Source organism: Engystomops pustulosus, chromosome 3 (assembly GCF_040894005.1).
Source record: "Engystomops pustulosus chromosome 3, aEngPut4.maternal, whole genome shotgun sequence".
Lineage (NCBI taxonomy): Eukaryota > Metazoa > Chordata > Amphibia > Anura > Leptodactylidae > Engystomops > Engystomops pustulosus.
In genome coordinates this window covers 35,993,506-36,126,738 of record NC_092413.1, presented here as the reverse complement: position 1 = coordinate 36,126,738, position 133,233 = coordinate 35,993,506, and the positions used below count along the sequence as shown (strand labels likewise).

The 133,233-nt window shown below is 41.9% G+C and overlaps 4 protein-coding genes across 8 annotated transcripts; 1 reads left to right on the top strand and 3 right to left on the bottom strand.

The window, feature by feature from the left end:
* Positions 1–21,098: 21,098 nt before the first annotated feature.
* Positions 21,099–25,717, bottom strand: MKKS (MKKS centrosomal shuttling protein). The gene is made up of 4 exons (XM_072140459.1): positions 24,727–25,717; positions 23,229–23,404; positions 22,583–22,693; positions 21,099–21,583 (listed from the first exon to the last, which is right to left on the bottom strand). Exons 1-4 carry the CDS (start codon positions 25,715–25,717, stop codon positions 21,146–21,148), a joined length of 1,716 nt encoding a protein of 571 aa, XP_071996560.1. The 3' UTR covers positions 21,099–21,145.
* A 52-nt stretch (positions 25,718–25,769) lies between these two features.
* On the bottom strand, positions 25,770–26,051 carry LOC140121177 (uncharacterized). The gene has a single exon (XM_072140467.1). The coding sequence runs from the start codon at positions 26,049–26,051 to the stop codon at positions 25,899–25,901; it is 153 nt and encodes a 50-aa protein (XP_071996568.1). The 3' UTR covers positions 25,770–25,898.
* A 628-nt stretch (positions 26,052–26,679) lies between these two features.
* Positions 26,680–29,184, bottom strand: LOC140121176 (uncharacterized). 2 transcript variants are annotated; one of them, XM_072140464.1, is made up of 2 exons: positions 29,048–29,184; positions 26,680–26,878 (listed from the first exon to the last, which is right to left on the bottom strand). In XM_072140464.1, exon 2 carries the CDS (start codon positions 26,863–26,865, stop codon positions 26,680–26,682), a length of 186 nt encoding a protein of 61 aa, XP_071996565.1. In that variant the 5' UTR covers positions 26,866–26,878; positions 29,048–29,184. The 2 variants fall into 2 exon arrangements, with proteins under 2 accessions (XP_071996565.1, XP_071996566.1); XM_072140465.1 differs by lacking the exon at positions 29,048–29,184 and adding an exon at positions 28,892–29,038.
* Positions 29,185–29,752: 568 nt separating this feature from the next.
* SLX4IP (SLX4 interacting protein) lies at positions 29,753–132,857 on the top strand. 4 transcript variants are annotated; one of them, XM_072140460.1, is made up of 8 exons: positions 29,753–29,895; positions 42,605–42,654; positions 74,505–74,594; positions 78,568–78,691; positions 108,742–108,819; positions 113,738–113,835; positions 130,866–130,972; positions 131,663–132,857. In XM_072140460.1, the coding sequence occupies exons 2-8, from the start codon at positions 42,628–42,630 to the stop codon at positions 132,306–132,308; spliced, it is 1,170 nt and encodes a 389-aa protein (XP_071996561.1). In that variant the 5' UTR covers positions 29,753–29,895; positions 42,605–42,627; the 3' UTR covers positions 132,309–132,857. The 4 variants fall into 4 exon arrangements, with proteins under 4 accessions (XP_071996561.1, XP_071996564.1, XP_071996563.1 ...); XM_072140461.1 differs by lacking the exon at positions 29,753–29,895 and adding an exon at positions 30,103–30,201; XM_072140463.1 differs by lacking the exon at positions 74,505–74,594.
* The last annotated feature ends 376 nt before the right edge of the window (positions 132,858–133,233 follow it).

The window sequence follows — 133,233 nt, the reverse complement described above, 5'->3', positions numbered from 1 at the left end:
AAGGGTTAATTCTGCAACATTGATTAAAGTAAATTACTCATCTTCCCAGATCTTACCATGTCTGTTTCCTTTTAATTTAGATGAGTGCAGAGAGGGAATAGAGAGAATAGTGCAGCTGGTACTGTATGGCTGCAAAGTTCTCTTTATGAATGAGAATAATAATTTAGGAGACATAAGAAGAAGAATACAGTGTTAAAAAGTAAATCCTTCCTCTAGAATCAGGAATCCAAACCATTTGATGTAAACAATATTAGAATTATGTAATTAAAAGTATGTCCCATCTGCAGAGTCAAGGCAGCAATAGACAGAAGCAACTCCCTCCTACACATCCACAATCTCTGAAAAAGGATATGGTAGTTTAATTCCAAATTTCCGATTTCTTATCTCTTTCAAGACCTGCCATTGTGACAGAAGTGAATCGTGAAGCCCCATACACTTTAGGTGGTATGCCAATTCCATTGAGATTACCAAGATGTGTATGAGAGAGCTTGCATGGTTGGAGTAAAAATTGCATAAATGCCCCTCCCCTCTGCTGTAGTATCTAACCAGAAGCCTGCTATAGCAGTGCCTCAGAGCAGAGAGTAGGAGCCGTGCTGTTAGATCTCACACACCTGTGAATCCGAGGGCTCTAAGTTCTTGAATCCAGCTTAAATTCTTGGATCCACATTTCACAGTCCCGCTGCTACTAACAATACACACAAAAGAATCATTACACAGATCACCAGGGCCTACACCTTACACTGTCTACAGCTTAATATTGTGGAAACTGTTTGCAGACTCCTTTTAAGTCCCCAAGATGTATGGAATATGGGGCAACAAGAGGGCATAATAAAAATGGAGGCAACAAGATGGTGTATGCCTTTAAGGAATAACATAGTAGCATGCTTCCAGTACAAAATTATCTAACAGCCTGGTTCCTTACAAGAACCTGGAGATTGCTGCCACTTGTGCCGCTTATTCATCTTCATTTGCTTTATTCTTTTCTTGTTCTACAAACCCTTGGTGACAGATGAAGACGACAATTCTCTGTTGCTTTGGTTTTCTGTCCTTTCACTCCACAGTCCATGAATAAAGTGCAGATGGCAGGACTTATTGTCATGTAACTGCCAGGTCCTTCGGCTTCTTAATCCTGTAGGTACAGTTCCCATCTGTCTATATGTACACAATATGACCACATGAGCCCCCGGAGCATGCAGAGAATAACTAGGAGGGGGTGGAGGATTTGTGACAGATTTTGTTTTCTTCTTGATCGATTGTTACCGTAATTGAACTACACAAAATTCTTGCATTTTAATACAAAGCAGATTTTACATAAAAACGCTTGGCTAGTGTAGTCCATAATAATTGGATTAATTGGATACAAAAAATAAATGCATACATTGTTATAAAGTCCTTACAAACTGATCAGAAATATGTGGGAATTACTTAGCCTCAAATGTGAGGAGTCCTCCAGGATTCAATGCCACAGTCCCAGATTTCAAGTGTTACAGGTTGAAGAGTTTCTATACTCTTGAGATTAAAGGGTTTGTCCAAGAATATTTTTGTTTATATGGGGGAGGTGTTTGATTGTTGTAAAATAATTAACCGCTTATACTCACCTCTCTCCATGCTCCCGTTCAGCCCTGTGCCGTCTGTCACTGCCGGGCTGTGCAGCAGCTGAACAGCCAAAGAGAGGTGAGTATAGAAGGTTTTTCAGTTTTACAGCAACCCCCCCCCCCCCACCAGCCATGTATCTTTTTTTCATTCCCAGACAACTCCTTTTATTTAGGATTCCATAGATAAAGTTTAATACAATGGCAAAGCCATAATGACGGTCCCTCGCTTCTCCGTGACATGGCAGCAGAGACTAGTGGAGAAAGAACAGGGAGAGCTGAGTATTAATAATTTGGTTTGTAGAGGCTTCAAGATTGGGCCTAAAGGTTAATAGGGAGGAATTACAAAATGCAGGGGCTATAAGAGGTAACTTTATAAAATGTGGTGGCCACAAGGGGCATTTTAAATTGTGGTGGGACTGCAAGGGTGACATAATAGAGTGTGTTGGGGGCAACAAGGGGCAGCAGCCTCTTACCTACAAAGGGTGGAAGCAAGTAGAAGCATTGTAAAATGAGGAAGCCACAAATAGGGGATCATTTTTATAAAATGGAGGTAACTAAATGGGTGCTAAATAGCATGGGAACTACAAGGAAACATTATAAAGATTGAGGGCCAGAAGAGACAGTATAGGGACCCAAAGGGGACATTGGACATTATGGGGACAGTATAAGGACAATACTGGGGCAGATTTACAAACCCGGTCCATTCGCGATCCAGCGGCGCATTCTCTGCGGAGGATTCGGGTCCGGCCGAGATTCGCTAAGGTAGTGCGCCCGATGTCCATTAGGTGTCGCTGCTGCGCTGAAGTCCATCGGAGTGCACTGAAGTTCACCAAGCCAGGCCGGGTGCAGGTAAGCGTGTGTCATGCCCCCCACTGTGTTAAGTCAATATGGAGATTGGATTAAGAGGCCTCATACAAAATTCAACCTTCTTTAAGTTATCTAGAAGTTGGGAGGTGTGAATAAGGTAGTCAGTCCTGCATCACTATATACATGGAGCTTGTACTGTAAGTATCTGTCACAGTGTCCAGTGGTTATGTGCTCATGTGCCAGGATTATAGCTGTAGGTATCTGTAGAATTTGAGAGAGAAAAAGAACATAAGATGTTGTTTCACTGTGAAGATTAATCCAAAATTAATGTTGGGTGTCATATACACTGTGTGGCGGCAGCTTACCTGGTGCAGGTCTTTTTTGAAGACATTAAAATAATTAAAGAGGTAAAAAAAACATGCACAAGATGTATCTATCAGGAAGATCGAGTACAGCCAGGAGTCTTCTTTTTGTTTTTCACACCTGGATTTGGGAATCCTCTACCTTATCCTTGCAGATCCTCTCCAGTTCTCTCAGGTTGGATGGTGAACATTGGTGGAAGCCATTTTGAAGTCTCTCCAGAGATTTAGGTCTGGGCTCTGGCTGGGCCAGTCCAGAATGGTCACAGAGTTGTTCTGAAGCATCTGCTTTGTTATTTTAGCTGTGTGCTTAGGATCTTTGTCTTATTGGAGGTTAAACCTTTGGCCAAGTCTGAGGTCCAGAGCACTGTGGAAGAGGATTTCATCCAGGATATCTCTGTACTTGGCCGCATTCATCTTTCCTTTAATTGCAACCAGTCATCCTGTCCCTGTGCAAAGCATGATGCTGCCACCACCACGTGTCACTGTTGGGATTGTATTTGGCAGGTGATGAGCAGCGCATATTTTTTTTTACACACATAAGGCTTATAATTAACACCAAAAGGTTCAATCTTCATGTTATCAGACCAGAGAATCTTATTTCTCATAGTCTGGGAGTTCATTATCTGTTTCTATTGCACACTGTATGTGGCTTTCAGATATCTTGTACTGAGTAGAGGCTTCCATTGGCCACTGTGCTCTTAGGAACCTTGAGTGCTGCAGAAATTCTTGACTATATATGTGCCTTGCCACAATTTTCTGTCACTGAGCAATTTGTGCAGTTCCTTAGACCTCATGATTCGCATGTTCTCTGACATGCACTGTGAGCTGTGATATCTTACAGTATTTTTGGGCCTATAAGGCGCACCAAAAATCCTTTAATTTTCTCAGAAATCAAAGGTGCGCCTTATAGGCCGGTGTGCCTTATATATGAGCTCCTGAAGTGCCCTGGCACCACAACTAACATTGTGCCCATCCTGCCCTCCCCTAGCACAGAGAGACCGGAGCTGCCATAGTGCCGACCACCAGGCAATCCTCAGCAGCAGTAACCAATCCCCCATACCTGACAGCCCTGTAACAGGGGAAAGAGAAGGAGCCACAGGGAACCCCACAGGAATAACACCCTGGCTGAGGAGGGAAGGAGAAGAGGCAGAGGGAGACCGCTTAACCCCTGCTGCATCACCCTGCATTAACCCCCAGCAGCCCATACCTCTGAGATAGGAGCTCTCTGATACGCTGAAGACAAGTTTCCCGGGAAGTGTAGCTGGCTTGAACTGTGCACAGGTCTGCCACCTGCTGGTCATTTTTAGGTACTGCATTTGATCCTGCGCCTTATACTCTAGTGCGCCTTATATATGACCCTAGATGTCTTAGCAGGCATTTATTAGAGGTGCGCCTTATAGTCCGGTGCACCTTATAGGCTGAAAAATACGGTATATAGAGAGGTGTGTGCCTTCCTAATCAAGTCCAATCAGTTTAATTGAATACAGCTGGATTCCAATGAAGTAGAAACATCTCAATGAGGATTAGAAGGAAATGGACAGCATGTAAGTTAAACATGATGGCACAACAAAGGGTCTGAATACTTATGACCATGTGATATTTCAGTTTTTCTTGTTTAATAAATTAGCAAAAATATCTGCATTTCAGTTTTTTCTGTCAAGATGGGGTGCAGAGTGTTTGATCTTACCAATTGGCTGCAATGAAACAAAGAGTGAAAAATTTAAAAGGGTCTGAAATACTTTCTGTACCCAACTGTATATGCAGCAATGACATATTTAGACATATTTCCATTGTGTGGGGGCTTTTAAGCTCCTAAACAACTTTCCATCACGACAACAGTAAAAGTATAGTAGGTGAGATCCGAGTAATAGCATCGTCCCAATATATATTTCAGTATCATCTGTCAAAGAGAGAAATCAGAGAAATGCCTGTCATAGCAGAATATCACCCCACTGCTTGCATATAGGTAGATGTATTCAGGACTTGCTGACTATTCATAAGAGTTGAACGCTATGACCGTAGCTGTGGCCACAAATCCAAATCCAATACAGCCCAGCTAAGCACTTCTCCTAAGAATCTGAGCGTAATAATGTAATAGATAAGGCTTTTACTTGCACACCTATCGATTTGTTGCTTTTAGAGAGATGCATAAGATGCCGCTTCATTTGTGAGAGCATCTAAAAAAAATGATGCATCGTGTTTTATGATTAGCGTCCAACTGTAAATGTCTAAAATGAACAGACGCCAAGTCTCCTGGATGCATTGTAATTACTAACCCGGCTGCCATAATAATTAACAGATTATTACTACATCAGTAATATAAGGAAGCTTGTACTGCAGTCACTTTTTGTTAATCTGTCTTTACCTGTATAAACTATATACCTTATTTAATTTTCCATTGATATGGATGAGGGCTAGGGTTTTGTGGGATAAGTCATATTTTTAATGGCATGATTCAATATTCCATTCAAAGGGGTTGTACAAGTAAAGTAAATCACCTCTTTTCCTATCTCATTCACTTCTATAGCCCCGTAGCATGATAAAAGTGACGGTCATGCATGTGCACTGCTGCCTTATTTACAAGAAAGATTTTAAATGGGTTGAAAAACATTTTTGTAGATGTGGGCACGCTCAAAAGATGGTTTCAGAAATGAATAATAATTTTAATAACAATTTCTGACAAAAAATAGATAAAATTTCTTCTAAAATTACAACAAACACTTGATCTTAAATTGTAACCGACAATATAGCGTTTTTCACAGATGGATATTGTGTACACTTTGATGTTTCAACCACGGGGCACAAGGACTCAGTTGGTCCGTTACTTACATATATATATATAGTACGTATATAAAATATCCCTTCTCATGAAGACAATCTGTGTGTAGGCTTATATACTATGATGTTACAAATTAGTTCTTTAAGTAAACAGATAGAGAGACTTAGTTGTTTCTTAATGTCTCTGGTGAGCATATAGCAAAAATATCAAAAATGCATGCATGAAAAAATTAAAAATAAAAATTGTAAAAGTCAAAAATTTAAAATTTGCATCAAGGTTTTTAGCTCTTTATGGTAGATTAGTGTCCAGGAGGTTTTGCTATTAAACAGGATGTAGGGCCCTACACCTGTATAGATTCTTTTATATATCGCTTTTAATTACCTTTTGGTAAGTAATATTAAATAGAGGTTTTATGCACTCACGATTAGTTGGCAGCAATTGGTATAGATGTCCCTAGGGTTGTATTGCTGCTTTTGCTATGTAGAAGAGGTCAAACTCCAAGTGCTCTGTGGATTGCTTGGTAGCCGTTGTCCACATGTGCTGGAATCTGTGATTGTCCACGTGTGATGGAGTTTGTGGACGCCGTTCAGGAACGCGGTCGGAGGTGTTAAAGGATGTCTACTCACACGGTTCTACTTTATCGCATAACCTCTCCTCTCCCAGTTCAGATTAGGCGACTGCAATGTGCCGCAGATGATGTTGTGCTCATCAATGAGTGCAATCGTATCAGCCAGTGATCTAGATGGTAGGCTCAGGTTCACAAGCGCTTCACAGGTAAGTATCCTAATATTGGTGGATCTGATGTTCAAGGGAATGTTCAAATCCTATAAGAGTCTTGCAGCTAGACGCATTTCGAAGCGCAATGCTTCTTCCTCAGTAGCTTTTTTTGAAATGAAAACCATTTTCATTTAAAAAAAAGCTACTGAGGAAGAAGCATTGCGCTTCGAAACGCGTCTAGCTGCAAGACTCTTATAAGTAAGTAAGTAAAGGACCAACTGAGTCCTTGTGCCCGTGGTTGAAACATCAAAGTGTACACAATATCCATCTGTGAAAAACGCTATATTGTCGGTTAAAATTTAAGATCAAGTGTTTGTTGTAATTTTAGAAGAAATTTTATCTATTTTTTGTCAGAAATTGTTATTAAAATTATTATTCATTTCTGAAACCGTCTTTTGAGCGTGCCCACATCTACAAATATTGTCAAACTCTCCTTTTGGGTCTTTGTGGTTGCACCCAAAATCGGTTCAACAGAGATCAATAAGTGCCACTAGACCTAGTATACAAAGGGTTGAAAAACATGGCTGCTTTCTTGCAAACACAGCACCACACCTAACCATGATTTATGCCAATATTGAAACTCAGCTGCATAGAGTTGAATGAAGTTGAGTTGCAATACCATCAGAAAACATGGCCAGGTGTTGTACTGACATGTGACGTAGTATTACGTCTCAGTATTACATCACATGCCGGGTGCGGGTGCCTGGAGAGGGCTCACGGGCTGAGCCCTATCCATGGCCGGTAAGTCTTCCCTGCAGCACCAATCGGTGTCTTCCCGCCGATCACCGCCGTCTTCGATGGCGCCGCCATCTAGCCAAGGATCATCGCTTCCTGTGATGTCATCGGTGAGCAGCGATCCGTCGTCATGACAGCCTCGGGTCTTCCGAAGACCCAAGGCTGTCTCGTTTTAGCCCCTTCATTACAATGTGCTATCAGCACATTGTAATGAAGGAGGAGGAAAATACCCATATACTGCAATTCTGTAGTATGGCAGTATATGGTAGGTTCGATCAGACAACCTAGAGTTACCCTAGGGAGTCTGAAAAATAGTCAAAATTAAAAAAAAGTTTAAGAAAAAAAATTAGAATAAAAAAACATAAAAATTCAAATCACCCCCCTTTCCCTAGAACTGATATAAATATAAATAAGCAGTAAAAATCATAAACATATAAGGTATTGCCATGTCCAAAAATGCCCGATCTATCAAAATATAATAAAGTTTTTTCACTGCGTTTAACCCCTTAAGGAAAAATAGCGCCCAAAGTCGAAAATGCCACTTTTTTGCCATTTAAAAAAATATTAAAAATTCTATAAAAAGTGATCAAAGGTGGTACAGTCCTAAAAATGATAACATTGAAAACATCATCAAAATTCACAAAAAATTACACCACCCACAGCTCTGTACACCAAAGTATAAAAAAGTTCTTAGCGCCAGAAGATGGCAAAATCCCCCAAAAAATTTTGTACAGGTTTTAATTTTTGTAAATATATGAAAACATTATAAAACCTATACAAATTTGTTATCCTCGTAATCGTACCGACCCAAATAATAGGGGTTACAGTGATATCTGTAAAATCCAAGCCTACAAGAATACGGCGTGAATGCGTTTTTTCACCAATTTCACTGTATTTGGAATTTATTTTCCCGCTTCCCAGTACATGGCATGGAATATAAAATACCACCATTTTGAAGTGTAATTTGTTTATGGAAAAATAAAAAAAATAATAATAAAATTATTGATTTTTGAAGGTGGGGAGTGAAAAATGAAAACGCAAAACTGAAAAAGGGCATCGGCGGGAAGTGGTTAAGGAAGAAACCAGTAATGTTTTTTCAATCTCCAAATAACCCCTTTAAGTCTCCTCAATCTACCGATTACTGGAGGTTCCTGTACTCTGAGGCAGCCTGGTGTCAGTTGTATAACATATTCACTACCTACCATGTAGTTCAGACTCAGAATCTGTTTTATGTTCTCTCCACACATTTACACAAATTATTTGTTGTTTTTGTTTTTTTGTACATAGTAAATATACAAAAAAATACAGTACTTGTACTGCCCATCAAAATACATTTTTCTCATCTTATTTTAATATACGTATAATTCCAGTATAGAAAACTCTATTACCCTTACTTTATCTTAGAATTGCTGTGCTAAAAGAGGAGAAAACTATGAAAACTCAAGATGGTATCTCCTACCTAGAAGGTAAACTACTACACTACTTATCCTAGTTGCACAGTTCACGAAAATTGAAGAGGAGAATAGCACTATGGTCATGGTGTGGTCAAGAAAAATCTGCACATCCCCCTTTAAAGAGAATCTAAGGATAATGATTTTGAGGACTTACTCACGGAATAGCTCATTAAAATCTGATCGGTGGGGTTCTTGCCTGAGAGCTGCCGTTCAACTTCTATATACTTAAATATAAGAGAACATATCTGGCTCCATTCTTTGTTATTCTACCAGATTTTCAGTGGTGGTCCTTGTTTCGGACCTCCATTAATCTGATATTGATAACCCCTACTGTGGATAGGTCAGTATTACCATTTTCCATTATTTGGTAATTAATGCACTCAAAGTACTTGGATGATGAAGGATAAAAATATTAAAGGGAACAGTCATCTTTAAACACATTTGACCCATAAAGAAAGGACCTTTTAGAAGTTTTTCTAAAGTTCCTTCCATTCCCGAGCAATCTGTATCATTAGACCCCACCCCTTTATGGTAATAAGGCTCTCCTGTGTGGTGGGCAGTTCTAGACAATCTTTTACAGCACAGGATTACCCACCTCTATTAACAGACACAAAAAGTTGGAGTCAGTGGACATAGTAAAAGTTTCTTAAACTTACCACAAGGAATGTCATTTTTAGCTGATGACAGTTTCAAGTAGCCTCTGCTATGCTGATTTTAAAAATGCTTTTGGTCGCATTCTGAATTATTTCAGTTCTTTTAGAAATTTTTATTTCACATTACCAGGATCCCTGCGTGCAGTGTGCGGTGATTCTACTGCACACCATCCTCCTTCCTCCCCTGCCTGCTCAATACAGGAGCTGGATGAGGGTTTAGGAGATGAGACTGAGACACTGGCAGGAAGCCAGGTGATATGAAATAAAGTTTTATAAAGTACTGAAATGATTCAGAATGCTGATGGAGGCCTTTTTAAAATCAGCATAGCATAGGCTATTGTTACCTGTCACCAGCTACAAACTATATTCCTGGTGACAGGTTCGCTTTAAATAGGTCCTTGAGTTCAATTATATCAGATCAATATTACTGAAATATTTAAGCAACTTTACCTTTAATATGCAAATCATTGATCAGAAAGGTTTATAGGTCGTTTCCGAGACGCGTTACCTCCTGTTATTGTTTACTGTAATATCATGGGAGGTCTGGCTGCCCTGAAACTCAAGGTCAAGCAAGAACATGAATCATCATTTGTCAAGTGATAGAACAATCCTCAGGACCGCCGAGCTATTCCCCAGCTACTGCAGAAAACATCAGCAGCGTGTAAGATTGCTTTTTCTAGAATGTTTTCCTCCCTCAGCCATTAGACTGCAATGAGGCACATTTCTACACTTTTATTATTCCATCCTGTCATTTTATCTCATCCGCATTCTCACTAAGAAAAGCTACTAGAAAAAAAAACCTATTTATAGCTCCTGGCTACATTCCCCTGTTTTACAGCATTATGGGATCCAAATTGGTAAATTACTAGATGGGTGACATCTGAGGCAGGTCACATCCCATGCAATATGTAGATATAGGGACATTTATCAGGGCATCAGAAAATTGGTGTAGAAGCCCTGAAATAATCGCAATTGCTAGTGAATCACCAGGGGCGTGGAGGGGGCACAACCGGTGGTGGAGTGGGTCGGCAAGGGGCACAGCTGGTGGTGGAGTGGGTCGGCGAGGAGCACAGCCGGTGGTGGAGTGGGTCGGCGAGGAGCACAACCGGTGGTGGAGTGGGTCGGCGAGGGGCACAGCCGGTGGTGGAGTGGGTCGGCGAGGAGCACAGCCGGTGGTGGAGTGGGTCGGCAAGGGGCGTGCTACAATATTTGACCATTCAAGTTGAAGGTCGCTAATTAAGGTTCTGGTGTAGAAATATACTTTTCGCAGCTGGCCGCATGATACATCAAGAGGCTAGAGCTTGTAGTCCAGGGAGATACAGAACTTAAAGGAAATCTACCATTTGTTTTTATGCATTGAAAACAAAACATAGAAACATATCTCATTTAATACCTGAACTAAGTTTTGCTCAAAAAATAGTTATAAAATTCAGGACCTTGGGAAAGCTGGGTGCAGGCTGGCTGCCATACGAAAACTCATTACTTCCACATACACAGGAGTTGCCTGAACTGTCCAGACAGGACTAATCAACCTCAGCTGCATGACTCAGCAGTTGGTGGATGGTGCAGCAATTGATTACTTCTGCCTGTCAGGGACAACACAGTGATGATGTATTCTCCACTTATACTGAGCAGGACAAGGCTGGAGCAGTGCATAATTAGGATGAGTAGAGGCGCCGGGGAAGCTACAGGAGCGGCAGTGCCTTATTATCATATTTTTTTTCCCACAAAACCACTCAGTTCAGTCTATTAAACAAGATATGTTTCTGCATCGTGTAGCTACAGCATTCTCAAGGTATGTTTGGTTCATAATGCGTAAAAACAAATGATAGGTTTCCTTTGATATACAAGGAGTTATAAATGAACCAAGGAAAGGGTAGTCTGACGTGACACCAAACCATACAGCCTCTAAAAGTGACTCATCTCAGCCAAAAGTTGAGTCTCCTCTGTTCATTTTCACATAAGTTTAGATGTTTTTTTTTTATTTTAGCAAACAAGTGAGAATTCATATAAAAGAGGCAATGGACATATGAAGGAGCTTGGTAAAAATTCTAAATAGGATAAAATCTGGTGACAGAGTCCCTTTAAAGGCATTTCCTAGCAAATTATTGGCCCACATATAAGATAAGCCTTTAATATGAGATTGTTGGTGACGCACCTACCAATAGGCTCATGGACAGATCATGATTATGGGTCCTGGGCCGTATGAATGTTTTAACCCATACAACTCTGGAATCACTTCCTACATATGGTACTAGAATCAGCTTCTTGGAGAATAGAGGATGTGTCCCTTCTGCTGCTTTCAAACTATGGATTCAGGAACTTTGGAGGACCTTCAAAGGCTCTGAAATGTCTCCTGTGTACCTTTGTATTGAGAGCAGGAACAGATGTACAAGGATTTAGTGGGTGAAGGCCCCTATGATTGTCACGGGTGCTCCCGTGATCCATGTCACAGATCGCGAACACACCCGAGTAGTGCCCCTCTCCGTGCCGCAACTCCCCCCGGCCCGCACTCGCCATTCCACACTCCTGCTCCCATCCATCCTAGGCCGCTCACGCGTCCCTGTTCCCTAGAGTGTGCGAGCGCCAGCACCTGAAGATTTAAAGGGCCAGGACACCACTGATTGGTGCTGGCACTTCAGGGTTTCCCATGAAGACCGGCGGCTCTCATCACTCCCCGCTGGATCTTTGAGCTACCTATCCATAGAGAAAGCTTCCCTGCATCGTTCCTGTGACCTTCCTGTTCCCTTCTGCGTGTATCTCCTGTTTTGACCTCTGACCTGACCTATGACCTCTGCATTTCTGCCGCCTGCCCTGACTACGTGCCTGTACTTTACTGCCTGCTGAATCTGTACCTCAACCTTGGCTGCTACCGTGGGCTAGTCGCACCTGTAGAATGACCTGGTGGCCCCCCCTGTCGCAGCAAGTCCATCTCGCTTTGCGGTGGGCTCTTGTGAAGACAAGGTGCCACTTAGATTCCGGTCCCAGGTGTCGGCTAGTACTACCTCCCGCCGTGGTCCAGAGGGTCCATTGACTCCGAACCTTGACAATGATTATAAAATTTGGTGGGTGGTTAGGGTGGCCATGGGCCCCCTAAAAGGCTTGGACTCAGGGCTACTGCCCAAACCGACTATATTATATTCCACTACTGAGTAGGCTCGCTGATCAGTTCATAGCGGTTATAGCAGACATCTCTGTTCATAGTGATATGGCCACAATTCTGCTACCATTCACTTCAATAGAATCTTCTTCTGCATTAATCCTCTACTGTCACTACATTATAGCTGTGCACTTTGTAGCAGTGATTAAAACACAAAGGCGTACACAGCACTACAGCCTGGTTCATTGTGCTAGTGTTGTACCCATGGCGCATGCACAGGGAATGCGCCGGTGTACTAGAGCGGTTTCACTCTGCAACTGTAGAAAAGGGCAATTTGGGACAGGTGGGACTGTGGGTGGTTTAGTGTCCCAAATTGGCCAGTCCAGTCCAGTGCTACAAGATTCATCCCGGGAAATCCCTCCTGCACATGCAACAATTAACTTAGGCCAAAATAGTTCATGGGCAACTGGACAAAGGTAAAAAAAAAATTGTTATCTCGGAACATATTCAAAATAAAATAATATACAAACTACTTCAATACCATTCAGGACTGGGGCTTCATGTAATATTACTAGTCTATACTGTGAAATTTCAGTCCAACCTGCAAAACAGTTAAAAGTACATACAATTCCTTCATCTAGCTGTTTACTTCTTTCCCTTCATTGCTATTCAGCGCATTATCCCCTGGAAGGGAACTCTGTCAAAAATTTCAAGCAATGGAAAAGATCTTCATGACCCAGTTCTACCTTCTGAGCCTCAGACATATAAGAGCTTCATTTCATAAAACCCAATGCAGATTTACTCATTTGTCTCTTTTCTGTCAAATACCAATGAATAATAGAACATAGAAGAAACACTCAGCGCGCAGCACCCCAATCTGTTTCACAACATTATAAATTGTTTTTTTTTTGGTTTTGTTTTTTTTTTCCCCCATCCTTGGAGAGCGTGAGAGCCTTTTGCTTTTCTTTCCATGATTGTGTCTTACATTATGCATTATTCCTCAATTTTAACTACAATAATAACAAGCATTTTGTCAGAGCCGCATAAACCAATATGAACAGAAGTCGGCCTTTGTAAAATTTAATCTAATTGATTTTGGGGATCATGGCTACAGTTTTTTTTACTGTTCTATTTGATTATGGAGATACCAAATACAGGAACACCTGACTTACACACGACCCCTAGTTACAAACGGACCTCTGAATGTTGGTAATTTACTGTACTTTAACCTGAGGCTACAATAATCAGCTATAACAGTTATAAGGTGTCTGCAATGAAGATTTATAGTTAATCTTGGTTCTTATGACAATCCAATATTTTTAAAATACAATTTTCACAAAGACCAAAAAAATTTGGCTGGAGTTACAATGATAAAGTATACGGTTCCGACTTACATACAAATTCAACTTAAGAACAAACCTACAGAACCTATCTTGTACGTAACCCGGGGACTGCCTGTATGTCTGTTATTTACTACTATGATACTGCTGATTGTGCTTTGTATTGTATGAAGTGACTAGACAATTGCTAAGTATAGTCTTCTAGAGAAAAAAAAAGTTCCATGTTTAAAAATTATTGTTTAAAAATCATCTCTGAAATAGTTTTTTTTTCACATACAAAAAACATTTTCAACATTTTCACATGCTGTGGCTATAAAGAAAAAACATGATGTATAGAATTACTCCATTTATTACAATTAAAGGTGAGTGTACCTGAAGTTTCCATCCAGGTTTTGGTGCAACCTGCACAACCCAGACATATTGCCATGGAACTAAGCATGGCTGTCCGCAGCTGGCCAGTCATAGCCATGGCTAGTTGGCTGGGGGCACCATTTTGCTGGAATGGCTGTTCGGCCCCAAACCTGGCAAAAAGTCTAGATCTCTAGGTTGTGCAGGACATACCCGAATCTCGAATGGAAATTTCGGGTCCACTCAGCTCTGGTTACAATCCATGCTAAAAAAAAATACATTATCTATCAGAGCAAGTTGGCATGAAAAAATCGAAAACAAACTATAGCAGAAATTAGTATTAAGTACAGCATGTATGAAGCCCCCCTGTCTATCCAAAAATTGAGTACTGAGGAAAGGTCAGACAGTGTAACAGCCTGTGACGCTGCAGCATTAAGGGGCGCTGTTAACACCAGGATCCCTTCAGACTCATTAGCATAATTTTATAAGTTGACTCTCAAAGGAAGGGGACCATGGAACAAATACAAGAAAAATACCACATTCACAGCGCCTGAATCTGTGAGTGAGGATGTGGTCACAAGTACTGCTTTGACGCGGTTTAGAAACGGAATTAAACCACACCAGGGCGTGCCATGGACGATGCAATCGGTAACCAACACCCGGTGTATTGTATTGTTTACATGCAGGACACCAGGTGCTGGCTACTGTTCACATGTGTTTCCATAGAAATGCATATGCGATTGGGCCGTGGCACGCCCCCGTGGGGTTTGATTCCCATTATAAACGTAATCAAATTGGTTCATGTGACAGCACCCTAAGTGAAGAGTTAGTCTTAAACATGATGTGCATTGCATTTCTCTCTGCTTGTTTCAATTTTTTACACGAGACCTCCACATTGGTGATTTCGTCAGAGAATATTATACAAATGGGCGGCTCCAGGTTTCAGTAGGCCCCTGGGTGACAGAGCCTCAGTAGGCCGCTTTTCAGTGAACTCATGTCGTAGCATTAAAAATTCAGAAACTAAAACTCCTCCTGTCTCCTGTTCCCTAAAATATTCACTCGTTTATCATCTCAAACTACCCCCTCGTGGTTATTTTATATAATCGTCACTCACGCCCCATGGATTAATTAGATACAGCCCCCCTCTCCCCCATGGATTTCTTATGTACAGCCTTATGTGGGCCTCCCAGCAACTTTGGGCCCCGGAACTTGCCCGGGCATGACTAGTGCTGGTGCCGGTTCTGGGTACAAAACACGGGACTGTGGCTTCAATGATTTCCAGAAAACGGTGTAAAAAGACTAACAACCGAATGTATCAAGGTAAACTAGGTAAGACTTTACAAGACTCAAATATGCCACCTTGTGTATAGATGTGGTATTCAGTAGTTACATAGTACAACTAGAAATAAAGGAGGGCTGGCACTGCAGAGAAACCTTAAAAAAAACACGACTCACGTAGGAAAGTCTCTTGACAACGTGAAGTTGAGAATATATACTTCCTAACATCCATATATTCCTACAGAGCCTGACAGATGGTTTGATGACATCATGATCACCCCCGCCATCACAGATAAGGCACAATACCTGCAAATAGAAACCGCTGCAACCATATTATATTTTATTGTATCTACATCTTAGGGGTTTTATATTTTTTAAAAGAGGCCCAGGTGGGGTGAATTACAAGAGAGAAGGAAAGAAACTGTACTTAACTTTCTCCGGTCTTGCACTATGCCTTATGTTTGCTGGTATCTGTACCAGATTATAGGGGGGCTCCCGGGGCGCGAGTCCCAGGGCACCACCAAATGTGGGCGATTTGGGCGGTCGTATAACCGCCCGACTCACCCACTGTGTATTTGGGACCAGGCTGTGTTTTTACCGTACCGCGCAGTCGAAGACAAGGGGCATACCCCGAACAATATATTCCATGCTCTGCCATTAGACGATCCCAGGAAAATCAAGATGGCAGCGCACTGCTGCTGACGCTGGCGCACAGTGTGACATCACTGCGCCACCGCAGAATGTGACGTCACTGCGCTTTTTGTCGGCTGGGTGCCGCCATTTTGGTATACCTCTGAGGGACACCGCAAGGGAAGACGATGAGGTCGGCGCGCATCGGGGGAACGGAGGAAGGTGAAGTATAATTTCATTATTTTATCTTGGACTGTAAATAGGTTTTATAGGGCAATTGTATATAGTTAGTTATTATAGGATGTATATATAGTTATAATAGGGGGGTGTATATACTTATTATGGGGGTATATAGTTATAGTAGGGGGACTATATATAGTTAGTAATTATAGGGGGTGTATATAGTTATTATGGGTGTCAGTATATAGTTATTATAGGGGTGTAAATAGGTATTATGGGTGTCTGTATATAGTTATTATAGGGCAGGGGTAGGGAACCTATGGCTCGGGAACCAGGTGTGGCTCTTGTGTTGGCTGCATCTGTCTCTCAGACAGATTTTTAATAAATAGTGATGGCTGTTATGTGTGTCTTAGACTGATCACAGGACACAGGCAGCGATGTTACCGATCACCACCATCGTCTAAGCCTGGGTCAAAGAGAAGAGCGTGGGATTGATGAGGAGCTGGCTGCAGGGAGCGCAGGTAGGTGAATATTCTTTTTTTTTTTTTTTTGCTGTGACTACCTGTTTTCTGGGAAGCATGTGATGTGGCTACCTATATATTGGGGGTGCATGTGCTGGGGCTACGTATCTACTTGGGGGCATAAGCTGTGGCTACCTATCTACTGGAAGGCATGTGCTGGGACTACCTATCTACTGGGAGGCATGTGCTGTGGCTACCTATCTACTAGGAGGCATGTGCTGTGACTACCTATCATTTGGGAAGCATGTACTGGGGCTACCTATCTACTGGAGGGCATGTGCTGTGAGTACCTATTTTCTGGGAAGCAGGTGCTGGCACTACCTATCTACTGGGAGGCATGTGCTTGGCTACCTATCTTCTGGGAATCATGTGCTGGGGCTACCTATATATTGGGGGACATGTTATGGGGCTACCTATATATTGGGGGCGTGTGCTGGGGCTAGCTATCTACTGGGAGGCGTGTGCTGGAGCTATCTATCTACTGGGAGGCGTGTGTTGGGGCTAACTATCTATTGGGAGGCATGTGCTGTGGCTACCTATCTACTGGGGGTAGGTTCTCGGGCTACCTATCAACTGGGAGTATCTGCTGGGGCTACCTATCTATTTGGGGGCATGTGTTGGGGCTACATATCTACTTGGGGGCATGTGCTGGGGCTACCTATCTATCGGGAGGCATGTGCTAGGGGTACCTATCTACTGGGAGCCATGTGCTGGGGCTACCTATCTTTCGGGAGGCATGTGATAGGGGTACCTATCTACTGGGAGGCATGTGCTGGGGCTACCTATCTATTGGGAGGCATGTGCTAGGGATACCTATCTACTGGGAGCCATGTGCTGGGGCTACCTATCTACTGGGAGGCATATGCTGTGGCTACCTATCTACTGGGAGGCATGTGCTGTGGCTACCTATCTACTGGGGGGCGTGTGCTGGGGCTTATCTACTGGGATGCATGTTCTGGGGCTACCTATCTACTGGGAGGTGTGTGCTGGGGATACCTATCTACTGGGAGGCGTGTGCTTTGGCTACCTATCTACTGGGAGGCGTGTGCTTTGGCTACCTATCTACTGGGAGGCGTGTGCTTTGGCTTCCTATCTACTGGGAGGCGTGTGCCGGGGTTTCCTATCTACTGGGAGGCGTGTGCTGGGGCTACCTATCTACTGAGAAGCATGTGCATATTGTACAGCTCTTACGGAATAACATTTTAAAATATGCGGTGTTCATGGCTCTCTCAGCCTGACCCTTGTTACAGGGGGTGTATACACTCACCGGCCACTTTATTAGGTACACCTGTCCAACTGCTCGTTAACACTTAATTTCTAATCAGCCAATCACATGGCGGCAACATTTAGGCATGTAGACATGGTCAAGACAATCTCCTGCAGTTCAAACCGAGCATCAGTATGGGGAAGAAAGGTGATTTGAGTGCCTTTGAACGTGGCATGGATGTTGGTGCCAGGCTGGTCTGAGTATTTCAGAAACTGCTGATCTACTGGGATTTTCATGCACAACCATCTCTAGGGTTTACAGAGAATGGTCCAAAAAAGAAAAACCATCCAGTGAGCGGCAGTTCTGTGGGCGGAAATGCCTTGTTGATGCCAGAGGTCAGAGGATAATGGGCAGACTGGTTCGAGCTGAAAGGCAACAGTGACTCAAATCGCCACCCGTTACAACCAAGGTAGGCAGAAGAGCATCTCTGAACGCACAGTACGTCGAACTTTGAGGCAGATGGGCTACAGCAGCAGAAGACCACACCGGGTGCCACTCCTTTCAGCTAAGAACAGGAAACTGAGGCTACAATTTGCACAAGCTCATCGAAATTGGACAGTAGAAGATTGGCAAAACGTTGCCTGGTCTGATGAGTCTCGATTTCTGCTGCGACATTCGGATGGTAGGGTCAGAATTTGGCGTCAACAACATGAAAGCATGGATCCATCCTGCCTTGTATCAATGGTTCAGGCTGGTGGTGGTGGTGTCATGGTGTGGGGAATATTTTCTTGGCACTCTTTGGGCCCCTTGGTACCAATTGAGCATCATTGCAACGCCACAGCCTACCTGAGTATTGTTGCTGACCATGTCCATCCCTTTATGACCACAATGTAACACCCTGTAACATCTGATGGCTACTTTCAGCAGGATAATGCGCCATGTCATAAAGCTGGAATCATCTCATACTGGTTTCTTGAACATGACAATGAGGTCACTGTACTCAAATGGCCTCCACAGTCACCAGATCTCAATCCAATAGAGCATCTTTGGGATGTGGTGGAACGGGAGATTCGCATCATGGATGTGCAGCCGACAAATCTGCGGCAACTGTGTGATGCCATCATGTCAATATGGACCAAAATCTCTGAGGAGCTTCCAGCACCTTGTTGAATCTATGCCACGAAGAATTGAGGCAGTTCTGAAGGCAAAAGGGGGTCCAACCCGTTACTAGCGTGGTGTACCTAAAAAAGTGGCCGGTGAGTGTATAGTTTATTATGGGTGTCTGCATATAGTTATTATAGGGGGTGTATATAGTTATTATGGATGTCTGTATATAGTTATTATAGGGGTGTATATAGTTATTATGGCTGTCGTATATAGTTATTATAGGGGGTTGTATATAGTTATTATGGATGTCTGTATATAGTTATTATAGGGGGTTGTACTGTATATAGTTATTATGGATGTCTGTATATAGTTATTATGGATGTCGTATATAGTTATTATAGGGGGTTGTATATAGTTATTATGGATGTCTGTATATAGTTATTATAGGGGCTTGTACTGTATATAGTTATTATGGATGTCTGTATATAGTTATTATGGATGTCGTATATAGTTATTATAGGGGGTTGTATATAGTTATTATGGATGTCTGTATATAGTTATTATAGGGGCTTGTACTGTATATAGTTATTATGGATGTCTGTATATAGTTATTATAGGGGTGTATATAGTTATTATGGCTGTCGTATATAGTTATTATAGGGGGTTGTATATAGTTATTATGGATGTCTGTATATAGTTATTATAGGGGGTTGTACTGTATATAGTTATTATGGGTGTCTGTATATAGTTTTTATAGGGGAACTGTATATAGTTATAGGTGTCTGTATATAGTTATTATAGGGGGTGTATATAGTTATTATAGATGTCTGTATAGTTATTATAGGGGGTTGTATATAGGTATTATATAGTTATTATATGGGGTGTATAGTTATTATGGGTGTCTGTATATAGTTATTATAGGAGGTTGAATATAGTTGTTATAGGGGAAGTGTATATAGTTAATGCTGGGAGTGCATATAGGGATTACTGGGGGCTGTATATAGTGAATTCTGGGAGCTGTATATAGTTATTACTGGAGAGGCTGTATATAGCGATTGCTCTACCCTGTCTAAACTACAATCAATGGGGGCCCCCGCCAACCTTAATCCGGCCGTGTATCTGTATGTATACAGAAACTCAGCAGTGATGTCACCATGAAAGCACATACGCACTTGAGGTCCAGGCTGCGGCCTGTGTAAGGCCTACATAGGTTGAGAGCAGATGCTTCAGCAGGGGCACTATATACATTTGACATCACCGCTCATCCTCTGTATACATACAGATACTACCGATCACGGGAGGCACATCGTTAGACCGGAGTATGGGAACTATAACTTCTTTAGAGTTATTAAACCACCAGTGCCTAGACAAAAGGGAAAACATGGTCAACCCCTTTAAGGCCTCTGACACAAGTAAATTTAAGGAAGCAGAACTGTATGCATGACCCTCCTTACAGGTTGTTACATTGCTTAGCCACTCAAGTCAAGAATAATTATTCCTTATTATTTCTGCAGTTATTATTATCTGCGAGTGCTTGGGCCTTCTGGGTGTGGTCAGGGATATTCTTTAGTTTATGTCCAGTCTCACACTTCCGTATGCGCTGTTCATCCCTCCCCTCACCAAAGCAAGGAAGACGTCCAGCAGTAAACACGGTGAAAGTTAGAGCATGCTCTACCTTTTCCCTGTGCATGGTGAGTGCCACACTGCCGGAAGCAATCCAGATAGATTCTCTTCGATCCGGGATGTATGGTCGGCTGCCCAGACTGCCTTGAATGGGGACTATGGAGATCTGTGTGTCACCCATCATCATAGTGCACTGAACCACATCTTACGTCTCAGCCTCCCTGACTGTATACTTACGGAGAATATAAATTTTAAAAGCTATCAAAGATGTCTCTATTTGTTCTTGTAATCCCATCCTTATGCATCATTGGATTGATAGAATAAAAAAGAAAAAGCAGAGGGAATCTAAAAACGCAGTCCTCCTTTTAATCAGAGGACACGTAGCGGAAAGGTGATCCCACAGCCATTCCACAAGCATCAGAAATCAGATCACAATGTGGTGAGACACAGTGGGCTCACTGCACAAATTTTGTAGCCAGGTCACAGCCCAGATAGTAGTCGTGTGTATGGGGCCTAAAAAGTCTGTACAAGTGTAGGACATGCAGATGTTTTCGCTCAAAAAAAAAAAATAAAAAAATTATAAAATAAATGGCTATGAAGCAATTTCTTTTATTTCATGACATTCCAACTAAATTACTTCTCAACTAAATTAGTTCTCATCTTTAATAACATATGCCACATCCAGAATAAGACCAGTTGTGTCAACAGCCACCCTTATAGCATTACATTTAGCGGTGAAGCTATCTAAAACCAGAGTCTCTTTGGCGAGTAATAATGATGAGATTTCGGTGCGATTCCTGGGGCTGAATGGCTCATACGGGCTTCCGAGCACAGTCCACTTTGCACCATCTCCTTGGTTGAGAAGCCGACAGCCACACACATGTTTAGTATCCACATGTTCACCATCAATATCAGGAGGTACAGACCAGAAGTGGCCATCCTGTAAATCTGTAAGAACTTCACCGCCATCGTGCTCCAAACTTCGTGCCGCAGCCTCAAACGCGGAGCAGAAGCAGTCAGCCACGAGCTTGTATTCGGAGGCCGTACATCCCAGTTCTTTAAGATAGCGGCTGTGAACGCTCAAACTCTGAAAGGATAACATTGAACAACCAATTATCATAAGAAAGACTAGGCTGGTTTTATAGGATCCATTCATTTATTTTTAGCCATATATTCCTTATTGAACTGAACCCATGTTTCCATAATAGATGATTTTTCAGATGAATCAGCCATTTTTGACAGGACCTGCTATCTGTCTAACGTGTATGGACACCTCCTCACTGTCCCCAGAGATAAACAATGTGGCAAGAAGCATTAAACTGCTCTTCCATCATCTTGGGAGGATAAACTTCTGCTTCTGGCCCCCTTCTATATGGAGTATATATACACTGCATGATATGTGCGGGTGCAGGTGGAATGCTGGGACGGGGCTAATCACAGTGTGGTGCAGGGATGTTTAACTTATTTTCCCCAGGGGCCACATCAGACAAATGGTTGCCCTAAAAGGACAGACTGTCATCGCTGTTTCAAAGTATACAGGGTGATCATTAAAACCAGCCATTTGAGGGCAACCGCAAAGCTGCACCAGAGATACCAGCATGGGCAGTACGTGCCTCTACAGTAGTCACAGTGCCCCCACCATCTGTCTTTAGTGCTGGCGCGTTCAGGCACCGCACATAGGAGAAAGAAGACGATCGCTGCTGCTTGGATGGTGCACAGAAAGCCGAATATCGAGCCACCCTATTGCACTCCTTGCTAGACCAGAGCTGCGCCGGATAACACAAGGCTGGAGTTAAGTTTGACGCCTGATGTTTAGGGGATTCCACTACAAGCTGAAGACCATCTGGATGGTACTGTGATCATACACAGCCAACCATTGCTGACTGCCATCACTGATGGCGGCTGCAATCCCCTAAGTGTAGTACAAATCAAGTTGATTATGATTTTGACACAACGATGCAGCGTCTCGGTATAGACTGTTCTTATCCCAAAGAATATGGAGAGGTGACCAGCTGAAGAGCTTATTGAATAAGTCCATGCTCAACCCCATAACATATTAAAAAAAAAAATTAACAAAATGAAGTACCTTATGCCGTATATAAGCAGCTACGTGCGCTTCAGTGCAGCCTCCACCGAGCAGGAGCCAGGGGTCTTTAAGTAGAAGATTTAAGGTATGTTCGGCTGTCTGACACGTCCGCTGAAATGAAAGGAGAAAAGCCATGATAGTAAAATGTGTGAGCGACTATTACACACCAGCCACAAACAGCGGATCACTGATCTGATCTGTCCGTTTATGAGTAACCTTAGTCTTTTCGCATTGAAGAAAACACTAGACTGCGTTTGCAGAGACAGTGGAGAACCCCCCGGACCTGGTACTATAGCTCAACTCTCTTCTGCCCAATAGCAAGGCCTCCTCTACCAGAGCACAATAAGGTCCAGGACCCCCCCCACAATTGTGGGCAAAGGGAAATAACTTATGGATACAAGAGATTTACCTAAAGTACAAGAGCCTCCCTGATCAGTGGGATCTGGCTAATACAAGACTGAAAACTGTTCCAAAATAAAAAAAAAAAACAAAGTGTTTGACATATCATAAACGACACCAAGTAAAAATGAAAAAAAAAATTATATTTAGCATAACCCAGAATTTAAATCTCACCTATATTACATAAAAAGTGGTCATATTTACATGTAGTAAATGAATGTGCGATTTATGGAAGTAGTGAACTTACCTTGAGCTCTTTTACGGAGGTTTCGTTCCTGTTGCAGAGGACAATGCTGCACACAGCCGTCTCATAGGGGACAAGGTGTAGGTACTGCTTATTGCCATAGGACACTTGACTGATCTGCCTGAGGCGGCCGTAACAAGTGGTGGGAGCCGGACACAGCGACGCTATAGGCTGGGCACCTGCAATAAGGAAGTGGATGAATATTCTCGTAAACTCTGAAGGTCTCTAATCCCTCTTCCTGACTACATACATCCTATTTGCAGATGCCATGTGTATGAAGGATGTTTATAAACATCCTCCTGAACCCTGGCACCTAGAAACACTTATTTCTTAAATAGGATATCTGGATTGTGTATGGAGGCTTCACAGAACCAGATATATTCACTTAGTTGCAAAAAAAAAAAAAAAAATGTTTAGAATTTTTATATGCAGCTTTCTATTTTTTAGAGCAAGTTTAAGAGTGGATATCTCCGGTTCTGTGAAGCATCCATACACAATCCTTATATCCGGTTTATTATGACACCAGCATTGTGTTTCTAGGTGCTAGGGCTCAGGAGATATAGCCGTTTAAAATCTGCCCCCCACCAGCCTTCCAGCTGAAGGCAGAATGTAAAAGGAAACTGCACAAAAGACTTAGCTTACAGTTTGCAGAATTGTAGAAGTAAGCAGCTCCTAGTGCTTGAACAAACGCTGCAGTGTTAGAAGGATAGCGTTACTGTAAACCTCCGGTAACGTTATCTAACACTGTGGTGGGGTACAGTGCAACAGTGTTCATGAGGGGGTGGGCTTGGGGCGTGGCTAAGGGTGGCGCGCGGCAGTCAATGACAGCCTATAGAGCGAGCGGTGCGATCCGGGGAAGAGGCAGCGCCTCGGACCGCCCCCTCATGAATACATCGGACAGCTTTGCGAACGGTCTGACGATTACATTGTACTCCGCCGCAGCGTTAGATAGCGTTACCAGAGGTTTCCGGAAACGCTATCCTTCTAACACTGCGCGTTTGTTCAAGCACTAGGAGCTGCTTACTTACCTAGCGCTGAAAATTTGGGTGACAGGTCCTCTTTAAAAGTGAGTGTTTTTTCATATTTTATTAGATCAAGGGGGAACACAAATATTTACTAAAACATAATAGAAGACTACATGTACTCGATGTAAAAGAGATGTCTGGCCCCACACTCAACTTTGGAAGAGATCTTAGGTCTTAGATGCCCCCAGGCATCAGAAGCTTTACAGTGGTCCGAGCCGAAAGCAAAAGGCTGCTTCCACCATACTTCGGCAGTAATGGAGGTCTACGCCCCTCGCCTTCAATGGGAGAGGAGTTGCAATACACTGACACCATAGGTAAAATATGCACTTGCTTCCAGAACCAGTACCACAAAGTTGCTGAAACATAAGATCATTGTGAGGTCCAGGCTCCCCCCCCCCCCACTTCCTGCAAAAAACAGGTCAGAGGTTAATAACTGGAGTAGAATTATTTTCTACACAGATACACATTACTATTACCTGTCATTTGAGTTAAAGGCTCCATAAGAGCGGCTCCTATTCTGTCCACAGCAAGGACTCCGCGTTCCTTCAGATACTGTTTCAGCGAAGGGTGGATCACTTTTTGACACAAGAGAATCTGCACGTGATCATCCACCATCTGTTTTCCCAAAACAATCAACTCATCCAATATAACTTTCTCTGGATCTACACCAGCCATAACTTCCACAGCGCCATCTCCTGCATCACTAAACTCTCCACATAACGATACAGAAAAGAGGGCCAACGTCACGTCGGCTGAGGGTGGTCCGGAAGAAGGCATCAGTCTGCTCCAGCTGTAGGGTGACACTTCTATGAGCATGCCAGGGACAAAGGCGGACTGCATGACACTTGGGCCTTCAATAGTCACGGTCAGTGTTCTTCCTAGGACACGATCGGGGCCGGACTCACTGGGGACTTTGTGGAGGAAGGATTTTACAATCAATAGGCTCACGTGATCTACTTCTTTCATGGTCATCATGCACGCCGGCTTACTAGCGAGAATGGACCGGGTCATATCGAGAAGCCACCTGCTGTGGGTAAAATCTACATTCACCTTACAAGCACAGTCCTCGGACTTCAGGTACGTCAGGCACACGTCCAGAAGACTCTTCGTAATTCTAATCATCTTGTGGGAGGAGAGGGGTAACCTCAGGCACCGCTCCAGCAAGTTGCAACATAAAATTGCAGCAAAGAGTCCACAATCACTGAAAGTAGATATATGATTTCGGATGGAGGCGACTAGTACCTGTAACACGGGGTGGCTGAGGGACAGGCCCCCCAGTAAGGCGGAGGAGTGAGATGTTGTAGTAACACACCCTCCACTACCATTATGAACCTGCTTGAGTCTTCCATTAGGGCCGTAGCACGACGTCACCATCATCTGCATTACCCTCAGGGCTTCCCGGAGCGATGCGCTGGTCAGGGGCCCGGCCGTGCATAATGATGGCTTTTTCAGCTCAACTCTTTCCATAACGATAAACTCCTAATCTATAAACTCCTAATCCTCAAGAAAATAAATCAGGTTAAGGATTTAACAATCATATAATTTATTTAGCTCACAGCAACACGGGGCATAATGTATAACATTACAAGTGTATGTCACAGACACTAAAAGCGCTGACATCTGTGAATTATCAGAGTTGGGGAATTGCTCAATTGCTGTTTCGAGCGTCCTTGACGGCCATAGTTTCTCTAGCCGAACTTTTTGCCATCCTCTGAATAAAATAAGTCCCGAAGTGGACGCCTAGAAATGCAAAACCGGCCACCCAGAACCAGTTCCTCCTCAGAAAGGATTTCTGTTTCATGGCTCCCAGGTGAAGAAGAAGAGCGGAGTCAACAGAACAATCTGGAAAATATAAAAAGTAACAATTAAATTTTAATTCAACAATTTTCCAAGGTCACATGGATTTTTACCCCATTAAACTCTCAGCTCCCTCAGGTAGGGGATAAAATCTCCTCTCTCCCGTGCACCTATAAAAAAAAATATCTCCCCTAAAATGAGTCCTATTTGCCTGAGATGAGTCAAGTTTAGAGGCTGCAGGGGGCTGATTCACCTCAGACACCTCCATCTTCAGTTACTGTATATAACAACTAGTAACATGGTTTGGCATCATATGAAAGATAAGAAACTAATCTTCCAGATCACATCAGACTTGTGGTGCTGTGAGCTACAGATCCAGAGATACAGACGTATCTGGCGTAGAAGCAGTGAAATAATTGCAAATTCTTGCGCACTGCAAAATTTTGTGATTATTATGCGTAGCGTAGAGGGGGGCAGCTGCATGTTCTACCTGGAGGGTTTAGTAGTTTAATGAGGCAAAATATTGTGACAGGTTGTCTTTAAAAGATGAATTTTGGAGAGCTACAACATGGGTTGTAATAGGTACATTCCTTTAAATATAGACACCTACCTAAAGAACCACAAACACACCACTATTTGTCTTTCGTATCCGTTTCCTTGCTTAAAAGATATCGAAAAACGGGGGGCAATCGGCCTTCGCCCTCAGGATGAAAGATTGAGTTGTACTGCATGTTATACCAGCCCCAGTGCACTACTCCAAGACCTGCGCCCATAACAATCAACACCTTGTAGCTCTTCCACACTGACTGCAGACCCATCACTGGCACCAATCTACACAAAAAAAAGAACAAAAACAGGAGAAAAATAAGGCTACAATATAGGACATAACACGACAGGGACTGGAGAACAACTAAGGGAGCGCACAGCAGAGCCAGGCAATGTCTAGGAGTCTACAGGAACAGCATGCAAAATATACAAGAAAACCTTATGTTACTACAGGTAGAAACCCCCTACAAGCTGCTATGAGCCAGAGAAGCAAAGAAACGGAGAGAGGGTTAGAAGAAGGCTCTGAATATCCCAAAACTGGATGCTATTCTGTGAATTGTATTAATAGCAGCCCCCCCCCATATCCTAGAGTGAGGACCCCCACAGAGCAACACAGGAAAATTCTACAAACAAACTCTAGAGATAACAGAGGAGATAAAATTTGGGATACGCTGAGCCTCAACTTGCATCACATGACCCAAAACTGCCAAGTCACCCTGCGACACCGATGAACGATGTTGGAATCCCCCCCCACCAGCAATAACACTGAGTAATATTGTGAAGTAAGGGGTTAAAATGATCTTTATTGTGTAAATATCACTAGGGGGTTAAGAGGTGACAATTTTCTTTCATGGGATTTCATGTGAGAGCATTAAAAACATCTGATATAAATCTGTGCACCAAACATGGAATGAACTAGTCTGCAGGCAAAGCCTCCACGATTCAATAATAAACTTCACACCGCAGGGTGGTGGCACACATGGCGTTTTGTCTGCCTTCGCAAACGCAGGCTAAAGCCACATCCACCAGGGCGGGCCGCATCGGCGTTTCTATGGAAATGCGTGCGTTCGGGAACGAGCCGCCGGTGTTTTGCATTACATTAACGCAAAACACCGGCGGCTCATTCCCGCGTACGCAGCCAAGACGGCACATCTGCCATCACCCTGTGTTTCATGTCCTGAAATATAAAATGGGGTTTTTACAGTCCTGCTGCTACTCCACACACTAAGGTTCCCTTTGCAATATATGACAGACTGTATGACAGGTTCCCTTTGCGATATATGACAGACTGTATGACAGGTTCCCTTTGCGATATATGACAGACTGTATGACAGGTTCCCTTTGCGATATATGACAGACTGTATGACAGGTTCCCTTTGCGATATATGACAGACTGTATGACAGGTTCCCTTTGCGATATATGACAGACTGTATGACAGGTTCCCTTTGCGATATATGACAGACTGTATGACAGGTTCCCTTTGCGATATATGACAGACTGTATGACAGGTTCCCTTTGCGATATATGACAGACTGTATGACAGGTTCCCTTTGCGATATATGACAGACTGTATGACAGGTTCCCTTTGCGATATATGACAGACTGTATGACAGGTTCCCTTTGCGATATATGACAGACTGTATGACAGGTTCCCTTTGCAATATATGACAGACTGTATGACAGGTTCCCTTTGCGATATATGACAGACTGTATGACAGGTTCCCTTTGCGATATATGACAGACTGTATGACAGGTTCCCTTTGCGATATATGACAGACTGTATGACAGGTTCCCTTTAAAATTAGCAGGAGGTGAATTTTGTGATGAGGATTCACTGCAGATTTCTCCTCTCTCAATTGTAAGGGAAGAACCGTACAGCACAATATCCAGAGCACAATCCACAATGAACCTGCATTTATCATCTGTTTTTTCATTAGGGATTAGGGTCTGATTTACTTGCAAATCATTTCCTGACCTGTAAGAACCAGTGCATAAATCAGCTGTTACTATGTCCATTACACTATAGATGAATACAACATATGAGATGGATATAAGATAGAAAGAGCCAAGTAATTGATGGAACTACAGTGCAGGAGAGCGCCATGTCATCATCAATAAAGACCAAAGAGGGCAAACAAGGAAGGAATCACCAAGGCTGAGCACTTGACAGGCTTGAGACCGCCCACTAAGCACTTACAACCTGATTTGCATATCTGTTAAAATGTACTTCTCTCTTAAACCAAAACTTTTCATAATTTCCCTTAAACTTCTACTGGACATGATATTATAACTATAACCTGGAAATATCCTGACCAAGGCACCCACACACTGTACGACATGAGATCGCTCAGATCACCCAATCACATTGTATAAGAATTCCATACAGCCAGAACTGTACAAGTGTCCAACAAGCCCTGTCTACAGGAGCACATATGTATAGTGGAAGCTCTTACCTGTGGCTACAGTGCGGCCGGTTATGTCACAGGAAGCTCATCACCGGAAGTACAGAGGAGGCGACATCACTGCGCACAGGTCACCTTCTCTACAGACTCGGTAATCACAGCCTCAGTCATCCACCAATAGCAGCGCGTCTCTCGTGCACATCTTCCTCAGGATTGATTGAAACGAGGGCGGGGATTGGTTGTTATGTAACCGGTTACATAAGGGACGTTGAAAAACCAAGGGGAAAGGTGAAGGAGAGAACAAGCGCGACGGACTACAAGAAAATGGCGTCATTATATGTTATGTAATTTTGTAAAAAACAAATGTCGCTATATTTTCATTCCAGGCTGAATAAATATGTTTTGGTGAAAACAAAACGTATACGTGCGTGTGTTTTTTTTTTAAACATAATTCTTGACCTTACACTATGAAATAGAATAAACAGTCCGTGGCAAAAACAAGTCTTCCATTTACATTTTGATTTTCCTCTGTCATCTGGAGGGAGGAGAGGCGGGGATAATGGACAATCACGCGGTTTAAGTCAGAATAGTCCTATAAGTGACCCTAATTTCCGAATAAACATATTAAAAAGTCAATTCCTGTATCAAACCCCCAAATAACAAACTTATATCTAGCAAAAACTCTGTAAGACATGTTAAATGCCAATCTATAATAACCTATACGCATTATTACACTATGTAAGAATTGAAGTCTTTTGTCCCTCCGCAGACGCCGTATTCTGTCCGCCATCATTACTTTGGGCAGAATACTAGCCGGGACATCGCTTTCCAGTACTTAGGCTTTTCTTTCGCGCTGTTTTCTGATTTCTCTGTAGTCTGCGGCCAGTAGTGACACAAAGGTAACAAGACGGTAGATATGGAAAGAATTAGTTCATGGCGTCCTTGTATTTGTGATAGAAGTGACTTCTTCTTGTGCATCTCATTTATTTCGGTAGTTTGAAACTAAACCTTTGCATCAATCAGGCGCTTCTGTTGCCACCTAGTGGTCATTTTAGGGTAGTGTCTTCTGTGTATAAAGACTTGCACCCTGGAAATATGGCGCGACCCCCCTCCCTGGGGAGGTGTCCATGAGGCTTGCACGGTGTTACTTATTTGAGGCACAGCTCTAGCATTATAAAAACAAAAATCTTATCCCATTCACCGAGGTCTGTGGTCAGGGCAGCCATCAGGAAATTCGGGGCCCCATACAGCAAAAGTGTCTGGGCCCCAACACACCCCAAAACCGAACAAGCCTCCTGCCCCCCGCAGTGACCTTTCACAAACAGGGTTTGAGGCCTGTTGCTACGACAAGGCACACTCTTCTGGTAGATTGCCAATAGGAGTCATACTTTTGGTCAAGTATATTTATTATAGTGCAAATATGGCATCAAAAACTAAAGCATGGTGAACAGTAAACATATAAAAGTGTTTAACAGACAACATATAACAAATATAACATTATAAAGTGCAATTGCTAGGGCCGCCACTATCTTTTAATGTTTTAATAAAGAATTGTGTTAATTACCAGTGGGGGTGCTCCAGTGCACCTAAGGGCTCTTTACGTCACCCTGCCACCAGTCCTGAGGTAATCTGAAGTCCTGCTACCTGTGCCTGCTCAGCAACCTCTGTGAATCACTGCATAAGGGTCAGGACTTCATATTTCCTCAGAACCAATGGGAAGGAAAAGAAGGAGCGTTCATTGCATGCCCCAAGGAAACCTAAAGTCCCAGCACCTGCACACTGATTCACAGAGGCTGCTGAGCAGGCACAGGTATCGGGATTTCGGATCACCGCAGGACTGGCCGCTGGGTGACATAAGGAGCCCTTAGGTGCACTGGAGCACTCCCACTGCTCCTAAGCTGGTAATTAACATAATTCTTTATAAAAGCATTAAAGGATAACCATAGAGGCCATTTTGATGGAACTTACAGTGCTGAAGTCAGGGTCATCAGGTGCATAGCATGATACCTTCAGGTACTATGCTGTGCACCTGGTGCTCGATTCCCTTTAAACAAGGGATATATATAAAGACAAAATACTCATGTACCACACTATAAAAATAACTTTATTAGATGCATGCATCTATAAGTGTGTAGTCACAAGAATGCCAATAAATAAGCATCAGCATTCAATGGATAAAGTAAATGCAACTCGTACTGCCTCTATTATAGAGGAATAATGCTTCTATTTTAAGAGCACACAACTTAATACTGCCATATATGTACACTAAAAACATACTACAATACCTTCTCTGATAAACAAGAATGTAACTACCATAGTACTGCCCCCTATGTACAAGAATATAACTACTATAATACTGCTCCCTATGTACAAGAATATAACTACTATAATACTGCCCCCTATGTACAGGAATATAACTACTATAATACTGCCCCCTATGTATAAGAATATAACTACTATAATACTACTCCCTATGTACAAGAATATAACTACTATAATACTGCCCCCTATGTACAAGAATATAACTACTATAATACTGCTCCCTATGTACAAGAATATAACTATTATAATACTGCCCCCTATGTACAGGAATATAACTACTATAATACTGCCCCCTATGTACAGGAATATAACTACTATAATACTGCCCTCTATGTACAAGAATATAACTACTATAATACTGCCCCCTATGTACAGGAATATAACTACTATAATACTGCCCCCTATGTATAAGAATATAACTACTATAATACTACTCCCTATGTACAAGAATATAACTACTATAATACTGCCCCCTATGTACAAGAATATAACTACTATAATACTGCTCCCTATGTACAAGAATATAACTATTATAATACTGCCCCCTATGTACAGGAATATAACTACTATAATACTGCCCCCTATGTACAGGAATATAACTACTATAATACTGCCCCCTATGTACAAGAATATAACTACTATAATACTGACCCCTATGTACAAGAATATAACTACTATAATACTGACCCCTATGTACAGGGATATAACTACTATAATACTGACCCCTATGTACAGGGATATAACTACTATAATACTGCCCCCTATGTACAGGAATATAACTACTGTAATACTGCCCCCTATGTACAAGGATATAACTACTATAATACTGCCCTCTATGTACAGGAATATAACTACTATAATACTGACCCCTATGTACAAGGATATAACTACTATAATACTGCCCCCTATGTACAGGAATATAACTACTATAATACTGCCCCTTATGTACAAGAATATAACTACTATAATACTGACCCCTATGTACAGGAATATAACTACTATAATACTGCCCCTTATGTACAAGAATATAACTACTATAATACTGACCCCTATGTACAGGAATATAACTACTATAATACTGCCCCCTATGTACAGGAATATAACTACTATAATACTGACCCCTATGTACAGGAATATAACTACTATAATACTGTCCCCTATGTACAGGAATATAACTACTATAATACTGCCCCCTATGTACAAGAATATAACTACTATAATACTGCCCCTATGTACAGGAATATAACTACTATAATACTGCCCCCTATGTACAAGAATATAACTACTATAATACTGCCCCCTATGTACAAGAATATAACTACTATAATACTACCCCCTATGTACAAGAATATAACTACTATAATACTGCCCCCCATGTACAAGAATATAACTACTATAATACTGCCTCCTATGTACAAGAATATAACTACTATAATACTGCCCCCTATGTACAAGAATATAACTACTATAATACTGCCCCCTATGTACAAGAATATAACTACTACAATACTGCCCCCTATGTACAAGAATATAACTACTATAAAACTGCCTCCTATGTACAAGAATATAACTACTATAATACTGCCCCCTATGTAGAGGAATATAACTACTATAATACTGCCCCCTATGTACAAGAATATAACTACTATAATACTGCCCCCTATGTACAAGAATATAACTACTATAATACTGCCTCCTATGTACAAGAATATAACTACTATAATACTGCCCCCTATGTACAGGAATATAACTACTATAATACTGCCCCCCATGTACAAGAATATAACTACTATAATACTGCCTCCTATGTACAAGAATATAACTACTATAATACTGCCCCCTATGTACAAGAATATAACTACTATAATACTGCCTCCTATGTATAAGAATATAACTACTATAATACTGCCCCCTATGTACAAGAATATAACTACTACAATACTGCCCCCTATGTACAAGAATATAACTACTATAAAACTGCCTCCTATGTACAAGAATATAACTACTATAATACTGCCCCCTATGTAGAGGAATATAACTACTATAATACTGCCCCCTATGTACAAGAATATAACTACTATAATACTGCCCCCTATGTACAAGAATATAACTACTATAATACTACATATATACACAGAAGTGAACATGCAAAAAATCAGTATTTATCATATACAGCTACAGAAAACACATGAGATCCTCACCTATTGCATCCAGTGACATCAGGTGACGTGTCCTCGGATTAGACTCGTTCCTCATCTTCTCCATTAGTTCCACCATCACCTTGTCTCTTCCTCCACGTACACAGAATTCCTGCAGAGTTTACCACACAGACGTCTTATGTTCTGCACTTTCCCATTGTCCCTTCTTCTGCTACCACCAATACTGTGCCCCAAATACTGTAATAGAGCCCCCTACAATATTAGTACCACACAAATAGTGCCCCATAATGTAACACACTGTAATGGTAAGGGTAATTTATTTCTTCTTTCTCTCCTACCCCAGACATAGAATGAATGGCCCCAGCCTACCCCAGACATATAATAAATGCCCCTGCCTACCCCAGACATATAATAAATGCCCCCTGCCTACCCCAGACATATAATAAATGCCCCCTGCCTACCCCAGACATAGAATGAATGGCCCCAGCCTACCCCAGACATATAATAAATGCCCCCTGCCTACCCCAGACATATAATAAATGCCCCCTGCCTACCCCAGACATAGAATGAATGGCCCCAGCCTACCCCAGACATATAATAAATGCCCCCTGCCTACCCCAGACATAGAATGAATGGCCCCTGCCTACCCCAGACATATAATAAATGCCCCTGCCTACCCCAGACATAGAATGAATGGCCCCAGCCTACCCCAGACACAGAATGAATGGCCCCAGCCTACCCCAGACACAGAATGAATGGCCCCAGCCTACCCCAGACACAGAATGAATGGCCCCTGCCCACCCCAGACATAGAAGTAATGGCCCCAGCCCGCCCCAGACATATAATTAATGCCCCCCTGCCCGAGACATAGAATTAATGCCCCCTGCCAGCCCTAGATATACAATAATGCCCCCCCAGACACATAAATAATGCCCCCTGCCAGCCCCAGATATAGAATAATGCCTCCCACCATATAAATAATGCCCCCTGCCAGCCCCAGATATAGAATGCCCCCTGCCAGCCCCAGATACAGAATAATGCCCCCCCCCCTGCCCCAGACACATAAATAATGCCCCCTGCCAGCCCCAGATATAGAATAATGCCCCCCGTCATATAATTAATGCCCCCTGCGGGCCCCAGATACAGAATAATATCCGCAAGCCCCCCCCCCTGACATATAAATAATGCCCCCTGCAAGCCCCATATATAGAATGCCCCCCGTCATATAATTAATGCCACATGCGGGCCCCAGATACAGAATGTGTCCCCCCCTGCCCCAGACACATAAATAATGCCCCTGCCAGCCCCAGATATAGAATACCCCCCGTCATATAATTAATGCCCCCTGCGGGCCCAAGATACAGAATAATGCCCCCCCCCCTGCCCCAGACATAAAATTAATGTCCCCTTTCTATAATTAAAAAAAAAATACATAATACTCACCCCTTTGGCGCAGGTTTCTTCCTGTCCTCGGTCTTCTGTGGCTTGGTGTAGAGGCTCAGGATAGTGACGTCACTGCCCCGCGCCTCCACACCAAGCCGCGGAGCTGCAGGGAGGGCCGGAGCTGACATGGTAAGTGCCAGCCTCCTCCACGCTACACAGGTTGCGCAATGACGTCGATTGCGCAACCTGTGTAGCTGCCTGTATACACAGACGCAGAAGCAGCGGTGCTGCGCTGCGTCTGTGTACTGATTAATAGTACCTGCATCGAACGATCGTACGATGCAGGTACTATACATTAAATCAAAAATTGTAAGGAGGGAGTGCGGGCGGCCCGGATCAGCGCCGGCCCGGCCCCAGACCGGCCCAGGACCGACCGGCCGCACCTGTGTGCAGCACAGACCGCACAGTCTGCGGCCCACCGGCCGGGCCCCCGGGCCCCCCCCCCCTAGTGTCTTAGAGTCCGGGCCCCATAGGGCAGTACCAGTTGTACTGCCCTATCGGCGGCCCTGTCTGTGGTAGTGACAGGTATTACAGATCGTAATCTTGTACAATATTTGGCTGAGCTGCAATACCTGTTACCTCCTGTAGACAGATGTGGCGCTGTTCTAGGTGTCATTGCCAACCAATTAATCTATAGCTTGACAACCCCTAGATCTATACATTTTGCATCTAAGCAGCAGCTCAGGTTATGTCCACACGCTGGTTGTTTCACACATATTCTCTTCCTAAAATTTGTCTTCTGCAATAATCGGGGGCGGCTTTGATGGGATATATTTATGTAGAAACCGCTAATCCCTGTATCTAGACCCACAGTATAAGAAACTGCAAGTTTGTCAGGAATTCTTGGGTCGTTATGATGACGTCTCATACATTGTGCAGATGGGGGCTGACTGTCTTTGGCCTCACTGGTCACATCTGAATTAGCAACATGTGACCACTAGGGATCGGAGTAGCTATCTCATGGAAATTGTGTGTGACTTAAAAGGGAACCTGTCACCAGGGACCTCATTTTTACTAAAGACAGGCTGCAGGAGCCCTTTACAGCTGCATTGTATATATGTCTTTCTGCCTTCTCTAAGCCTTTGCATTGCAATTTATTGTGTGTTTTAGAGGGTTCTCAATCCCCTAGTGATGTTTACACAATAAAGATCATTTTTGACCCCTTACTTTACAATTTTCCTCAGTTTTATTGCTGTTTTAGCGTCTATCACTTAGTGTTGGTCAGTGTAAAATTCCAGATTGTGGGTGTGGACTCTCTAAGAGACACATTGGGGCTCATTTACTAAGGGTCGTGCTGCTCTGTTTTGTCAGACTGATCGCCTTTTTCTGGGATTACACGGCTTGCACAGGTATTTGAGAAGTTACTGCTCCAGGATTTTGTCACACACAATCCTTTTTTTGGTGCAGCTGCGCTGGCTTCCATGTGACACAAATCGTGCCGTCGGATGTGCTGACTGATTCAGACTGAGCGCAGGATTTTACTTTCAAATTGTGTCACAAGCCCAAGCACTTACATGCAGCACTAAAAAGATGGTGAACTCTGTCGGACCTGAGTGGGGAAGAGACACATGCAGGATATCAGGCGCACAATCTTAGTGAATCTCGGCACAGTGCATTATTGTCGGACGATGCACTTTTAGTGAACTCCAGCGGGCAAGTAAGTAAATGTGTCCCATTATGAGTTCTGTGTGCTGACAATGTGCTTAGATTGTCAGGGTACAGGATTTATATACACTTTCATTTAGCTTCTGAACATTCACTGGTATCTGACATATAGAAAGAGAGATGAGACAGATCAGAGATGAGATAAGATCCATGAGATGCATATTACAAACAATGACTTAGTCAGCTCTGCTACGTATCTGCTCTATCACTATCAGATTTGTGCCTCCCACCCCTTCTCCCCCGGATAAATAACTTATCTTCATGTAGCTTATAGCTCTCCTCTCGCTATACTGCCGGTCAGAAGTGAGTGTGTGTCAGTGAGGGAGGGTAAGGGCTAGAGGCAGACAGCAGAGGGAGAGAGAAGCTCAGCTCCACAGGCAAGATGTCTACCGACCTTAAAGTTAGAAAATCAGGGTCGGAAACCAGGGGCAACTGAAATTGTGCACAGCAGGACTGATAGAGACAGGTTGGAATTATATCTCTGAAATGTTGTATTTATGTTAATAAAAGTGAATTAGATAATGTGATATTTTGTTATCCCGAGTATATTTAACCCCTTAGAGCTCCGCGCCGTAGCTGTACTGCGCAGCTTCCCACTATTGGCGCTTAGCGCAGTACAGCTACTGCGCAGAGACGATGCCGGTTCAGCGCTGCATAGCAGCGGAACCTGCATTGTTAGCCGCAGGATTTCAACGGTAATCTACCGCTGACATCCCCGGCTAACACCCGCGGTCGGAGTGGGCTCCGATCGCGGTTGTTTAACCCGTTAAATGCCACGGTTTAACATGCCTTCCGGGGGTCTTTACCCCACGATCTGTGACGTCATCTTAAAGGAAAAGTGTCAGCCTATGCATCTGCATAGGCTGGTACTGCTAATACCCTGCAATACATTAGTATTGCAGAGTATTATCATGAACAAGCAATCAGATGATTGCTTGTTCATATCCCATGGTGGATCATGTAAAAAAATGTAAAAAAAAATGTTTTTCAATAAAAAATTTCTTTATAAATCACTAAAAATGCCCATAAGCCCCAAAACATATAAAGAGACATATAACACTCAAAAAAGTCTAAATCATAACACAAACCCCACATATATAGTATCACCGCGTCCGTAACAATCCGTAGAATAAAACTAAATAACTATTGAACCCATATGATGAACGCTGTAAAAAAAAAACCGTTAAAAACCCGCCAAAAATTATGATTTTTACCTATTATATCCCACTAAAAATGATCAACAAAACATATGTACTCCAGAATGATACTGTTGCATAGAACAACATGTCCCGCAAAAAACAAGCCATCAACCAGCTCTGTAGCCAAAAACGTAACAATGTTATGCCACTTGGAAGACGGCGATGCAAAAATGATAGATTTTTCCCCACATTAGGGTTTTATTTGGCAAATTTAGTAAAACATAAGAAAAAATATTCATGTCTGGTATCCCTGTAATCGTATCGACCCCTAGAATAAACATAACATGATTATTAGTCTATACGGTGAACACGAAAAAAAAAAAGTAAAAAATCCAGTACAGAATTGATGCTTTTCTACTCATGACCTCAAAAAAAGTTCCTAAATTTTCAACAATGGGTGATACCAACCCCAAAATGGTAACACTGGAAAAAGCATCTCATCGCGCAAAAAAAAATGCCGTCACATGGCCCAAATAACGGAAAAGGGAAAATTTTAGAGCCTTCAAAAGGGGGCAACCAGAAAACTAAAATCCTGGCAGCTGCAGGGTGCTCCTTCCCTTCTGCGCCTCGCTGTGCCCCCATAACACAGTTTGAGGGGTGCAGATTTGAAAATGGGTTGGTTATATAGGGGGTTTTTGTTGCTAAATATGTAAAATTTAATTTCAAACAGTATTTATCCCCAAAATAGTCAATTCTGAAAATACGGAAAATCGCTATTCGATTTGTAGGCCGCGTGACGTCAAAATAAATTATCCAAACATTTCAAAAATTATGAAAATGTAAAGTAGACAAATGGGAAATGTTATTCTGCAAGTTATTTTTTTTTTTTTTTTTAATTTTTCTTTTTTTTTTTTATGTTGAATCAGTTTATTGAGACAGTTCAACAAACGATAAACAATAACAAAAACCAGAAAAACAAAACAGGTAAGAACATAAGAAAGTTATCCACGCAGGGATAACAACAGTATGATTTACAATATCAATACATACTATGGAGGGGTACTAGACAATTTGTTTGTTATTTAAGGTATGGTATGGTGTTTACTTCTCAAAATTACACAGATAATAAACAATACCAGTCTTGAGAAACCGCTAGGCTCTTATGGATGGGCCCCGTGTCGGACCCAAAGTCCCTAGCGGTCCAGGTGATATTAGCTTCTGCGTCTGAAGAGGCATAATATGACGATGGCAATAACTAGTGCATATTTGAGCAATCACCCGATTATTCCCAGCTAGCTGCTAGCGCCTCCTTTCTATGAGTTATAAAAATAACGGACAAATATCAACAGGAGAGAGTAGGAGGGCAGGGAAGGGAATAGCAGGGGGGAGGGAGAGAGAGAGGGGGGCTCCCCTTAAAGGGAAAGGGAAACCATTGCAGATTTAGATGCTTGGGCAACATGTGGTGGAGGACATGAATGGGTGAGTATATAGATAAAGGCGAACAGTGGCTTAGCATCCTATCCCCCCATGAGGTCGCTAAAGGCTTTAGTTTCCTTGAAATCCAGCCACGACTGCCACACATGAAAGTACCTTTCATAAGCATCCGGTGTCACCGCGGCCAGCTCCTCCATGCGGGACAGCGCCAACATCTCTTGGGCCCATTCCGCCATGGACGGGCAGACCGCCGATCGCCAGTGTCTGGGAATTACCGCTCGTGCTGCTATCAAGCAGAACCTCAGGATGTTCTTCTTTTGGAGGCTAATGGAACCTGGGAGCATCGACAGCAACGCTATCTCTGGGGAAGTTGTCACTTGTTTACCTGTTATTTGTTGGTACGTGGCAAATACCTGATCCCAGAACCGCTTGAGGGCATCACAAGTCCACCAGATGTGCAGCATGTCCCCCTTCTCCTTTCCACAGCGCCAACATAAATCTGAGACAGAGGGAAAAGCCAAGTGGAGCACTGTCGGCACCCGGTACCACCTAGACACAATCTTGTAGCCCTTCTCTTGGGCAGCACAAGCTGATGATAACTTATGAGTGAAGAGGAATGAGCGTTGCCAATCCTCCTCAGATGGGGCATTACCTAGGTCGCGCTCCCAACCTTTGACAAAGGAGAGCTCTGACGAGTCCGGGCCTCGGGATAGGAGAGAGTATATTTCAGAAATCACATGGGATGGGGCCGTATTGGACCGGAATAGTCTCTCAAACTCAGTCAGAGATTCCCCGTACGCTGCCGCGGATCCCGCCTTATTTATGAAAGACCGGAGTTGCGAATACTCAAACCACGATGGGTTGGTCACTTCAGGACGAGGATGGAAATCCTCTAGGTTTGGTAAAGGGGAGCCCTGTAGGATATCATGTAATCTGGGGTCTTCGAGTACCCCCCACCCCAAAAAGGACAATTTTGACATCCCTGGAGGGAAACCGGGATTGCGAAATATTGGTGTGAGGGGGCTAAACTGTCGGGACAAAGTTCCTTTTGAAATCAACGATCTCCATATTCGCAGGGCGTCTTTCAGGAGGGTAGCCTGGGGGGGAATAGAATGGATAGACTCTGAAGAAATCCACGGGAGGAGCTTAAGCAGTACTGGAGAATAGGCTTGTTCTAAAGATACCCATTGCTTGGTTGTGGTGTGAAAATGCCAGTCTACAAGTCTCGTGAGTATGGAGGCTTGGTGGTACAATTTTAAATCAGGCAGGCCGGCTCCCCCCCTGGATTTGGGGCGAGTCAGAACCCTCCAGCCCACTCTAGGTCGACTAGAACCCCATATAAACCGTAGCATGGCTGAGCGCAATGATCGAAAGAATGTGGCTGGGAGGCTGATGGGCACCCCTTGGAAGATGTACAAAAACCGAGGGAGGATGTCCATTTTAAGGACGTTAATCCTACCAAACCACGATAAGCGTTTTCGGTCGTATCGCTGTAGGTCCCCCAAGGTGCGTTCCAACAGGGGTGTGTAGTTGAGGCTATACAGTTTGGACGAGTCAGTGGGAACTGAGATGCCTAGGTATCGGATCGATGTCTCCTGCCATTGGAACGGGAAGTTATCTGTTATGTGCTGTACTTCTGACTGTGGGAGGGAGATGTTTAAAGCTTCCGATTTGGAGTAGTTGATTTTAAAGTTACTGAGTACACTGTACCTCTTAAATTCCTGGATAAGGGACGGAAATGAGATCCTTGGCTGCGATACGTATAGTAATAGGTCATCAGCGTACAATGCTGCTTTGCAGTGACGGGAGCCCATGCGGATACCATGGATATTAGCGTTGTTTCTAATGGCAACAGCCAAATGTTCCATTACTATAACGTATAACAAAGGGGACAGAGGGCACCCCTGTCTAGTCCCATTTTTAATTGTAAAAGAAGAGGATAAATTGCCGTTAACCCTAACTTTTGCAGTGGGGCTGGAGTATAGAGCAAGAATTTTCCCCAAAAAGTTTGGACCCATCCCTATTTGTCTCAGCGCTGCCTCCATAAAACCCCAGCTAACCCGGTCAAAGGCCTTTTCTGCATCGATCGACAATAGACATGCTGGGACCTGTCCTGCCTTAGCCTGAGACATCAGTAGGAAGGTCTTAATCAGATTGTCTCTGGCCTCCCTACCTTGGACAAATCCCACCTGGTCAGTGTGAATGACTGAGGGTAAGTGAGGGGCCAATCTCTCTGCCAAGACTTTGGCGAACAGCTTCACGTCCACGTTGATCAGAGAAATGGGACGGTAGCTGGCTGGAAGAGACGGGTCCTTCCCTGGCTTAGGCAATACGCTAATATGAGCCTCTAAGGCCCGGTCCGAGAATCCAGAGTCCGCAGAGACAGCGCTAAAAACCTTGGCCGATAAGGGGGACAGGAGCTCCCTAAATTGCTTGTAGAAGGCTGGAGTAAAGCCGTCTGGGCCTGGGCTCTTCCCAGTAGGGGTGTTTTTGATAACTACCGAAACTTCTGTAGGCTCAATCTCCTGCTCCAGCCCAGAAATCACCTCTCCAGACAAGGGCGGTATTTCTGCAAGTTATTTAGGTGGTAAATCTATCTGCCTGGTGATTTTGAATTTCGAAATTGGCAAAACTTATCAGCCAAAATTTACAACTACAGTGAAGTACAACATGTGGGGAAAAACAGTCTCAGAATCGCTTTGATAAGTAACAGTGTTCAAAAGTTATAACCATATAAAGAGACGCAGGTCAGAATCCAAAAAATGGGACTGAGCCTTAAGCTGTAAAATGGCTGCGTCCTTAAGGGGTTAAGAAACTTGCCTTCGTGGGAGGAATAACCATGATTTGGGTTTTGGTTTGGTTTGGATGCATTTCATAAAAACAACACGTGACTTGTCTGTGCTGTAAACTCCTCAGCTCTCAGCCCCCACCTTTGTGATCTCTCACAGGAACAGAGGTCACTGTCTGGTGAGCTGACATCACTGGGAGAGGGAGGAGCTGTACAGGAGCACAAAGCTGGGGGCTGAGAGCTGCAGAGGCTGTAGCACAGACAAGTCATGTGTTGGTTTTTTTGAAAAGGAACTAAACCAAAACCCAACCCCTGGGACTACACAGAGGATTTTGTCAGAGTGAAAGTTAAGTTATAACCCAAAATTATATTGTAATGCAAATGCTTAGAGGTGGCAGAAAGTTATATGTGCAATGCAGCTGTAACCTGGCTCTGGTGAAAATGAGGTCCCTGGTGATAGGTTCCGTGGTGTGAAAATGTATTTACCTCTGTATAACCTGCACCTTCTTATTGTGCAGTTTCCAGTAACACTGACACATTTGGTATAATTGAGGATTAACCCCTCGGGGCTCCTCTGCTTGTCCTACCATGTTTTGCTGAGTAATGGAATCTGAATCTTCCTGCTGCAGCTATTATCATTCCTTGCTGATCTCTACAGGTCTCGTGTCCGGACGCCATGACATGATGTCTAACAAACTGGTTGTCAAGGTAAGAACTAGTCATTACACGAATCACTGTCCACCGCTGGCTCACGCTGATGAGATTTCATGAATTATTTCTGCTTACATTATTTGACTTGTTGCTTGTAATGAAACATGATCCCAAGTGGCAAAATCTCTGATTTTTTATGACTGCAAATTAAGGCGTGGGTTGCCATTCAGGAGCTTGGGAAAGCTGGGTGACATCACTGTGTGTATTATTCCTGTACTGTGACTTCTGCTCGTATATTATTCCTCTTCTGTGACATCACTGTGTGCATAATCCCTGTCCCGTGACATCACTGTGTGCTTATTCCCTGTCCCGTGACATCACTGTGTGCATAATCCCTGTCCCGTGGCATCACTGTGTGCATAATCCCTGTCCTGTGGCATCACTGTGTGCATAATCCCTGTCCCGTGGCATCACTGTGTGCATAATCCCTGTCCCGTGGCATCACTGTGTGCATAATCTCTGTCCCGTGGCATCACTGTGTGCATAATCCCTGTCCTGTGGCATCACTGTGCGCATAATCCCTGTCCTGTGGCATCACTGTGTGCATAATCCCTGTCCCGTGGCATCACTGTGTGCATAATCCCTGTCCCGTGGCATCACTGTGTGCATAATCCCTGTCCCGTGGCATCACTGTGTGCATAATCCCTGTCCCGTGGCATCACTGTGTGCATAATCCCTGTCCCGTGGCATCACTGTGTGCATAATCCCTGTCCTGTGGCATCACTGTGTGCATAATCCCGGTCCTGTGACATCACTGTGCACACAATCCCTGTCCTGTGGCATCACTGTGCGCATAATCCCTGTCCTGTGGCATCACTGTGCGCATAATCCCTGTCCTGTGGCATCACTGTGCGCATAATCCCTGTCCCGTGACATCACTGTGCGCATTATCCCTGTCCCGTGGCATCACTGTGCGCATTATCCCTGTCCCGTGGCATCACTGAGCGCATAATCCCTGTCCTGTGGCATCACTGTGCGCATAATTCCTGTCCTGTGACATCACTGTGTGCATAATCCCTGTCCTGTGACATCACTGTGTGCATAATCCCTGTACTGTGACATCAAGTAAGGAGACACAAAACAAAATGGATGTTTTTTTTCCTCAGCAGTGAGGTCTCAGTTGGGCCCATTGTCTCCCTGCCCTAGGGGCCCATGTGATTACTCACTGACCGTCATCTACTTTCCCATGTTTTTTGTTAGCACTAGCAGAAGACATTTGCTGTAACACGCTGTACACCAACCATTTGCATAACTTTTATAGATTTCCCAGAATTTACAAACCCTTTGTGTGTGTTGCTGGTTTCTTGAGCTTCTCGTGGACGGTCACAGCCTCCCGGCATCATACAGCTGACACCGGGTTTCGATGCCACGGCTAAGAAAACTCCAATCTCTGCAGATTAACCCCCTATTTAGCACAGCTAATATCTACCATCAAAATCCAGGGGCACTTACTCATAGATCCAGGCACCGCGACTGTGGTAATGTGTGACAATTATGCTAATAAGCCTTAAAGAGGACCTGTCACCCAAAATTTCGGCACTAAAATAAGCAGCTCCTAGTGCTTGAACAAACGCCGTAGTTAGAAGGATAGAAGGATAGCGTTACTGGAAACCTCCGGTAACGCTATCTAACACTGCGGCGGGGTACAGTCTAATCGTCGGACCGCTCACAAAGCGGTCCGATGTATTCATAAGGGGGCGGGGGTTAGGGGCGGTGACTGCCGCCTGACGCGCCGCAGTCACTGCCGGCCTATGGAGCGAGCGGGGCGGTCCGGGGAAGAGGCAGCATCTCGGACCGCCCCCTCATGAATACATCGGACAGCTTTGCGACCCAGTCTGATGATTACATCGTATCCCGCCGCAGTGTTACATAGCGTTACCAGAGGTTTCCGGTAACGCTATCACTCTAACACTGCAGCGTTTGTTCAAGCAATAGGAGCTGCTTACTTTAGTAAACAGCTCCTAGTGACGAAATTTTGGGTGCAGCCTTTGAAGCTATATCATGGAGGCGCTCTGGTGACACCCTTAGGAGGCCTTCGGGCTCATTAGCCTATTTTTAACCCTTACTGGACTCAACCTTTTTTGTTTTTGCGTTTGTTTTTTATTCCCCTCATTCCAAAAGCAATGCCTTTTTATTTCAGTTTTTTTTGTTAACAAGCCCTCGCACATCTCTTTCATCTGTGAGACAAATTGTAATTTTTAGTGACAACATTTAATATTCCATGCAATGTACTGGAGAGCTGTTGATACATTTGCAGCGTTTTCTTGCAGGCTCTGTTTTTAATTTAAAAAATATAAATCTTTTGTACAAAAAAAAAAAAGAAATTACCATTTTGCCAAATTTTGAGGCCAATAACCTTTTTACACTTTGGTGTACAGGCAGAAATAATCTTTTTTTAGAATTTTGATAGAATGGGCATTTTGGGACATGGCGATACCCAGCGTGTTTATGATTTTTATTACCTTATATACTCGAGTATAAGCCTAGTTTTTCAGCACAAAAAATGTGCTGAAAAACCCAAACTCGGCTTATACTCGAGTCAAAAAAATAAATCAAAACTCACCTTTCCGGCGCGCCCCCTTAGATCTTCTATGCGATCCATCTGCTACAATGGTATTGTTGTGCTGCACAACGGGGGCGGGGGGGGGGGGTTATATACACTGGGGCAGGGGCTGGCAGGCTATATACACTGGGGCAGGGGCTGGCAGGCTAAATACTGGGGAGGCTGTGACCAATGCATTTTCCACCCCCGGCTTATACTCGAGTCAATAGATTTTCCCATTTTTTTTGTGGTAAAATTAGGGGCCTCGGCTTATACTCGAGTATATACAGTATGTATTTATTTTTAGATGAATTCTAGAGAAAAGGGGGTGATTTAAATGTTTACTTTTTAAAACATTTTTTAAATATTTTTTTTTTTAACTATTATTTCAGACCCTCTAGGGTAGGGTCTGATTGCTCATACTATATACAGCAATACTACTGTGTTTCAGTATATAGTAATTTTTTTGCCAATCTCTACCGCCTGCCAATTGCGGGCTATTAGAGATCACTGTCCATGGCAGGCCTACAAATCTCTGAGATTATAGGCTTCCATAACAACCAATCGCCATCCTCCGATGACATCATGAGGGGTGGTGAGCGGCCATCCAAGATCCTGTCCATACACTCGCTGCTATTATATCCTGGTACGCAAAGTTAATTTTAGAAGGAAGGAGACCAAGGATAAAAAATATAAGCAGATTACCACAGTCACGGTGCCTGCATCATGATGGATTTTGATGGTAGATTTCCTTTAATATGGCTTCTAAGTATGGGCCTCAGAGCTTTCAGGTACTGTCTTTTTTTTCTGAAGTCTTTATGGAAAACGAAATGTATCTCATACTTAAGGGGAACCTGTCATCCAGAACAGGCGCAATGATTCTAACTCACCCCCCACCACCCACACTTTGCCTTTGTTGAAAAGTACATTGCAAGTGCCCCAGCTTAAATCTGCCCTTGTTGGCTTCACCTTCCACCATTCTGCCTTCCGCTGACAGGCTGAAACGGGGACAAACTTCAAATGCCCATATCTTCTGAGCCGTGGTATTTAGAGAAGAGAATCTCCCCTTTAATATTGCAGAAGGATTGTGTTTCTAGGTGCTGAGGAATCGCCAGATATCTGCAGTTAGATACAGTTACATTATATAAGTATTGCATTTCAGACTGAAAATTTAAAACAAGAGGCTCCCTCGTAGCTTCATGGACTGAGATTTAAAATACAGGCGGTCCCCTACTTAAGGACACCTGACTTACAGATGACCCCTTGTTAAAGAGGGACCCCTCTGTCCACTGTGACTTTTGGTGAAGCTTTCTGAATAATGTATGAAAGTCCCAGACTGCAATGATCAGCTGTAAGGTGTCTGTAATGAAGCTTTATTGAGAATCCTTGATCCCATTACAGCAAAAAATTTTAAAAATCCAATTGTCACAGAGACCAAAAAAAATTTTTTGTCTGGAACTACAATTAACAAAATATACAGTTGCGACTTGCATAGAAATTCAACTTAAGAACAAACCTATGGAACCTATTCTGTATGTAACCTAGGGACTGCCTGTACAATGAAACCTCCGCAGAAGACCATCCCTTGGAGAAGAAACCCTCCCGAAAAGACCAATTTTTTTTGCCATTATAGTCTATGGAAGCTGTCCCTCTTTGAGCAGGACTACCATTTTTGACCAATCTATTTTTTAGCACATTTGTCAGTGAGAACTACTTTGAGAAGACCACACATGGGATTATTGGCACCATGTGGGGAATATATCAAGCCCTACACTACAAATGATGGCTTAAAAAGTTGCAAAGAAAAGTTTAGTGACTGATAGAGCTAATTTCCACCAAAATGTTTACGCTATTCATACCTTCATTGAATAGTGGGAGGAGAAGTGGGCGTGGTTAATCAGTCTGTCTGATCGCAGGATTTATCAATTGGGAGTTTGTGTTTTTTAAAGTTGCAAAAATTGTTGAAAACCAATGACAATGAGAGGAGGGGGGTAAAAAGTAAAGCCAAATCTCAAGAATGAAGCCCTGAAATTATTACCCAATGTTTACTCAATGTGGCACAGAACACCAGACTGGAGCAACCCGGACACATGTATGGGACATGAGGGTCCAAAAACTTCCAGCAATACACTAGAAAAGAGCCCATGTCATGTTCAACATGTGACTACTAACCTAAAGGTCGGATCCACTCATCTATAGTCCAAGATAAAAAAAAATGACATTAATTTCTCAAGAATGATGTGCATAGAGAAAAAGTTACAACTATGATAGAAATTGTGAGTGGAATATGATGGAGGTTGCGAAAGGTCCTCACCGATTTTGGTCAATGAAAGAATTTTGTCAAGAGTCTCGTACCTTTCATTCTTGTACATCAACAAAAGGATCCACGTTGGCAGCTAGGAGCGGGAGGGTCGGCGCCGGCAGCTAGGAGCGGGAGGGTTGGCGCCGGCAGCTAGGAGCGGGAGGGTTGGCGCCGGCAGCTAGGAGCGGGAGGGTCGGCGCCGGCAGCTAGGAGCGGGAGGGTCGGCGCCGGCAGCTAGGAGCGGGAGGGTCGGCGCCGGCAGCTAGGAGCGGGAGGGTCGGCGCCGGCAGCTAGGAGCGGGAGGGTCGGCGCCGGCAGCTAGGAGCGGGAGGGGGACCAAGTAGGAAACCTTAAAATAAAATAAATCTTTTGTGTGATTTTTTTTTTTTTATACTGAACCTATGGATTATATTTTCTATGTATTTTATTTCATTGTTTTATTTACTGATCCTTCTTCTGTATTTTTCTTTTTTATAATTTTATTGTTGTCATTGTTCTTGTTGTTTTATTAGTTTTTATTTACTAGAGTCCACCAGATGGCAGTGTTTATCTATACTTTGGTCCGTGGAGGGAAAATAGCTGACACTATAGAAGCTGGTACATTCTTTCCTTGGAGGAAGCTGATAGGTTATTGTGAGCAAAATAAAAGTGTTGAAAGACCTTTCATTGTGTAGAGTAGAACGGGAACTCTCCGAAAAAAAAAAAAAAAAGCCACATATGAATCTTTATGCAGCTGACCACAACTGCTCAGTGATCTGGGGTGTTTGAAACAGGCAGTCCCCAGGTTACGTACCAGATCAGTTCTTTAGGTTTGTTCTTAAGTTGAATTTGTATGTAAGTCTGAACTGTATACTTTATAATTGTAACCCCAGCCAGAATATTTTTGGTCTCTGTGACAATTGGATTTTAAAAATGTTGGATTGTCATAAGAACCAGGATTAATAATAATCCTTTAACTGTTATAACTGTTTAGTGTAGCCTAAAGCTAAAGTACAATAAATTGCCAATATCCAGCGGTTCGTCTGGAAGTCGGGTGTTCTTAAGTAGGGGACCACCTGTATGAGGGACAGGACCTTTCTCCAGCTCCACTGACTCAAACTATTTGCATCTTTTTATAGGTTTACACTTGTAATCTTTTCTTTAGCCAATTTATTAGAGGCGCTGCCAGGCTTAATATTCTACTGTAGGACCGCCCACCTGACAATAAATAGCCTCATTGTCAATTTATGTGCCGAAAGTACTGCCACTAATTACTCGAATGATGAGTGTCAGAAACCCTGTTGGACTGAATGAAGAGACACACACACATTTCCATCTCTCCAACTGGATGCAGGGACTGGGGAGAACCTCATTTTAGAGATAGATGGGTGGACCAATTATTGTTTTTCTTGTTTTTATGTTATTATTATGCAGGCTTTGGCATAACTGGTCAGACATGTCCGGCTGTGTTGTACACAGCGGCCATACTGGGGCACATGGATCAGTTATGGCTTGGAAAAATGGTGCCTTTACATTGCATTTGTGGTTGTAGGGGGTCATACATGTGTACTATATGGTGATACTACAGTATACAGAGTCAGGGCCTATCTCCAGTTTATGATCGGTGAATGTCTGACCTCCTTGGGGAAAGCTGGGGGAGCTGTTCAATTGTTCAACCATTTCTTCCTGCAGGGCAGAGTATCACTACTGTATACTGTGTATATGGACTACAACTCTCAGCGTGCTGCTTGTTTATTTCACCCGGCTGCAGGGCCTACTGGATGTATGTGCTTGCCGACTGTCTGTTCCAGGACATTTCTAAGCAAACGAAGCATGTTTTTATAAGAAATGTTTTACAAGGGGTTGGGCCCTGTAAATAGTGAATAGCTCTGGCTTCATAAATAGGTCTCTTGTACACAGCTTCAATTCATTACGTCCTGTAATGTGCCAGCGTGTAACTGGATACTGATCAGCCAATCGATGGGCGATCAGCTCCGAATGTAAAGTCTCACAAACACTGAGGAGCATCTTGGCTTAGTACAGATTGTGCCCATTGTTCCAAAGGACCCACCGCCTCTTCTGACGTCTTTGTTTTTGCAAATAATTATTTTTATCGTCTTATAACCCTTGTTGTGTTGTTTGCAAATTGACATTTGGATGTTAACATTCATCTAGCTAAAGGAGGGTCATCCTACACAGTCTGGATCTATCAGGGTAGATCAGTTAACGCCCAGTTGTCATTTTCATTCCTAACTTTCAGGACTGGTACAACGTACAGTTCTAAGACGAGGTCACTGAAAAAAACGATATAAATTAGGTACGGCAACAATCGTATTGATACCCAAAAGATAGTTTCCAATTTAAGGGGTTGTTCATTATTAAGAAAGTTTACCAGCTTAGGCATGCTGCCCTAATAGGATTATACAAATTGCACTTGCTTTGGTAAACTTTCATCAGAGCGGCAGATCATGTGACCCACCTGCAGCAGGACTTGGGGCTTCCTGTGATGTCCTGGGTCCTGCTGACTTCCTGTGCAGTCTTCACAGTATGCATGCCCCCTTCATGAACACCACTCCCATGTCCCTGATTGGAGGGGTGTGCTGAGAAAACCAGCAAGCCCCTCCCACTACTGAATTGGGAGTGGTCTTTTGAGAGGAGGCATGCAGACAGTAATGACCACACAAAGAACGTGAAGTCAGAACTTCTTAGCTGATATCAGTGAAAGTATCAGAAACCGTGACTGCTGGATCCATGAGAGTCCAAACATGGGCTAAGTGGGGCTTCCTCATATTTTTTTATTCTTTGAGAATTAAACTTTTTTTAATGAGAAAAAATGAGAGTACAACTTTTTGCTCATAAAAACTATCCCTCGTAGCTGAAAAGTAAAAACATTCTGCTTCTTGGAAGGCAGGGAGAAAAAATGCAAAGAAGAGGTTAAAAATATAAATGTTTTGAGTTGTTTTTGTCCCCTTGGAGACCATGTAGCTCCTGGATGCAGGGGTCTTATGATTTTAAGAGTCACAGAAATTATGTAATGTGAATGAATATATGTGTGCACAGTGACTGTGCAATTTTACATTTACTTCTCCTTTTTGTGAAAAAAAAAAGTTATTTTTAGTTATTTGACCATTGTTGAAGCTCCTTTCTCACATCCTGCTAATGAATAATTAGAGCCACTTTTTTGGAACATTCAGAAAAGGGGATTTTTTTTTTAATAATTTCAGGAAATTTAAATGTCATAATCTCACCGCATGATGTATTTTCATAATTTGGAAGTGAAACTAGTCCGTGGTGCTGCTGTGATTTCCTATAGAGTTTAAAATGTATGAAGTGCTCTGACAGAGGCCGCAAAGACACTTACTGTATTACATGTTAGAATAATGAAGTTACCCACTAAATTGAGCCTAAAATTTCTATAGAAATATTTCGTAATCACTTTTCACAAATCAAATGGAATTTAAATTCCTTTATTTTTTTTAATATAGCGTACACAGATTACGCAGCGCTGCACAGAGCTTGCCAAATCGGTCCAATTATAAATCATTAGTCATATGTGACCAGAAGTATTGGTATATGATGACCACCCCTGAGGGCTGGATATCCACCCCTCAATGGTGCATATCATTGATGTGCATGAGCCAACCTCCTATATCTACCGTAACGATAATAGTGCAGTATACGAAAGGATATGCAAAGATGACCTAGATGAAGACTAGGGGAGTGAACACGTGTCTCTTCAAGGGCTTTGTTCGTGTTCCTAATGGTCTCTATAAGCATCAAAGACAACCCGACACACATTAAGAAATGTTTTTGGTTCCATGTCAAATAACTCAAGTTAAAGGTAACCTGTCATCAGAAATTGACCTAATGAATCACTATAAGAGTTCTGTTGGGCAGCTAAACACCTTTCAGATCATGTTCCTTTCATGTCCCAGTGTGCTCGCATCATCTGCAAAATCTACTATGAAGTGAGATGTAAATTTGTTGTATAAAGTCAAGGAGGCAGAGAGTTTAGGACTAAAGTCAAGCTCTCCCTGCCTCAGGACAGTTTCTTTGCTGTAATCGATGGTTCTGCTTCCATGGACATTGTAACCAGCTCTCCTGAAGACTGGTGCGTGATGACGCTCACAGCAAAATGGCCGTTCTTAAGAGGGGAGAGCTTGACTTGAGTGCTAAAATCTCCACCTCCTTGACTTTACACAACCATTTTACATCTTGCTTCAATGATTTCCAGGATGATGCCACCACACAATGCAATAAACATGAACTGGAACATACTCTGGTGCTCACAATATACTGGTAGTGGTTTATTAGGTCAATTTCTGCTGACAGCTTCCTTTTAAGACTTAACCTCCAAATCCCACTGATCTTACAACTAATGGAACCCATTCTCACTAATTGAATGAAGCAGCCAGTCAAAAGTGACTGAGACTGCCCCACAATTTCCAGTTCTACAATAGTATTGAATGGAAAGGCAAGGATGTAAGCTCGACCTCCTGCTCCTTTTAATTGGTCAGTACAAGACTCCCGTTCTTGTAATCGGTGGTGGACAGTTCTTAGTTCAAACTAGGAGTAATAAGTAGGTGGTTTTACTGTTATGTGTATGTATGGCGGAATTTTTTCTTTCACACACTTAGGCCCCTTTTACACAAATGTATGTTCACCTGGGCCGGAACCCGAGCCGGCTGGAGAAGGGGAGGGGGTGAGCGCTCCTCACATCTCCCCTCTCCATGGTGTTCCCCATACCGTGCCCTGCACAATGCATTTCTATTGTGGCCATATGCTACCTGCTGTTTGTACATCTAGCTCACAGCCGCCATAAACGTTTATATGAAAGGTGCCTTAAGTTATGCAAAAAGTTGCGCAAAAGATGGCAAACAGTTGTTTTTATGTCAGTATTTTCATGATGAATTCTGTAGATAATGGTGCCGCAAGAAGCACCACTACAAGATCCTGTCCTATTAACCAGCTTCTGAAGGTACAAAGATTTCTTTGAGAAAAGTTGGCACTGTACCATTTTGGGTATACCACAAGGGGCGCCATAACCTTTCTTACAACTGTGCCAGATATTTGACTAGATGGCCTTGTATTACTCGAGTGATTACGGTCCTGAAAACCGAAAGGGTAATTTTCTTTCCGTACAGTAGTGCTAGAATTTATACCCTTTCTATCTTGATCAAATATATAAAATATTTGTAATTCTTTTATGGAGCTCGGACTGATACTCATGGCTTAGTGAAAAATGTTAGACTTCTTGTGTTACCTTTCGGGGGGGGGGGGGGCGGTGTCTGTATATACAGTGCTGCATTTGTGATTTTTACGATAATGAAGGCTTGTGTATCTATTATCATAAAGTTCCCAGGGCAGTCTCTTGTTTCAGTGGGTGACTTGTAATACAAACAGAGCCTCGTTTTTATGGGGGGGTTGTGCCTAAGCTCGTGTTGTCTAAAGAAGCCCGTTTGTAGCTAATAAAATGTCAGTCAGTTGTTAAAACGTGGTGAAAAGTAGAAAACATTTGGTGAGTAAATCCGAGGCGAATTGCATTTAGTAGATGTACATACTGTTACCAGGACGGGGGAGGCTCGTCACCTCAAGCATTCACCCTCTAATTTACCATACAGTCTGATATTCAACATCAAAATTTACAATTATACGGGTCACCGGCTCCGATTTACGACTAGAAGTTGTTTAGTAGGTTTTATGATATTATTTATTATTGTCAGCCTGCCGTCAGCTAGTTAGGGTTTCCGAATTTGTTCTAAATAGGGGCTTTAAAGTCTAGAGAAGCTGCAATGGGAAGACTATTGATCTAGTGTTTTTGTGGGTTTCCCCAGGTACTCCAGTTTCCTCCCACACTCGAGAACATACTAGGAGGTTGATTAGATTGTGAGCCCCATTGGGGACTAATCTGGCAATCTCTGTGCAGCGCTGCCTAATCTGTGTGCGCCATATAAATAAAGGAATTATTATAAGTAAAGGACTACCAAAGAGAACCCCGGTACAGCACACTGCTATTTCTCATCGTTATGGAGGGGTAAATAGACTGTCAGCTTATGGGGTATCACTGCTACGCTCTTACATAGGGACTCGTGACCATTGGTGCACCCAGCCTTCAGGCCCCACAGACCAGCCAGTTATTCTCCATCCTCAAACTCTATTGTATCTTAGGATGAATCCCCTTTCCTGATAGACCACAACACCTTGTATATTCTTGTTGTTGTTCTGGAAAACATGGAAAAACAGAAGCTTCAGTTTACTAAAAGGGCTGGCATGAACAGAGGCCAAATTCCATTGATTTATGAATAATCAAAGGGGGTTTCGAGAAATTTTGGGAAACTTCTTAGTGGCTGGGGTGCCAGTGTGCACTTACCTGATCCGTCTCCTGCATCACACTGGTTCTGTTCTTCAGGAAGTGCCAGTGGTTGATGGAACCTGCTTCGACTACTCCATGGCCTCCTGGGATCATGGTGTGTCACATGTAATGTCAAAAAAAGTGATGTCCCCTGGTCTGGGGAGTCCTGATCACCCCTGTCCTTTTGACTTTTTATTTTTTTTCTTTTTAGAAAAAACTCTTTAGGGGACGGGGGCTCTTATTAAGTCCTCCACCTTTCCCTTCAAAAAAAGTATATTTCCTTTCGAGAGGGCGCACCATGACTCAAACGGTGGCTACCAGTCTCTACGGTTGTCCATCTCATCTTCTTGTATCCTGTGAGATAATGTACAATAGGGCCTCAGCACGAGCCACGCGTTCATGTACGTTATATATTTTCCGGTCAATGTAATAATCCCTGTAACAAGTGATCGGGGATGGAAGCGGCAGACAGGCAGGTTGGTTTTTTATAAAATGACAATGTTGATTTTACCTCCGTGCCCACATTAAATCCGTATGTGTGAGGGAAGCTCTGGAGCGCTATCAGTGAGTGACTAGATGAACTCATCAAGCCAACGTCTTGATAAACTAATAGTCTTAAATGGACTCCACTATCAGCGCTGTCATGATACCGTCTACAGTCGGCTCTGTCTTTTTCCTTGTTTTTTATCATCACTATCTTAATGGACGGCGAGCGCCTACCTTTCATGTGAGGCGGCTTGTTAATCATGAAGCACAGTATAAACAGGGTAATTGTTTACATCATTAACGTCTGTGTTTGGAAAGTGCGTGTAGCACAATGTCATCCCACACAGCACTTCAGAGGCCTCCAGGACATACCTGAACGCCAACATGGACGCTATCAGGATGCAAGCGAAAAGCTATGTTACAAGAAATAATAATAATTTGTTGTTTTTCTAATGAGGACAATGAAAGGTGCTTTTATTAGATCAAGTATTGTGATCTCGTTTCCCCATTTTGAATGCCCTATTTTTGGTTTTGACCACAACAGTTATAGAAAAGAAATCTACTTTCAACAAGTAATGTCTGGAAAATGTGATTTAAAGGTTGATAAAATAATTCAAATAGCAGTCCTATATTAAGTAGTGTATCCGTGTCAGTTTATCTTTCTCATCATTATGGCTTTTCCTTTTAGTTGAAGGTTGGAAGTTTGACCAAAACTTTCAGTGTGTGCCCAACCTATGTGAACACTACCGATTTATTTATTAATTTATTTATTTTTCACAAAGAGTTTATTAAGAGTTGGTGCCCCGCGTTCTAGGGCTTCAGAGCCATGATAAAATAACTCCACAAATACATAATAAATTATAAAAAATTTTGGAACATGTCTGTTCTATTCTTGATCTAAGTATTTATACCAGGGGTAAACAACATTTATTGGCCCAAGGGCCACATTGTCATACTGCACAACTTTAAGGGGCTGCACCAATAACCAGCATCCTAGATGCTCCAACAACCACAGAAAACCCCACCCCAGAAAATACCACAGTACAACAATAAACACAGAAACCAAATGCTGCATTTAGAGCAGATAGCAATAATAAAACTGGAGATCCCAAAGCAGTCAAATAATAATACCGGAGACCCTCAGAGCAGGCAAATAATACTGAAGACCCTCAGAGCAGGCAAATAATACTGAAGACCCTCAGAGCAGGCAAATAATACTGAAGACCCTCAGAGCAGGCAAATAATACTGAAGACCCTCAGAGCAGGCAAATAATACTGAAGACCCTCGGAGCAGGCAAATAATACTGAAGACCCTCGGAGCAGGCAAATAATACTGGAGACCCTCGGAGCAGGCAAATAATACTGGAGACCCTCGGAGCAGGCAAATAATACTGGAGACCCTCGGAGCAGGCAAATAATACTGGAGACCCTCGGAGCAGACAAATAATACTGGAGACCCTCGGAGCAGACAAATAATACTGGAGACCCTCGGAGCAGGCAAATAATACTGAAGACCCTCGGAGCAGACAACTACTAATACTGGAGACCCCCAAAAACAGACAAAAGTTAAATAAATACTCTCCTTTTCTGTCTACTCCTGCTACAGAAGTGAATCTCCTCTGCTACAGATGAAAGGAAAACACTAGGAGAACGACACTAGGAAGCAATGCCTACCCTCATCTTGGAACTGTTCGAGTCCCCAGGAAAACGGGGCCATGGAGTCAGAGTCATGAAGCTAGAGTCAGAGTTAGGGAAATTGTGGAGTTGAAGTCGAAAACCGTGCACCAGGAATTGCAACTTTATTTCATGCCTTGTATGCCAGGAAACTGGTGCGGAAGGCATGATAAATCTACCCCAATGTCTTGAACCCTTGAGATTTATTCTACAGTTTATTCTTATCGCAACAGCCAGACTCGTCTTTCAGACTGAATGCTGCATGGATTCCTCCAGTCTATGCCGGTCTTTGTACTGGTTGCTTGTCTCTTTGTGAATACAGTTTACAATAAATTAATCACCCTCATCAACAAAGCTCTGCATAAATGCTGCACCTCCCTATCTCTCTTCCCTCATCTCAGTCTCTCTCCCAACTCATGCTCTTTGATGCACCAGTGATCTTAGATTATTCTCTTCCTTAATTTGAACCTCTCACTCTTCATCTCCAGGACTTCTCCAGAGCTGCACCAATTGTCTGGAATGCCCTGCCCCGGTCTATCAGACTAAAACCCAACCTCTGAAGCTTCAAACATGCTCTTAAAACCCATTTATTTAGGCAGTCCTATCACACTCTCTAACTGCATGCAACTTGAATTCTCTCTGTATTAAATTGAATTCTGTCTACTCCCCCATCTGTTATCCGGAAAACGCCAGGTACCAAGATCCAGGCTTCTCTGCAGTCCAATTGACCTTGGACATTGTATATAAGTTGGCTTCTGAAGGCTGGTTCAAGCAGCAGCATTTTTATATATTGAATTATTTTTATTCTGTTCTCTTTATAAAGACTGGCTGGACCATTACACAAGCTCTTATGCTTCTTATGTCACACGTTCACCCTCATAGACTGTAAGCTCTTGTGTCACCCATCTCATCATCATAGACCAGTGATGGGCAACCTTTTGAGCTTGGTGTGTCAAAATTCGCCAAAAAACCGAGCATAACTCAGGTGGTGTGTCACCTTGAGAAAAAAAACCTTATTTTGTGATATTTAGAGTTTAAATAACAAATATGTATAGTTCTTTAACTTACCTGCTTAGTGACTTCTTTGTTAATTGGTCAGTTGGTTTCTTTTGTTGGTCTTGCTGTTATTTAACTTGTGTGGGGTGCCATGAACTAAGATAAGTGAGGGGGAGGGGGAACTATTCCAGTGATGGCGAACCTGTGGCAGTCCAGCAACAGCTAGTTTTAAGGACATTTGTGTCCTGAGAAGTGCCCCCCAAAGAGTGTACATCACAGCCCAGCCCGGCAGAGCTCAACTCAATAAATTAACTTACCTAACTGGCACAGGCTCCAACGACACCACGAGCCTCCGTTACTCCTCTTCAGGCCGCTTCACCTCCTGTGTAGTTGTTCCCGCGCAGGCACCGCATCGGTTGCGTCTTTGCGAGCTGGGGCTGCTCTGTCTCCACGCTCCACTCTGGTGTCACTGGGCGACCTCCGCAGAGCAGGTCAGGAGCAGCAGCTGCGATCTCTCTGACTGAGCTGCAGACCACATCGCCAACCGACCACCCGACCGGCCCCAGACAACAGACAACTGCACTACAGCAATTTTTCTCCAGCAGCCGTGTGTCACTGAAAATGGCTACGTGTGTCAGTGCTGACACGCGTGTCATAGGTTGGCCATCACTGTCATAGACTGTAAGCTCTTGTGTCACCCATCTCATCATTATAGACTGTAGGCTCTTGTGTCACCCCCTCATCCTCATAGACTGTAAGCTCTTGTGAGCAGGGCTCTTACTCCTATTGTTTCATATGACTGTTTGTACTCTGTAAAGTCTTATTTTATTTGTGTATGTCCCCTATGATTTGTAAAGCGCTACAGAATTGATCTTAATAATAATAATAATGATCTTTGTACAGCGTTCCTTCGTTTGCACTGTGGTCACATTCAGAAAACCTAAACTAGAACATAAGGGGGAATAGAAACTTTGAGTACTTTTTGTGTTGTGCTTTATTTGTTCTGGTGTTTATATCAAACTCTAAATAACTTTTGTTTTGGCAACTCTGGCTTTCCTTACTCTGCATGTGTTCAGTGAACTCTCGAGACCCGTTATACATAGAAATTTTTATTGCCCTCGTTTTCTCTTAAACTTTTGTAAGTGGTTGGCGAACCGTTCATAAACTTTTTATCATAGCAGAAAATGCCAGCTTTGTGGCTTTTGGTTACTTTCTTGTGGTGGATGTGAGCTGGATCTTGGTTGTCGGAGGAGGTATGGAGGCTCCCCGGTATGTGCGCTTAGCTTATCTATGAACGTGATAATTGAGAGTCACTCGGAGGACAGTGATGTTTTACGTGCGGCCTTATCAGTGTTATGTGAGGAGTTAATGTCTCCTAATAAGATGACAATTGTGACAAAAAAATAAAGTGACAGATTCCTTAAAACTCTTGCACATTATAAAACCTTTTTAAGCGCCAATAAACAGACTAATGGTGCAGTTTAATGACTTTGTGCATTCACCAAGCCTTTTAGGTGAGTTACATTTTACTGATTCCATATAATAAAAGGGAGTTTGGTTTCTAAGCTATTAAAAATGTTGTCTGACAACTACGAGCAGAGTAAGAGCACGTGAAGGCATATATTATTACAATATAACTATTGTATTGTTTTTATTGCTCTACAAATCTTGGCTTGTTTGCATGTACTGTATGTAACTGGGTGTATGTAACTATAGAGGAGGTAGGCAACAGCATATACGGGATAGTGGTGGCCTCATGGCAAAGCTCAAAGGGAGACCCTCCTGTTACAGTTGGTTTCGGGCCATAAACTTTGAGTAGTTAGCGTTTTTTACCCTCCCACATCCCATAACATCGCTTGTTGAAGTATTGATAAGCCTCAATACCTTGCAGCAGACCCTTAATAGTTCTTAAAAGCCATGAAAATTTTAATACAAGTAGTCCCCGGGTTACGTACAAGATAGGGTCTGGAGGTTTGTTCTTAAGTTTAATTTGTATGTAAGTCGAAACTGTATATTTTATAATTGTAGATCCAGACAAAAAAAATTTTGGCCCCAGTGACAATTGGAGTTTAAACATTTTTTGCTGTATTGGGACCAAGGATTATCAATAAAGCTTCATTACAGACACCTTACAGCTGATTATTGCAGTCTGGGACTATAGTAAAGCATTCAGAAAGCTTCACCAGATGCCAGAGGGTTCTGTCTGTAACTATGGGTTGTCTGTAAGTCGGGTGTCCTTAAGTAGGGGACCGTCTGTATACAAATAAGCATGATGTGCAGAACCTGGACAGATAAGGTGTCCAGAACCGAAAGCACTGGCCGACTCTTCAATCCATACGGTTGATTAATGACCTCTCATGGCTCGTAGACTCATTACTACCGCTTCCTGGGTGGTACCGCTTCCTGGGGGGTCCATGAGGGAGACCATGCCATGTCATCTGGGATTGTACTGTGAATGTACTAGCCAGAGTCCTAGTGATGTCCAGGGTAGAAAATGGTCAGAGGCTGACAATTGTCAGTATGATGGAGCACTGGATGAGCTATTTAGGTCTGTACATCGCCACAATCTTAAAGGAAACCTACCATGAGGAATCTAATATCAGAAGTCGGTGTGATGATAGATTCCTTCTGCCGGCCTCTGCCCTAATCTGTAATTTAATAATCCTGGAACCTAACTTGTTAAAAACTTTATTTTAGTAATATGTAAATTAACTGCAGAGGCAACAGGGGCGTGTACTAGCCACGGTCGGGCACTGGGAAATAATGCCACGCCCCAGTAGCCTCTGCAGCTAATTTAAATTATTAAAATAAAGTTTTTAACAAGTTAGCTTAGGTTCCAGGGTGATTAAATTACAGATTTGGGCAGAGGCAGGCAGGAGGCATCTACCATCACATCTACTTCTGATAGTAGATTCCTCCTGGTAGGTTTCCTGTAAAGGAAATATAGCCGCAATTGAGCAGATATAACAGTTCTTCTGATGGTGTGTACAGCAAGTTTCAGGGGCTAGTTTGATAGTGATTGTACTACAGATAAGACTACCACTTGTTTTTTCTTTTTTTATTGACTAAATTTAAAGTAGACTAGTCTAGGTGGAGGCTTGAATTAAGATCGTTATGGATTTCATCTATTTGCAGAAAGTTTTGCAGTGCAAAGCTGCATCTTCCTAGAACAGCAAAATTGGAATGTAACACTCACTTTAGAAATCAGATGGTTTAAGATGGTTTCTGATGCTTTGTGAATAGCTGCGGAATTACTGTGGGGTAATTTCAACAGTCATTCTGCATAATCTCCATGCAGGCTTAAAGGGAACCTGTCACTAGGGACCTCATTTTCACTAAAGACAGGTTGTAGTGCAAATATGCCTTTCTGCCTTTATAAGCATTTGCATTATAATATAATTGTGTGTTGTAACTTACTTTTCACCCTGACAAAATCACAGGGGTTGGGCTTTGGTTTGGATGCATTTCAAAATTTGCCTTGTCTGTGTTACTCACTCCTCAGATCTTGACCCCCACCTTTGTGCTCCTGTACAGCTCCACCTCCTGTTTCTTCTCAGAGGTCACAGCCTGGTCAGCCTGACATCAGTGGGGGATGTACAGGAGCACAAAGATGGAGGCAGCCTGCAGTTCAGACAAGTCACATGTTGTTTTTTGAAATGCATCCAAACCAAAGCCCAGCCCCTTTGACTACCCCAGGAATTGTAATACAAATGCTCAGAAAAGGCAGCCAGACATATTTGCACTGCAGGTGTCATGGGCTTTTACAACCTGTCTTTAGTGAAAATGAGGTTCCTGGTGACAGGTTCCCTTTAAAGGGGCAAATTACAGAAAAGTTCAATGGTACCCCTAGAGAAGTTGAGAAGAGATGCCCTCGTACTGACCCAATCAGACTTGCTATTACAACTGTAGAACCTCAGAGGCGAGTTTGGATTTTTAAAATTCTTTTTAAGGCTGCTAATAAACATAGATTTATTTATTCTTTTTGTTCTCCAGATTAACCTGCAAGTAAAAACAGTATTGTGATTTGCCATTTTACAGAGAATTCTGTTTATCTTTATGCAAATTGATTGCACAGTGCACTGGGGGCGTGGCCATCCCTGCTGGTGCAATTTTTTTATTCTCTCTATGGGGAGGTTGTGAGGCATCATGTGTAGGGGTGGAGTTGAATAGTAAAGTAAGAAAACATTGGTGCATCAGCAGGTGCTTCCATACCCCTGAGTACACCATAAATCTATTTTTCATAAAGTTTAACTGGTTCACGACCGCCCGCCGTTGTATTCACGGCGGCGGTCGTGTCCCGCTGCATGGAGAGGGCTCATGGGCTTTGTAGGGCAATTTATGAATCTTGGACTCCCTTTAAAGTTTTGGTGCTAGTAGTAGTGGTCTCCATGTGCAGGGTTTTTCTTGGAAGACTGATAGAGGAGCTAATAATATCTTTCTATGATGTAGTCATGTGTGTTTTTATAAGCTGCTACCTTGAAACATACCATGCATACTTTCTTAAAGGCATTGTTATCAGTACCAGCTTCCATTTGTCTCTCTCAGGAGGGCTCAGGCATTTTCTTCTAAACCCTCAAAGCCTTCTCCAGCTCACTAAATTTTGACCGGGGATAATTATTATCCTCAGATGTCAGATGACATTATCCTGTTACTGAGATGCTTTTCCCAGTTCCATTGGGAAAAGATAGCCCTGGCTGTTTTATGGGTTGTTTTTCTTTTTTCACTTGACATAGGGCACAGATAGTTTGACAGTCTGCATAGGTGCAGGGAACGTCTTAAATAAATGAACTCCATTAAATAAAATTCCGTAACTACCGGTAGGAACTTTTTAAGGACTTTTTGTCTCCCCTAAAAAAAAAATAAAGTAACATAAATTTTAAGATCCTACACCAGACTTCTTTCTAGTTAAACAAAAAAAACATTTTATATGCCCCATTATGGAACTCAAAGGGGTTGTCCAACATATTACGCATATCTTGTATCTACCTATCAAGATAGGTTGCCGGGTTTCTTACATGAATTTGTGTCGTTCAGGAGTAAATCAAGTAGGATAGAGTTGGGCTCAAATGTGACTGTACCTGGTGGAGGTTTCTTCAACCCGGGAAGTAGCATCCCTGGACCACTTGCTATGACCTCATGTGACCATGACACAGGGGGGAGCCATTTCCTCCTCCCAGTCAGATAATCATTGTCATCCCGGGCTGTACTTCACTTGGTCCCTGTAAAATCCCTTTAACCCTCTGTACAAGGAATAAGTATAATTTCTGAAACAATAGAGGGGGCACATTAATTCAAGATTTATTTTAATTAGGTACTATATAATGTTTAGTTTGTTTGAACTGTATTGTCAAGGCAAAAAAAATTAAAGTTGATGTCTTCGTTTAAAAAAAAAAAGAATAAAGTCAATGGGGGTCATTTACTAAGGGCCCGATTCGCGTTTTCCCGACGTGTTGCCCGAATATTTCCGATTTGCGCCGATTTTCCCTGAATTGCCCCGGGATTTTGTCGCACGCGATCGGATTGTGGCGCATCGGCGCCGGCATGCACGCAACGGAAATGGGGGGGGCGTGGCCGAACGAAAACCCGACTGATTCAGAAAAACTGCCACATTTAAAAAAAAAAATAAAAATGTGTCGCAAAAATTGCCCTTACCTTCACTCAGCCCGGCACGGTGTATTCCAGTGCGTTCCGATGCTCTTCAGCGCAGCAGCGACACCTGGTGGACGTCGGAGGAACTACCTTCATAAATCCCGGCCGGACCCGAATCCACCGCAGAGAACGCGCCGCTGGATCGCGAATGGGCCGGGTAAGTAAATCTGCCCCAATGTGTGTTGTATGTGTGAATTAGCATAGGGAAATAGGTTTTTGATAAACGGTACTGCTGAATTTGCACGCTTTCTCCCGCACTAAGGCAAAATCTGTAATATTTGGTACAGAAACCTTTGTTTGCAGAGGTGAGACGTTTCCTGTATAGTTATGAGTAATTTTGCCCACACTGGTCGACCCCTCCATACAGATCTTCTCCAGATCTTTCAGGTTTCAGGGCTGTCACTGGGCGACATTGAGTTTGGCTCCCTCCAAAGTTTTTCCGTTGGCTTCAGAACCGGAAATTTGCTATACCACTCCAGTAACTTGAAATGTTCTTTTATGAGCCACGCCTTTAGTTGCCCTTTCTGGGTGTTTCTGCTCCTTGTCATGCTTGAAGACCCAGGCTTGACCTGTCTTCAAAGTTCTTAGAGCTAGAGAGAGAAGGAGGTTGTTAGCCAAATTCTCTTGATAATGGACTCATCTAACAATCCTTCAGTATGGCCCAATGGTCCTGTCCCCTTTGCAGAACGCAAACCCAAAGTATGATGTTTCTGTCCTATGCTTCATAGTTTGGACATTGCTCTTGGGGTTGTGCTTATCCTTCTACTTCCTTTAAACAAACCGAGTGGAGTTGATACCAAATACTTCTATTTTGGGTTAATCTGGCCACATGACTTTCTCCTATGCCTCCTCTGGATCATCCTGATCCGCAAGAGCAAAGGAATAACGGTAATGTTTTTCGTTAAAGGGGTATTTCCACAAAGACTAAATTCTTAAATATACTCAGGATAACAAAATAACACATTCTGTAATTCACTGTTATTAACAAAAATACAGCATTTCACAGATATATTTCCAACCTGTAGCTATCAGTCCTGGTGTTTACAATTTTGGTTGTCCCTGTATACCACCGTAAATCTTCTGACTATGGTTGGATTCTTCTCATGAATAGCTTCTTTTGTCTGCACACTGCAGTTCTCCCTGCCTCCTGCCCCCTGCATTACAAGACTGGCTCAGACAGTGTGCAGAGATTTACTCTACTAGCTACAGGCAAGATAAGGTCTTTATCCAGGAGGTAGGTATGTAGCAGTGCTGACTCTGAGTGAGTTATAGGTGAAATAGAGCTGCAGCATGTTATCGTGTGTTATATCCATCTCATGGATCTAATCATCTCTGATCTGTCTCATCTCTTTTTCTGTGTGTCAGATGCTTGTAGAATCTGCAGAAGCTAAATAAAAGTGTATATAAACCCCTGTACTATGAGAATCTAAGCACATTCTCAGCACACGGCACAGTCTGCTTAGAAAGTCCCTGCTACACTCTGGATTCTTACACTGACCTGTCTAGGGAGTGATAGGACAAAAAACAGCAATAAAACTGACTACAATTGCAAAGTAACGGGGTAAACTAATAAGAGTTAATTCAAGGTGTGTCAGGCGTGTTTACAAAAAGTGAGAACGTGTGATGTCCGTGTACAGTTCGTATTGTATCTGCATATTGTATTTGCTCATCCATTGCCTTATATGGAGATTTGTGATCTGCATGTGAGAAAAATCCATGAAAAACAAACATGTGAACAGAACCATAGAGATCAATGGGTCAATATGCTATATACAAAAAAAAAAAAAAAGCAGTGTAGCATACCGACGTCAAAATCCACCATCTGAATGAGTCTGAGAGACGGAAATCTGGCTGGTCAGTGGGTTATCAGACTAGGGGCCACTTTACTTATCCCTTAAGCTGCGTTCACACCTTTCGATTCAGTTCCGTTTTGAAATGCAATTGAAGCGCAACAGGGAAGGACTTGGTCCAGTATCATTTGCGTTCTATTGAAAATGAGCACCATGTATACAATGCAAAGCGCCTGGTGCTCGTAACCAAGCTTGACTTGATCGCTACCACCTGATGCTTGTTACTAGGCGTGGCCTGATTTCATATGCATTTCCACTGAAAGGCATATGCGATCCGGCCAAGCCCCTCCCTCGTTTGCATTGCATTTCAAAATGCAATTTTTGAAAGCAGTCCTAGATTTTTAGTTATTTACTTCAGTATTTTGAGCCATACTCCAAAAAATGTACTTATCTGCTTGGGGTCCCGTTTTCCACTTCAAAGTAATACTTCCAGTCTTGATCACCTTTACTCTGCAGTAAATGCTGGGGAGGTGTGGGTGGCAGTATTTGGTTTCCTCGGGCACAGGATATCACTTCCTGTGACATCACAAATGACTTCCTGTTGTCGGGGGATTTCACAGATTAGCCAGAATGGGTCTTGTGACCACTTTCTGACTTTTTTTGCTGTACGGTACTGTATTTATAGGATAGGTCAGCAATATCAGATGGTCACCTTTTTTACAGCTGCCTCAAGTGCCTGAATCAAAGTAGAGCTCCATTCTCTAAATAGTGGCTGAACTGTGTTACTGCAGCTCATCTCCCCTTCACTTGAATAGGAACTGAGCTGCAGTTACCCCAATAGGTTTTTTTTAAATAAAAGTTATTTGAATAACTCTTTTTAAATTACAGAGCTCCTCTTTGTTCTCTGGCATTATTACTATGTTTAGTATAAAATTCTCCCTTTCTGAAATTCCTATTCCAGGAAATAGCTTTGTCAGAGCTGTCATTCACATTGAGAGGTTCGCGACTACGCCGCTGCTGTAGCTTACATGTGGCATATGGCTGAGTTCCTAGCTGCAATATTGAGTTGTTCGACCACACACATACAGTATAGTCTCCAGCCACTTAAGCATGTAAACAGTCTGGATTTCTAACAGAGTAAAAATATATGTATATACGTATATTTTTTTTATATGCTTGCATGATCAGCAATCGGTGTTCGGTGTAGTTTGGTACACAACTGTATCAACAAGGTTTTGGCTTCTTTATAACAAGTCTGGAAAAAATATCAGTATCTGTCAGCTATAAGGGGAAATGTTAGTAGGCAAGAGACCTTATAATAATTCCAGTAGTATTAGGCACAGCAAAATGTTAGCCATAACATAAAAATACAGATTATATACTGGGTAATAAAGCGGTTACTTTTTTGAAACTTAGTTCTTGGGTTCCAGTGTTATTTTAAATTTGATGCTAGCTTTTAAAGGGGTTTTCCAATTTTTCCATGGTGGCCAATCAGTGGTCTCAGTGGTTACAGGAGAAGGCCCTAGAAATGTGCTACAATGATGTCACCGGAGCCCGCCTTGGCCACTAATTGACCGTGGTCCTGTGACCACCAACACATTGGGGAGTGTCAGCAAACAGATTGGGAGCCTCAACACGGGAACAGGGAACCAAACCCCCTGCCTGACTCTGAGGAAGAGGGAGGCGTTTCAGAAAAAAAGCTGAGACCCCCTTAATTAATTAATATTGATTTTTTTTTGTACTTGTTATATTTACCTTCAAAATGCAGGCGGTCCCCTACTTAAGGACAACCGACTTACAGTCGACCCCTCTGCCCTCTGTGACCTCCGGTGAAGTTATATGTAATCCTGGGACTGCCTGTAGATGGTTGTGGAATTTATGTCAATGATTTCAAAGCTTCCTTTTAAAGAGGCTGGCCTCCTATTTATTGTTAAAATAAAACAATAAAATCCTCCAACAAGGAGGTCATGTATCCCCAAATACATGACCCTCCGACACAAGCCAACAGAAATCCCGCCATCTCCATTCCAACCTGTAACTTGGACAAAAAGATGTTGAGGCTTATGTCCAACAGATGGACCCCATCAGGTAACAGAAAACAATAACTGTCCCCTACCAGCTGATGTGATACTACACCCTGCCTCTGGTGCTAACAAATTGGGACACCCACGTATTGCTAAAACCCCTCTTTATAGCAATGACATCCCTAGCCCCGTACCACACTGCCCTTAAGATTATGTCCTCCTACACAAACTCTGGGTAAGAGAAGAAAAAACGTGAATCGCTCCAGATCGAACTGGATTATCGCAATGTGTTGGCTGATTTTTGCAAGCAGTGCAGGACCCGGAGACATCAGCAATAGACATCGGCACCATAGAAGGCCAAGGATCCCCAACCGGACGGATCTTTACACGATGTTCTGCCCAATAGACACATAAGTGTCCTGGTATTCACATGGTTGGGTGAAGACCTGAAAAATATAATATATTAGCAAAGAAGAAAAGTAGGGTTATATAAGCTGCAAAACACTCAGAACACCAGTACCCTATATGTAGCACCTATGACAGTAAAAGACCTAACTTGCTAGCTGTATTGAGCCCCACCTTCCTTTAAAACCCTTTATAAAACCGCGGCGAATTGAAAACAAGTTGCAGGAACTCATTTGCAGCCGGCCATCAGGGCGAAGGAACGTCAGCATCCCTACAACACATCTGTCTGCTGTAATCTGACAAAAACTGCTCCAAAAACCTCAATGGTGTTAGTAATGCGAACTCTTTAATGCAGAGTGTTTACATCCATTGAGGGCATGGAACAATTACTACCAAAAACCAACCCCATCGTTATAACCCAGCATACAGAAACCAGGCAGCCTAAGACTGACCGTGCCGCAAATGCAACTACGACACACACATACAGAACGACATGGCAACATGCATCATGACTACTTTCTTCTCTGTTGGACAAAACACCGTCCACAGAATAAATTTCCAATACTGAACTAGGAATCAGCTGAAAAGGGAACAAAAAAAACACTGTGCAAAAAAAACTAAAGGAATCAAGCAGTTAACTTCAATGAGAGCAGTCACAAGGACCAACAAACAGAAAACGGTAACCACAGAGGAGGACCTCGATACTGCAGGATCCACTCCAAGCTATTGAAAAAGCATTTAACAACAAATGAAGCCACCCATTGGTAAATACTTAATACGTAATACTTTGTTTGGGTTAAGCCTGGATATCCCATCCTGGTTTCTTTTAGTTTGGTTTTGCGTCTGGATACATTTTATCTATGAAAGAAGTTTGGTGCTCAGCTGGAGGAAGACTACAGAATCAAAGACATTCTGGACGGAATTACTCAAGCTCTACTTCTGGATTCCAGTTTTTCTCTTCTTTTCTATCTTTGTCTTATTGACAATGAGCGTACTGTACACGTGGTTATCTATGTTGGCAGCCTTCAAAGGGATCAGAACTACGGCATGGAAGCAAGTCGACCTTGAGCGTCTCCTCCAATGCCATCATGCAACATGTGTTGAAAGATGTCTGCGGATGGATTTTTTTTTGGCAAAAAACAAACTAATATTTTGTCTTTCCATTGTAGGAGTCATTTGGGGTCATGAAGCTAGACAGCCTGGTAACTTTATGTTCGACTTACGCCATATTTTACGTTGCATGGACTTTAATGGTAATTCGATGACAAAACAGAACTCTATAGGAAGATAATTCATTGTGATTTACTCTTGCTGTCAGCACCAGCTGTATCACTAATAAATCCACAAATTCTTATGTCAAGGGAAATCCTGAGGTGACCGTAGTGCCAAAGGGCAAGGAGGTGTGAAACAACATTTCTCATCTCGGCTTCTGCTGTCTTACTGGAAAAATAGAGCCTGACAGTGGGAAACTGCAGGGAAGATAAGGACCCATGCAAGTCACTGGAGAACCGAGAGTGATGGAGACCAGAGGGATTATCAGGAAATTAGCAGAAAAGAACTTTGTGTTAATAATGGGCTGAAATTATTTGTTTAATGATTAGGAATAAAAATAGGATTTTTGCCTTCCCCGCTCATGCGTAGCTCATTCATTAGAGGGTGCTGATTTAGGCTTGCTTGCGTTGGCACTTGTTTTGTACAGTTTGGACTTGGAATATCATTTGAGTTATTGCTTGATGACTTGTTATTCCGTAAAGATTTCCGCAAGGAGCCCTCATTGGTTTTGAGCATCAAAATAACGTTTAGTTAACTGTTTCGGCTGGTAAAGTGTTATTGGAACAATAAATGTCATCTAGACTTTAGTGTTTTTATGCTTTTATGTTTTGTGACTTTGTTTTATTTTGTTTACTTTGTCTACCTTATTTTATTTTGCTTGTTATGCGGCATTGGAACAAAAGAGAAAATTCCTTTGCATTCTGAATTCTACCTTTTATTACATAAAGATTTTTTCCATTGCATTTTAAATGTAAAAGGAGGAGTTAGCTCAAGATTTAATGGTATCCTTTATTCACAGAATTGGATAGCATGCTGACCGGTAGGGTTTTGACATCTACTAGATAAGAGGTCTGTTCTAAATAAATGACGTGTCGGGTAGAGCGTATTCAGCCTTCCTTTGGCTCTACCATAGAACATGATTGCAGAGGAAGGGTACAAACGCTACCTCCTTTTTTATTCATTCAAGGGGAAGGATCCCAGTCCTCGTAATCTGGTCTGGAGTCCTGTGGTCTGTTGTCCAAATCTCAGTATGTTGTTCCCTATTCCGTGGATAGAAGATGACAACATTAAAACTTGAGTACCATATAGTCCATTGCCAGCTGGGGAATGAGACTGATCCTGTTCAGGGTGTGTACCTAGCAGGATCAAATGACAAAATAAGTATTTTATGCTAGAATACTACTAGGCACAGGAAACCTGTCGCTAGCATTTTTACGTCCTCCCATGTCCTGACAGTTAATAATAAGCATATATGAAAACAGTTTTTATCAGATTTCTGCCTTTTTCTTTCAAAAAATAACTTGTATAAAACTTTATCTGGATCCCTGCCTGCTCGTGTCCCTGGTCCGGGGGTGATCATCCTTGCTCAAATTAAGTATGCCTCTTCCGCAAAAGGCTCGTCCTCCTCGATATCCGCCTCCCTGCATCCTCATGTGGACCTGTTCATGCGACGCGTCGAGCGCAGGTTTGTTAGTCAGTGAGGTGGCTACGCAATTCGCATGCTGACCGCGGAAGCATGAAAATCACTTTCCCTGTCCGCAAGAAAATGGAGGGAGGATGAGGGAGGGGAAGTCAGAAATATTATAAAAACTGTTTTCGGATATGCTTGGTATTGACTGTAGGGGCATGGGAGGACCTAAAAACATTGCTCTGGTGACAGGTTCCCTTTAAGGGAAGTGTAGCCAAGTACTTACCACAGACTTATTGTTTTGTCCATGCATGAATTATAAGGGATGTAGCAAGTTTGAAGGATAGGGGATACAAATCCGATCAGTGATGTTCCAACTGCTGGACCCCTAAAGACCCCCACCACGTTCAACCTGCCACTCCCTCAGTTGTTAAGAATGAGACCCTTTCATCTGGATTTACAGGGGTCCCGTATGCTGTGGTACAACCCCTTTAATCTTCCTCCATTAGTGACTGGTCTGTGCGACTCAAAATTCTATAAAAGTACATTATGTAATGAATCCGCACAGATATTTGGAGGATAAAGAAAGCAGTTTGTGTTTTTAAAAGTTTTTTGTGAATTCCTGCATCAAGTTCCCACCACGAGCCCAGATCTCTCCTGTGCAATGTTAAATTGGATAGTACTTTGCAGCAATTATACCTTATGTAAACAGATAATTGTCCTCTGGAAAAGCTGTACAAGCTATGCACTTGGGATAACATAAAGCCTCACAGGCACTGATGGTTTCCCGAAATAGTCCTGAATCAGCTCAGATAAGATGCAGTGCTCTGAGAGTCCTCAAAGAGGGTCTATCAGCTGTGACTGACAAACTTCACAAATTAGCTGTGAAGATCCATTGACATGTCATCATGTTTACTCAATGGATGGTAAAGGATTTTCTTTCTATGTATAGGATGTCATTAAAGGCAGTGATGACAGCTCTATGTCTGCCAAGTTAGTTGCAGGGCATCATCCTGGCACCATGATACCGCTATTTAAAGAACCAATTTTGTCAATAGAAGACGTTAATGTGTTTGGTCATTTCAGTTCTCAAGTATGTAGGGTACATCTAGGGCAGTGATGGCGAACCTTTTAGAGGCTGAGTGCCCATACTACAACCGAAATCCACTTATTTCCTGTGAAGTGCCAACATGGAATTTTAATCTGTAACTTATTGCTACCTGTTCTTCCACATCTTTAAATTGTATCGGCTGCTAGAGGCCACCAGTTGAAAGAAGGAGGACACATTCAGATTATCATTGTAGCTTCTCTCCAGGATCTCTCTGTAGAGGAAGCATGGTGGGTCCAGCAGTAGGACCTCCAAAGATAGTGCAGCTCTGTCAAAACCTTCTCACTTTTCACGCAGTTCCAAACCGCCAATGAAGTGTCGAATATCGCTGAGAGCAGCATTTCTTAATTTGTCTGGGACTGCAGGAAGATTCAGTGTTTGGTGAATTCTGTCCTGGGGTGATGGCCTGAGTGCCCATAGAAAGGGCTCTGAGTGCCACCTTTGGCACCCGTGCCATAGGTTCGCCACCACTGGTCTAGGGGCACGTGGACATTTTTAGCTTTGATATAATCTTGTTTTTAGATATGTGTTTAAAATCCCCATAGAATAAAATGATACAGTACTTCCATGCGCCTCCAGTTTTATAGGGAACTCAATAAATTAATGAGCAAAAACTTCATTTCTTAGAATTCGGCGTCTTGACTTTCCCTACATAAAAAAGCACAGCAGAAGCCTCCACATTAATCTACCTCATCAACCCCGACCTATATCATTCCATGGTGTGGTGGGTCCTGATGCCGTTTTTCAAAAAGTAAAAGAATTTATATTTGGTGTATATGACAACTGTATAACCATAACATAGCATTTGAAGAGGTTGTATTGAGTTTGATCGTTTACCTCTAACTACATGATTGGGAATTACAAGCTGATCGGGGAGGGTCCAACAGCTGGGCCTAACGCTGATCACAAGAATGGGTGCCCTGTTATCACAAAATGATGATGTCATGGGTCCAGATGCTACATTCAATACTATGGAATTAACTCCTCTATCTCCAGTACTTTGTTTAATTGTTGGATATGGGCACACTCTCAATTGGGCATATAAAGTGGGAGGTCAAGAATGGGTCCTGCCACTCCATCAACTATTGAGAATGGGACCCACATTCTTTTGATCAGTGGGGGTCCCAGATGTCGGATTGCCACTCATCAAATGTATTTCCCTATCCAGTAGAACAGGAAAACAATCAAACTTTGGAGAACCCCCTTAAGGCCGTGGACACATTAGGCTACTGTCGGAAGCTAGTCATAAATGTGCCAGGATTTTGCAGCAGCAGGGGTGGGGGCATATTCTAAGACTGCAAGTCCTGTTGCAGGGTTTGTAGCTATAAATTATAGGATTCTGCTGCAGTTAACCTGCACAGTGTGTCTCCAGCCTGAAGGATATCACAATGAATTTAGCTTTCTGCTCATTATAGACTTAGGTGTCCAGGGGTAATTCCATTCAGTTATTGGTTAAATGATTGTGCATAGAGAGAGGAGCCAATCACAAACACCCCCCCTTGCCATTAATGGTTGTGGTGGGTCAAAGCCTACTTACTTGATGAAAGCCTATTTAAGTTACCATTGAAGAACTCTTCCCACAACCTCTCTTATGTAAGAATGCTAATTACAGACTAACCATGAGGCTTTATCTAATTGCTTTAATTATTGTGCCATGTTGACAAATATCTAAGCAGTACGCGCCATTGTACTTGTAACAGAAACCCTTTAAGATCACTTTGTCCGCGATGTAGAATCCAAATTGCAATCATTGTTCTTGCTGATGATTACATCTTGTTAGCGTGATTACCCCAGAAAATTAGCGGCAATGGTGAAGAGGAATGAAACACAAACAGTTCTTGAATTCTTGTGTGAAAACCTTGTGTATAGCCAATAGCCACAGGAATGTAAGAGCTGAAGTTGATTCAAGAATGTAATTGCATCCGAAATATAGACCTATAGAGTTCCCCTCACCGGAGTGTATGGTATATCCTAGTTTATACACTTCATGTCTGATAAACTAATGTTATTTTTACCCTGTGTATGTAGATGTCTGGTAATAATGTAAATCCTTGTTCCCTTTGACTCTAAATTGGTTTCCTTTCAATAAAGAAGAAAGTATCAACATTTTTACCCCCTACAATTAGAGTTTGGCTTCTTTCTTCCCTAAATCCTTTCACACCTGACCATGGCTTGTCCTGGTATTGTACAGAGATGAATTGAGCGATGTTGCCATACCTCGGACTCTACCCATGGTCAGGTGTAGAGTTGTTTCTCTATAGAATTATATTAGACTGGTTTTACCAAATTAGAAAGTTATCCCCTATCCACAGGAAATGTGTTAACAAACCGATCAATGATGGTCCAACTGCTGGGGTCTCTTCTGAGTTATAGTTGGAGTGTTAGGTCGAGCACTTGTCCTGCTGCTCCATTCAATAGTATGGTAGTGTTGGAAATTGCAGAGAACAGTGCTCAGTATTTCCATCACGCTTATGGACAATGCATCGGTGTATCGGAGATGGGCGAGAGTTCTGCTTGGAAATTTTTGACTCTACCATATAATTGAATGGAGTGGCAGGATGCATGCGCAACCCAAAATAAGAACAGGATCCCCATTCTCTGGATTGCTGGGGATGCTGTTCTTGTGATGGGCTGGAGACACAGCTTTCGGGCTCTAACTGATCAGCATCTTATCCAATATGCTGTAGATCAGTGATTTCTTGTTAACTTGGGACGAATCTGCCAAAAAATCAAGAATGCTAAACCAGAGACACTGACTGTGGTAATCTTATTTTGATTTGATTTGCTATCCATGGCCTCCTTCCTTCTAAAATCAACTTTTAAAATTACGCTAATGAGCCAGAACTGCTCTGCGGGTTTTACCAGAGCCCCTCCATGCTGTAGCTTCACTGGCTGTTAGACTGTCTCACCCTCCCTCTGCTCCCTATGCACTTTCCCCTCCCTCTGCCTGATGTAATCTCGCTGCAGCAGACGAAGTTTCACCAGACAGAGGGAGGGGGAAGTGCTCCTGCACAAAGTAGCAGCCTGTGAATCGGCAGCATGCATGGGTTTTGTTAACGCCCCATACAGCACTGGCTCATTAGCATAATTTTAAAAGTTGATTTTAGAAGGAAGGATATAAGAAGTGGTGCTGTAGTGGAGGTTCCAGGTTTTAAACCAAAACTCATCTGATCAATGACCTTCTCAGAAAACTTGTGCATTTTTGGAGTTATTAAAAGATTAAAAAAATATTAATTTTAAAAATGTATATTGTGGTATATGCATCTCTCATGCAGATCCATAGGTATTCATGGTCACACCGTAGGAGTACTGTGATCCTGAAGCCGTGCATCTCGTCCTTCCGGATACATCTTCTGGGACCCAAGTGTTATGGATGTATCTATGAGCGGCAAATCTGCATGTTATTTACTGTAAAGTTCTTTATCCCTTTTTTTTTCCCCTACAACCTGTAAGAACTATGAGTTCTAGCTCTTCCTGAAGATAAGTTTCCCATTTCTTCTGTTCAATAGTTTGAAAAACTTTTTTTTTCCTAGGATTTACAAATTTTTCTTGAAATATCTTGTGTTTCAAAATGTTTATCTAAGCTTTATGCGACCTTTCTCCCCACGTGCGGACACATCATAGTTTGGTTTATGGTTTTCTCCTTCATTTTTTACGGGTTTAATTGAAAACCTGGAGCGAGCTTGTGAATGGCGGCGAAACAAGTGATTTGCCGCTTCCAGCGGTGGGTCAAGTAATCATGTAATTTGATGTGCTGCTTTTGAGGTGGGAGCCGGGTAGGATTCTAGATGGTGGCTTCCTCTTTGTGTGCCGTACATATGCCTTACAACATCCTAAAGATTTCATCCTTTGTCTTGCAGTGTGGGAACTTTGCTGTTCTGGTGGATCTTCATGTTTTGCCTCAAGGCACCAGTAAAGACTCCAGCTGGTTTTCTGACCATGAGAAGGAGGTACAACAAAACCATTCCTACTTCAAAAGCCTCTAGCTGCAGGGAAGAAATTGGACTGGTCTGATTTGCTCAGATCTTATTTTCATTGTTATGTTGAGACTACTGTGAATTATAACTAACCCTTAACAGCTCCTAGGGGACTATTAGACATGTGTTCTGTTTCCCTTCATTTAATGACTTTTTCTGTAGTTTACTTTTTATTCTGCCCTTTCTCATAACTTCATTATTCTTCGGCCTGAGTTGTATTTTTGGCGTTTTGTTAACTGCTGAGATGTTCGTGTAAAAATATTTTAATTATCCATTTAATAAGCTTTTTTTTAATTTCTATTATATTAGATTAAAAAAAAAAAAAACGTGAACCTGCAAAGTTGCCATTTACCTTGGAGATAAATTAGGATATAATGAAGTTTTATTTATCATTTTTACAAGCTCTTGACATGTCATGGTGACACATCTAAGTGACGAAACCCCCACTGATTGCTAAGAGAAAGGGGCAGCCGTGGATTGCCTCCTGATTTCTGCTGATCCATCCCCAGAGAGCTGAATGTGTGGTGTGCCGGCTCAGAGACTGCCCATAGACCACACATTTTGCTTTCCAAGGAGAGGCAAATGGAGGAGCACTGCCCTCAGCGGAGAACTTCTGTTCCTTGCGTTTACCAATCATTGGTCAGTGATCTTCCAATATGTCACTATGTCATATATCCGAAATTATAATCTTTTTTTTCCGTTAGTCTTTTTAGTTTTTCCTTTTAAATTATACAATTTTAAATACACTGTGTATGTTTTATATATTGATAGTTTATGGTTTCCAAAAACTTCAGGCGTAGAAGGATTTTGGTGGAGCGATTTTGGAATCGCAATTTTAGAACTATTTAACTATTGAGATTTCTCTATTTGAAGTCTTAAAAAAGGGAATTAAAGGGGTTGTACCACCTTTGATTTTTATCTCCTATCCTCGGGAATAGGCAAGAACTCCTTATTTACCCCCCCCCCCGCCCCTTCCCCAGAGCTGCTCGAGGGGAGGGGGGACTCTGTTCTCATGAATTGATGGAATCTGCTGCTCCATTCAGTATTATGGAAGTGCCAAGAAGAGTGCTTGGCTTTCTCCATCACAGTTATTTACAGTGCGTGGGTGTTCCGGAGATACCAGACTGCTGTGCTCTGTAATTTCCATCACTCCTGTAATTTTGAATGGAGCAGCATGACACATGCTGAACCTGCATCTTCATTCAGTTAGTGAGAGGGGAACCCATGTTTTTGTGAACTGCAAGGGTCCATTCCTGTGATTGGTGGGGATCCCAGCAGTATGGCCGCCCTCAACAGTATCGTAACTAGGAAAGGCCGGCCCCATAGCAGGCTTCTGAATACGCTTTAACAATATGCATCTTTTTAAACTCACACATGCGCACTACAATCCCACCAACCTAGACACATATATACACAAACACACTTATATACTCATTTATACACTAAACACATTTATACTCTTAAAAACATTTATGCTCTCTCGTGCCACCATATACATATAACGCATATACACATTGCAGATACATACACAGCATATAAACATTACATACCGTATTTTTTGGACTATATGGCGATGAACCTTTTGGTTCTATTTATATATGAACCGTACTTACAGACAACAGCTGCCTTGATCTGTGCACAGGTCTGCCACCTGCTGGTCATTCATCCTTATAATAAGATGCGCCTTATAATCCAGTGCGCCTTATATATGAACCTAGACGTTTTAGCAGGCATTTATTGATGGTGCGCCTTATAATCCGGTGCGCCTTATAGTCCGAAAAATACGGTACATAATATATACATAGTATGCTGTACAATGTGCAGTACATATAACACTGCACATCGATTCTTTAGTGTGTCAGGTCAGATTACTGGGCCCCCTGACACTGTGGGCCTCATGTTGCGCCCCTGCCCTTGAATCAGTTTGTTAGCCTGTATCCTGTGGAAAGAGATAATCAAAGTTTGTACAACTATTTTAAGGTGAGGTGTAATGAGTCAGGAGACACAACTTGCTAGGCCTTCTAGTCCCTTTCACTTTATTAAGGCTCTGAAGTTAAAAGTTTGGATTAGTTTTCAGCAACACCAAGAAGAAATGTACTGACTCCAACTTTCTGACACTCCGACTCCAGCTAAAAACCATGTTAAATATTTAATAAAAATAGTGAAATATGTCCTGCAATCACAAACCTTGACATATGGTAATACAGATAAGACTGGATAAAGTAAATGGCCTCAACCCAAATTCAAGCCCCATGCCTACAGTATATGAGAAGGTCACGACTGCACCAATCACTGACCTCTGCAGTGACCTATCTATAACCAGCATGTCACCACTGGTCAATCGGTGACGTGTTTGATTGGTCGAGCAGTGACCTGCCACCGAATGGCATGCGCAGAATTGCTGGAAACTGCGGATGTGGCTCTTGCGGGATAACAAAAATGCACGTAAAGGTGTTTTTAATCCTTCAATTTACACTCACACATTGTTGGACACGTTGGACAACACTATAAGACTCTGTCAATCAAGTGATCATTACACAAAATGCCATTGGCAATATAAAAAAATAAATGAAACCACACAAAAATGTTTCTGTAAAACCGGGTCACATGGTAGGGCAGAAGCTCCACACTGAGGCTTTTGTACCTTAGATTGGCATTTTAATAAAGTTTCAACGTATAATCCGTAAGCGACCTAAGGCACAAAGCAAAACGATAAGTCCAGGAATACTTTGACAGCTGTACGTCAAGCCCGCTGGATCGTCGTACAAAGTTTTTGTTGCCCGGAGCAGAGACAGGTGCTGAGATCAGTGTACCAGAAGATGCCTCCTCGGGATGTGGAAGAAGATCATCGCACCCAGTAGCTATCTACAAGTTAAATGAGCCTTCTCGAGTATGTACGCAGTCTAATTGCCTTGCCTACAGCTGTCTCTTGAGACGCTCTCGTAATACTAAGGACTTCATAATCCATTTTAAACTGTCAATTTGACTGTGATAAGACAAGGCATCCTGAGCTGGTGGCTAATTACCTGCTGTACACAGGTGCAGGGCTCTTCTGTAATTTGTCCTCTTTTATTGGCTTTCAAGGAATTGTATTGATTTTTTTTTTTTTTTTTAGGAACATTGGGGGAGATTTATCAAGCTGTCAGAATTCTCAAGTAATTTAACCCCTTCCCACCTATGGTCTTTTTCATTTTTTGGTTTTTTTTTTTTTTTGCTCCCTTTCTTTAACCCCCCTATATATATTTTCATGCTCAGAGCTTTGTAAGGGCTTTTTTTTGCGTTTTTTTTTATACTAGTGCAGTGTACTGGGAACCTGGAAAAAAAATTCCATATGTGGTGAAATTGATTAAATAAAAAACACATTTGCACCATGTTCTTTTAGGCCCTGTTTTTACAGCTTTCACTGTACCCTCAAAATGACACATGAAGAGTGAAGAAATCAGGCAATACCTTTTGTGAGGCTAACTGAGTATATTTGATGGAGGTCAGCCAAGAAGTTGTACTCTGCACTGGTCTACTATGCAATAAATCTCCCGCATTGGGTTTTTGCTGTTTGGTTGGGGTCAATCCACTACTTCCAGTTTCAAGCTTGTGCCCGACCAGAAGTTCTGGGTTGTCCCAAAACCCACTCTCCCCCTCTATGCTCAGAAAACCCCTTTAGTTGGGTAAGGCAGTTAATAGTTTTATTCACTCACAGTGGTGAGTACAGAGTACAAGGGTCCTTCTTTAAAAATATTAATAAAGCACCACATTAAAAATAGAACACATCTGTATAACATGGTCATATATATATATAGCACTCACTGTGGTGTCTCCATTAATGAGCCCCATGGGTATTGCTCGTGAACGTTTCCCCTTGCCGTGGCTCTGTCCTTTAGGTAGAGTATTACATGCAGCACATTACTTATTTAAGACTTGTAAAGTAGAATTTTGATTTACTTCTCAGGAGGTTTGTCTGTTACTTAAAGACACAATCGATGCCCGAGTGAAGCAGCATATTGAAAACCGGAGACAGCAAGGCCAAGCAAAGCACAAGGAATATACTCAGGCCAGTCCACTCTTTCTGAAAGGTAAGTTTGGGTCCTCAACTGAGCTTTGGGGATGACCATTGGAGATTATTAGCATTTTTGTTCATGTATTGGAATTTAACCAAAATCTGTTTATTGTGGGTAACAAGGGACAGTACAGAACAGAAGTAGTTGTACAGAACTATAATATCAGTTCATAGTTACTAGATGCGGCTAAGGCTAAGTTCACAATGGTATTTAGCAGGTTACATTACTGTTCTGTTGGATAGCCCCAACGCTGTGCCTAACCTAGTTAGGAAGCCACAGACTTAAAGGGGTATTCCCATTTTGGCAAATTATTGTTTGATGATGATGAAAGATTATACAGTTTTCCAATATACTTTCAGTATCATTTCCTCACGGATCTTTGCCATCTGTCATTCTATAAAAAGCTTCTATGTTACTTCCAGTGGATAGAAATCTGACCATGGTCACACAGGTGCAGGGCTCGTTATATCACAGACAGTAATCCGAGCTGTACAATATAACAAGACGTGCACCTGTGTGACCATGGTCAGATTTCTGTCCACTGGAGAAAAACAATGATGACTTCTATAGAATAACAGCAAGCAGAGATCTAGAAAACTATGAGGAATTGATAAAAGAAAGTATATTGAAAATTGTATAACTTTTCATAATTCAAACAACATTTATTTGCTAGAATAGGAACATCCCTTTAAGAACAGCCAAAATACATACGACCCCTTAGTTTCAAATGGACCTCACTGCCCACTGTGACCTCTGGTGAAGCTCTCTGGATAATGGTAATTTACTGACCTTTAGCCCCAGGCTGCAGTAAGTAACTGTAAGAGTTATCAAAAGTGTTTTCAATTATTTATTTTTTTTTATTGTTTAATTTTTGTTCCCAAAATTCTGGATATCCTATTGTCACATGGACAAAATAAATACTTTGTCTGGAGATACACTTACAAAATATACCAGTTCCAACTTAAATAAAATCTACCAACAAACTCAAGCATGATAAATCGGGAACACTTACCCATAGATCCAGGCACCGTGACTGTGGTAGTTTTCCTATTTGTTATCCATGAGCTTCTAAAATTAACTTTAAGCATTATGCTAATGAGCCTGAAGGGCTCTGGGAGCTGTTACCAGATCCCTTCTGTGCTGCAGCTTCGAAGGCTTCGAAAGCACTTCCCCCTCCCACTATGTGCTGTAATTTTAAAAGTTGATTTTAAAAGGAAGGAGGCCATAACAACATAACAGGAGGGGATAACAAATGTAAGAAGATTTTTTTGAAGGTAGGTTTCCTTTAAGAACACACCTGTTATGTAACCTGGGCTCTAATATATTTATATATATTACTTTGTTGGAGAATTTTCAGATCAAGTCTTAAGATGTCTTGGTGATACTAAACTGTAAAGTAACATGGAGCACGTTTACTGACTAGCAACCAATGCCAGGTGGCTGCTGCCAAAGTATACATGGAGTCATGGAGGGCATCAAATCAGTCCTAAACCTGAGCCGTAAGGACTTTAAATCAGTGGATCTGGTGAAGGGGATTTATATATACTGCATAGACTAAAATGTAAATGAAAGGATGCAGGGAAGTTTCTTGAATGTAGTAAAATACCTAAATGCATCATTAATTCTAGAGAATGTGTATATTTTTGCAGCACAAGTTACACATTATTACAATATTTATATTTTAATGACCATTTGCATGAAGCCTCTTATGAAACTGCAGGAATATAAAAAAAAAAACATCCCACATACGTGGGTACAAGTTGACATTTTGCTTGAAGAACTAAATGTTAATCCGAGAAACACAAGTAATTTTTCACGGTGGTTTATTTATTTATTTATTTATTTTTTTTGCATTTTCTAAATTTTTTACAATTGCACAATTTTCTGATTCACATAATTGCATTATTGTTCTCCCATTACACACACAGCTATTGACAGTCAGATTTTACTCTGCGCTAGGTTGTGTAGTGACACCAGCAGAGTCTTCAATTTTATATTAAGTATAGGTACGAAAACCATAATAACCTGTGGTCTAAAATGTGTCATTAAAGAAAATCTACCATCAAAATCCGGCATGATAAACCTGGGACATTTACTCATAGATCCAGGCACCGTGACTGTGGTAATCTTCTTATATTTGTTATCCATGGCCTACTTCCTTTTAAAATCTGCTTGTAAAATTATGCTAATGAGCCTGAAGGGCTTTCTGTGCTGTCATTATGAGCAGAACATGTCTCGCCCAATTCCTCTTTTCTTTAAGAGATGTGAAGAAGTTTAAATGTGAACTTACCTGTAAAATTCATGCACACTTGGCCTTTTATTCAGTGTCATTGAACGGGAGAGCAGTCAGCCTTAATTTTGAATTGGCGTTTGACTAACAAATGTTTTAATTTATATGGCCATACAGTGAAGCCATGACAACTTTTCTGGCTATGAAAACCACACCGTTGTATCACAGTGCTTCTAAATAATAATGAAACTGCATCTGAGATCTAGAATTGACCTGAAACTAGCTTGCAGGCCTGCGGTGTGAGCTATAAGTAAGATCAGTAGCAAGCTTCTGGTTAGGTATTACAGCAGAGGAGAGGAGCTGTGGAGTACTTTTAATACAGGCGGTCCCCTACTTACATACGACCCCTAGTTACAAACGGACCTCTGGATATTGGTAATTTATTGTACTTTAGTCCTAGGCTACAATAATCAGCTGTAACAGTTATCACAGGCGTCTGTAATGAAGCTTTATTGTTAATCCTGATTCTTATGACAACCCAACATTTTTTAAAACTCCAATTGTCACAGAGACCAAAAAAGTTCTGGCTGGGATTACAATGATAAAATATACAGTTCCGACTTACATACAAATTCAACTTAAGAACAAACCTACGGACCCTATCTTGTATGTAACCCGGGGACTGCCTGTACAAAGATCAAGCACAGCATTGTGCAGAGACTCTCCTAGTGCTCAAAGTCCAGCGGCAATATTAATAAATCATATAAATGTATTTTTCACAGTCCAGCTGCTGCTACTAACCACAACACACACACAGGCTTGGTAACACTTGCGTCTACCATCAGTTAAGTGATGGTCGATGTGTCCTAATAAGAAGTTTGTGATGAATAACGTTCCTCAGAACTTCTTATATTATAACTCTACATGCTGCGATCGCGGAAATATCAAGTTATAAAATGTATGCAAAGTACCCTGGGGCGCTCATACTACATCACCCAAGACCCTCAGGGAGCCTTGTATTTTAATTTATAGACTCCCCCATAGCACTAGCGGTCTCGCAATGTCCCCTACAGCGCATAGATAGGTGATGGGTGGGACCGCTAACGCTACAGGGAGGGTGTATAAATTTAAATACAAGGCTCCCTGAGGACTTGGAGTGACATAGCTTGAGCGCCTCAGGGTACTTGGCATAACTTTTACTAAGGGCCCAAATCGCGTTTTTTTCGTCGGGTTACTGGAAAATTACGATTTGCGGCGAATTTCCCCGGATTGTGGCACACATCGGCGTCGGCATGCACGCGATGAAAATCGGGGGGCGTGGCCACCGGAAAACCCGACGGATTTGGAAAAAACGCGGAATTTAAAAAAAACAAAATGTGTTGCTTGACACACGCTTACCTGCACCCAGCAACGGATGGTGAACTCCAACGGACTTCAGCGCAGCAGCGACACCGGGTGGACATCGGGCGCATTACCTTAGTGAATCACCGGAAGACCCGAATCCTCGACAGAGAACCCGCCGCTGGATCGTGACAGGACCGGGTAAGCAAATCTGCCCCATAGAGTTATAATTAAAAGAACAATGTTCCACAGAAAGTTATTATTAAGACTCATATACCATCACTAAACTGATGGTAGATGTCCTTTAAAGGGGTTTGCCACTAACATACACATTACAAAATACATGAGGTTAAGTGTGGGGGGGCAGGATATTAGGTAATTTTCCAATATACATCTATGAATAGTTCTGCTCCGCTTTCTTGATAGGTAAAGTGAAGCCTCCTGTCTTTTACCTCATCGGCCGGACATTCCTGACCAAAAAATGGCTGCAGATGGAGGGTCATGTGATCTGTAACTGTCCATGAGCAATCACCAGTTAGAGATCACATGACCCCTCACATGCAGTGATTTTATGGTCAGTAATCTCTGGCTGATGAGGTAAAAGACAGGAGGCTTCACTTTACATATCAAGAAAGTAGAGCAGAACTATTAATAGATGTATATTGGTAAATTAACTAATATCCAGCCAAACACCCCCCCCCCCCCACACACACACACACACGCACACACATTACAGAACACATGAGGTAAAGTGGCCAACCCCTTTAAGAGCTGGTTCCCTTGACATCCATCATGTGGGAAGACCGAAGAAGTATATGGCCACACAATTACGGAACTCCACGATAAAGTCTAAGGAAAGTAAAAAATAGTTGAACAAGCATCCTGCTGCACCCACCTATTCTATGTTGGATGAGGACACCCCTTTTAAGATTTGGGTTGATTGTGTCCATTACTGTGTCAAAATCTGCTATGGGCTTTCCGAGTTGTTTTTTGAATAATACGGCCTGTATTTTAATCGCCATCCACCTGGGTTCTGCCTGGAGTATCTGTAGGCCGCTTCTCTTTTCCGTGACACTCGGCCGCCTCCCATAGGCTGCAATGGGAGTGGGATCTTTGGCAGAGAAGTCCGTCTTCTGAACAAGCCCTCACTGTTTATATTCTCTGCACATTCCAAGCTTTTAGCGGAAGAAAAAGTTGAGTTGGTAAATAGTTAAAGAGGAGGAGAGTTTCTATAGATGCATGATAACAAAACCGAAATGTAAAACTGCTGTTAGATTCCATTATGTAATAGTTGGATTGGATTTCCAAGAGGTTTTTTGTTTTTAATTTTTTGACCTTTCTATTGAAATGGTCAACAAATATTTCAAAGACTAGACAGATGGATTGCCACGTTCTTTGCCTTGGACTACAAAGTCATGCATACCCCCCCCCCCCCTTCCTCTTTTTTTTCTTTCCAATGAAATGAACACTCTTGATGTGTTCCATATAACAGTCGACCCAAGGGAAAAGTCCTGCCTTGTTGGTAAACTGTGTGAAGGAGGCTTTGGAACATCTGATACATTTGTTCTGCATCATTGCCCAAGGCATGCAGATCATTAGTTATGCAGATGACCTGACTCAGGACTTTCTGCCATTCAGACATCCTATAGAGACCTGCCGAGTCTGAAACCCAAAACTTAGTCGTGAGGCTTTGACCATAATTGCTGAGATAATTTCCTGGAATCCTTCACTCTTGTGAGTGGACCTTTCTTCCTTTCTACCTCTACCGTAGGTAAATAATATAGAAATAAAAACATCTAAAAAAATCTCCCAAAAAATACTTCTAAAATACTTTGTGAAGACATCAATGGTACTAGATTTTTGTTTAAAAAAAAAAAAAAACCCTTAAGAAAATATTGCCATCAGCTCATGAAAAAATATGCAAATTAGTTTTTCATGTTGGGATAAGGAAAACCACGCCCCTTGACAGCAAGCATGACTTCTGGGAAGGGAAGGAAATATGGATGTAGTGGTGCTTAACATATTTACTAGTTTTATCCACTATTTTTGCAAGCAGCTTACAGGTTTAGATACAGTTTGTATCTATGTGTGTTACTACGGTGCAACAATAAAGCTTAATCTGACAACCCTTGTGTATTAGTCAAACCTTATTAATATGACTAGATTTTGGGGTAGACGGACTCCTGACTCTTCACTGACCCAGATAGATTACAATATCTATGGGTGATTATCTATTAGCAGTGGTGACTTGCGGTGGCTTGTTCACCTTTCCCACCCAGCCAGATATGAGCATATGCATGTGTAATTGGCCAAGATACAAGAACAGCCGAACAACAATAAAGCGATCTAAAATATGTGCCTCTTTGTGGTTTTGAACATATGTCTTAACCAAAACTTTGGCTCATAACGCTGTGTAATTCTTTTTAATTTCAAAACGTAACTAGGATAAATCAGGGATCTTCCTTCACCTGAGGTCTTCTTTACCTTGGGATTTCCCCTAACATCCCACTGCACAGATGTAGCTGGTGCGTGATGGTACCAAGATCTTTAGGGAAATTACATCCTAGCTTCAATCTTTACTGTATCCTGGACTATAGATTTAGATTTTTTTTTTTATCCAGAATTACACATTAGATTAAAGCTAATGGATCCAATGAAAAACGGAACTAGTTGGTTAACAAAACCATCACTTTAGCCAACGTATGATGCTCTGTCGTCATCCAGGAATAAGGTAGCCATGTTGGAAATGTTTGTCCTATTTATAATTAAATTGAACTTTAATTAGAACTTCTAAGAGATATTTAGTTTGAAAGGCTGTCAAAATACAGCATGGGCTAAACTATGGCTACTTCAGTAGGACGAGGTTTGTTCAGTGTGTGACCAACCATCGGTGTACTACCGCCTTATGTGGTCATTTCTAGCTTCATTTTTGCTTGGGGTGTCAGCATGGGTGTACATTCAATTAAAGGGGCCCAAGACACCAGAACTATATTAAAAATGTTCTAGTTAAAGAGTACATGTCACCACATTTTTCCCAAATACAGATAGTGGCAGGTTCCCATAGAGCCCTATTAACTGACACCCTTTTTTTAGCTAAAAAGTCTTTCCCTCAGTTCCCCATAAATCAACTTTATAACCTTGCCTTGTAGAGTGAGTCTGAGGGGGCGTAGCCTCCTCAGGCTGAATCCAGCAGCTCCTCCCCAAGCCTTCTCAACATCAGCAATGCATGTCATGTGACCAGGATGACATCATCTTAGGTCCTTTATCCTCCTAACATTAGTAAACTGCACCACATTTATATGATCCCATGAAATCACAGCATTCCTCCACGGAGTTCTACTTCTCCCCATCGTCCATGGAGGATGCTGTGATTTCAATGTGCATGGGGTACTGTTTCCTAATGTTAGGAGGCTAAAGGAACTTAAATAGTGTCCCCCTGGTTGTATGACTTTGATTGCTGAATCTGAGAAGGAACGGGGAGGAGTTGCTGGATTCAGCACGAGGGGGGCATGCCCCTTTGACTTGCTCTAGATTTGACTATATGCAAGGCAAGGTTATAAATTTGATCTCATAGTCTCTTGCGAGCATGGCCCTCACTCCTATTGGTCCATGTGAGTTGTAAAGTGCTACAGAATATGATGGCGCTATATAAATAAATATTATTATTTTATGGGGATTTTTAGCTAAAATAAGGGTGTCAGTTAATATGGAACCTGTCACTAGCTGTATTTGTGAAAAATGTGGTGACAGTTTCCCTTTAACATTTGTACACTAATAACTACCTGAGATAAAGACCTTGGTTATCATTTTCCACCTACAGTCTTGAGAACCCTTGCAGATGCATCTACATCACCTATAAACATCATGGATGTAGCTATTCTGGGTTTTGCTTTCTCTTTCTGGGGGTTTCATAGTGGCTAAATGGGCTTTGTTTTACTACGTTCTGTATCCCCCCCCCCCACCTCCCCGAGATACAAACTTATAATAAAATACTAAATTTGCTATATTTCAGTTTGTTAGATTCTGATTTCTCTAAAATACAAGACTGTTTCTCTAATGTAAAAAGTCATAAATTACTTAATGTAATGATGTAATGAAATCAGGAATTTTCTCCCCCCATTTTTTTTTTTTTTAATTTGAAAGTGGAGACACTTATACGAAACTCATTAAAAATCCAGTGCATTTTTTGGCATCCGTTGTCTAATGCACGTGCATCTGTGGGATTACAAACAATCTGCCACCATAGAAACGTTACTGTATATCGAGCTTGATTCAGCTGTTTTCATGCAGTTACGGAGCCATTAAGCAGCAAGCGGGGTCTTCAGCCGCAGTAATGAGATCTCCGCTCACTCAACACATGGAAGTGTTACTTACGGGAAAGTGTCAGACTGCTGAGTCAGTAATGCAACACTCCTACTGTGAGAACAGTCTTCAGGCTCTTGTCATACCTGACTTGTAAGAGACATTTACTACAGTACGGCTCGGAGGGAAAACGGAAACACAATACTGTGAAAACATGAGCAGTTAAGAAGGCTTAAATGTATAAATATATATAATGAACCCGTTTAAGCATTTTTCTTTGTTTACAAGGAATTTGCCTGTAGCGGTTTATTAGCGATGCAGCTTAATGCGTTCTGTAACTTTCCCTTTCAAGACGCAGTCACCTCTAACATAATTTATTCCAGTGCGATTATTGACTGGCGTGAAATAGATTGGCACAAATAATGGCCATGGATGAGACATACGGGAAAAGAAATGGACCAAAAGATATAAAAAATTAATACAACATGTTACGGATTGTCCATGTCGAGTCATCGTCTATACATTGTCACAGCATTTTATTGACATATTCAAGTGTGTTATTTGTCAAGTTACACCTAGAATTTTGATTATATGTGGACAAGTTGACCACAAAAACATAATTTTTTTTTCTAATTGCGTTCACCATTGGGATAAGTAATGTTCTATTTTTGCAATGTGGACTATTACATAAACGATACCAAATATGGTAGTAATATTTTGTTATTCATCTTTGTTTTGTTCACTTTCCACTTTTATGTACCATTTTTTCAGCCCAATATGACAACTTGAAGACACAATCAATTATACATTTCTACTGCATTACTTTTGTATTCCGTATGTTGGCTTTTTATCATATACCTATTGGGTCCTGTTTCTGGAGGGTGTTATAGGCACTTGCACCTAAAAGCTTATGGGTTGTTGTTAGGAGCTCGGAACAGTGGTCAGTAGTGATGTAATGATGGGTCAGTGTTATCTATATAGAGGTCATTGTACAGGGAGGGGGGATAAGCTGTGACATCATCTATTGTCAGTAGTCATGTAATGATGGGTCAGTGTTATCTATATAGAGGTCATTGTACAGGGAGGAGGAGGAGATAAGCTGTGACATCATCTATTGTCAGTAGTGATGTAATGATGGGTCAGTGTTATCTATATAGAGGTCATTGTACAGGGGGGAGATAAGCTGTGACATCATCTATTGTCAGTAGTGATGTAATAATGGGTCAGTGTTATCTATATAGAAGTCATTGTATAGGGAGGAGGAGATAAGCTGTGACATCATCTATTGTCAGTAGTGATGTAATGATGGGTCAGTGTTATCTATATAGAGGTCATTGTACAGGGAGGGGGGATAAGCTGTGACATCATCTATTGTCAGTAGTCATGTAATGATGGGTCAGTGTTATCTATATAGAGGTCATTGTACAGGGAGGGGGAGGAGATAAGCTGTGACACCATCTATTGTCAGTAGTGATGTAATGATGGGTCAGTGTTATCTATATAGAGGACATTGTACAGGGAGGGGGAGGGGATAAGCTGTGACATCATCTATTGTCAGTAGTGATGTAATGATGGGTCAGTGTTATCTATATAGAGATCATTGTACAGGGAGGGGAGGGGATAAGCTGTGACATCATCTATTGTCAGTAGTGATGTAATGATGAGTCAGTGTTATCTATATAGAGGTCATTGTACAGGGAGGAGGAGGAGATAAGCTGTGACATCATCTATTGTCAATAGTGATGTAATGATGGGTCAGTGTTATCTATATAGAGGTCATTGTACAGGGGGGAGATAAGCTGTGACATCATCTATTGTCAGTAGTGATGTAATAATGGGTCAGTGTTATCTATATAGAAGTCATTGTACAGGGAGGAGGAGATAAGCTGTGACATCATCTATTGTCAGTAGTGATGTAATGATGGGTCAGTGTTATCTATATAGAGGACATTGTACAGGGAGGGGGAGGAGATAAGCTGTGACATCATCTATTGTGATCCCACATATATGGTTATGAATTTGCACCTATTACAATCCTTTTCTAGTCCACCGTTTACCTTCTCTCTATAAAACATGGCCCCTTTATGTAATGTAATGTGTGCATTTAATCTTGTGGGGTTTCTGGGTTGTATGTCCCAGAGTGACTGGATGGTTGTGCGGCTTCCTAACTACATAATAACAATTTGTGAAGCAGAAATGTATTCTCAGCGTACATTTCCACAAAACAGCAGCTGCTTATGCTGTGGCTTCTTTATAACCCACAATGAAACTCAGTCTAGCACATTTCACATCATCGAAAAGAATGAGGAAGCCAAGGAGAAGATGGCATCTACTTATAGGTTAGTATCTAATGCAGGGTGTTTTTGGCAGTAAATGGTAAGGGTCTAGCTAATAGCAGGTTTTATTCTTGTGCCGCAGTTCATGAGTACATTGAGTTTTATAAACAATAATTTCCTCACTTACCACTAATAACAAGAACTTTCTTGCACTCAAAGCAGAGGGATGGAGAAGGCAAAAGTCTGAAAAGTATTTACCTTTAATCCTTTAGGGGGTTGTGCCACAAGTGAGATTTATCCCATACCCGCACTGCATCGGTGTACAAGTTCTCATTGGTACGATTGGTAGATTGGTGGTACGAATGTGTGATCTATGCATAATATTATATAATACAGCTGGCATTTGGAGAAACCAGAACGCACACATTGGGGCACATTTAGTTACCCGTCCCGTTGACGCCGCCGATCGGGTATGTCCAACGAGGATTCAGGTCTGCCGCGAATCACGAAGATCGTGCGTCCAATTTCCTGCATGTGTCGCTTCCCCGTTGAGGTCCGCCGGTGTTCACTTTCTTCTTCCTGGTGCATGTGAGTGCTGATCTTGCGTCACAATTTGGATTTTAAAGTCCACGGTTTGTCAAAATCAGTCGGGTTGTCCGACGCCCACAGACCTGTGGCATGCGAGCCGGAGCCGGCGCGCCAAAAACCCGGGACACTTCAGGGCACATCTGAAAACATCTGCACCATCTTAAAGGGAACCTGTCATCAGAAATTGCCCTAGTAAACCACTAGCAGTATGTTGTCAAGCAGCTGAGAAGTTTCTAGCTGATGTTTCTTTCATGACCCAGTGTGGTGGCATCAACTAAAAAACTTGTAAATTGGTTTTATGAAGTCAAGGAGGCAGTTTTAACATTGAAGTCAAGCTTTTCCTAAATTAGGTCCCCTTCGCTACAATTGATGGTCCTGTGTCCAGGGACATCATTGATCAGACCTCCTGAAGTCTGGTGCATGATGTTAATCACATAGTAGGAGGTTTCATAGACAAAGAGAGCTTGACTGTAAATGTAAAACTCTCCGCCTCCCTGACTTCATACATCTAACTTCAAAATTGATTTTCTGGATGATGCCACCAAGCTGGGTCTTGAAAGAAACATCATCTTGATGCTGTTTAACAGCTTGACAACATACTGGCAGTGGTTACTTAAAGGGGTTTACTAATAATTTTGGGGCGGGCTATTTAAAAATAATAAATGTGTACTTACCCCCTCGGGTGCCGCTGATGTCACGCATGGTGGTACGTCTGTTCCGTGCCCCTCCTCCCATCGGCTCCTCCCATCCGTTCCTATCTATCAGCATTGTAAGCGCTGGGAGATGGTGTCGGATGGGAGATTCTGGCCGGCCGGAAGCTCCATGTGCACCCTTGTAATCAAACTGGCGCACAGATCAGATGGACCGCGGCGCGGGACATCGCCAGTGCCGGTGGAGGTAAGTGCACATTAATTATTTTTAAATAGCCCCCTCCAGCCTTGCCCTATATTATTAGTAAACTCGGATAACACCTTTAAGCCATTTTCTGTTGACAGTTTCCCTTTACTTCTCAATGAGCTTTGAAAGTTTTGTGACAAAAACTGATAAACGGGTGATCCCCATTGTACATGTTAGAGTGAAACATATATGAGCACAAACCTTGACACAGTTCCCAAGAGAAATTGACATAAAGCACAACCACCCACAGCCACAAACCTCAGGGAGTTAAAAGATTGCATTTACACTACACAAGCGCACAATGAACTGCACTTTAGAAGTCATAATGCACATTTATATGCAGAGTTTTATAGTAAGTGAATGAAAATTGGACTAGGGGGAGGGGTAAGCAGGATATTTGTGGACCCTCCACTGGTGATCCACTGGGGGGTGTTATACAGTGGCCTTTATAAAATTTAATCTCATTGGCGAAAACTCCTTCATTATGGGAGATGTAGTGGAAGAAACATGTTATGAACCTTTTTCTCTCTTTGTTTGTTTTTATTGAACGTCTAATTACATCTGTGGGTGTTTTACTTTCCATCAGTTAACATTATAAAGACGAATGCCCATTAAAATGTTGCGGCTTTGGATCGGAGCCAACGTTGAGAGGAAGAAAAGTTTTCACTTGTCTTCAGCTCGAGAGTATCAAACAAGACAAGTAAATATAGAAAGCATTAAACTTAAATCTCGCATTTATAGAAAAACTTCTAGAGAAACTTCTCAAGACAAAGGCCTGTTCTCTTTCACATGCTGCTACACGCATTGAACAATTCTCATTAAAAAAATAAAATATATATCAAGTTTTTTTTGGAAGTTCTCTCTGGCTGACACGGAGCACTTTGACTTGACAGGTTCAACTGGAAGCCAAGCCGAGGCGTTTGCGCAAGTCATTAGGGTATTAAAGTAAAAGAAAAACTTGTTGTCGATGTAAATATTGTGACAAGCCGGATTTCCGATTGCCATATCTGCAGACATAACTAATAACTTGAGCGTCCGTCGAATGAAGAATAGTCTGCAGGCTTCCAAATCCTGTATCGCTTGTAATCCGTGACTTTGATAATCGGCACACAATAACTTCAGTATTCTCAGCAAAGTTATTTCTATTATTCTTGAACCCCCCCCCCCCCCCCCTCTGGAAACTGACCATTATTAAAAATAAGAATTTACATAATTGCAACCAGAAGTTCGACCTGGAAATGAAATGTTGCGACCTTTCTCCTGCACAATTTCCTGCATGCATTGTATCGGCTTCAGCCAAAGTGTGAGAACGTGAGATCTCGTCCAGCCCGAGCCCCAGCTCTATCTCCAGAACTCATTGTGCGGCTATCGCTCAGATCAAAGAGTTCACGTCCTGAACATGAAAAGTCGCCACGTTATTACATTTACATCTTGCCCCCTCCTTTTTTTTTTTTTTTTTTAAATAATATCTTATCACACATACAAATGGAAAAAATCGGCTAAAACTGAAATTTTTGTGGATGTCGGGAAGAAATAATATTCTATATCAGTTAGATTTTTTTTTTTAACAATTATTTAGATTTATCACCTAAATGAAAGGGAAGTACATTCAGAAATGAAACAATGACCTAGAGTTATGTGTATTGTAATATTTCATTCTGCCGTCTTTGCACAATATTCTCCCACGCAGATAAAAATATCGGTCATATCTACTAACAGATTAACATCCCGGTTTCTCGGTCTGAAAGAAATACAAATCTGCATTTTTTTCGTGAAATATAATACCATAACCCAACACTAATATATGTTCCTCTGTGCTATAGGGTAACGCTCCGAAGAAAGTGTCAGTTTGAGTTTTTTTCGATTTTTACTTCCTGCGTTCCAAAAGTCACGACTTTTTGATTTTACAGAGCTGTATGAGGGCTTGTTATCTGCAAGACAAATTATACTTCCTAGCAGCGCCATTTTATATTATGAGTAGTGTACTTGGACACTGGGGAAAAAAAAATTCAAAAGTGGTGCCATTTTCTGGCAGACCTTTTTTTAGGCTTTCACTGTATGGTCCAAATGACACTTCCCCTTTTTATTCTTTGTTAGTATGATCAATTATGTTGTCTTGTTTTAGGTATGAAGACTTTTCATAACTTGCTAGAATATATAATGTGCTGGAATTCGTCAGGCTCTACTAGGCTGTTTAGGCCACCCCCTGCGATTGGTGCTAGCACTGATTTATGAAAGTTGATGGCATATATAATACAGCAGACACCTGTAGGGAGCTCCCTACATCCATCCTTAGTGCATCGTGATGTGTATATATGTCCTTATGCGTGAAGGCGTTTTGTAGGACAGGTCATCCTTCCTGACATTTCTGTTTTAGTCAATAATTCACAAACTTCCGGCTGGCTTGGCAACCGATCATCGCCAACACTTAGATGCCCACGGCATCTTTGCCAGCGGCATTTAAATGGTTAACAACGGCGGTGGGTGCCAGCACTGATCGCGGGTGTTAGCAACATTATGCAGTAAACACCTAGTGAGTATGAAGAGGGCAGGGCTGTGAGCCCTCTTCATATTACCCCCTCCTGGAATAGAAACATCCAAATGGGGGAGGGGGTTAACCAAACAAACTTGATGTTCTTAGTAAGATTTTGATCAAATTGCACAAGCCCACTTAACCGTGACCTTGCTCTAGTGCAGTAATGGCGAACCTTTTATAGTTCGAGTGCCCAAGCCACAACTAAAATCCACTTATTTACCGTGAAGTGCCAACTCAGCATTTTAAGGAGTAACTTATTGCTACCTGTTCTTTCATCAATTTTCAATCGTATCAACCCCCTGAGGCCACCAATACAGTTGAAAGAAGGGCAAATGCAGACTCTCATAGTAGCTTCTCTCTGGGGTCTCTCTGTAGAATGAGAATGGTGGGTCCAGCAGGATGACCTCCAAAGACATTGCAGTTCTGTCAACAGCCTCTCACTTTTCCCACAGTTGCAAACAGCCAATGAAATGTCGCTTTAAAACAGTATCTCTTAAGTTGCCTGGGACTGCAGGATTTGGTCTTATATGGTGAACTCTGTCCTGAAGTGATGGTCTGAGTGCCCACAGAAGTGGCTCTGAGTGCCACCTCTGGCACCCGTGCCATAGGTTCGCCACCACTGCTCTAGTGGCTCCATTTTTTAGTGGGTGCGATATCACATAGCTCCAACCATCATCGCAGTGGCAGCAGCACTCCTGCACCCATTCTGTCTGGATAAGCCCCTATGGCTCAGGGCTCTGAGTTCCCCCACACAGTACTGCACAGTGTGAACAGGTCATGAATTCTGACCATTTTGAACATGTTCACCAGGCACTCACAATGAATATAGACAATCCTTCCCACCATTGCTATGTTGTCAATAAAATTATGTGGATCTCTTTATAAAAGCCGAAAAATAGTCAGAGAATGTTTGTTTTTTTAGTACACGTTCAATACAATGTGCCCGGAGTGCTCTGAACGTATCCATAGCCCCTTTATGTACGTAGCATGTGACAGAGATGATACTTTTTGTAGTGCATACTTAAGTGTAGCCTCTTCTTCTTTCCCATTTTTAGAGTGGGTGTCATTGACCAATAAAGCTCATTATAGCCCAATACATTGGGATACATTAGGGGGTTGGTGAATGCTCCCTTAGCCTCAAATATTAAGCAAAATCTTCAGCTGACAACATATTGCCACAAATTGATACTACGTATTGACCATCCATATTGATAACTATTTTGTTAAAAGATGGAAATATCTAAGCCTTATTTTTGTTTTTTTATACCCTTTAAGGCAAATATTAAACCTGTTCCCACCCTTATGAAGGATATAGTGAACATATCTTTTTACTTCTGAGTGACAGTGTTATCTATATGGCTAAAAATATTGCAGACACCAAAGATCCTGAACCCAGGTCCCACCCCAGTCCTTCATGAAATAGACACAATCTCCCTAAAGACGTATCATACTTCAAGGTATTTTGAAGGGCTTTGTCAATTAATAGTCCTTTTACCTCAACTTCTGGAATCATCAATGTTATTAGTTTACTCCGAGATTAGATAGGAATTCCAGACTAATACCTTCTCCAAATATACAAAGAATACAGTTTACATATGGGCAATACAATTTTCAAGGGTATAGTAGCAACTATTACCTCTAGTTACATAGGTAGGTCCTTAGGGACACGGGGGTCCTGACCTCACACTTTCACATTTTATTAAGGGCTTAAGATGCCGAGCTAATTGGCTTTGTAGAGTACGTACAACCAACCCGACTGTTATGAAGTGACATTCCTCATAGATATATATGAATAACCAAGATCGTAGATAAAGATAACATATGATGAATTAACAATGTTACAGTCTTGTCTAATATTATGGGATATTGGGATAATCCGTCATATGGGTTATCTTCCTGGGGCTTGTCTGGTGTACAAAAATTTTATTCCTATTGGAATGCTCTATTGAGGGTGTTCTGATGTCATAAAGAGCATTACTTTGTTTTGTAGGGTATAACCATCTCAGAGACGTTTATTGCTTGTGCTATGGTTATAACTTGAATATCTGATTGATACAGAACAACTCATGAATGTGGGGTCTTTTGACCAAATTGTGTTTAAGAAGCGGTTACGCATGTATGGATGTATGGTTCCCCATTCACTGCATATGAAGTCCCAGATAGCGAGACCCAGTCTTGCATAGCTTCCTCTTTATTCTTACCAGCAATGTGTTCAACAGTAGCCAGGTCTCTGTGCTCCCCAGTAGCCAGATCTCTGTGCTCCCCAGTAGCCAGGTCTCTGTGCTCCCCAGTAGCCAGATCTCTGTGCTCCCCAGTAGCCAGGTCTCTGTGCTCCCCAGTAGCCAGATCTCTGTGCTCCCCAGTAGCCAGATCTCTGTGCTCCCCAGTAGCCAGGTCTCTGTGCTCCCCAGTAGCCAGATCTCTGTGCTCCCCAGTAGCCAGGTCTCTGTGCTCCCCAGTAGCCAGGTCTCTGTGCTCCCCAGTAGCCAGGTCTCTGTGCTCCCCAGTAGCCAGGTCTCTGTGCTCCCCAGTAGCCACGTCTCTGTGCTCCCCAGTAGCCACGTCTCTGTGCTCCCCAGTAGCCACGTCTCTGTGCTCCCCAGTAGCCACGTCTCTGTGCTCCCCAGTAGCCACGTCTCTGTGCTCCCCAGTAGCCACGTCTCTGTGCTCCACACATCAAACTCGTATCACACTCCCAGCATATGCTGCTTGGAACATCTGGCCTGAACACTGAGTAACTGGAACTGAAATCAACATGTTAGTACAGTGCTGGTTCTCAGTGATTGGGTCGGATGTTCCAGCTAGCACACGCTGTGAACTGGACGCATAACAATCACTAATGTGTAAGAGGCCTTACAGTGAGCGTCTTACCTCCTCCTGATCAATGGGTTGCTGCATAGGCACGCTGTTCTGTGCGTTACGACTAATGGGTCACGTTGCGCTCTATGTGGGGGGTCAGTCAACACAAGGCAACAGGGTGGATTTGGCCGATAGGTCCTGTGTTTGACACCTGCATTGTAGTATATTGGATTTATCCATATCCCATACACACACTGTGGGAAAAAAACTTCAGCGGAAACGACTCTGTATTTATGATCCCAATATCAGATGATTTCAGCCGGTTCCTGATTTTCCCGTGGAATCACATTTGGGTAAATCCTGCAGTCGTTACTTGTGCAGAAAGTTTGCGTCAATCACTCACCCCCCCCCCCTCCTCTTACTTCTTGGAAACCTTTTATGAAGTTTGTGTGTTTTTTGTTTTTTTTTTATGTCCTTTTTTACTCCATATGCATGTTTTAGTGAAAAAAAATAGAAAAAATGTACGCAATCAGCTCACTTTTCTTGTACATTGTATTACTGCTGAACTCAACTCAAGGAGTTGGGGTCAAGGAGTTGGGGTCAGTATAATCCAATATAAAATAGAAAAAATAGATGCAGATTCTGTCAGGGTCATTTCCAGAATAGAAAAATTCACTTTATTATTTCATGATTAAAAAGTACATGTTGGTGGCATAAAAACAACTGATGCGTTTCGAAACAGAGGATTATGAGTCATTGTCTAGACTACCCCTTTTAGTCACCCCTGGTTTGAGAACTGATGAGGGCGGTCAAAACATTAATCCCTGCCCTCACCACTGCTCAAAAAGAGGGATTGGTAAAAGGCGGAGCCATCTCGCGATTTACAATTCTTCATGCCCGTTTTCTCCCCTGGAGCGAGCGGTTAGCTGAATATATGATGAGTTCCATGCCCTGTATTAGGTTCATGATGCACTAAGGCATGATCTGTATACAGGCGGTCCTCAACTTAAGATCACCGGACATACAGACGACCCCTAGTTACAAACAGACCTCTGGATGTTGGTAATTTACTGTACTTTAGCCTTAGGCTACAATTAATGGCTATAACAATTATCAACGGTGTCTGTAATGAAGCTTTATTGTTAATCCTGATTCTTATGACAACCCAACATTTTTAAAATCCAATTGTCACAAAGACCAAAAAATTGTGTGGGGTTACAATTCTAAAATATACAATTCCGACTTGCATACAAATTCAACTTAAGAACAATCCTTCAGAACCTGTCTTGTATGTAACCCAGGGACTGTCTGTATTGGGAGGATCATGTATATTTTATATCCAGTTTTCCAGTCAATGCTCTGTATTGTTGCATTTCTCTTGTTAGGGAAATTTAACACCTAACTTTTAAAAAAAATCTTTAAGAGCTGAGGAAAAAGAATAGCATGGTAGTGAGCGTCTAAAATTTCATATTTATCCATCTGTCTAAAATCCCATACATATATGAATTGACGTGTTTCAGACTTTTGAAAGTCCGAAACGCGTCAACACGTGAATCTATGGCAAATTTTCGACTATTCCCAGCGTTCCGGATTTCTGCTTTTTTAAGAAATGTTTTCACGCTGGTTCGTCGTTACTCGCATGGTGTGTCCTTGCTGATCTGGGACTGCTCCGGTGAGGTGAAACAGAGCTGGATTACCTGGACTGACTTTTTTTTTTTTTTTTTATAGCTGAAGGTTTTTAGTTTCAGTGCAAAATAATAAAAATTATTTACATACCGGTAATAATATTTGCACCCACCTGCTTGGGAATTTTTTGGTCAATCTATGTATAATATAGGTGTAAGAATAATGAGATCTTCTCATGACTCCGCTCTTTAACCAGTGCAATATCTCCGGAAAGTGGATCTATATGAACATAAAGGACAGAGTTTGGGGAAGACTTTCACTGGATGCTACAAGAGGGTTAAGCAGGTGCCAGATTTTTGTGAGAAGCAGGCACCTGCCAGGCAACTCAGGATAGCTTTGCAGCTCCGAGGCACTTTCCCAGGCTCCCAAATGAATGGTCACTAATAGCCGTGGGAGAAGGCTTTCCACTGCTCTACACCGTACCACTGACTCTATTTGGCAGCCATGTGGAATATCGAGTCAACTTGGCTGTGATTTCACTGGAAAACAAGTGTTGCTGGATAGTTTTACAGTGAAAACCTAGTGTCTGATATTTCCTCTCACTGTCCTGGGACCATGCATTGTAAGAAGCAGGGCAGATTACCACTCCCTTCAAGCCATTACTCATTCCAGAGCATTCACGTCTAACATTTACATCCAGGCCTTAATAAAGCAGAAATTGTCTCCTCTTCTGCATCGGTTGTGGATCAGCAAAGGGTCTGAATGCTTCAGAATAGATCTAGTAAGGGATAGGCTATGGACATATCTGGTTAGGCAAAACATATTCATATTTATACTCACATTTTGTCAGAGATGAGTCAAGTTTAGAGGCTGCAGGGGGAGTGTCACTTCAGTTCCTTAGTGCCTAGATACTTTGGGTGTCTGGTTTGTGGGACCTGAAGACACAGGCTGTAAAAGGAATTCTTCTTTATTTATCTGTATCTCTGGTTGTGTAGCTCAGAGAACCAAAAGCCTGATGTAATCTAAAGGTTGAGATTCTTATCTTTACTATAACTCCATATTTTTCTAGGCATAGAACCGAAGATGGGGGCTTCTAAAGTCACACTCCCCATGCAGCCTACAAACTTTAGTCATCGCTGGCAAATTTTCAATGTGTGAGATTATTTTTTTATATTGGTAAATGGCAGAGATTTCACATAAAATTGGGAATTCTAGAGAGGATATTCCATACCTTACCTTATAGAGACAGTAGTTTAATGGTCTCTTAAAAGGGATTTTCTCATCTTATCACTTTGGTTATGCCATTGCTTTATTTGTTGATGGTTAATGTCTAGAAAAATTAAGATTTCAGTATGTTATAGAACAGGAGGTGCTGAATAGATTGTAGATAATGTCCTTTCTACAGGCAGAATGTTATAGAACAGGAGGTGCTGAACAGATTGTACATAGTGTCCTATCTGCAGGCAGCATGTTATAGAGCAGGAGAAGCCAAGATGATTCTTCATAGTTTTAGGTAGTATGTTCTACAGCAGAAGTTGAGAAGGTTGTACATATTGTCCTTACCTGCAGTCAGCATGTTATAGAGCAGGAGGAGCTGAGCAGCTTGTACATAGTATTCTATCTGCAGACAGCATGCTATAGAGCCAGAGGAGCTGAGAAGATTATACATAGTGTAGTATCTGCAGGCAGCATGTTATAGAACAGGAGGAGCTGAGCAGCTTGTTTATAGTGTTCTATCTGCAGGCAGCATGTTATAGAGCAGGAGGAGATGAGCAGTTTGCACATATTGTCCTATCTGAAGGTGGCATATTATAGAGCAGGGGGAGCCAAGGAAACTTGCTTTATTTCACTTGAATTCAGTCAATGGTCTAACGTAGTGACAGCATTGTTCTCATGCATAGTCGGAAAGGACAGCCTATATAAGTCCTAACCTCTGTAAAGACAGATCCCAGAGAGACAAGGGTAGCCTCTCGGGCTCATTTGCATAATTTGAAAAGTTGATTTCATAAGGAAGGAAGCCATGGATAACAAATATAAGAAGATTACCACAGTCACAGAGCCTTTTATCTATGATAAGTGTCCCTAGTTTATCCATGCTTGGTTTTGATCGTAGATTTCCTTTAAATGAATCAAATAAAAATAAGTTAAAAATTTGCTAAATTAAAACTGATTTTTTTTTTTCCTCCACAAAATGATAAAGCCATCCGATCCATCTTTATGGATTTCGGGAGATGGCTAAGCTTTGTACTTGACTTATCTTATAGTTGGATGGGGCAGCAGTGTGCATGTGTGACCGCAGCTCTGTACACACAGAGGGGTCTCCGGACCCTCATCTTTACCAGTGCCTCTGTCCCAATGATCAGACACTTATTAGTACATAGCGAAGCTATATTATGGGATACATAGAAAAGCATCACTACCTATAACATATTGTTGCAGTGAGTCTTGAAAGGCCGAGAATCCCCTCGTCCAGAGCATCTGAAAGTGATCAGCCTTTTATAGTCGCTGGTAGAGTTGAGTCCGCTTTGCTTGCCCACCCAATGTGTTGTAGTTTTGGCAGTCGTAGCACTTTCACAATCAGAGCTATAATGTGGTATTCTCTTAGCTAACTGTCCGTGGAGTGTTACTATGTTTTACTTGGAATTAAGGACCTTGTTTTTTGTTTGAAAGGTCTCCAAAACGGAGATTAAACCAACAAACTCTTTTACATAATACTTGTAGAACCATGGAAATTAAATTAATTTTGGTTACAGAACATGCACCTAATCTTTTTATTGATGATTTTTCCAAGGCGTTAGAATAGATTTGTTAACTTCAAGCCGGGGCTTTGCTGCTCATTTGTTAATTCCCTGCGTATAAAGACATCCTGCAGGGTCTGGTTCCTCCAAGTCCTTGGGTGTAGGCCTTTGTCTGCCTGTTTTTAACTTGTTGTGTGTGTGGAAGTAGACCCTGATCAGCCATAACATTAGGAAGTGAATCACATTGATGAGACAGTGTTGGTGCAATGGGGCAGGATGTGAAGCTGATGTTTTAGAAGAAGGATCAAGGGCACCCAAGGGTCAGGGAGTGCAAACTGTTCTGTCTAGGCCAATCCCATGTAGGAACTAGCACAGCTGAGACTTGAAGTTTACATACTATATATAAAACACACACACACATAAATAATTTTGGCAATTCTAAGTGACCAAAAACAGAAAAATAGTAATGGGAGAGAATTTTTTTAACACATTCTTTATTTTCTGAAAAGTCAAAAGTTTACATACAGTAAGATTAATTTGCCTTTAAACAATTTGGGACAGTCCATATGATGACGTCATGTCTTTGGAAGTTTCTGGTAGCTTTTTCGCAACATCTGAGTCAATTGGAGACGCATCTGTATTTGAAGGCACACCTGGAACACACTGCTGCTTTGTGTAGCATCATGGGAATGTCTTGATAAAACAGCCAGGATGTATTAAAGAGAATTGTGGACTTGCACAAGTTTGGTTAAACCTTGGGTGCAATTTCCTGATACCTGAATGTGTCATTCATCTCTTACAAACAAGATGGGAATGTCCAGCCATCATAACTCACGGGAAGGAGACATGTCCCACCTATCAATATACAGTACTTTGGTACGAAATGTTTATATCACTTCAAGAACAAAAGCAAAAGACCTTGTGTAGATGCTGAAGCTGGTAAGAGTGTGTCATTATCCACAGTGAAACGAGTCCTGTATCCACATGGACTGAAAGGCCACACTGCCAGGATTAAGCCATTACTTTTTGTTGTCTGTTAAAACTAAAATTGAACAGTTTGGCCATAATGACCATTGTTTGGAGGAAAATGAGAGAAGCTTCCAAGCATGAGAACATCACCCCAACTGTGAGACAAGGGGGTGGCAGCATCATGTTGTGGAGGGACTGGTGCACTTCACAAAATAGATGCATCATGAGGGAAGCGCATTATGTGGCAATTCTGAAACAACATCTCAATAATTCGGCCAGGAAGTTAAGGCTTGGGTGCAAATGGGTCTTCCAAGTGGCATGCTGCCAAACTGGTTACTACCATCAAAATCAAAAATGCTAAATCAGGGACAATTACTCATAGATCCAGACATCGGTAATCTTCAGATACCTTATATACTCAAGTATAAGCCTAGTTTTTCAGCACAACATTTGTGCTCAAAAACCCTGACTCGGCTTATACTCGAGTCAACTAAAAACAAAGACAAAACTCACCTTTCTGACGTCACCCATAGGTCCTCTTCTGTCTGAGACAGTCTGAGACAGAAGAGGACCTATGGGGGACGTCGGAAAGATGAGTACAGTGTTTTTTCCTACTACAGGGGCTGGGCAGGCTGCATGCTACAGGGGTTGGGCAGGCTGTATGCTACAGGGGCTGGCAGACTATATACTGGGAGGCTGTAACCAATGCATTTCCCACCCTCGGCTTATACTCGAGTCAATAGGTTTTCCCAATTTTTGTGTTGAAATTAGGGGTCTTGGCTTATACTCAGGTCGGCTTATACTCGAGTATATACGGTATTTGTTATCCATGGCCTCTCTTCTTCTAAAATAAAAATTATGCTACAGAGACTGAAGGGCTCTGGTGGGTGTTTTCAGAGTCCCTTAGTGCTGTAGCTTCACAGGCTGTTACAATGAGCAGAGCAGGTCTCCCCTCGCCCTTGCCCTAACAGTTGCTGCTAGATTACATAGGCAGAGGGAGAAGGAGATAGTGGTTGGTTGCTGAGACATCTTCTGCCTGAATGCTGTTACAGAGCCCTTCAGGATCATTAGCATAATTTTAAAAGTTGATTTATGAAGACCATGCATAACAAATATAAAAATATTACCACAGTCACTGTGCCTGGATCTATGAGTAAGTGTTCCTGGTTTATCATGATGGATTTTGATGGAAGAATTCCTCTGAGGGGTTAAAGAACTTTCTGCAATGAATGTGAATAAGTGAAACAAGGCTCACCTGTTTTCACATTAATAATTTGGTAGGCGTTTACTCCCGTAGGGAAATTGGAGGAACTTAGATGTCCGACTCATTTCCAAGACCTCTTTGTGTGCCCCTCTTTACTTTGCCAATTCATAATCTTCTAATTCCATTCAAGATTGTGGACACAAGAGGAATCTTGTTTTCTATAAAACAATCCGATGCTTTGACAGCGCCCCGCCATTTTCTCCGTGCGGAGCCCGAATGTGTGACATAAGCCGGCATTATGACTGGCGAGCAGTGACATTTGCTCTCTGAGCAGTATCGCCAGTCTGGATGCCCTCGCACTGTGGTGTATTCTGTCTGAAAAGCCGTGTCTGTCTACACACGAGCAAACGCTACTCTCACTGCTTTGTTCTTCCCGAATACACAGACCATGAATCACTTTTTACCGTGAGCTTCACAATTAGAGGAAATGGTCATAAATCAAGAATGATGTTAGGTCTTTGTCTCTGTCATTGTAAAGATTATTGTGTTCTTGTCAGCACATATAAATTTTGGAATTTGGCAAATTTTTGTACGTTTATTTTTTTTTAAGTCGGTATGTCATAATTTTATTATTATGACATAATCGCATTGTCCTGGATTGGCTTTCAGATGGAAATGGTTTTTAATCTTTTGGGTTTGTCTGGCAGATTGTATCATGCTAGCAAAACAACTGGAATATTCCAGATAAATTAATATTCAAGTACAGTAGATACTTTAGAAGAGCTGCGCTGAAAACACCATGGATAATATGTGCCTCTACTCTATCTCAGTACTTAGGGATTCAATTATCTACAAGCTGGGAAGTTTTATCAAGTAAGCCAGTGAGGAAAGGCCTTATAGTCAAGTTATCCTTTTCTTCTACAGATAGTACAATGGTGGCGTAGAGGAACAGATTGTGGGATCACCACCACCGCTCTGTGATGAGGATTTACAAAAGTGGACTACCCCATAAAATACAAAACTTTTGAAATTCTATCTGGTACATATTCTGGAATTTGTCTACACAAGATCTGGGATAAATAGAGTTCAATTCCATTCCAAAATTTCCTTCATCATGGTGCCAATGAAGGTGCTTTCATTAATGGTCATTTTGGGCTCTGTGAGTGGTGTGGGGACTATGCAGCCACAAACATTTGTGTGTTCTTACACCTTTTTGTCACAACCAGTAGAAACTTTACCAGTGAATTGTTCTCAGTTGAGCCACATGGGCGATTTGTCCCTCTCGGTGCACATCGGTGAGCTCTCGGTTGTCCTTTGGCACTAACCATTGCATATTGGACACACCACACAAGACCTGCCATTGTTGAGAGGCTCCCCCATAGTTGTTGACTTTAGTGGAACATGACGTTAACCCATACAGTATATCCTAAAAATTCTAATACCCCCTTTGCCTAGAATGCACTAGACAATAATTAAACAAAATAAACACATCGGGGGGAATTTATAAAGACTGGTGTTTTAAAGTATAGTGATGTTCACACCCCTGCTTGTCCCCATCACTCCCAAAGTGGCGTGCACGGCGAAATTCCGACAAAACTGTTGGAAAGTGGGTTTAATCTATGCCTTTATATAACTAGCGGACACGGGATAGTAAATTCCTCTAATTAACACATCCCAAAATGCCTCAAACAATAATAATTATCCCATGTAACGATCGTGCTGCATTTTTGTCGTTCTGCCCCCATATTGAAATTTTAATAAAAGGTAACTAAAGGACCTTACAGGTCCTAAAATGGCATCAATAAAAATCAGTAACAGTGCTCTTTACATAATTCTGTATACAGAATTTCAATTTTTATAAATTTGTTATAAAGAGTAAAGGGGATTCTTTAACGGCACATTATAAGCCGTAAACACAAAACTGTAAAAATGTGTCGTTTATTTTGTCTATTTCTCTGTATTTGACATTTTTTGTCAGATTCCCAGTACAAAAAACAGAATATGGAATTTATCCACTTGGAAGTGCAATTTGTTCCACAGAAAACAAGTCCTCGTGCAGCTCTTTAAGTGGAAGTTTTGCGACTTTTGGATGGTTGGGATAAAAAAAAAAACCCTGAAAAACTTGGCAAAATGGAAAAGGGCTGCTGCGCCATAGCTGAACTGTGTATTCATCTTAAGGGAAGCATTTTCGCTATCTCAGTGGAGAGTTGTTGCTCAGTTGTGGTATAAAGAAACAGCCTTACTGCCTTAAAGGGAATCTGTCACCACCATTTACCTAACTAAACTATCTGCATGTTATGTAGGGCTATGCCCACACATGCCACCCCCATGTGAGATGTTTGTTATGTTTGGCTCTTCCCTTTTCCTCAGGTGATGTTGCCATAGTCCAGATGTAACATAGTAAAAATAGATGTATTCTTGCCGGTTCATAGTGCATAACATATAGTTTATACGGTTGAAAAAAGACACTTGTCCATCAAGTTCAACCAAGGAAGGGTAGGGATTGGATGATGAAGGGGTTTAGGGGAAACAATTCTATATAACATAACCATCAATGTTATTTAGGTGTAAAAAGGCATCTAGACCTTCTTGAAGCTCTCCGCTGTCCCTGCTGTGACCAGCGCCTGAGGCATGCTATTCCACAGATTGACCGTTCTCATAGTAAAAAAAGCCCTGTCACCTCCGATGATTAAACCTTGTTTTCTCCAGACTGAGACAGTGCCCCCTCTTTTTTTTAATTTGATTTAATATGAAACAACTTACCACCATATTTTTTGTAAGGACCATTCATATATTTATATAAATTAATCATGCCCCCTCGTAGTCGTCTCTTTTCCAGACTAAATAAATCTAGTTGTCTTAATCTTTCCTCATAACTAAGACCCTCCATACCCCTTATCACTTTTGTGGCTCTACATTGAACCCTCTCCAGCTCCAGGGCCTCCTTTTTATGGACCGGTGCCCAGAACTGGACAGCATTTGTTTTATGTCCCTTGGTGTAATTTATATCTTACACACTGTGCGTTTGTTTTTAAAATACAAATGGCATTGGTCATGTTTTTAACGCACTGGTAACTTACCTAGTTACCGTTAATGTTTTTGTGTACACTGTCTCATTGACGAAGTCCGCCGGTCGCGACGCATATATTGTGCGCGCCGCAGACGGATGACGTAAAAGGCTTGAGAATGCGCTAAGTGGCGCGAAACGGCCCATCACCAGGCCCCGCTCTATCCCTGTACTGCACCATTTTTAAAATAAAGAGGATCTACACATCAGTGAGCGCCGCCTCTTCTCTCTTTGATTTATACGCACACATGTCACCCATGCCTTTCCTTTTGTTTTCCAGCTGCCACAAAACCAAATATGCAAATTAGCTTAAAGTGCTAACTAGAAACTCGGGGCTCTGGCTCCACCACAAACACAACAACCCCCCGGTACACATCCACCACACAGATCTCTCATCTGTGTCTCTTTTACTACATCACTCCTGGCTCCAGCCAAATGTGAAGCCAAGTCTTGAAGTGCTCTGCCAAAGCTGAGTACTTAGCATATTTCTGAAGTGAAGTTTAAGCATGGAAGGAGCAGCTGGACAATAAAAAACAAAGGTACGGGTGACATCTGTGGGCATAGCCCTACATAACATAGGCGTTAGTTCTGGTAGGTAAATCTCAGTGACGGATTCCTTTGAAGCAATCTTTGGTTTCCCATGTCCGCTATGGTACCTATCTCTTTACGGCTCCCTAGATCCCGCACTTGACTCCTGACTTGACACTTCTGAATTTCGGATGAGACAGGTGCTTGTTTGCAGCAGTAGCTGTCAAGTGCTCTTTTTATATTAGTTGTTGGGCCGAATCGTACTTGAATTAAAACCACTAATGCTAAACTAAACATATCGCTATTATATACAGAAAAGACAACATCTTTATATATTCACAGCTTCTCAGAGGTGCTTAATCGTATAATCTATCACTAAACAGCCACAGAAAGAAGCCGGAGATTTATTAGACCTTTGTAAAGAATCAACATAGAAGTAGAGCCGGGACCTGGAACAAGTCTAAACCTGGTGTATGAGAAGTTACCGTGCGCACATGGAGCGGGATCTGGGGCATCCTCATGTTGGTGACTATCCAGCATTTTCACAATACAACTATGGAACGTTATTGGCCAAAGTTCGACATCATTGGTCACCATCTAACATTGTTACTAATAATAATCTTTATATAGCTCCATCATATTCAGCCATATGGAATAATAGAAGTGAGGGCCCTGATAACAAGAGCTTACAGTCTATGAGGATGAGGGGGGGGGGTGACACAAGAGCTTACAGTCTATGAGGATGAGGGGGTGACACAAGAGCTTACAGTCTATGAGGATGAGGGGGTGACACAAGAGCTTACAGTCTATGAGGATGAGGGGGTGACACAAGAGCTTACAGTCTATGAGGATGAGACACATAGAGCAGATTACATGTATTGTCCTATATGATGGTAGCATGTTATAGAGCAGGATGAGCTGAGCAGATCGTACATAGTTTCCTATCTGCAGGCAGCATGTTATATAGCAGGAGGAGCTGAGCAGAGTATACCTAGTGTTCTATCAGCAGGCAGCATGTTATAGAGCAGGAGGAGCTGAGCAAATTGTACAAAGTGTCCTATCTGCAGGCAGCATGTTATAGAACACGGGGAGCTTAGCAGATTGTACATAGTGTCCTATCTGCAGGTAGCATGTTATAGATCAGGAGGAGTTGAGCAGAGTATTCTTAGTGTGCTATCAGCAGGCAGCATGTTATAGAGCAGGAGTAGATGAGAAGAGTGTATTGTGGAAAATAAATTATTTGTAATTTTCTGATTAGTTTGTGACCTTAACGGGGAATGACTATTAAGTGTACATTCAGAGAAAAATGTGTATCACTAGTCTAGATTTGCACTCTCATATCCACACACCATTAGTAAATCTGCCCAAAGTTGTAATGATAATCTGTAGCTCAGGCTTTGGACCCGTAAATGAAACCTGTCAGATCTGGACCTTGATAGCTTCATGTGTCTGGATCTTGTGTACAGTTAGCAGGTCCTCCTTATAACATGGTGCATGTGTTTCTTGTTATATAACCTTTACCTGCACCTTTAAGACTAAGGCCTGGCTTTATACAGGCAGTCCCCGGGTTACGTACAAGATTGGTTCTGTAGCTTTGTTCTTAAGTCGAATTTGTATGTAAGTCGGAACTGTATATTTTATTATTGTAGCCCCAGACAGAATTTTTTTGGTCTTTGTGACAATTGGATTTTAAAAATGTTGGATTGTCATAAGAACCAGGATTAATAATAAATCTTCATTACAGACACCAGTGATAACTGTTATAGCTGATTATTGTAGCATAAGGCTAAAGTACAGTAAATTACCAACATCCAGAGGTCCGTTTGTAACTACGGGTCATCTGTAAGTCTGATGTTCTTAAGTAGGGGACAGTCTGTATCCTGAATTTATTGAAACTGGTTCCTTACTATGGACTGATCGGCATCCGTCTTAAGGGTGTGGGGGGGGGGGGGGCTTTGCCTTCCTCTGGATTAACACTGTACAGGCGGTCCCCTACTTAAGAACACTCGACTTACATACGACCCCTAGTTACAAACGGACCTCTGGATATTGGTAATTTATTGTACTTTAGTCCTAGGCTACAATAATCAGCTGTCTGTAATGAAGCTTTAGTGTTAATCCTGATTCTTATGACAAGCAGAAAGTGGCTATGTTAAAATATAACTTTTAATAGGTCAACCAATAAAAAATAGAACGTACAGATAACACACACAAATAACATTGAATGACGCCGCTCAGCCATAGACTACCATTACTAGATGGAGTGTTATCATGTGTAGCCAAAACAAGAGTCACAGGGATTAGTACTCTTATGCACCGGACATCACTGGACCAGCCATTAGACACTACTATTAGACTTATGGTCGTGTATGACAAAACCAATTATATATAGTCAGAGCAGGAGTAGCTGATTCTTATGACAACCCAACATTTTTAAAATCCAATTGTCACAGAGACCAAAAAAGTTCTGGCTGGGGTTACAATGATAAAATATACAGTTCTGACTTACATACAAATTCAACTTAAGAACAAACCTACAGACCCCATCTTGTATGTAACCCGGGGACTGTCTGTATTATTATAGGTTGGATTGATGCAGTCTTTACCCAACCTCATCTACTATGATAACATTAGTGAACAACAACTGATTAATTTATAGGTATAGTAAAAGTTGTGGGTTTTCTGAGATAGTTGTGTATCGCTGTGACATGTTTTTGTGCTATTTGTAGATGTCCATTGCACGGTAAATGTTATTTGACGTTAATGTGGGTCCGTTCTCAGGATCCTGATGAAGCACTGCCCTCTGCTGCATCATGTCCATTGCATCCCCCCTCTTACATCTGTCTCGCTCCATGCGTCCTCTTCATCATAACAATATTTGTAGCTTTAACATCTGCTTTGTTTTCACAGCTGATTCGGAGTTGATGCCAGATTTTTAATGCATTTCTTCTGGTTTTTGTTTAGGAACTCGGTTGCGGATAGCAGCTTATTTTATTAAGAGATGGGTCAACCTTCGCTGTGTTGTGCAGCGACAGTATCGAGGTACAGGATAATATTATTGTGCATTGACTATTCTACCATTGGTTTGTTAGGATTGTCACTGAAATTCTGCTAAATTCATCAAAAAATGCAGCTTCAGGTATATAGCTAATATATAAAATATAATAAATATAATATTATAAAATATAAGGGTTCCTGTACAGGGCCCTTAGCCACTTTCTTGATATGTACAGGCGGTCCCCTACTTAAGGACACCCGACTTACAGACAACCCATAGTTACAGACAGACCCCTCTGACCTCTGATGAAGCTCTCTGAATGCTTTACTATAGTCCCAGACTGCAATGATAAGCTGTAAGGTGTCTGTAATGAAGCTTTATTGATGATCCTTGGTCCCATTACAGCAAAAAAATGTTTAAACTCAAATTGTCACTGGGGACTTTTTTTTTTTTGCCTGGATCTACAATTATAAAATATACAGTTTCGACTTACATACAAATTCAACTTAAGAACAAACCTCCGGACCCTATCTTGTACGTAACCCGGGGACTGCCTGTATATGGTTTGGCTGTGTGGATCTCCAACAATCATTGACATAGCATTCCCATTACTGGAACAACCAAGAGGGTCCTGTTTTCATAATCATTGTGAAGAACCTGTCATTTAAATTAACCCACCCAAAATAAATACTAAATTAAAAACTATGGTTAAAAAGCATTGCCCTATTCCCTAAATCAGTGGTAGCGAACCTATGGCACAGGTATCAGAGGTGGCACTCGGAGCCCTCTCTGTGGGCACCCAAGCCATCGATCCAGCACATCCAGCTATTTTGGTTGCTTGTGACTGCAGGAAGAAGGAAAGCATGTGGAAGGGGGCAGACTATCTTTGGAGCTCCTGCCGGCCCCATGTGTCTTTCTGTACAGGGGGACCCTGGAGAGAAGCTAAAATTATAGTCCAAATTTGCCCTTCTTCGGTCAACTGTTTTGTTATCCTCAAGAGGCCAATACGAGTGAAAGTTGTGGTAGAACATGTAGCAATACTACTTAAATTGCTTTGCTGGCACTTTGCGAGTGGGTTTTGGTTGTAGTTTGGGCACTCAGTCTCTAAAAGGTTTGCCATCACTGCCCTAAATAGTTCCTTTCCAGGGCTTTCCATAGTTAATACTCCATGACCCCTCATTTGCACAAATCTGTAACAATGTAGTGATGGCATATTCAGTAGTACAGGCAGTCCCCGGGTTACATACAACATAGGGTCTGTAGATTTGTTCTTAAGTTGAATTTGTATGTAAGTCGAAACTGTATATTTTATCATTGTAACCCCAGCCAGAACTTTTTTGGTCTCTGTGACAATTGGATTTTAAAATTGTTAGGTTGTCATAAGAATCAGGATTAACACTAAAGCTTCATTACAGACACCTGTGATAATTGTTACAGCTGATTATTGTAGCCTGGGACTAAAGTACAGTAAATTACCAATATCCAGAGGTCCGTTTGTAACTAGGTGTCGTATGTAAGTCGAGTGTTCTTAAGTAGAGGATCGCCTGTATTCAGTATTCATATTCAGTAGTATTCAGTAGTAAATGGAAGGAATGATCAGATTCACTATGAGGGGATGAAAAAATGTAAAAAATTTTTTTTTAAAAAAGGCAAAAATAATAAAAACATAAATGTTTAAATTAACCCCTTTCCCTAGAACTAATATAGAAATAAACAAAAAAAAACCATAAACATGTTGGGTATCGCCAAAATAAAAAACATGATTATTTCCTGTGGTGAATCCGGTAACGGAAAATAGCACCGAAATGTCCCAATGACCACTTTTTTGCCATTTTGCAACACAAAAAAAATGTAGTAAAAATTGATCGCTAGCTTGCACAATACCCAAAATTATGCCAATGAAAATGACATTTTGTCCTGCAAAAAATGACACCTTTACATAGCTCCATATGCCATACGTATGAAAAAGTTACTGGTGTTGGAATATGACGAAAAAAGAAAATATTTTTCTTACAAAAGGTTTTCATTTTTTTTTTTTTCTTGTAAATCTATTAAAACATAATAAAACCTACATAAATTTGATATCCCAGGGCTCGTACTGACCCGAATTATCAATGGGAATGTGTCAAGCTGTGAAAGCCATAAAAGTAGAGCCCACGATGCGCAAATGTGTTTTATTGTCAGTTTCATTACATTTAAAAAAAAATTTTCCCCACTTCCCAATATACGGCATGGAACATTAAATGCTGTCACAAGTCAGTACAATTTGTTACACAAAAAACAAGCCCACATAAAACTTTACACAGAAAAATAAAAAAAGTATTGGATTTTTTTGAGTGGAGGGGAGCAAAAAATAGAAACCCAAACACTGCGGTAGGGGGTGAAATAAGTGAAATGAAATATTGCATTTAATACAGCACGGACAGCACGCTGAGCTGCTGGGAATATACTCCATATATCAATCATGTTAAAACAAATTTTAGTTCTCTTCCTTGACAAAAAATTTTTTTCCGAAATGGTAAGAAAGGTAATTTTTCCTGCCAGAAAAAAAAAAAATTAGTGGGACCTCTGCGGCCACTGATCTGATATTAAAGCCTTGCCTAGGTCTTCAATGTCCAGGTCCTAAAAAGGAACCTGACAGTAAATCTGCGTCCCCTAAACTGCTAGCATACCTTAATGCATTGGGGTTTAGGGTCCCAAATCTTTTTGCCTTACCTGTGTTTGTGGCCACGTCCCTGAGATTCCAGGTGGTAAATGTAGCAGGGGTCCGGTGACGTGAGTCCGTGTAGCTTCAATGTGATGGAAAGTGACCAAGGTTTGGGACTCGTTTCATGAAGGCATGCTAGCAGTTTACTGACCCCAAACCTACTGACAGGTTCCCTCTTGGTCCCACATACCAAACAGGGCTCCTTCCATAAAAAGCACTCAGTGAATTTGATCTTTTATAGTAAGAATAGTTATATAGAATAATTTTAGATGAATTCTCCGCATCCTCTGTGTTACTCCCATGTGTGGTTGATAAATGGTATCTGTACTAGTTTGTGTTGTAACATAATATAACTCAGCGGCTATTTTTACCTTAATCTGTCATATCATATCTGTCATGTAATAACGAAGTGTAATATAATCTCCCTACATTACATGTTGATAAATCATATTTTTTGTCCGCTCTATGTTACTGTGTGGGAATGAGATTTTTTTTTTTTTAACAAGATGTTTCGGGAACCAGTTTTGACAGGCTACACGTCAGAATGCCAACATGTACATGTATGTAGTGTAATAAAATTTGGCTCACGGAGACAACCTGTAGATATTTCATGTTAGGTTTCACCTGAGATATAGATTTCACCCTTCAGGATATATCAGCTGGACAGCAGCAACTTAACTAATTTTGTAGCAAAGCTCTGAGCCTGTGAAACCGGAGTCCACATTGTTCTCATTATTGGTCAGATGTAACCTAAAACCAACCTTTAGGGTGGTGTTATCAAAGGAAACTTTTTTTTCTCAGGCTTCCATGAGGCGTTGATGATCATGTGAGGTTTCGGCAACGATAATACAGCATTCAACGTATAGAGGTCTGAGACTCCATTGTAATTATCGTTACATACAAGGTGTGAAGTCACATGGGTGTCTACCATTTTGCACTCATCAACCAATGCGTCATCCTTTCCCATATTGAGTGGACATCAATCTTCTTCAATGTTTGAGGACTCCACAACAATCTTATGGCATCCATATGATGACCATTTATACTCTGCTCTTGTAAATATGTTGATCTACACATCCACCTTAGAGCTTATTACAAAAGCTCAGCTCATGCTCAGAAAGTTCCTTCAACATGTGTCCAAATTGTTGCTTCAATATTGAAGACCTTCTTCATCTTATGTAGTTATACTCCCACGGGACCACATTCCCTATAAATATCTTGGATATTTGTGATTGCTTGGCCATTGGCCAGGGAGTAAGTCAGATGGACCATATAGTCACCAAGACAGAGTAGTATTTAGTGGGCCACTGGTGGCCTAAAGTGATTGCCCCAATGTAATGAAACATAGTCCACTAGAGTTCAAACCACTTTTTACAAAGACATTCTTAGATCTCCACCTAGGCCCTAATGGTATTCAATTAGAATGAGTAATGTTTGTCACTTGTAATTTCCATCCCAACTCATTTGTGATCATCGGACACTGCTTTTTGTAGGGCAGCCTTATAGAGTTTGTGCCTGATTTCATCATGCGCAGCCCGGTGGCTCAGTGGTTAGCACTACAGCCTTGCAGTGCTGGGGTACTGGGTTCAATTCCCATGCAGATCAACATATGCAAAGAGTTTGTACTTTCTTTCCGTGTTTGCGTGGGTTTCCTCCGGTTTCCCTCCACACTCCAAAACATACTGGTACTATCGGATGATTATGAGCCCCATGGGGACAGAGACTGATCTGGCAGCTGTGTGTAATCTGTGTGCTCTATACATATAAAGGAATTATTATCTGGTTTCCACAGATAGTACCAATGTGTTTGGTTGGGGTCTTAACATAAACATTAAAGTGGGGTCAACATAAATTTGGAATTGGTGAGTTCATCTACTCTTTATAGTTGGTTCAAATGCAAGATCAATCTGGTCACTTTCAGCTTTCTTGAAAATTTCGAGAAGAGCCTCCTCCACAAAGGGAGGACCAAGGACAACGTTACAATCAGAGGTTTATCAAGAACATCTGACTGGCATTCTCTGTTGACATAGTTAAGACATTTCAGTGCAACTTTTTGACGTAAAAATGTACAATTTGGTGCCTATTTATATCTGAAATAAAAATAAGCCACGGAAGAGTACGTTTTGTAACTTAAAACCCATTTCTGTAAACATACAATCTAAGGGATATAGAAACTACAAGAAAACTGCAGATGAGTGGAACATTTAATCTTGTTGAGTTAGTAAATACTCTCTTCTCTCTTTATCTTTGTACAGAGCTGTATGTGTTTCCAGACAGATTTGTGGTCTGTGTAAGTCAACTTGAACCTCATTCCAACACGTGGGCAGCTGACACCATTAAACCTCCCAGTACGGTGAGTATGCCATCTCTAAACTAGCCTTGATCTTTTGGAAACTCTACTCCCCAAGGGTCTTTACTTTTAGCAGGATTTCAGAATTTTTGTGGCATTTTTGTCTATAGGCAGTTTTATACCTTTTAAAGGAAATTTCCACCACGATGAAGAATTATAAACCAAGCACACTGACATACTGGTGTGTGCCATCTCTGGCAGTATATGTTCTTCTTTTATCTTCTTATGCCCTGGTTTTAAGAAAAAAAGGCTTTAAAATTTGTGCTAAGGAGCCTGGAGCCGGGAGCTCATTAGGTTCGTTTGCATAATTTTAACCCCTTAACGACTTGGCCTTTTTTAGTTTTTTCACTTCCATTTTTCACTCCCCACCTTCAAAAATCTATAACTTTTTTATTTTTCCACATAAAGAGCTCTGTTATGGCTTATTTTCTGCGTAACAAATTGCACTTCGTAGTGACGGTATTTAATATTCCATGGCGCATACTGGGAAGCGGGAAAAAAATTCCAAATGCAGTGAAAATGGTGAAAAAACACATTTGCAACGTTTTCTTGTGGGCTTGGATTTCACAGCTTTCACTCTGCGTCCCAAATGACATGTCTACTTTATTCTTTGGGTTGCTACGATCACAGGGATACCACATTTGTACAGGTTTTATATGTTTTCATACATTTAAAAAAATTAAAACCTCCTGTACAAAAATTTTTTTTTTGATTTTGCCATCTTCTGGCGCTAATAACTTTTTCATACTTTGGTGTACGAAGCTGTGGGTGGTGTCATTTTTTGCGACTTTTGATGGCGTTTTCATTGCTATCATTGTTAGGACTGTGCTACCCTTTGATCACTTTTTATTAATTTTTTTATATTTTCCAAAATGGCAAAAAAATGTCATTTTTGACTTTGGACGCTATTTTCCGTTACGGGGTTAAACGCAGTGAAAAACCGTTATAGTATTTTGATAGATCGGACATTTTCGGACGCGGCGATACCTAATGTGTTTATGATTTTTACTGTTTATTAATATTAATATCAGTTCTAGGGAAAGGGGGGGGATTTGAATTTTTAGGTTTTTTTAATATAATTTTTTTTTTTTAAACTTTTTTTTACTTTTACTTTAACTATTTTTCAGACTCCCTAGGGTACTTTAACCCTAGGTTGTCTGATCGATCCTACCATATACTGCCATACTGCAATATGGCAGTATATGGGGATTTTACTCCTCATTCATTACAATGTGCTGATAGCACATTGTAATGAATAGGTTAAAACAAGACAGCTTCGGGCCTTCGTGAGGCCCGATGCTGTCATGGCAACGGATCACCGCTGCCCGTGACGTCATCGGGGAGCGGAGATCCGCACCAAGATGGCGGCGCCCATGCCGCGCCATCTTTTTGAAGCCTCCGGCAGCATTGCCAGAGGCGATCGCGGTGAAAGCACCCGCGATCGGTGCTAGCACCGATCGCGGGTGTTACCGGTAAGCCTTTGCTGCAATATGCAGCAAAGACTTACCGGCTATGGAGAGGGCTCGGCCCGCGAGCCCTCTCCATGCACCGGGACCCGGCGCGCGCCGTACTAGTACGGCGCGCGTCGGGAAGGGGTTAAAAGCCTTTAAAAAAAAAAACTGGTAATAAGAAGATAAAAGAAGATCAGATCCCGCCAGTGTGCTAAGTTTACAATCCTTCATCCTGGTGGTAGATGTCCTTTAATGTTATTTTGCTGAATTTAGGTTGATTTGTTGGACAGTGAATGTTGCGAAGAGGGGCTGAAATTCTAATACTGTTTTTGGAAACTGACCAATAATAATAATAATATTAATCTCTATTTATAAAGCGCCACCATAATCTGTAGCGCTTTACAAATCGGCCAATACAAGGTAGAGCCGTGGTTTCAGGTTTCTTTAATGGAAATTGAGAAATACAAGTTCAAATTAAATTGGAGCATATTCTTCTATTCATAGATACATGGGAAATTCCAGCAGAATGGAAATAGGCTTAGAACGACTCATGAGAAAATGTACTCGTTATCTGTCAATGGAAAGCAAAATTTCATAGATCGCAGGATACAGAATTTTATTTTTTTTTTACCGTGCTCTGTGTACATTGTAAGGCCCTGTTCAGACCTGTGTCGAACCCATCTTTCATCACTAAAATGATAATAACGGTAATGTAATGGATCTTAAAACGTCAATTGATTTCCTCTAGTTTCCATTTGCAACACTTCTCTTTGGCTTCCATTATTTGAGATGGAAAACGGAAGCGCAAACAAACAATTTTAGAAGCCATTAAATGTCTATTGAAATCAATGATCATGTTAATGCAACCATTACAGATAATAGTTGGCATTATTGGTGTGAACTAGGCCGAAGTATCCTTTAGTTGACAAAGAAGTCTAATCTTTAAAGGAAATCTACCACCAGGATGAAGGATTGTAAACCAAGCACACTAACATACTGCTGTGTGCCCCCTCTGGCAGGATCTGCTCTTCTTTTAGCTTCTTATGCCTGGTTTTTACACAAAGGCTTTAAAAATGATTAGGGGCTCTGGGCTCTATAGTTGTTAATTGAGCCTGGAGTCCACCAGGTTAATTTGCATATTTGTTAAAGCTTTTTATGTAAAAACAAGTGCATAAGAAGTTCAAAAAAGCAGATCCTGCCAGAGGGGGCGCACACCAGTATGTCTGTGTGCTTGGTTTGCAATCCTTCATCCTGGGGGTAGATTTTCTTTAAGGACCCAGAAGTACCAGGACCCTTTTTGACTCGGCACGTCAGTTCCTTTCAGTAGTTCTATATTCCGGACAATAATTCCCTCAGATATAATGAGGAATATTATTAGGATATTACACATTTTGGGCCTAGCCTCCAGAGAGCAGAGATTCTCATAGGTATCAGTGACCTGTCTTAGACAATGCAGGGGCTATAGTTTACACACGGGTGTGGTTTTTCCACAGTGAAAGCTTCACCAATTTTAATAATAGCATTAAAGGGGTTGTCTCATTTTGAGTCTCTTCGTCTGTCCACAGAATGGTTTCTGATTGGTGAAGGTCAAAACCTTCATCACAATAACACAAGGGTTCCCGGGTTACTGTAACTATGGGCTGCCATGTTTTATGCTGGTCCAAATAACACCTTGTTAATCCCTGACCAACCCCATGCTAAGGCTCTGCTGCTCTTCTCTATCAGCTGTAGTAAATCCCGGACTGTATTGGTGACCACGTTGTTACATCATCAGTAGTGCACAGTAGACATAGGACAGCAGACAGGACAGGGAAGAATCGTCATAAGGGCACATTCACATGGCCGTCTGCGGGGACGTACATGCGGCCGCATGTATGTCCCCATAGACGGCAATAGCGGCGCGGCGCAGATACGGTGCCACACATGTGTGGCACTGATCCAGCCCGCGCACCGCAAAAAGATAGAGTATGCTCTATCTTTCGGCGTGTGTGCGGCCGTGCGCCGCTATTCTCTATGGAGGGAGGAGGGGCCACCTCCTCCTCCTCTCCAGCACACGGCGGGCATACCGCTGTGTGAATGTACCCTAAGGTGAAGACTCCTCCTGTTAGCTGTTGTTAGAAGAAAAAAAATCACTGGAATCCTTAGCCCAGAATTAGCAGAAATTTTGGTCAATATATTCTAATTTCTATGAATCCTTTCCAAAGATTGTGTGTCTCGGCCTCCTTTATAACATGCAGCCTGCAGATAGGACACTATGTACAATCTCCTAAAATCTCCCTGCTCTATAACATGCTGCCTACAGACAGTATAGTATTCTCTGCTAATCATCCTGCTCTGTAACATGCTGCCTGCAGATACGACACTGTTTCTTCTAAATATCCTTCTGCTCTAAAACATACTTCATGCAGATATGACACTATGGGGCTCATTTACGAAGGGTCCCACAGCCGCATTTTCGTCGGGTTTCCTGACTTTTCTGGGATCGCGCCGGAGATTGTGTCATAGGCATTCGTTTTGCGTCACAATCATGCCGGCTTTCACGCAACACAAATTGGCGGGCGCCTCTTATGACACACAGTAACAGTTGTGTTACCAGAGGTTCAGTTGCCTCAAATTCTGTTCCAAAATGGTTTCTACATTCCTTTCCTCCTTCTCAAAAAATAAAAAAAAATTTAGTTAAGTAAATATTTTTTTTTTCAAGTCGACCATCTGAGTTTTATATTGTTTATGTCATCACCTTTATTTATAGTGAGCCCGGTGTGTTTTCCATGAATAAAGCTGGCCCGGTGCCATAGATATATTTCCTCCTCGAACATTCACAGTTGGTTTCCTTGAAGATATGTAACCATATCAGTCCTTATGGGATCCTGTGATCACTGAAAAACACACCAGTGGCCGCCTGCCATGGAGAACTTCAAGAGCAGCCGTGCGGAATTACAGCAGGAATCCTTGGCCGTGGGTGGATGTGGACCTGGGGGGAAACTGATCATTTTTCTCTGCTATGGCTCGTACGCCGGAGCCAGGCCTTAAACCGCACTCATCCTCTCAGTTCTACAGGGAAAATGAAGTACGCCTGAAAGAAAGGGAGGATGAACAGATTGTGACCACCCAACAGCCGGCCGTGGGCCTCACCGCAGAGATGTTCATTCCCCCCAGTGGTCCTATCCGGGCACAGATTCACTGTATAATACACATATTACAGATGAGGTATTGTATGTAGACTGATGATATGAATTAGAGGGGGTTTCCATGCTGGACACTTTTTCATTTGGATGATATTTCCTCATGATACAATGGGTTGCAAAAGTCATCGATCTCCCTTTTCCACAATTATTAACGGAACATCAATGAACTTTAAAGGAAACCTACCATGAGGAATCTACTATCAGAAGAAGATTTGATGGTAGATTCCTCCTTCCTCTGCCCTAATCTGTAATTTAAAGGGGTTTTTCCATGAACAAAAGTTAGGCCCTATCCATGGGATGGGGCCTAACTTGCTGATTAGTGGGGGTCTCCGTGCTGAGACCCACACAGATCATGAAAACGAGGGGTCTGATGGGTTCCCAAGTACCTCTGTCAGACCCCTCGTCGCTTTGTCAGACTAATGGAGCAGGCGGCCGCGCATGACTGTTCTGCTTCATTAATCTGCGCTCACCGATCTCCGTCAACCCCATAGAGATTAATGGAATGGGAGCGGGTGTGGATGACCGGCAAATACACATCAATGTGAATGTGAGTATCTGACCACTAAAGGACTGCCCAGCCCTGGGTTCCGCCTTTTAAATTTGTGCATGAAAAGGAGGAAAGACACATGGGAATCCTGTGGTGTGAATAGGAGCCTATTCTGGATTGGAGTTTCTACATTTTCCCTGGAGGTCGGATGAAGATTTCCAGCTGGAATTCCGTTAGTGAGAGTTATAGATTGAAGACGTTGAACTCCAGTTCTTTTAATATTTTTATCTAGTTTACAAATGTTTGGACCAATTTGGGACTGGAAGCTCAGTGATTGAAGATTTCACTGTGGGTATGAGCTGACGCAAGCTTTGTACATTCTACAGGAAGCTTCATTGATTACTTCCTGTTGAGATAAATGGTCATGTGATGTCACACAGGTGTACGGCTCGTTATAAAATACAGCTCTGATATAATGAGCCGTGCACTTGTGTGACATCACATGACCAGTGATATAGCGAGCCTTGCACCTGTGTGACATCACATGACGAGTGATATAACAATCTATGCACCTGTGTGACCTCACATGACCAGTTCCTCCGACGTCCACCAGGTGGCGCTGCTGCACTGAAGAGCATCGGAACGCACTGGAGTACACCGAGCCGGGCTGAGTGAAGGTAAGCGCGTGCCGAGCGCCAATTTTTTTTTTATAAATGCGCCGGTTTTTCCGAATCCGTCGGGTTTTTGTTCGGCCACGCCCCCCGATCTCCGTTGCGTGCATGCCAGCGCCGATGCGCCAAAAATCCGATCGCGTGCGCCAAAATCCCGGGGCAATTCAGGGAAACCCGTCGGGAAAACGCGAATCGGGCCCTTAGTAAATGACCCCCAATATGTTATAGAGCAGGAGGAGCTGACAAAATAGGACACTATGTGCACAGATTGTGGAGCTTTGCATAAGTTTTAGTGGATTAAACACAGCAGTGTGGGGGGGGGGGTGATTTTTGAAGTTGTAAGTTTTAAATACTTGGCAGGACACAATATTAATGCATCCATGAAAACTCAACTATTGGGATGTTCACTATTGGCCTGTTAAACCACTTTGAGTTGGGATTTATTTTTAAAATGCATCTCTATGGGTTTCCAGTAGCTCTGATTAGTTTCTACAACCGTTTTTCCCTACTGAAGTGGTTTATCCTCTTGCATTGTATCCTCTTGTTTACTTTTAGACCCTTGGGAGGGACTATGAGGATTTCCCATACGCTACCCTCAATCATGTTGAAAGTGTCACAAAATATTCAGCCGCTTTGGACACATGTTTTGGCATGAACACTAGCAGAGAACTCAATTATATGTAAATGAGCTACATGTGGAGACCATTTTCTCCCCCCCGGGGGGAAAGGTTGCCAATATTGGCCTGTCTATTACAGACATGTGTAGTATAGAGGATTAAGGAATTGTCTAAAATGGTTACTTATTTAGCCGGTTAAGGCTATAGATTTATCTCCATATTTGATTGATAGATAGATTGATAGATAGATGGTTGGAATCCCCTGAACACATACAGTATATATCATAGGGTGACGAGATGACCTGTAAGTCCACATGGAAAGTTGTCCATATCAGTAGGTCCCGTCCATATTCTAATCTAATTATGGGATTTTTGCACTAGTTGTAACAAGTGCAGGTTATCCGGTGGCTTTTTCTAAGGAGATACAGGCTCTTTTGTCATGAATTTTAGTTTGGGAATGTAGACAGGGATTCTTTTGCCCTGACTCATCTGGGAACCTGGACAGTGAACCAGAGCAGTTTGCTGCGGGTCATAATGTGAAACGATCGTGTAACACTTATGGTTGAACCTCAAATTACAACATCTCGTGGGCTGAAATGTGAATGAGGATGAAGTGATTGACAAGTCATAAATACTTTGAGAATTGGAACTTATTTTAAAAATATTAACTTTTCTCACCATTAAAGGGTCTGTTAGGGTATCATTGATGGAATCCCTACATGATAGGCCTGAGCTAGGAGTTCCCCATATATGTTTGCCAATAGACCATTAATTCCTAGACAGCCCCTTTTAAAGGGATAATTTTGAGCAAAAAACATTTTTTAAGCAGGGTCAGTATGTGGCCTCGCACCTAGCCAAACTCATTCCCTTACCTGTATAGATGAGATGCAAAAACATTGAAACAGAACTGTTTACAGTTGGGTCTTTGTTCCTCTGGGAAGCTATTATCCCATATCATGTCACTAGACATCTTGCAGTTTTTGATGTCCAAACTAGGAGTGGAGTAAAAAAAGAGGAGCAGCTTCTCTCAATGATATATTCTCACTTATTATGATCTACATCTGCTCTTGGCTTAAAAAAACTGCTTCTGAAAAACTGAACGTGTGAACGCACCCTCTAGCCTCTGCACATCTGCAAAAGAGGCAATCTCCATAAGGAGAATTAATTCCTTCCATAGGCAGAATTCCTGCTACTAATCCCTCTGCTGATCCTGTACTTACACAGTTGGATTCTTAATTTTGTTTCTTCTTCCCGATCCCTTCATGACACAGTAAATGTCCTCTCAGGCAGCCATTTCTGGGACCATGAATCGGCTGAGCAATCATATTCTGTGTGGTAAGAGGAACCAAAAAGTGGAGATCAAGCAACATCAGTGTGGGCGTGATGGAGAATCAATGCCAGTTTTATGCTGTCAATACATACCTATAATTTTTAATAAACATTTTCCTCATTGGACACCCCCTTTAAATGTATTTGCGGCAAATGAATGAGATTATTCTTATTTACCCTCCAAATGTGTGACCATGGCGAACCTTCACAGTAAAACTGAATTTACTGCTGATATGTTTAGCTCACTGAGCATTGCCTAGACCTGGATATGAGTTGGATCGGCTATATGAACATAATATGGGCACTACAAATTGTGTGGGTATTTTACAAGGTTATGGTCCCTTCAGAAACTCTGGGCCTTGGGCGGCTGCCCAAATTGCCCACATAATAATCTACTCTTGAACGAGCCTCTGAATATAAACTAGAATGGGGGCATATTTATTCATGTGTTTATGACAGAATTCTGTCTTAATTAAATAAAAGAAAAAATGAGGCGACATTTATTAAGGGTGTTAGATACAATTATGCCTAGAATGGGGATATGGGCTAATAAGAGGCATTTTTCTGGCATAAAGTTAGAGAAGGTACAGGTGGTTAGGCAGTCTTAAATTTAGTTTAGTTACCCACAAGCAAGATCGGCCTGAAAAACATTCTCCATGGGTTCGGCAGGGGGTGGGGGTGGGATTCCTGGACCAAAACTTGTATCACTGGACTGTATGTCAATTCAATTCAGGTCTGGGATATCCCTCCAGATCATGGAGTATTTTTTTTTTTTCTTTGACCAAACTCAACTGGCCTAAGACATATTTATCACCCATTATTAGATAAATCCAGTGCGGTACAAGTCTGCCTGTTTTACTTAAATCTGCCGCAATATTCTCATTCATTATTAGCAGTGATGAATTGATGCACTAAGTAGGGAAGAGCGTTGTATAAACTTACTTTTTTTTTGCCTTCGCAAAACTGAAAAACTTTTGAGTCCAGTTCTAGAGCCTCGATTTAGTTCAACCCCATGAAACTAAAACTCCTGGTTCAGTCATTCGGATTCCTACACTGGTGATACGTCAATCTGTCAAGAGACCATTTATAAAGGACTTACAGACGTTTTACATCACTTAGAGGTTTCGTGGTATCATGGAGACCTTCTCTCTACTCCTAATCTCCCTTCCCTAAGGGATGTCAGGGCCTTAACCCTTCCCGAGAGCACATGTTTTGTCAGTCAAAAAGAAGGACTCAAGGCTCCGGATGGCTAATGAGAAGTGACAGTCCATGGACTGGAAAAGCTTGGTAATGTGCAGTGCCCACCCAGCCTTCACGCAAGTGTAAATATGCCAAGAAATGTGCTTTTAATTTAGGAAAGGGGCGTCGGGGAGACGACATTTTATTAGTTGCACAGTTTATTCTTCCTCTGCTGATACAATACATCAACATCTATGGGCTGTCGTATTCTCGGACGTACAATGTGCAGTTTAGGGGATCAGTATTGAACACAATACATTACGCCCCGGCGCTTTATAAGAGCCACTGGATGTGTTTTTTTTTTTTTACTATTTACGTCTTTTTTTTTTTTTTTTGCATTCTCTTGTAGGCTTTGGAAGCCTTAGGGAGTTTACATCACTGCACATAGCTGAGACTCCGGTTCCCACAGAGCTGTTCAAAGACTGACTCACGGTCTGTGTTAATTGTTCTCAAAATTCAGCACTTTAAGGGTGTGGCCAGAGAGGAAAGTCTACTGTACTTATAGGGCATGTTCAGAAATGTTTCACACATAAATCATGTTTTTGTTCCACTCAAAAAAAAAAAAAAAAAACAACTTAAAGAAGTAGTGCCACCTTATACGGCCGCCTTCCCGTGCACCAAACGCGGGAGGACTTGCTTGCAGCGTTGTGAGGTGTGAGGGATGCTTCAAGCTCCGGTTGTCAGAGATGAATTTATGTGTAACGCTCTGCAGGAGAGCAAATTTGAGGTTACCCATTTAATCTTCTCCATCCTTCACAGAAAAATTCAGCTTTTCTTCACTTTTATCAGTGACCTCCGAAAGTTACAGAACTAAACGTTCCGCAGCCGCTGAAAACAGGTTGTATTTGTGTGAACTAATACTGGTAGTTCCAGTACCTGGTGGGTCCGCCAACCTAAAATAAGTCACTAGCTGTCAAAACATGCCAAAAGATTAGCAGATTTGTCTTTATGTTTTCTTTCTTTTTTTTAAATTTCATTTAAAGGGGACGTGAAGAAACAAACTTTACTTCCTTGGGCGGCAGCAGTGTTGGAGCTTTTACTGATTAGAGCTTGATTTCCCACTGTGAATCATGATATTCTCATGATGGGGAACGTTTTCATTGCCATATTCTTCTTTGACATCCTGGTGATGAGTGTCATAATGATAAATGAGGGAGAGTAGGTTCTCCAGAAGATTGGGTGGTTTCACGGCAACATTCTGTGCATGCGCCAACAATCTTGTTATCCAAAAATAGCACACCTGAAAAACATCTGATATCTACACCTTAGGCTAAATTCACATCGCTGTCAGTCATTGACATTAAGGAGGAGAACAAGAAGGTAAATACAGATGGCAAACAGAAGCCTTGGATCATGATGGAAAGTTGGCAGAGAACCTCCTTTGCATGTGACCCTTTTGTAACTGATGTTAAACCAAACCAAATCTGTTGTGCCTTTCCAGACTCTTAAAAGTTTGTATAAAAGATTTCCAATCCTAGGGTCATGTTAAAAAGCCGACAAACATGTGATTTGTGACTCTTTTCAAGTGATTGAGCAAATTTAAACCAATTTATCTATGAACTAGTTCCTTTTTGTATAAGTCCCACCAGCCAAATACTAGAGGCTAGGAATTAGTTAATTCTGGAAAACCCCTTGGGTGCTAGGGTCTACTTACCCTGCTCCAGTTTGCCTGTTGTGTCGGTAATTTAGCTAATATGACACCCATGGGTACCTCTTTCCAGGCATAGATGCCAAAGAACAGAGTTCTGCCACGAGGCAGAAGCCCCTTAAAGGGGCCTATCAAGTGTTTCTTCCCTATATGAGGGGACTAACACTTTAAAGGACACCTGTCATCAGGTCTCTGTCACTTGTCCTGTCACCACTACCTGTTGGAGCAGCTCACAAGGATCCCATCCCAGCCTTTATCTAGTCATTTCATACATTATTCATTGTAAAATCATCTTTTCTTTATTATGTAAATGAGGCTGGTCACATGGTCAGAGGCAGTGATGTTACCCCTCCCCTCTCCTCCCCCTGCTCATGTCTGTGTGTAATGTATAATAAAGCATGGCTAGTGTGTGTACTGCATCTGCTGACATGCTGCATCCTCCTAATATACAGGTGAGAGACACAGACATCAGCTACACATGAATCTGACATGTTCTGCTGTAACATGGCTGCCTGGAGCTGCTGTATCTCTCCTATACACACACACATGCACACACAGGCTGCAGGGGGCGTGGCCACCAGCACCAGGAAGCACATCATTATACAGCCTCACATCATTATACAGGCTGTCAGTCAAGCACTGGGGGTGTGGCTGTGCCTCCCACTCATGAATAGAGTGGACAGCTTGAATATGCTAATGCTTCATTGGACATTTCACAGGTCATTTGCATACAGCTTTAGGACCTCATTGCTTAGGTTTACAGGCATGTAGAGGGACAATAAAGGGATAGAGGCAATGCTCTCTAATGGCAGTTTATGAAAATATATTTAGTTTAGGGGGGTTATTTTGCATGACGGGTTCTCTTTAAATAATTTCTGTTGGGGCGAAATGCCCCTTTAAGTCACCAACTACAATGTCCTGGACTGAATTGTGTAAGGACTGTAAACAAAAATAAACTGATAATTACCTGTATACACTCGAGTATAAGCCGACTAAAGCCAACTAAATAAAACAAGGTACCTACTTTTACCACAAAATACTTGGAAAACCTGTTGACTTGAGTATAAACCAGTAATGGAATGCAGTCTCCCCCATGTAGCCCCATGATAACATAATGCCCCGTGAGGCCTCCCCCAGTATTGAAACACCCCATGCAACGTCCCCCAGTAATTAAATGCCCTACAGCAGCCCCCCCCCCTTTCATCAATTACATGCCCTCCAACGTCTCTCGTTGTATTGAAAAACAAACTTGTAAGCTTGGGGCGAGGTCACATTGAATCGCTTTGAATCCGTTTAGAAACAGAATCAAAGTGCATGAGGACGTGCCAGGGCCCAAATACATGTGCAATCGGTAACCAGCACCAATGTCTTGTATTAACTACATGCAAGACGCCGCTTGCTAGTTACTGATCGCATTTGTTTCCATAGACACACATATAACAAACATTTAGTTTCTGAACAGCATTAAAGCAGTACGTGTGACCTCACCCTTACCCTCCGACGCTCCCCGTGGCTCCTCTTCTTTCTTGTCTTCATATCAGAGTGGTCTGAGACATCCAAGCGCATACACAGGCGCGGTAGTGTCGCCACTGATGACGTCATAGTCTGCAGGCAGAGGGCATGGACGCATCTCTGCCCACTCTGATAGACATGAGAACAAAAGAGAAGAGGAGCCACTGGAAGTGGAAGGGTAAGTATATAAGTTCATTATTTTATACATTTGCATTATACATATACATTCGTATAAGCGCTTCGTTTTTTCAGCGCGTTTATGTGCTTATAAATGTGTGGTGATAAGTTATGGGATAATTCCTTTAATAGTCCTTATCCTACAGAGCAGGTAGATCGGCTTCTGCTCCAGCCAGTTGTCTTGCAGCCAGTAACAAGATTATAAATGGGAAGAGGGGACAAGGCTGAGCTCCTGGGAAACTGAGATTTCTTCTGTATGTTTATTTGTTTTAGTGGTAATATGACTCAGCAGAGGGTCAAAGGAAATAACGAGATTGACTGAAAAGCTTATGGGCTTTTGTTTTAGTTATTTTTTTGCTTCAATGTTCCTTTTATACACAATCGGGGAATCTGATGAATACATAATGTTATGTATAAGAGAGGATGTAAAATGGTACCTTTCTGTATAACCTGTTTTCTTGAGACATCATAAGTAAAGTGTTTCCAGGAGGACAACCTACTTAATTAGAAGGAAAGGACCTATTGACACCTATAATTATTTGTAAAGACACTGTAACCATAGATCCTAAAACAGTGCGCAGCCTTTCCAGGAGCCTCACTGGAGAAGGTTTGGGTGTCCTTTAAAGAGCCAGGGAGTAAATTTACTGCTGTGTCCTAATGAAGCAGAGGTGAGGGCCATGTCAAACAAGTGTCAAAAGTGGTTATTGGGTTACATAAGTGTGTCTGGGGGTCGCCATGCACATACTTTAACCATTTCATGACCTAATCGCTTCCTTCTGCCCACACACAATGTTTCTCCTTGTTGGAAGAAAACGCTATTATTTTGTTTAAAAAATTTTTTTTATATATTTATTATTGTTATTTTTTTACACAAGTGTTGCATTATGGCAATTCTCCAGGTCAGCCACCAAGTGTGGTGTCCCATACAATCTGATACTGACCAATCAGTGCTGATCCTGCTAGACTGCATAGGGACACACTTCTTATGGAACGCAACAGGGGCGATATAAAACAACAGAGAAGCATATGATTACTTCTCTCTTCTGCTACACGTTTGTAGCTGTGATCAGTGTAAGGGCTCATGCACACCAATGTGTGCAACCTGTGCAAACGGGCCCTAAGTTGTCCGATCCCTCAGGCGGCACACAGTGCTTTGGACGGGAGTCCCTCCATTATATAGAAATATTATACAAGGATGTCCTGTCTGCTGGCCGAACCGCCGTACCAGCACTGTAATGGTTAATACATTTCCAGCTCAGTTGTTCGACTGGCGGACAGGAGATTCGGTATTATATTTCTATATAATGCAGGGACTTCCGTCTGATGCACTGTGTGCCGCCCGAGGGATCCGACATCTTACAGCCCGTTTCTTTCATGTACATGAGGTACTCATACGCTTCTTTTATTTTATATCCACCCCCTGCTGCCTTCCAAAAAGAGTCCTAAGGCTGTGTGCACACGTTGCAGATTCCATGCAGATTTCAGGAGCAGATTTAGTGCGGAAAAGCTATATAATTAAAGAATTTTTTTTTTAATTATATTTTCAAGTGAATTTGTAGAAAAAAAGTAATGTAGACCATGCGCTTTTGTATGCACAGAAATTGTTGTTTAATGCGGTAAGTAAACTAATGATCATGTTACTTTCCTTGTGCATCCTTGAAGACTTTTGCATGCATGTTTTGTAATATTGATGTCTATGAGAGAGTGGAAATCGGTGTCAAATTCGCATGAACGTGCAGAATTCCCTCAGCATAACGGATTGATAAAAAAAAGTCTAAAAGAGGCATGCTAGAGATCTGCAAGTGTAATCTACTTCAGCCAATGATGGACCGCAATAAACCAGGGAAGTAAAGAGAAGTGATGTCCCGTGGTCTGAGGCCAGTTATGAGGGTCCATTGACCTCCTGTAGTCTCTTGTCAGGTGTAGGCCCAACACCAGAAGTACCAGAGAAACACAGTAACTGAGGAGCGGGACCTGGAGTGGGGTCAAGTATGCATTTATTTTTTTTATTCACTATGGCTTCCTATATAGATAACACTGACCCATCATTACATCACTACTGACAATAGATGATGTCACAACTTATCTCCTCCCCCTCCCTGTACAATGACCTCTATATAGATAACACTGACCCATCATTACATCACTACTGACAATAGATGATGTCACAGCTTATCTCCTCCCCCTCCCTGTACAATGACCTCTATATATAACACTGACCCATCATTACATCACTACTGACAATAGATGATGTCACATCTTATCTCCTCCTCCCTGTACAATGACCTCTATAGAGATAACACTGACCCATCATTGCATCACTACTGACAATAGATGATGTCACAGCTTATCTCCTCCCCCTCCCTGTACAATGACCTCTATATAGATACACTGACCCATCATTACATCACTACTGACAATAGATGATGTCACAGCTTATGTCCTCCCCTCCCCTCCCTGTGCAATGACCTCTATATAGATAACACTGACCCATCATTACATCACTACTGACAATAGATGATGTCACAGCATATCTCCTCCCCCTCCCTGTACAATGACCTCAATATAGATAACACTGACCCGTCATTACATCACTACTGACAATAGATGATGTCACAGCTTATCTCCTCCTCCTCCTCCCTGTACAATGACCTCTATATAGATAACACTGACCCCTCATTACATCACTACTGACAACAGATGATGTCACAGCTTATCTCCTCCCCCTCCCTGTACAATGACCTCTATATAGATAACACTGACTCATCATTACATCACTACTGACAATAGATGATGTCACAGCTTATCTCCCCCCTGTACAATGACCTCTATATAGATAACACTGACCCATCATTACATCACTACTGACAATAGATGATGTCACAGATAATCCTGCACAATGACAATACATTCCCTTTAATACTGCTTATTCTCATGCTGGGCGCAGGTTTGTTATCTATTCTATAGCTCTATATCTGTAGATGTCACATAAGACAGATGACGTATCTGTGCTGTGTCCTCAGTGGACATTCCATGTATATGTTGTACAGTCCAGGTGTTCTGGAAGGAGACTCAGCAGAGATACTCTATTGTGGTCCCGTGTAACACAAGGGGAGGAGGGTATTTTTGGAAGATCACCCCGGGGGAACATGAAGTTGCTGTTTCTTCTAAACAAGTGGCGCAAGCTAATAAAACTATTGCCACACAGAAATCTGTGATGTAGCCTGTGGCTTTCTGTCTCAGCGTGAAACTAGTTGCATCGTACGTACAATTTTTTTTTCAGCAGTAATGCTGTCTTTTAGCGTAAACAAAATGAAATCTCCTGCGGCCGTGGAGGAAGTTTAGCCAACAACCACAAACCAAGCTCATCCAAATGCTAGCCTTATGTTTAACCCTACCATCACCCAGGCTGAGAGAAACATTACATTTCTAGATTTGCCTGAAAAGGGGATGGACAATGTCTTACCTGAAGGCCGTGCAGTTGATATATTTCACTTGTAGAACTTTGTGACCTTTGCAACAATTCTACCCAAATTTTCAGCAAATATTCTACGTTGCTGCATTGACCAGCATGATGAATCTGATGATGAAAAAAAAAGTTTCTTTGACTTTCTGTTACTTTCTGTCAGCAGTGATGTAATGATGGGTAAGTTTTATCTATAAATAGGATATTGGACAGGGAGGGGGGGGAGATAAGCTGTGACATCATCTATTGTCAGTAGTGATGTAATGATGGGTCAGTGTTATCTATTTAGAGGTCATTGTACAGGGAGGAGGAGGAGATAAGCTGTGACATCATCTATTGTCAGTGGTGATGTAATGATGGGTCAGTGTTATCTATATAGAGGTCATTGTACAGGGAGGGGGAGGAGATAAGCTGTGACATCTATTGTCAGTAGTGATGTAATGATGGGTCAGTGTTATCTATATAGAGGACATTGTACAGGGAGGGGGAGGAGATAAGCTGTGACATCATCTATTGTCAGTAGTGATGTAATGATGGGTCAGTGTTATATATATATATATATAGAGGTCATTGTACAGGGAGGAGGAGGAGATAAGCTGTGACATCATCTATTGTCAGTAGTGATGCAATGATGGGTCAGTGTTATATATATATATATATAGAGGTCATTGTACAGGGAGGGGGAGGAGATAAGCTGTGACATCATCTATTGTCAGTAGTGATGCAATGATGGGTCAGTGTTATCTATATAGAGGTCGTTGTACAGTGAGGGGAGGAGATACGCTGTGACATCATCTATTGTCAGTAGTGATGTAATGATGGGTCAGTGTTATCTATATAGAGGTCATTGTACAGAGAGGGGGAGGAGATAAGCTGTGACATCATTTCATGACTTTCCGTGGCTTTCTGTGCATATCTCTCAATATTATTCCTGGTTTTGAAACCTCAAACAACCCCTTTAACTTCACAAGATGCTCTTGGGGTATAATCTTCTATTATTAAGTCCTTTAAAAACTGACCCTTATTATAGCCATCATTTTTTGCATCCAGCCCCTTGTGGCCTGATCAGCACGAGGGGTAGTTTGAAAATCGTCCACCCCCCTTCCCAGTTCTGAACAACGCAACAAGCAACATCTGTGAGTCTTGGACACAACATGCTGAACTTTCATCTTGTAATATAGAATTTCCTGGGTCGGCTTCCAAAGCGATGTCTAATTTTATTACCGTTTTATTGTCTTTTCAATTTCATAGAAAGAGTCTTTCAGCGGAAGATCCGAATATTTTACTGAGCAGAGGGAACATGCAATAAACAACATATTACCCACTGCAGAGCAGAAGCAAGCGGCGCTGAGGAACATGTAAGCTTTCCTCCGAGGTGACGATATCGTGAGGTGATGGTGATGTCTGAATTTAGGCCATCCGTAGTAATGTTCGCCAGGCGAATCTGTACGGAATTGATATTAAGCTGCATTGTGTCATATAAAGGAACAAGACGGGGACAGCTGTTCTGGGTGATGTCATGCTTTTCCCCCATCACGTCTTGACGCCACTCATTTGCATAGCTCCTCTTTGGGGATATGTAAGAGCTTGGCATGTGACGACCTAGATTGATGGTGCGGAGATGTAGGCCTCCAGAGGATTCTTCTTCATTCTTATATACATTGTAAATTATGGCACTGGCAAGAAGCGCGTCCAGTAATATCATTAAGTGCCTTGGGATGCATTCCTTAAAAAAACCCTATTTATGCTATAATATTTTATTCAGCCTCCACTGAAACCCGATCCTCGTATGCGATATTGACCTTAACATCTGTAAGAAATTTAGTCAGCACATTGTGAACTTCTCCCTAGCCAAGTGACTAAATATGTATATATGTATATCCGTGCATGAGAGGATGAAGTATGATAGCATTCCCTTTCCCCGCAAACATGGTGATATCTGTATGGCAGCTTTGTTGCTCTACAGGACGGATGTTTTGTGAGCCTATTAAACTGGTAATGAATTACATGAGCAGTGAGAAGAACAAGCCTTGTTTTCTAAATTACAGAGTAAAGAAGACAAAAGCCACGAAAGATTCCAGCCCCGAATCCGGTAGGGACTGTAAAGAGTGCCCTCGCCTTGGGCGAGCGTACTCCGACATAGGAAGCGAGATTAATACACAGTGTAGGAGTGCGGATCATGCTGAGGATTGCGTAAATACCACTCCGAACAACTTGGAACTTCCTGATGCCGAAGTGGAAAATGATGTTAATAGCAGACAGCCCTGCAGGACTAGCAGCCAGCACAAACCCCAAGCTACAGAGCGGTTACAGGCACAAGACCCGACCAAGGCTCTTTCCTGGATCTGTGAGTCAGCGCAGGCAGAAGAAAAACAAACTCTACGAACAAGTATTATGCAACAGAAGAGAAGACGACACAGCTCGGAAGGGAAAGCTACATTCAGCTGCAAGAAGGCAGACTTACGAGATGATGCCTTCATGAGGTCCACTGAAGAGCCCAAAGAGTCTACGGCGTTAAGGGGGGAAAAGGGGTCAGTGGAACAAATAACCGTTCATAAGACTGTCACAAGTGACAACAAACTACATGTATCAATGGATAGCACACACGAAGTGAAGAACCTCGGAGAGGCCAAAAAGCCCCCAGATGGACAACCCAGAAAATTAAAACTTCAGAGGCCGAAAAAGTTGCATTGATTTGTGTTTTATGTTCATAAATAGAACCTACCAGCGCCCCTGTCATGTCCAATTTTAATTATTTCTCACTAAATCAAAAGTAAAATTAAAAACTAATTCCTGAATTCTAGGAAGAATGCAGATATTTCTGAAAGTTGACCTGTGAGAAGTGCTAAAAGCCTTCTTTAAAGGGTTCCTTCTAAGTTAAAATGCCCAATTTTGATTACATTTTTTGACATTGTATAAAAGTGTTAGAGACAAGAGGATGGGTTCTAACGTAGCTCTTCAATTGTACCTTCTCTAAACGGTGTGTACAGGCGGTCCCCTACTTAAGGACACCCGACTTACAGACAACCCATAGTTACAGACGGACCCCTCTGCCCACTGTGACCTCTGGTGAAGCTCTCTGGATGCTTTAAAATAGTCACAGATTGCAATAATCAGCTTAAAATTGTCTGCAATGAAGCTTTATTGATAATTATTGGTCCTATTACAGCAAAAAAATTTGAAACTCCAATTGTCACTGGGGCAAAAAAAAAAAATTGTCGGGAACTACAATGATAAAATATACAGTTTCGACTTACATACAAATTCAACTTAAGAACAAACCTACAGTCCCTATCTTGTATGTAACCCGGGGACTGCCTGTACACAAATTATAAAGTAGCACCTTGTTTCCATTATGGCCTTAGACAATCCATTCTATACTTTATAGATCCCCCATCTGTATGTACTGGTTGACCCACAGAATTTATAACTCTTCGAAATAAGCATTTCCTCTATGACAACCATTTAAAAACTTCTCGTATCTCTCTATAAATCTAAAAGGAAATTACTCAATTTTGTAATAGACCTTAAAGGGAACTTGTCCACTCCATGGTCACATGTAAACTAAATATATGATAGATACATTTTGCTGAATCATAAATGTCTTTTTGTAAAAAAA

Excerpts from the sequence above, each read along its gene's own strand:
- LOC140121177 (XM_072140467.1), bottom strand. The coding sequence starts at position 26,051 with ATGAAACAGAAATCCTTTCTGAGGAGGAACTGGTTCTGGGTGGCCGGT.
- LOC140121176 (XM_072140464.1), bottom strand. The coding sequence starts at position 26,865 with ATGGGTCTGCAGTCAGTGTGGAAGAGCTACAAGGTGTTGATTGTTATG.
- MKKS (XM_072140459.1), bottom strand. The coding sequence starts at position 25,717 with ATGGAAAGAGTTGAGCTGAAAAAGCCATCATTATGCACGGCCGGGCCC. Across the intron at positions 23,405-24,726 it reads GCCTTTAACTCAAATGACAG|GTGCCCAGCCTATAGCGTCG; the intron begins GTAATAGTAATG and ends TCCTTATTGCAG. Across the intron at positions 22,694-23,228 it reads CCTCCGTAAAAGAGCTCAAG|CGGACGTGTCAGACAGCCGA; the intron begins GTAAGTTCACTA and ends CTTTCATTTCAG.
- SLX4IP (XM_072140460.1), top strand. The coding sequence starts at position 42,628 with ATGATGTCTAACAAACTGGTTGTCAAG. Across the intron at positions 42,655-74,504 it reads CTAACAAACTGGTTGTCAAG|TGTGGGAACTTTGCTGTTCT; the intron begins GTAAGAACTAGT and ends TTTGTCTTGCAG. Across the intron at positions 78,692-108,741 it reads CAGTCCACTCTTTCTGAAAG|GAACTCGGTTGCGGATAGCA; the intron begins GTAAGTTTGGGT and ends GTTTTTGTTTAG.